General features: G+C 37.2%; 11 protein-coding genes across 17 annotated transcripts; 9 read left to right on the top strand and 2 right to left on the bottom strand.

Moving 5' to 3' along the window:
• Nucleotides 1-4,608: 4,608 nt before the first annotated feature.
• On the top strand, nucleotides 4,609-8,509 carry LOC131331132 (probable thylakoidal processing peptidase 2, chloroplastic). Its single transcript, XM_058364976.1, has 7 exons — nucleotides 4,609-5,569; nucleotides 6,812-6,880; nucleotides 6,973-7,041; nucleotides 7,124-7,210; nucleotides 7,315-7,382; nucleotides 7,573-7,978; nucleotides 8,160-8,509. Exons 1-6 carry the CDS (start codon nucleotides 4,907-4,909, stop codon nucleotides 7,691-7,693), a joined length of 1,077 nt encoding a protein of 358 aa, XP_058220959.1. The 5' UTR covers nucleotides 4,609-4,906; the 3' UTR covers nucleotides 7,694-7,978; nucleotides 8,160-8,509.
• Nucleotides 8,510-13,745: 5,236 nt separating this feature from the next.
• On the bottom strand, nucleotides 13,746-15,087 carry LOC131331131 (dof zinc finger protein DOF3.4-like). Its single transcript, XM_058364975.1, has one exon. The coding sequence runs from the start codon at nucleotides 14,754-14,756 to the stop codon at nucleotides 14,091-14,093; it is 666 nt and encodes a 221-aa protein (XP_058220958.1). The 5' UTR covers nucleotides 14,757-15,087; the 3' UTR covers nucleotides 13,746-14,090.
• Nucleotides 15,088-24,929: 9,842 nt separating this feature from the next.
• LOC131331130 (B3 domain-containing protein REM16-like) lies at nucleotides 24,930-28,670 on the top strand. 3 transcript variants are annotated; one of them, XM_058364973.1, is made up of 5 exons: nucleotides 24,930-25,219; nucleotides 25,504-25,618; nucleotides 26,801-27,278; nucleotides 27,628-27,797; nucleotides 28,144-28,670. In XM_058364973.1, exons 2-5 carry the CDS (start codon nucleotides 25,508-25,510, stop codon nucleotides 28,480-28,482), a joined length of 1,098 nt encoding a protein of 365 aa, XP_058220956.1. In that variant the 5' UTR covers nucleotides 24,930-25,219; nucleotides 25,504-25,507; the 3' UTR covers nucleotides 28,483-28,670. The 3 variants fall into 3 exon arrangements, with proteins under 3 accessions (XP_058220956.1, XP_058220955.1, XP_058220957.1); XM_058364972.1 differs by having other exon boundaries at nucleotides 25,032-25,334; XM_058364974.1 differs by lacking the exon at nucleotides 24,930-25,219 and adding an exon at nucleotides 26,580-26,647 and having other exon boundaries at nucleotides 25,507-25,618.
• A 4,167-nt stretch (nucleotides 28,671-32,837) lies between these two features.
• LOC131331129 (B3 domain-containing protein REM16-like) lies at nucleotides 32,838-50,857 on the top strand. 4 transcript variants are annotated; one of them, XM_058364969.1, is made up of 6 exons: nucleotides 46,469-46,628; nucleotides 46,887-47,001; nucleotides 48,573-49,095; nucleotides 49,416-49,585; nucleotides 50,313-50,681; nucleotides 50,717-50,857. In XM_058364969.1, exons 2-5 carry the CDS (start codon nucleotides 46,891-46,893, stop codon nucleotides 50,658-50,660), a joined length of 1,152 nt encoding a protein of 383 aa, XP_058220952.1. In that variant the 5' UTR covers nucleotides 46,469-46,628; nucleotides 46,887-46,890; the 3' UTR covers nucleotides 50,661-50,681; nucleotides 50,717-50,857. The 4 variants fall into 4 exon arrangements, with proteins under 4 accessions (XP_058220954.1, XP_058220953.1, XP_058220952.1 ...); XM_058364971.1 differs by lacking the exons at nucleotides 46,469-46,628; nucleotides 46,887-47,001 and adding exons at nucleotides 32,838-32,886; nucleotides 33,174-33,288 and having other exon boundaries at nucleotides 50,313-50,857; XM_058364967.1 differs by having other exon boundaries at nucleotides 46,470-46,628; nucleotides 50,313-50,857.
• An 850-nt stretch (nucleotides 50,858-51,707) lies between these two features.
• LOC131328296 (uncharacterized) lies at nucleotides 51,708-53,471 on the top strand. The gene is made up of 6 exons (XM_058361257.1): nucleotides 51,708-51,749; nucleotides 52,148-52,234; nucleotides 52,384-52,521; nucleotides 52,882-52,900; nucleotides 52,995-53,164; nucleotides 53,397-53,471. Exons 1-6 carry the CDS (start codon nucleotides 51,708-51,710, stop codon nucleotides 53,469-53,471), a joined length of 531 nt encoding a protein of 176 aa, XP_058217240.1.
• Nucleotides 53,472-55,372: 1,901 nt separating this feature from the next.
• On the bottom strand, nucleotides 55,373-60,901 carry LOC131331128 (uncharacterized). The gene is made up of 7 exons (XM_058364966.1): nucleotides 60,700-60,901; nucleotides 59,043-59,112; nucleotides 58,820-58,879; nucleotides 57,072-57,186; nucleotides 56,590-56,705; nucleotides 56,245-56,369; nucleotides 55,373-55,783 (listed from the first exon to the last, which is right to left on the bottom strand). Exons 1-7 carry the CDS (start codon nucleotides 60,774-60,776, stop codon nucleotides 55,660-55,662), a joined length of 687 nt encoding a protein of 228 aa, XP_058220949.1. The 5' UTR covers nucleotides 60,777-60,901; the 3' UTR covers nucleotides 55,373-55,659.
• Nucleotides 60,902-61,931: 1,030 nt separating this feature from the next.
• On the top strand, nucleotides 61,932-66,888 carry LOC131331127 (uncharacterized). The gene is made up of 3 exons (XM_058364965.1): nucleotides 61,932-62,658; nucleotides 66,212-66,400; nucleotides 66,739-66,888. Exons 1-2 carry the CDS (start codon nucleotides 62,125-62,127, stop codon nucleotides 66,221-66,223), a joined length of 546 nt encoding a protein of 181 aa, XP_058220948.1. The 5' UTR covers nucleotides 61,932-62,124; the 3' UTR covers nucleotides 66,224-66,400; nucleotides 66,739-66,888.
• A 969-nt stretch (nucleotides 66,889-67,857) lies between these two features.
• On the top strand, nucleotides 67,858-70,421 carry LOC131331125 (uncharacterized). The gene is made up of 2 exons (XM_058364964.1): nucleotides 67,858-68,498; nucleotides 69,694-70,421. Exons 1-2 carry the CDS (start codon nucleotides 68,163-68,165, stop codon nucleotides 70,297-70,299), a joined length of 942 nt encoding a protein of 313 aa, XP_058220947.1. The 5' UTR covers nucleotides 67,858-68,162; the 3' UTR covers nucleotides 70,300-70,421.
• A 13,849-nt stretch (nucleotides 70,422-84,270) lies between these two features.
• On the top strand, nucleotides 84,271-88,996 carry LOC131331124 (probable transcription factor KAN4). Of its 2 annotated transcripts, none has more exons than XM_058364963.1 (6): nucleotides 84,271-85,249; nucleotides 85,678-85,754; nucleotides 86,332-86,368; nucleotides 86,573-86,753; nucleotides 88,425-88,521; nucleotides 88,626-88,816. In XM_058364963.1, the coding sequence occupies exons 1-6, from the start codon at nucleotides 84,733-84,735 to the stop codon at nucleotides 88,638-88,640; spliced, it is 924 nt and encodes a 307-aa protein (XP_058220946.1). In that variant the 5' UTR covers nucleotides 84,271-84,732; the 3' UTR covers nucleotides 88,641-88,816. The 2 variants fall into 2 exon arrangements, with proteins under 2 accessions (XP_058220946.1, XP_058220945.1); XM_058364962.1 differs by having other exon boundaries at nucleotides 84,272-85,249; nucleotides 88,650-88,996.
• An 11,218-nt stretch (nucleotides 88,997-100,214) lies between these two features.
• LOC131331113 (cytochrome P450 CYP82D47-like) lies at nucleotides 100,215-107,456 on the top strand. Its single transcript, XM_058364952.1, has 3 exons — nucleotides 100,215-100,889; nucleotides 103,226-103,640; nucleotides 106,674-107,456. Exons 1-3 carry the CDS (start codon nucleotides 100,258-100,260, stop codon nucleotides 107,292-107,294), a joined length of 1,668 nt encoding a protein of 555 aa, XP_058220935.1. The 5' UTR covers nucleotides 100,215-100,257; the 3' UTR covers nucleotides 107,295-107,456.
• A 6,022-nt stretch (nucleotides 107,457-113,478) lies between these two features.
• On the top strand, nucleotides 113,479-116,361 carry LOC131328295 (cytochrome P450 CYP82D47-like). Its single transcript, XM_058361256.1, has 4 exons — nucleotides 113,479-113,565; nucleotides 114,194-114,204; nucleotides 114,484-114,973; nucleotides 115,583-116,361. The coding sequence occupies exons 1-4, from the start codon at nucleotides 113,479-113,481 to the stop codon at nucleotides 116,201-116,203; spliced, it is 1,209 nt and encodes a 402-aa protein (XP_058217239.1). The 3' UTR covers nucleotides 116,204-116,361.
• Nucleotides 116,362-117,806: the final 1,445 nt, after the last annotated feature.

Genomic DNA, 117,806 nt, shown 5'->3' with positions numbered 1-117,806 from the left:
ATTGTTAGTCTACTATTCTTTTTTGGGATGTTCCAAAATATTTGTCCTTTTAAAATTGAAAATAGAAGTTTGATGATTTTCAAAAGTGTCTCTCATGAGTGAATAGAAAAGTTTGTAAAATAAGTAGAATATAGAGATAATGGTGGAAAATGAAGTCTTTTTAGGCTCAAACCGAAGGAGTATTACATTCTCATAATGCAATTTTTACAAGAATTGAGACATTCCTTTACCCACGCAAGAGTCTGCAGACTCTGCACAAGCTAAATCAAATTGAGAGATGGAGTACTTATTCACAGGTTCTTTATGGAGGAAATGAATCGCGATCATTCAAAAGTGTTCTGACGGTCTAGATTTTAATAAAATTTTAAATCTTCTCCGAAAAAGTTTCATTAACATTCAAATGGTCGCGATTGGCTCCGTAAAATCTTATTCCAGAACCCTCCGTGAATAAGATTATTGCAATGAAATTTAATAAACAGATCCCATGATATAGCCCCATAATGGAGAACAAGTAAACTCAAAAAAGGCTCCTTAAAATAAGGAACAATAGATCCATTCTCGTTGTACTTGTATCGTGCCCTATTTTTTTCATGTGTGTGTCGTGTCTCTGTCATGGCCTAACTTTAAAATGTACAACAATTTAACTAGACCTATTCAAGTCGATTTTCATGCAGTTTAATATATCGGGCCATGCTCATGATATGTCAATATTGATCCGACCCATTCACACCTCTATACATTTTTTAAAATTTTTAAGAAAACATATTACACAATTAGCTTTAAGCTTCTCACATTTTCTTCCGTCTTTTATCTTTGGTAAGCACTAAGGAAAGGCTTAATAGGACTAAATTAAAAATAATATTATTATTTTCTGAACTTTAATGATATTAACACCGAATTTAACCTCCACTCTCCATTGTGTGTCGTGCCACTGTTATGGGCTAATCCTAAAACATACGACAACTCATCTGAACCTAATAAAGTGTATGTGCTATGCCCGTGCTGGTCCAGGCTGATTTTCGTGTAGTTCAATATATCGTGTTATGCTTGTGACATGTCAATATTGATCCGACCTATTTGTACCTCTATGCATTTTTTTAAGTTTAAGAAAACATATTACACAATTAGCTTTAAGCTTCTCACATTTTCTTCCGTCTTTTATCTTTCGTAAGGACTAAGGAAAGGGTAATAGGACTAAATCAAAATATTATACTTATTTTTTACAGTAAACTTTAATGATATTTACACCGAATTTAACCTCCGCTCTCCATTGTGTGTTGTGCCCCTGCTATGGATAATCCTGAAACGTACGACAACTCATTTGGAGCTAATAAAGTGTCAGTGCTATGTCTGTGCTAGTCCAAGCCGATTTTTGTGCAGTTCAATATATCATGTCATGCTTGTGACATGTCAATATTGATTAGTAATATTGGAGTATTATTTTTCAAACTTTAATGATATTTACACCGAATTTAACCCCCACTCTCCATTTTAAAATTTATCTTTGCAGTACTTAGAAAGAAATTTAAAAACGGCAAAGAAAGAGTGTGAACAACAAAAGAGACTTCGTTCAATTTGAATAGGTCTTTAAGGCGAGGAATTTCTTTTCCTATTTGAGCCATGCTCGTTATTTTTATTTTAGCTAAGCTTTTTCACCGTAACGTTCTATATCTCAGAAGATTTCAAGTGTCATTATTTCACAAAACCATAATTACAAAGGAGTATCAACATAAAATGATTCATTAATTTATTATGGAAAGAAAAAATAGTAATCCCACAAAAAATAGCCAAGTATCTCAAAAATGTTTTCATACTTGTAAAAAAAATAAAAAATTTAAGGCCTGTTTAATTATCTAAAACTTTTTTTCTTCCAATTTTTTTTTATATTTTTTGATTTCTTAATATTGTATTCTTTGAAGAAAATAAGAAGAAACAAGAAGGAGACTTCTCACAAAAGGGCACATAAAACCCCATAGCCATCTCTCCATTGTGTATCGTGCCCCTGCCATAGGATAACTCTAGAACGTACGACAACTCATCAGGACTTAATTAAGTGTCTATGCGGATCTCGTGCTGGCCCAAGCCAACTTTCGTGCAGTTCAATATATTGCGCCATGCTCATGACATGTCAATATTGATCCAACTCATTTGTAAAGAAAACATATTACACAATTATCTTTAAGCTCTCACATTTTCTTCCATCTTTTATCTTTCGTAAGGACTAAGAAAATGGTAACAGGACTAAATTAGAAATAGCATTATAATTTTTCAAATTTTATTGATACATACATCGAATTTAACCTCCACTCTCCATTGTGTGTCTTGCCCTTGCCATGGGCTAACTCTAAAAAGTACAACAACTCATTTGAACCCAATAAAGTGTCAGTGCTATGCTCGTGCTGGCCCAAGCCGATTTTCGTGCAATTCAATATATTGTGACATGTCAATATTTGATCCGATCCATTTGTACATCTGTGCATTCTCAAACATTTTAAGAAAATATATTACACAATTAGCTTTAAGCTTCTCACATTTTCTTCCGTCTTTCAACTTTCGTAAGGAATAAGGAAAGGGTAAGAGCATCCACAATGTAATACTAATCAAAACTAAAAGGTTGCTAAAGTTAGTAATGTTTGCTCAAAAAAGTGCTTACATTGTAATAACCAAACTTAGCAACCTTTTAGCAACTCATCAAATTTTGACCTTTGAATAATCAAACTTAACAACTTTTACCAATAACCAAAACTCAATAACCAAATTCAAAACTAAAAAATTAAAAAACACCTCACATTAGAATCGTCTTATCAAGACGAATAATTTGGTGTGGTCGGGTGCGTGATTGGAACTCATTTGCAATTGGACATAGATGCATTGCGTATTGTAGGGGTTTTTTTTATAGGGATACAAAAATAACCAATGTGGAGATCAAGTTTGTTAGATTTGATTATGAACTAAATGGATAATCAAATGCTGACGTGGCACATTTTGGTTATCGATTTTGATTATTCCCATTGCGGATGCTCTAATAGGACTAAATTAGAAATAATATTATTTTTTCAAACTTTAATGACATTTACACGGTATTTAACTTCCATTCGTCATTGTGTGTTGTGCCCCAGCCATGAGCTAAATCTAAAACATATGACAACTCATCTGGACCCAATAAAGTGTCGTGCTATGCCCGTGCCAGCCCAAGCCAATTTTCGTACAATTCAATATATCGTGCCATGCTTGTGACTTGCTAATATAGATCCAACCTATTTGTACCTCTACGCATTTTCAAAAATTTTAAGAAAATATAGTATTACACAATTAGCTTTAAGCTTCTCATATTTTCTTCCGTCTTTTATCTTTCGTAAGGAATAAGGAGAGGGTAATAGGACTAAATTAGTAATAATATTATTTTTTCAAATTTTAATTATATTTACACCGAATTTAACCTTCACTCTCCATTGTGTGTCGTGCTCCTTTATGGGCTCACTATAAAACTTACGACAACTCATCTGGACCCAATAGTGTCGTGATATGCCAGTGCTTGCAGTTCAATATATAGTGCCATGCTCGTGACTCGTTAATATAGATCTGACCTATTTGTACCTCTATGCATTTTTTAAAAATTGAAGAAAACATATTACACAATCATCTTTAAGCTTCTCACATTTTCTTTCGTCTTTTATCTTTCGTAAGGGTTAAGGAAAGGGTAATAGAACTAAATTAGAAGTAATATTATTATTTTTCAAATTTTAATAATATTTACATTGAATTTAACCTCCACTCTCTATTGTGTGTTGCGCTCCTGCCATGGGCAAACTCTAAAACGTACGATAACTCATCTGGACCCAATAAAGTGTCTGTGCAATGCATGTGCCGACCCAAGCCAATTTTTGTGCTGTTCAATATAGCGTGTTGTGCTCATGACTTGATAATATTGATCCGACCCATTTGTACCTCTATGCATTTTAAAAAATATTAAGAAAATAAATTACACAATTAGCTTTAAACTTCTCACATTTTCTTCCGTCTTTTATCTTGCGTAAGTACTAAGGAAAGGGTAATAGGAGTAAATTAGAAACAATACTATTATTTTTCAAACTTTAATAATATTTACACCAAATTTAACCTCTTCTCTCCATCTTAAATTTTATCTTTGAAGTACTTAGAAAGAAATTTAAAAATGGCAAAGAAAAGGTATGAACAACGAAAGAGACTTTGTTCAATTTAAATAGGTCTTTAAGCCGAGGATTTTTTTCCCTATTTGAGCTACACTCGTCTAGCGAAGCTTTTTCACCATAACATTCTACCTCTCATAAGATTCCAAGTGTCATTATTTCACAAAAGCATAATTATAAAGGAGCATCAACATTATTATGGGAAGAAAAAATACTAATCCCACAAAAATAGCCTATTATCTAAAAAATGTTTTCATACTTGTAAAAAGAAAACAAGAAGAAGCAAGAAGGATTCATTATTGTCAGGCCTGTTTAATTACCCATAACTTTTTTTCCTTCCAAATTTTTATATTTTTTGATTTCCTAGTATTTTATTCTTTGAAGAAAACAGGAAGAAACAAGGAGACTTCCCCCGAAAGGGCACATAAAAACCCCATAGCTAGATTCCCCCTCCCCCATCTTCTTGGCGTTCCCTTTCCAATTTCTCTCTCCTGAGCCCCTCTCTCTCTCTCTCTCTCATCGAGAGATCGTCTGGGACTCACCAGCTTCCGCAACTCCCTCTCCTCCTCTTCTCTATCATCACCCACCCTCTCTCTGTCTTATCAATTCCAATTCTCACTTACCTCTCAAGTTGACTCTCAAACCTTCAAAACCCACTCCCCATTTCCTCGAATTCTAGGGGTTTCTCTCTCTCTCATCGCCAGATCCCAACCAGCCCATCTAACCCCACCACACCCATGGCGATCCGGTTCACCGTCACCTACTCCGGCTACGTCGCCCAAACCCTCGCCTCCACCAAAACCACACCCTGCCGCCTCTTCCAGGAATGCTTCCTCGGCTCCCGCTCCCGCTTCCTCTGCCCCACCCAAAACCCCGAAAAAATCGATCCCAAATCCAGCTTCCGTCCTACATCATCAGCATCGTCTATGTACTCGACTCTCGCTTGCGAAATCCTTGGAGGTCAGAACTGTAATTCCTCCCCGATCGTCGTGGGTTTGGTCTCCCTATTAAAATCCTCGGCTGGGGTATCCGGGCAGTCGACTTTGGCGATTTCTCCGTTCAAGGCGTCGTCGATCGTTCCGTTTCTGCAAGGGTCGAAGTGGCTGCCGTGCAACGAGCTGATTCTGGGTTCGGCTATAACTGTAGCGGATCAAGGCGGGAGGAGGACCGGCGGAGGAGAGAAGGCGGCGAGGGAGGTGTCGGAGGGGGGCGTGAGCGCAGCGAGGAGCAGTGGTTGGCTTGGGAGGCTTTTGAATTTCGGGGCGGAGGATGCGAAGGCAGTGTTGACGGCGTTGACTGTCACGATTCTGTTCAGGTCGTCGTTGGCGGAGCCGAGGTCGATTCCATCGGCTTCGATGTATCCGACTCTGGATGTGGGTGACCGCGTTTTAACTGAGAAGGTACAAGTTTGTTAAATTGATTGTTCTTTTGTTGAGGTTCTATTTGTTAAGTGTACATGCCTCATTGGTAACATGAAAAGTTTGGTCGGAATGGACCTTGGTATATAGTACATTTTGATGGATGGAATGAAAGATTACAAGAAATGTGTTGGCATCTGCTGTTTCCTTTATTGTTTTGATACCTCGATATCGTATCAATGAATCATTAGGGGTGTAAACGAGCCAAGCTAGCATCGTAGTGTTCGAGAGCTCGGCTTGTCTATGAAACGAGCCTAAAACTCGAGCTCGAGTAAACAAGCCTGGGCCTGACTAATTTACATAATGAGCCTCTTTCAACGAGCTGAGCCTATACAAAGGAGCCGAGCTTATGCGAGCCGAGCCGAGCTTTTGAGTGTCGAGCTCGGCTCGTTTAGTAAACAAGCCTAATACTTGAGCTCAAGCTTTGCTCAATCACTAAATGAGCCGAGCCAAGCCTTAATGAGGCTCGTGAGCAGCTCGGTTCGTTTGCCATCCTATCAAGGATTGACTAATCCAGGATCAATCCCTCTATCCACTAGCGGGAGCGCAATTCAACTGGGTCAAAGTCTTTGCCTTGCATAGACTTGGCTCAGGAGTTGATAGCATAAGATTTGAACCCAAGACCAAAGGCTTCCTTACGTCCCTATTGGCATGTGACTCACTGCGCCAACATGCAGAGTGTTAACAACTGTCATTACTTTTTAGCATTAGAGTCGTGCAGTTTGGGCAAAACCATGTTGATTCTTGTCAATATCATCATATAAGGAGCCAAAACTAATTTTTGAGCATGTCAAAAGTATCATGCGTCCAATAACCGTTCATATATTCTTCACTATCACAGCTTCAAACTTGGTTTTTTCAGGGGAATATTGAAGTGGACAATTCTATTCCAATTTCTTTGAGTGTGTGATTCACTCTCTTACTGAAAACCTTTTTGAAGGCATAGACCGATACCTAGTCTATTAATTTTAAGCTATCCTTCTTTTGAGAGTATATATTATGTGATTGTCCATAAAGTGTATTCATAAATTTAATGGTTCATGCGTGCTTGTTCTTGCAGTATAAATAACACTTGTGCACCTTTTGCTTTGTGAACTTTTCCTGGAATTATGATAGATGGAAGTAGATGTTTCACTTGGTTTGTAAGTTTAAGTTATGTGGGATAAAAAAGGGGAGCCTCCTTAATTCTTTGAGTTTTCATATTGTTTTTATCTGGTGTGTCAGGTTTCATATTTCTTTAGGAAGCCTGATGTTTCCGATATAGTGATATTTAAGGCGCCCCCAATTCTTCAGGTCAGTAATGAGTTTGCAAAGTGCTTAAATTACAATCTTTTAACCAATTCATTAGAAACTAATACATAGGATGTTCTGATTTGGTGATGCAGGCAGTTGGCTATAGTTCTCGTGATGTTTTTATAAAACGAATTGTTGCGAAGGAAGGGGATTACGTTGAAGTAAGAAGTTCTCTCTTATAACTGAAAATAAGACATTGCCTCGTCTTGATATCTAAATATCATGTGTTTCTATGCTTAATAGGTGCGTGATGGTAAGTTACTGGTGAATGGTGTTGTGAAAGATGAGGATTTCATTTTGGAGCCCCTTGCTTATGAAATGGATCCAATTGTAAGGATTTGTGGTTCTTGTTTTCTTGATGCCAATTTCTTATCCTCAGCCCCAAACTATTTATTACGTTGGTCTGAAAATCATTGCAAATTAAATTTCTGCAGATTGTGCCTCAAGGTTATGTGTTTGTAATGGGGGACAACCGCAACAACAGTTTTGATTCCCATAATTGGTAATTCCTTGCAATCAGTATGTATTTCCTTCTTTTTTTCTGTAGTTGCGCTGTTCCGTAGTTTTCTCGCCATGAAACTTTTCATGGATGCTGAATCCAAAACACAGAAAATTGAAGAAGATTAGTTAACAATGTGCATCTATTATGGGAGAAGATTTGTTTTGACATGTTACTTGCGCCTTTTTTTCAGGGGTCCGCTACCAATCAGAAACATCGTTGGTAGGTCGCTGCTTCGTTATTGGCCCCCCTCCAAAGCCTCCGACGCTATTTATGAAGAACCAATAGAAGATGATGCAGTGGCAATCTATTGACCTCTTCTTGAAAAACCGATCTTTGCTCTACCCCTCACTACCCAATCCATTATATCATGTTACAAGGTCACTACAGGAAGAATGCAAAACCTATTTTACCATCCGAGTAATCTATATCTGCAATTGTTTTCTTTCTTTTAACTCAATATTGAGCATCTGTAAATATTCCGACTTCCGAAGTCTTGGGCATCCCAAATCATTGCAACGATGAGTTTGTGATAAGATGTCGTCAATGTTTGGTTTTGCATTCTTCCTGTAGTGACTTTAAAACATCGTTGCAATGTAGTGGCTCAATTTTATCATGTTTTAAAGTCACTACAGGAAGAATGCAAAACCAAACATTGACAACATCTTATCACAAACTCATCGTTGCAATGATTTGAAGTGGGAATACTTACGGATGCTCAATATTGAGCCAACAAAAGGAACACAATTGCTAATATAGATTACTTGGATGGTAAAATAGGTTTTGCATTCTTCTGGTAGTGACCTTGTAACATGATATGATGGATTGGATAGTTAAGGGGTAGAGCAAAGATTGACATTGAAGGGCTCTGTCTCCCTACAAATTTGTTGTAGAAAATTTTGTGATGTTGTTAGAGCTGAAACAAGTTAAATAGCTGAGATCAGTGGTACCCTATGGTAAAGATTCTTCATTTTATGACATTAAAGGAAGGCTTGTAAAGCTCCTTGCAGTTGTTCACTTCTCTAATTTCTGGTGTGCCTGCATTGTGAGCCAGTTGCTTTTGAAGTAGTAATACAATTGAGTTAACCTTTTTTATGTTCGACGAATCCATGAAGTGATGTATTTGTGCATTGGGTACTACTATTTCATTTGGCATGTGCATTTTTGTCGTCTTGGTTTGTGCAAAAACTAAAAAGTATCATAGGTTCTCTGGTATGCGGTGCTCGGGGTCGCCCGAGGGAGAAAAGGAAGCTCAGCATATGCTTTTGAAGTCGAGCTAGCTCTCTCTTATGTAGCAGCTCTTCAGTGAATTCCCAGTCTTGGAGTTCAGACTGGAAATCAATCCTGTCCAGACGATGCGCACTCTTGATGGGCTCAGAAATGTGAATCCAGGGAGGCCGGGGATGTCCCGGCCTGGCCATTTTTTTCTTTTATTGACTTCATGAAACCCACAAGTCTAAACTCCAACAGATGTTCTATGTATGATATAATGTTCTTGATCATTCCCTCTCTCCTTTTTCTTTCCCCGACTCTCCTTTCCGAGGGGATCGACCGATCGAGTATCTTAGTAGAAAGAGGAATGTTCCATCTAGTCTCAGTATTCTTTCTTGCTCAACTCAGCATGCATTTTAGAGTGTTGTACGTGCGTGAGCCGATGGAACTTCGATGGTTTCGTTCATGTATCGTTACAGCATAACGGCGCTCCAATATCAATTGAATAATTACTTGTGTTTCGTAAGCTTCGTTTTGGCATCTGAATGCAAGTATGTGAGCTTATTTTGAGTACTCCATTTTATAACAAGTTATGATGATTAGATGCTTAATTATTAATTAGGAAGATGCGTGGAGGATTCTTTTTTTTTTTTTGAATATGGTGGAGGATTCTTCAACTCGCTGTAATTGAATTTTTTCTACTTTAGTGCTTGTTTTGTTTTCTTTAATCTTAGAAGAAGAAAGACACATGTAACTACACTTTTTCGAAAGGAAAAAATCTAATTTGTTTTACAGTTCCTAATTCATTTGCCTTACGACTATTATATGAGAGAAGAAGACATGTTATTTATAATTTAGCCTACAATTGTTGAGCTATTACAGTCGGCTGAAAATCATACACAATTGTTTAAGTGGACCATCTTTTCATCTTTTGCATTGCTTTCATTCGGTTGTTAGACGTGTTCTTTACCTTGTTAATACTAGAGGCCGGCAAAGCCGAATTTTGCATCTTTTGACACTATTGAATCAAAACAATTTTTGACCGAATATGCCCAATAACTTCCCGCATGCCCGGCCTCTAGCAGGTGTAATTGAGGCCCCTAGCTTTTGCAAAATATTTGGACCTAAGACGTGAAAATAGGCAGTTCAAAAAAAGAAAAAAAACCAGACGTGAAAATAGTGCGGCCTTTTGGGTTATAATTTAAAAATGACTGCCCAGAATGTGTTTTGATAATTAATACCCGTCAAGGGCATGCTGAGAACATTTGTTAATGAACAAAATATCCTTGGCGGGTATTAATTATCAAAACACGTCATTGGCCATCATTTTCCCTCAATAATACGGGGCTTATGGGCTTCCCCTTCGGGAGACACTTGGGCCGTGTTCACTATTTACTGGAAGGCCCATTTTCTACAAAACGTCGCCCACGTTTGATTTTCAGATTATTTGTAAGAATTATTAAACAAGATCAAACTTAAGAATCAAATAAATGGGACAGGTGGAATTCACAGGATAGTGGCTGAATTATAGTGGCGGAATGGTTGTATTAATTTTTAAGCTCAAACAAAGGTAATAAAGTCAATTTAAGTTTTTAATTTTCGAAATTTGATTAGTAATATAGAGGCTTTTGATATTGATAAAAACAGATTTTTGCAAAAAAAACTAGATTACAAAATCAAAAACTGTTTATGAGTCCAGAAAATATTTCTTAACAGAGTACAACTTAAAATAAAATTCACATGTAAAAAAATCCTTTATTATATAAAGATTACCCATGTAGGGAACTATCGATCTTCACAGGATAGTGATTTTCCAATATTTGTTAGGATTATCATTATTTTTTTTTAAAAAAACAACTTTAAAATAGTCTTTTTGACAAATTTCTAGGAAATTTAAGAAAAAATCGAATATATGGCGTGAAATTTTTTGGCCAGTACTATGGTCCATGGACCAAAGCAATATCTTAAATAGTCTTTAGCTAAAGTTTACAATGACACAACTCTATGGGGAAATGCAATCAATTACAAAAGTTAATGCTTATGTTTCTCTTCAACTAATAAAGGCTTTATTCGTTTTGCATTTTTGGATATTTTAGTTTTTGTAGTGGGTAGAGAGAGAAATATGAAAATAATTGGAGAGAGGGGTAATGAAAGTAAGAGCATCAGCAATGGAATAAGTAAATGTGAAAATAATCAAAACATGCCACATCAAATTTTGATTATCCATTTAGAGATTGCTAAAGTTAGCAATGTTAAATCTCACACTGGTTATTTTTTGCTCATAATCAAAACTAATGAGCCCTCCAAACTTTTTCCCGTCATTTCATGCATATGTTTTGAAAAAACGGTTTTTGAAGGAAAAAAACAGTTTATGTTAGAAAAAATAGTTTTTCAAAACAAAAAACAGTTTTTCAAAAAACACACTTTGTTCACTTAAAAATTATAAATACAATTTTGAGAAATTTTGAAAGAAATGTATTTACACAAATAGTTTTGAAATTTTAAAAACTAGAAATACAGTTTTTTAAAAACAGTTTTCTATAAAAAAGTTTTGAATAACACACTTTATTTACTTACAGTTTTTAAAAATTTTGAAAAAATTAATTTTTGTTTAAAAAAAGTTTCTGAAAAAAACATTAAAAAAAACCCGAAAGTTACAGTTTTTTAAAATCATTTTTTGAAAACATTGTTGAGAGAGAGAGAAGGTTTTTTGTAATGTTGGTGTACTTGATTGAGAAATAAAATTTGGTTATTGACAAAATATTGCTAGCTTTGATTATTGAAGAGCCAAAATTTGATGAGCTGTTAAGAGATTGCTAGGTTTGGTTATTCCAATGTGAGCACTTTTTTTATCCAACATTGCTAACTTTAACAATTTTTTATTTTGCTTATTTCACTGTGAATGCTCTAATAATGAGAGAAATATGGTAATAATTGAAAAGCGTTATAAAGTAATGATTAAAAAACAAAACTAAAATGCGAAATGAACAAGGCCAAAATGTTTTGGACTTCAAGTCCTGCTTGGTACTTGTTCAACACCAAATTTTGGCAGTGCTAGTGCTATTATTGGTGTCAAATTCGACGTCAATTTTGACAATTGCCAAACTTACATCATTGACTTTGGGTTTGGCCCAATGGTTGTGTAGCCCTCCAAAGTTTAAGTGGTTTGACTCCAACGTACAGAAGATTGGCCCTCGTAGTATCATTTAGTCTAAAACAAAAACTTATCACAACAACCAAAACCATTTCATTTGCATCTCAAAAATGAGATGCATTCAACCAAATGGTCTGATTTATGCCCAAATGACACGCTGTAGCGAGCTAAAAAATTGTTTTAGCCATACCAGCAATTATGATACACCAACGGATAAACTTGCTCTAATAAAGCGCAACAGTAGCGCAACAGTATAATGCCGGTACGCATCCACATTCCATCACTAAAAATTGCCAAAAAGAGATGCACAAAAACAAACGGGGTATGACATTTCAACTAGCTAGCTAGGGTGAGTGTGATGGATGCATCAATAGGGAGCAATGGCCGGTGGGAATTTCATCATAACCTTGTAACCTTATTTGTGGAAGAGTATTACATCAACCTCAACCTCCTAACCATTCAAACTATTCCCTCCGTCCCAAATTGTTTGTCCGATCCGCAAAACAAAGACTCAAAAATAATGCATTTCTTTTAAGAAAAAATCAAACTTTTTTCATAAATTAAAAGAACTCATCGATATCTAATGAATTGTTGAAAAAAAATTGATTTTTTCTTACAAAAGTTTTATTATTTTTACATCTCCGTTTTGCGGACCGAACAAATATTATGGGACGAAGGTAGTATTTTAATGCTACACTATAATAATGGGTAACTGCAAGAGGCAAGCCGCACCACACACTACTCTATGCTTTCTAGGTAACTAGCCCTAACCCCCATTCATTACACTAACCGTGTCTATAATGATGACAATATTTGGGGTGAGATTTTTTATTTTTTATTTGGTGCCAATAGGATAACAGGCACGTGGTACTCCGTTGATTAATCAGATCGTTCAAACGTGTTTTGAACGGTCTAAATTTTAAAAAGAGAAAAAGAGGAGTCAAGAATTGACTCTTCCCACAAAAACTTCTCATTCAGGGTAGTTAGTTTGGCAGCGGAAGTGGATCCACTTAGACTACAGTGGAAACTTGGACCATCTAGTGCTGCAATTAATGCTTCGCATATACTCTTCATGAGAAAAGTTAACTCTTCTCACAAAGAATCTCTGAACAGATGCGAACTATTGATTTTCTCGATGTGTAGTCCTCATTTGGATTGTTTCTTCCGGTTTAAAACTTAGAGCTGAGAGAATCCCATGCCTTCGGCAGCCTATTCTGAAAAAAAAAAAAAGTCTGGCAGCCTAGTTTGGTTAGGTCATGTTTGGTTGAAGGTGATAAGAATGAACAATACTGTATTTGAAACTCAAGATTGCAATACGAACAATATTTGGAACTCGTTAATCTATCGAATCAAACTTGTAATCTACAAACTCAAACGCGCTATCAGTACTCGACACATTCAGCCTTTGATATTACTCAAAATCAACGCATATATAAACTCGTTTAAAATTGACTGTATATATACTCATAAAACAAACTTCTAACAGGCAACAACTATACTCTTGTCTTTAATTGGCACGTTTGTCAGTTCTATTGGACTTGGGGCACCATGGTGCAGCCCTAAAATGCCTCTACCTTTGTTCCTGTTTAACATCCACAACAAGATTGCACGATGGAAAGAATTGTTTAACGTCCACAACAAGATTGCCCGATGGAAAATTCTTTTGTGAAATCTTACAGCTGATATTGCACGGGAACAAACATACCGACATCCTATGGATGGAAAATCCTTTTGTGAAAGCCGTATTGCACGGGAACTAACATACCGACTTCCTGTGGATGGAAAATTCTTTCGTGAAATCTTACTGCTGATATTGCACGGGAACAAACATACCGACATCCTGTGGATGGAAAATCCTTTTGTGAAATCTTACGCGGATATTACACGGGAACAAACATACCGACATACTTTCGGAACTAACGCACAGACATCTCTTGTTTATCAGCTCCACCGTCCGAAGAACAGAGGAAAAGTACTAGTAAAAATCAACCCATAATCCAAACAAAAAGTGAGTTGTAGCCATAATATTAATGCAAATAAAACCAACACTGGTTTGTTAAACTTGCCTATCCCAAACAGACCATTACATTTACAGAGAGTCCCCAAATTCGTCCAAAATCCCACCCCATTTGTAACATTCCGATATTCCAAAATCTTCCAAAATGTAGACTAGTATTCGTAAATAACCCCTGTTTTTGTACCCACCCCCCAAAAAAAGACTCACAAAACAGCAGCATCAGCAACCAAGTAGAGCAAAAAAAAAACAAAAAGAAACCAGAAAGAGAGAGAAGCTTAACCCCTTTTTCTCCCATTTCTCGAAAAAGCTCAGATCAGCAGAGATTTTCTCACTTGAGCCCCTCACCTGGCGTGGAAATAGCAAGATCCGGCCAGCCATAGCAACTCCCATCGCCCAACCCTCCTTCCACACCCCCTACCTGCCACATGTTGCCACCACCCTCCGCCCCACCACCACCGCCGCTGCCGCCAACGCCGACATTTTCACCGCTAACATCCTCCATCTGCCACATGCCCGGCCCGACCCCAAATCCCATCTCACGGAACCCAGCCCCGTACCCGCTCAGACCAAAAAACCCGCCCCCATTCAGATTCAAGAGCGACGCGAAACCCCCCGCCTCGGGCACCTTCTCGTTCAGGTTCACCACGGAATCCAACGGCATGTGGATTTGGGTAATCGGGTCGACAGGTAACGGGTCGTGGCTCGAGTTAGAAGAGGTGGCGGTGGTGGTGCGAGAGCGTTTGTTGCTGGGGTTTTTGTGGGCGCGGGTGGCGCCGCCGACAGGGACGTTGCGGAGGGTGCCGCCGCGGGTCCAGTAGCGGCGGCAGGACTTGCAGTAGTGGCGGGGCTGGGAGAGGTTGTAGTTGTTGTAGTAGCAGAACTTGGTGTTGGTGGACGAGCAGCGAGGGCAGGGGAGCTGTTCTGTCTCCGGCGGGTGGGTCCCGCCGTGCAGTGGCCGCGCCGGGCGGCGGTCGCCTGAGTCTGACGATGGCATTTTGGTTTACCTTGTGCTGAGTTTTGCTTGTGAGGTGGATTTTATTAGTGGAGAGAGGAGAGTGTAGTGGGAAAGGGAGAAAATAAGAGAGAATGAGAATGAAAATGGGAGCAGGTTTTGTTGGGAGGAGAGAGGGAATATTATACTCCTATGAGAGAGAGAGAGAGAGAGAGAGAGAGAGAGAGGATTTTGTATGTAGGAAGGGGACAAAGTTAAGGTCCGTTTAAGACGCAGGGGGGAAGTCTTTGCTGGAAGAGGGCTTTTCAGAAAGCGGTGGGTTGTCTGCTGCATTGAACGACGTCGTGGTTGGATACTTTCTAAGGATAAAAGCGGGTTTTTGTTGCCTCTTAAACTGTGTGAAAAGCCAAAACTATTATTTAAAAGAATGATTTGGGATAATGATTTTTGTTTTTATTTTATTTTTTTAATCATGATTTTTGTTTTTATTAGCCTTCATAATACGTGTGGAGACTGGAGAGTGATCTAACAAGTTAGAATAATTCGGTAATTTACGATGAATAATGACAAGGAAAGAAGTGCAAAAATCATATTCCAAGGTTTTTATGTAGAGTTCAAGTCGCGTGCATGTACGAGTAATGATTTTGTACCTATGTGTTTCTGCATAATTCAGTTGTGGAATTGTCAATAAAACTTCAACGAGAAATTTTTTTTTTTTTGCAATCTGTCCTGGAATTATAGAGAAACAAATATGTAGAGACAAATAGGTACGAGTCACTTGGTGGCCTTTATGTTTTGAAAATAATTTTGTTCATTTACCACTCACATAAATAATTAACAACTCCAATTGGTTTGAAAGCTCGTTTATTTGTTAAAAAAAAAAAATGTCAACCGATAATTCGATACTAGTTGGCATTTCTAACAAAAATAATCAAACTTCCTCAATCAAGGCAAGTAAGTTAATCTCTACTCGTGTGTGTGAGATTGCTTCATAGTCCGTTAGACACATTATAGAATTTTCAGACTACACCGTTGATAAAATACTACAAAATAAAAAATAAAAAAATTTGGTGGCATATTGCACAAGGGATCGGATCCTCAATAGTCCAAGTTTCAATTGAACGAGACAGTCCCAATCTAAACCATATTTTAACTGTCACGTCCATATTTTGCACAATACGACTAGACTTTTCCCTCACATAATGTTATTCCAACTTCACATTTTTAATGGATATCATAAAGCTTGTGATCTTTGCACTACATCAAAGTATTAGTTTATCTTAGGTTACACTCAATTGTCGTGTACATGGGGATCGATTATCGTATTAGCTTTGTATACAGCGCTGCTGTACTTGAAGGTGCAAATATACCAGTATAGTAGTATAGTAATCCCAATGTCGTTAAGAATTCTGACCTAGCTCGTAATCTTCGAAACATTGTTTTCTTATCTTAGTTATAAAAAGTAGACATTCCACTCATGATTTTGTTCAATATTAATCTAACTTGCGTTCTTTTAAAAAGTAGAGCGAAAAAGCATTCACAGTTAAGCCGTTTCGAAATCTGTTTCACACTAGACGTGGTCTGAATTTGTTTGATCAGTAAGTCTAGAACCGCAAACATTTACATACACAAATACACAAACACTTGCGTACAATTTATTAGGATGTCGTTAAGGTCATGAAGTGTATTAAAACGTGTAAAAAAAATGTAGACTAGTGTATGATGGTATATTGAGAATTGTACAAGATACATTGAAATTAATATGTGCTCTTTCAATAATTATTTTTAGCTTATTAACAGTCCAGTACTGAACTATAAATTTTCTCCATTCCTTCCATTGTATGTCAGACAAAATTTTGACCCCGTTCATTTTGGTATTTTAGATTTGTAGGTAATGAGGGTAGAGAGAAATAAAATAATAATTAAAAATTGAGATAATAATTGGAGAAAGATAAAGAGAAAAATGAAAGAAATAATTAAAAAAAATAAAATTATGATTAGAATCTAAAATTCAAAATTATTAAATAAATGTGTCAATTGTATCGTTTGAATCTCTCTGGACAGCGTGTTCAACTTTTTTGACTTTTATTAGTTTAGCAATTTTCTAAGTTAATCATTTGCATTTTATCTGCTTTAACGGGGAAAATCAGGAAAGTAAACGAAGAAATGATCCAAATCTATCAATCAACAGTATTTTTTTTAATCTAATCAATTAACAGTACTTCAGTTATAGAGTAAGTAGCCGTTCGAAAAAAGGTTATAGAGCACGTACTATAAAAAAACAAGCTGAAGTTCAAAAGAAACAAAAACATATGCAAATTTGACACAGAAGAATGCCAATTGCCAAACCAAAGTTCGAAACTTGTAAACAAGGAGATGGCTTGGTCGTCAAGGGGAGGAGAGAGAGAGAGAGAGAGAGAGAGAGAGAGAGAGAGAGAGAGAAAAGGGAGGGAGGAGAGAGAATAATGTAAATAGTACTGTACTAGGAGTGTAGGAGTAGTATTCGGGTATAGGTGGACCGACAGCATCATTAATGTCGGACAGCGTGGGGAGCAATAATTGGGCATATAAACATAGCATAGCATAGCCCCCCATCGAAATCAATTGCATCAAGTCCGCATAATCAGATTTTCTCCCCCCATCACTACCGCCATCACCGCCCCCCTCTTCTTTCCATAGGTAGGTCTGTTTTCACGGACCAATAAGTTGTGGGCCAGAATATTGTTAGATTCACGACAAATTTTTTCATTGAGAAAATTTTATTGACGCAAGAGTTGTGAATAAGGTTTATGCCGTTTAATTTCGTCCGTTCAAAAGTATTTTGAACAAATTAGACTAAAACAATCTGTTAATGATAATAAATTATTTTTAATCTAAATTGTTCAAAACACTTTTTGACGACTGACATTGCATGAAGCTGTGAATAAGTTTTTCTCTTTTTGAATTAACCATTTATTTCAATGAGGGGAGTATAAAAAGTTGAAAAATATTACTACCAAAAAGACCAAAGAAAAAAAAAAACGAATAGCTAATTTTCGTGTTGAGTATCAATCTATATGAACTTTTTCCAGCTTCAGCCATGTTTTTATACTTTTCATATTCTTTTTGGTCTAGAGGAATAATTAATCTAAGGAATTACGGTGAAAAGCTTAACAAAAATTTACGAAAACTAAATAATACTATTAGAAAGGCAGAAAAAACTTAGGAAGAAGAGACCCTAAATTAGACTTGCCTTCCCCTCAGGTTTCTAACGAATACAAAATGCACTTTAACTTTTTCATTTGTTACATTAGCCTCTCCCAAATCGGCAAAACTTGTTTTAGTACCGAACTTGATATTAGACTCTCAATAAACAAACTACTTGAGGAAATAAGTTCTACAACTTGCTACCCGGGATGAGTAATTAAAGTCGGGGTAAATTGTCATATAGACTGGCTCAACATAAAAATTAATTGCACACAGATAAGAGTCAAATCTTAGACCAAAGATTCCTACCTCAAACCAAAAAGAGTTTTTTGAAGACAACTCTTTGCCAGTGACGATCACTACGCAAACTTAGGGTTTAATAAAATTGAAGAGTATGGCCTAAGTATTCAACAAGATGATTTTCAAACTCTCTCTTTATAGAATACATGCGCGATGTTCTTTTAAAACACAATGCCAATTGATCCCAAGTACATCTTACATGTATAGAAACATCGGCTATTTTCTTATTCTGCTAAAAAAAAAGAAGCGTGGACATAATAATTTTCTATAATCGTGTGTGTCGCTAGCATAGTCGCTCAATACTAACTAAATTAAATTTGAAACACCGTTAGGTTAGATCGTATCTGAAGCTTTTTGCACCCGTACCAAACATGAATGTTGCATGAATTAATCTCGCATCAACGTGCTCGAGACAGTTGGGGGGCGAAATCCTCGTCTCTTGGAGGTTCGTTACGCAGTGTCTAAGGACGGAGTCAGGAGAGGACAAGTTTGGCCTCCGGCGTTGAGCGTAGAGTCCGAGTCTTGGCGATAAGAGTTTCAGATTCTGAACCACATGCGCCTGTCTTCAGATTCTCTGCCGTTTGTGTCTGTCTGGATGGAAGAGAGACTCTCCAACGTCGCTTTCGATGAGCACTGCGGTTTTTACAGTAGCAGTATTCCCAGTGGAATCCGGTTTTGCCTGCCCCCAGACATGTTAACCCCCCTTTCACGCCTTCACGCCTTTCGTCCTTTACTGGTAGACTATGGTCAAATATACAGTATATAGGTGTACTCCTACCCGCTCCGGTGATTTTGGATTAAAAAAATGGAATAGTAACTTTTTTTTGTTTTATTTTGTTTTTATTCAAATAAAATTCGCATTCGTTAGTTTTGCATCAAATTTTTGTGACTTATTGATTCGTCTTGATAAGAGAAATTAAAAAAGTAAAAAAAATTGATCGAAAATCATAATTTTTTAAAAAAAGACAAAGATAAGTAAAAAAAGTTGTCTTATTGACTTATTTTTGTCTTTATTCAAAAAATTATAAATTTCGATCAAAATTTTTTACTTTTTCAATTCTTTTCGTTGAGACGAATCAATAAGTCACAAAAATTTGATGTAAAACAAACAAATATAAATTTTTTTGGAATAAGAACAAAAAAATAAGTCACTCAACTCTTTTTTTTTGGGTCAAACGAATTTAGCCTCTCAACTTTTTAATCCAAACCCATTATAAATTAGAGTAAGTCTACAGATCCCGACTAGGAACTCCCGACGCCAAGCCGGGCCCACTCCGCCCACCGGACGGCTGATCGGAGCCGACCAAAAATTCTAAAAAAAAAAACCGAGTGGGTCGTCGCAAGAATCAACGGCATACGATGTGTATAGGTGGCCGATCCAAACACTCCATTTTTTTGTATACACACAATACAAAAAAATAGAGTGTTTGGATCGGTCACCTACACACATCGGATGCCGTTAATTCTTGCTTAAACCCACTCGGTTTTTTATTTTAGAATTTTTGGTCGGCTCCGATCAGCCGTCCGGTAGCCGGAGTGGGCCCAGTGCGGCGTCGGGATTTCGGTCGGGAGTTTCCGTCGGGAAGCTCAGACTTTCTGTATAAATTATTCAGGGTATCTACTGACAAATGTCTTGTCCTCCACGTCTCAAACTTGACAAGGAAATGTCATTCCATTTGGAAAATTCACCTTCTTCTTTTTTTAACATCGAAAATCACAGATAAATGTGGATATATACATAGTAGGACCTTGCTACGGAAACCGACGTCGGTCACCAACCATGCGTACTGACGGCCACGTAGGATCCACTCTGAGCCTTACACGGATTTAATCGAGAATGTATACATATTGGCAAGAGAATGTAAACATAGTACTTCCTCCGTCCCTAAATAAGTGTTCGGCGCACAAAATTAGGCCTTAAAAAAACATTTGTTTCGTTAAAAAAATCAAAAATTTTCACTAATCAATAGATAACAATGAGTTCTTTTAGATTGTGAAAAAAAATTAAATTTTTTAATAAAAAATTTACATATTTTATAAAGCCTAATTTTACGCGCCAGACACTTATTTAGGGACGGAGGGAGTATAATTTTTGCAATAAATTTTTTTCAATAATTCACTAGATATCTATGAGTTCTTTTTAGGGGAATTTAATTAGACATCTTTTTTACCCTACTTATTTAGGTGCTCATCCTAGTGTGTTTAAATACTTATCTTTCCATTCTCAAATTCAATTTAATCCTAAACTACCCTTTCTTTCTCCTAATTTTCAAATCTTACTCTCTCTCTTTTCTTTTTTTTTTTATCTTATCTAATTATCTCAATTCTCTCTCCGCTTTCAAACATTTTTCTCACCTAATCTTTTGAATTTTTTTTCTCTCCTAATATTCTCTCTCATATTTTCATTCCTCTAAAATCTAAAAATAAAACACAACCCTTACAAAAACGAATGTGTAAGTTGAAAAACATGACAAAACATGATCAATTCACAAAATCTGATTGCAATAGATGACCAAAACAAGATCAATTAAAAAACATGAAAAAATTGAAAAACATGGCAAGTTTCGAGAAGCGTAGGTTTCGATCCAGATAGATGAACAAAACATGATCAAATTAAAAAATGACAAAAATCAGAAAACATGACAAGTTTTGAGAAGTGTAGGTTTCAATCGAAGTAGATGAACAAAACATCATCAATTCACAAACATGACAAAAATTGAAAAACATAATATCTAAAACTGATATTCCAACAATGGAATTCAGTACCGGCGGCAATTAAAATGATGGAATCGATGTGACTCAACCTTAGAACCTCGACCATTCATGACTGTTTTGATGTCGTTCACTCTCTTTTCTAAATATCAAATAAAATCATCAATTTACAAACAAGACAAAAATTGAAAAATATAATACCTAAAACTTATATCCCGGTAACGTCTGCAGCAACAATTAAGAGGACGGAAGCGATAGTGACACAACCTTAGAATCTCGACCAGCTCCTCGACCAGCTCCTCGACCATTCATAACTGTTTATGGTAGGCTGCGGGCAACGGCAACGAGGCATGGGCGGTGTAGGAGCACTACCACTACTGGCGGCCAGAGCTCCATGCCTGTGAATGATTCCACCGACGGGGAGCCACATGCGGAAGTAGCATAGCACTGGATCCCTCTCGCATTTGCTAACTCCGGCATCGGTACTAACGGGATCTTCAGAAGAGGAAGATTACCTTATTCGCAGCACCAAAAAAATTAAAAGCCACCAAAGAAGTGATGAATGCCTATGACAGAGGAATAAAGGAGAATTTTGAAGCCGAAGACGTGAAAAAGTTACCTTCATGAAGTAAACTTATCGAAAGAAAAAAAATCTGAATATGAGGATGACCTAGAATCTGATAACATAGCATATTTTTTTAACGGCAAATGAAATCCCTATAATCAAGGAACCAACAACAATACCCCTATAAATATGGGAAGTGATAATATTCTATACACAAATATACTATAATAATATATTGATAGGGGTACAATGGGGCAACGATGTATTTTGAGAATGAGAACATAAGTATTTAAACCCTCTAGGATGGACGCCTAAATAAGTTTAGTAGGTAGGATGCCTATTTAATTTCTCCTTCTTTTTATTTATGAAAAAAATTTGAATTTTTTCTTGAAAGAAATGCATTATTTTTTAATGCTCGTTTTACGGACAGGATAAACATTTTGGGACGGAGATAATAGTACAAATTTCACATGAGCTTCATAACGTCTTTAATAATGTGGTTACCTACCTATCGTCAAATACTATACTCCTCTATAGAAGCTGAATAACTATTACTAGTACTATTTGTTTTCCAAAGTTTGGATTGAATTGCTTATTGAAATTAAGTAATCCAGTAATGCTATATATGGTAATTACGTGAAAATTGCTCGTAGTGTCTCACTAATGCCCGCGTGAAAAAATAATACTAACATCACAAATGAAACCCATGCGGCATGCCATTCACCCATACATTGATTTTATTATTATTATTATTATTATTATTATTATCAAACCTAATACATTGAGTTTTTAGTAGTTGTTGAACTGGGAAAACCGCCCAAAGGGCTGTACATTGAGGGGTGTTTTTGGTAGTGAAAAATTTGTAAATTTTTTTTTGTGGTTGAAAAGTTGTTAGGTGTTTCCGGTAGTAAATAAAAGAGTGAATAAGTTGTTGAGAAATATTAAGTTGTTTCTGGTATTGAATAAATTGTTGATGAGTATATGAGTGAAAACATTATTGGTAAAAACTTTAGTGAAAACGAGATGATAAAATACGTTAAGCTTTTAGTATTTTTGTTGGTGGAAAGAGAGCATGAGTTTGATAAATAGAAAAAACCTATGCATTGAAGAAGAGAGAGTGGATAATCGTACTTTTGAAGATTGTTAATCTTGGTTTCATAGTTCTCATCTTTACTAGTCAACTTTTTAGGAGGTTTTACAATATTAATGCAAGCAGAGATGCTACATACACTATCTCATTCCACTACATCTTTTGGGAGGTCACTTCGGGTCCCACAAAAATAACAAAAAAATCATAAATTTTAAAATAATATTTTTATGGGGCTCTGTAACAAATCATCTCCAACAGATATTGATAAGTATTATTTTTGGATTTGTAGGACCGAAACTGTTCAACTGCTCAATTTTGCCCTACGAATCTAGGTATAATACTTACCGATATCCGTTGGAGCTAATTTTTTTACAGGATCCCATAAAATAATATTCTAAAATTTATGAGTATTTTTATGTATTTTTGTGGGATCCAAAATGAGCCTCACAAAATGATGTAGTAGAATGAGATAGTGTAGGTAGCATCTCTGGAATGCAGGTCACCTCTAAAAGCTTAATTGGATTGTCATTAACTCTTACTATTGCAATTGGATTGTCAGCACTAGTGGAGTTCGTTATAGTGGACAGTGGGTTTTACCCAATTAAGATTACTGCTCGAGATCCGTATAAATTGGCCTGCGCACTAATTATTAACAAAAACTTGTGTATTCATCTTCAACACTACTTTTACCTAAGGGGGCAAAAGATCCAAGCTGAGCCGAGCAAATTCGTAGTGTTTGAGCTTGGTTCATTTATTAAACCAACCATCTTTGAGCTCACCGAAAGATCCAACCTTCTTTGGTCATTCAATTTTTTGATGCTGTTTTATTTCCCAATTTTTATATCTTTTAAGGATATATCTGAATAAATTTGACCGTAAACAGCAACCAAACATGAGCTAATCGAGTTTTAGCCGAGCCACAAATGTTTGCTAATCGAGTTTTAGCCGAGCCACAAATGTTTGTTATTTGTATTGCTCTTTGAAAGTAGTAGAGCCGTGGAGCCTAATGCATGTTAAACTGCATTCTTATGAACTTAATTTAAATTTGGCAACTGTCTTTATTTGAATTTTTTTCGCATTTGTTAGTTTTGCGCTAAATATTTGTGAGTTATGGATTCGTCTCGACCAGAGGAATCGGAAAGGAATTTTTTTTACTTTTACCAAAATATTTTGAGAAATAACGATATTTTAGCAAAAAAAAGTCACTTTTTAGCCTAAAAAGTGGTTATTTCTCAAATACTTGGATAAAACTTTAAAAAAAAATTACTTTTCCGATTCCTCTCGTAGAGACGAATCAATAACCCACAAAAGTTTGGCGTAAAACAAACAAATGTGAAAAAAATTCAAATAAGGACAAAAATTTCAAATTTAAATTAACTTTAAGTTAAGTTCGTATTATTGTCATTTTTCTTAGATTGCTGATTCTTGATAACAGTTGCAATTCGGCCAAGTAATAATGTCTAAGCATTTGTTCTTGGTTTGCAAAATGTACGAGACATGAAGCATGGTTAGCTATATATCCAACAGCTGTTTGTTTGTGTGCATTTTGATTAATTTCAAGATTCTGAAGTTAATGAATGACCTCACAAACACTACAGTAGCCCCAAGGTGAGGAATATTTGTGCTTTATAGAATTCGAACATGTGATCTCATGAAAAACAAATACTTATTTATTTTCTTATGCGAGCTTGACCAAATTCTTTGGGATAATCTAGGCATGATGCTTACACATTCCGTTTATTTGATAGGAGGAGGACAAAGGGAACTAAAGCATTAATCAATATGTTTGGAGAGTGATTTTCGCACTCTCCAAATTATTAACCGTACTCGTAAGGGGAGTGCGAAAATCAATAAGGAGTTAATTTTCACACTTCCTTTAATCCTTTAAGAGTGTGATTAATAAATTGAAAAGTCCGAAAATCACTCATCGTATGTTTTCTCTATATCCATTGAAGAATCCAGGGAAGTACGACGGGTTTATTGTCGCCTAACACGTAGACGAAGACACAGGCTCGGATTCAGCCGAAGCCAACCTAAACCAAGCTACGAAATTCGGGCTGCTTGACTTGGGCCGACCTTAGTTGTACTATATGTACAGAAAAGCTAAGAGACCTAGGTCCTTGTACCGACGGCTACGTAAGGCCTACTACATATTCTGCACGGAAAATCAGAATCGTTCAATAATTAAAAATTTAAAAAAAATGAGTGGGCATAACAAAAAATCAGTTTAATCCGATATGTATAGGTGCTTGTTCTAATATTTATATTTTTGAAAAATCAGCAAAAATGAAAAGATTGGATGAACTAACTAGATCCAATCTCCCCACTCAATTTTTTGTTTTAAAATTATTGAAAGGTTAGGTTTTTCCGTGCAGAACCCATTGTGAGCTCTGGTGGCCGTCGGTACCTGTTGGGTACTGTCGGTTCCTAAAAGCAATTAGCCAAGGATGTGAAAGACCATGGCAGCCACAGGTGTCAATTTCAGTAGACTTGCCTCGTGTAAAGAAATGAGTTGATTCATGCAAATTGATAGTACAGTGGGTAGATTTCAATACCCTTTGTCTTTACCTTAGCTGCTTCTCCCCCGTTTCAAACCCCTTCAATTCTCCTTTCTCAATCCTTGCGCACGGCAAAGATTTCAGTGGGATTTCGGTAAATCCTCTCTCTCTCTCTCACAAATGTTTCTCTTTACATTTCCTCCCAAAGGCACGCTGCATTTGTGCATTTGGGCTTGTAAGAATTTTCAGTATCCTTTCGCATAGACGCTGTAAGTTCGGAAATTTGCATCTTTTGATTTCTTTGAAGCTAAAGAACTCCATATTCCCCCCGGAAAAGGGCTTTTTTTCCCCCAATTTTTTCTTTCCTAGATTTTAAATAAAGTCTCAGTATTTCCCCCTTTTGCCTATGCTCTGAAAACCCTTGTTTTGTTTTGGCAGAAAGATGGGAGAAGATTGCAGGGATTGCAGTAAATGGGAACAAGACATGTACTGGACCCATTTCCAGTCCATTATGTTCCTTCAAATTCTCCCCCCGGGTTTTGATCAGCAACTCGTGAGTTCAACAATCTATTCTTAACCCTTTCTCTTTTCCTGACTGTCTTTCGTTGGTGTGTGTTTTTGGTTGAGTTTGTATACGACGATGTCTGTGCTTGTGTGTGTGTGTGTGTTTGAGAGAGAGAGAGAGAGAGAGAGAGAGAGAGAGAGAGAGAGAGAGAGTCAGAGTCTTAGCTCTAAATTAAGTCAATCATGATTCGAGTGTATTGACTTCTAATTAGTCCAACTCTATTACCTTACCAAATTAATAGTTCTATCGTATCTCCTTGTAGAAATCTATATATGTCTGGCCACGTATGATGCTGAAAAATTTGAAAGCGAGTCATTGTCGATGCTAGGGCCGATATTTCATAATGGAAAAGTACGTGTGCACTGATTCGTACGCATGTGTCTGAAACTGTCCGATGCACATATGTCTCTCACTGTTTTGTGGAGCCCACTTCCATTGGATGGCTCTAGATTCAAGATGTGACCGTATTTGTTTGTATCATGATAGCATTGCACTTCACAATAGGTGCTGGGATAAACAGAGATTGTTTTAGGTGCCACCCAAATCACTGCAAACTTCAGGGGAAAATAAGATAATGATGAACGGAAATTGCATCCATGTAGTAGGAGACAACTTCACACTGAATTTGGCAATTGGCACCGAATAATCTGGGCTTGGAATTGTCCAAGGATTGGATTAATAAGATAGGTCTTTGCGTGATCGATGCACTATTATCAGTGATGTACTTGTAGAAGTTTCTTCTTGATTGTAGAATTCATCCAATCTAAGTCCCAAATAACTATAGCAGTACTGCAGAATCAGTACTAGCAGGGGTAGAGAAAGAAATGCTCAATGTTTGTCAAACCTTTTGCTGTTTTGTGAAGGTGAAATGAGCAAATCCTTCATGCAGTGAAAATTAGTTACTTGAGAATTCGCATATGATCTACTGGCCATCTATTTAAATCTTCAGTTAATTTAATATCTTGGTCAAGATCCTCGAGAAACTCGCAAGGATAGTGCTGCTTCATTTTGGTTATGGTACTTCCTTTAGTTCTTTATGTTGCATATTCTAGTAGGGTCTTTCTTATTAGTAGATTGTTGTGCTTTTGGGCTACTGGGTTAAATTTAAATTGCAAACTTTTCTGTATCTGAATGATGCCAAGTGGATGGTAATTCTCAATTTTTTTGCAGGCTATTCCGGAAAAATTTGGCAGAAACATGAAAAAGAAATTACCCGAAAATGTAACTGTAGTAGGTCCAAGTGGTGCCAAGTGGGATGTGGGACTGGTCTCATGCGGGGAGACCTTTCTTTTCAAACATGGTTGGAAAGAATTTGTTAAGGATCATTTGCTCAAAGAAGATGATGTCTTGATCTTTAGGTACAATGGGGAGTCACGGTTTGATGTTATTATATTCAATGGGCAGAGCTTTTGTGAGAGGGAATCTTCATATTTTGTCACAAAATGCGGACATACAGAACGAGATGGTGGATTCCGAACAAAGAGAAACATGGGAGAGAGTCCTGTTGAAGTTGAGTGTGACTCGTTGGATTGTGGTGGTGAATGCAGTCCATCAAAAAGACCAAGAAACAATGAGAATCTGAAGTCAGCGCATTTGGGACGGCCCACACAATCTAAGAGAAGGGTTGGAGTGAAAAAGGTTAATTCGGGTAAGCCTTCTTATTTTCCCAAACGTGCAATGTGTCAAACTCTTGTTGCATAGTTCTCTCACCTAGTTAATTGTCTTCAATGTTTCTTTGTTGGTTTGAGAAAATAGTCAAAAAAATTTCCTTGGTTTGGCACATACGATTCTGATCTAAGAAGTCTTCCAAAATTTCTTTGGTCTGTGTATTCTCTTTTGTTGTTGCTATTTTAGTTAAATTCCGGCGACTTCAAAATGCACACCCCCCCCAAAAAAAATTCGAAGGTATGCAATCTTGTGGTTTATCTTTTACTCAATTCGGAGGTAATGAATTATGCATGTCTTCTGTTTGGTTCTTTGATTTACAAATAATTCAGTTGCAAAAGACGGAACTGTTGGGGGCTATGCGTTGCAATACGTATCCAACAGAAGACCTGTAACGGAGGAGGAGAAAAAGAATGCACTAAAAATGGCACGTGCAGCATTTACTCCAAGCAGTTGCATAGTAGTGATGCGAACCTCACATGTATACAGGGGATTCTTCCTGGTAAATTCTTTTGTACTTCCTCATTCAATCATATTCTCTTCTGCGATTGATTTTTTCACTCCTGTTTATGCAATATGCATTGCTTATTTGTATGTCTTTTATTCTGGTGAATTTACAAAATCCAATGTGAAAGTGAAAGACAAAGCGGCAATGGTGTAAATGCATAAGAATAGAGACAAAAAACGAGTGCTTGTGAGAAACAATTCCATATTACTATCAACCTTTCATTATTTTCGTTAGTCATTCTATACAGATAGTCAAATTGCTGATAGATATGAAAAACTTTAACCCTAGATATTTTTGGAAGTATGATCTCGACTGACTACTGTGCCACTATTTGATGCAGTCGATTCCTTCTGAATGGGTGTTTTCCCATTTGCCTCGTAAGGGCAAAGATGTGACACTCCGTGTTAAAGAGAAAGAGAAAACATGGCATGCCAGATATAATGGTATAGTCGGTAGTCGTGCCCGTGGACTGACTGGTGGTTGGAAGGATTTTGCTTTTGATAACAACTTGGAAGAATTTGACGTGTGTCTGTTTGAGCTTTCAAGTGGAATTCACGTTGACATAGTCATGGATGTTAGTATCTTTCGAGTTGTCGCAGAGGTAAGTCCCCTTACCCGGGTGTCCCGTTCCCCTTCAAGGCGTGGAAGGCGCTCAAAATATGCTACGGAACGAAATTAGGGCAATGGTGCAAGAGTTCCGTTGTTCTTGCTTGTGTTTATGGCATTATGAGAGTATTGCTTACTTTGAAAGTTTGTGGTGGGCAATTTTGATGCACTCAGATGTGGCTTTTGGATTTGAAAAGTACCATTAAAACAAGTGTTCCTAGTAGGCTGCGTAATACTATTATGATCTGTAGTCTCAACATAGATAGCCTTGTGTTTCGCATTGGTTCAGTGACCACCATTTCTTTGCTCACTGTCTACTTCAGCTGGAAATTTATTTTGTTTTTCCTTTGACATGGTTGCTCTATTCTTTTGGTGTGTTGCAATGCTCTTCAAAAGATGGAACATAGAACTGAGACACATAAAACCACAAGCGGAAAATACGGCGTCTGCATCCTTGCAGCAATGTTTTCTTTTGAACTAGCTGGAGACTGGAGTTCATTTTGATCACATAATTCACATCATGAATTTATGGATTGCTATGTTAGAGCAGGTTTTGCTGCTGCCAGAGCAAACTAAACTTAATTCAACTTTTAGTTACATTGTGTCCTCTGCACAATTTTGCTGCCATCCAGCTCAGTGCTGCTTTTAAGTGAAATCCACTCTAATGCTTTGACCAATTAGTTAGGAAGTGCCCATGCCGATTTTATTTCTTTGAAGGATACGTCTGATTTTTTTGTTTACTCTAAACAGCAAACAAACATGGGCAAATCAAGTTTTAGCCGGGCCAGCAATGTTATCTGCATTGCTCTTTGAAGTACTCAGTATAGATCCTAAAGTTATTGTCATTTTTTTGGAATGCTTATTCAAAGGGGAGCCATTTTGGGTGCCAAAGCCATATGTTGGCTTCAAGACCAAAATTCTCTTCTCCAGGCCAAAATTCGCTACTCCATGGGGAGGCATTTTGGGAGCCAAAAATGGCATAATTCGCTACTCCATGGGGTGGCATTTTGGGAGCCAAAAATGGCATGGCCATTTCTTTGGCCAAATTTGGTTGTGAAACTGTCATTTCCTGCAAGGGTTGTAAATCTAATGGCTCTTGGGAGCACTCCAATGACTGTGATATGTGAGTTTGATCAAAGTATCCAACTGTTGCAAGTGGTAGCCGCCAAATACTTAATGGATAGAGCCATTGAATCTCTCTGCCAAATTTTGACCAAATAACACTGTAATGAGCCAAAAAAATGGGTTTGACTCTTAAAAAATGGCCGAAACATCTCTAACAGTTGCAATTTGGCCAAGTAATAATCTCTAAGCATTTGTTCCTGGTTTGCAAACTATACAATTAGGTCATGGCATTAGTTAAAGGATAGTTAGCTATATCCACTACTTTTTATTGCTCTACATTGATGCTCTCCTTGTTGATGTTTCAGTGGACAATAGTTTTTCCTTTTTGATATTTTGGGATGAGTTTAAATTCTATTGGCCGGCGGTGGAAACTGCCACCGTTGTTGTGGACCCCATCATGCATTTATTGTAGTAATTAATCTGAACCGTTCCTATTGTACGGCATGCATAGTGGTATAACCATTTCAAGAAATCAGCTTGATTGGATATGTGTCAATAAATGAATTTTGGTTTATAAAATGGACGATTTAGATTCCTACAACAAATACACGGTGAGATCTACAATGGCAGCGGCTGAAAATCTAAGTTTTTACACGGAAAGAAAAAAATGACCTCATCAAAAAACGAAAATCCAAAAGCGTTCGAAATCGGGGGGGGGGGGGGGGTGGAACAAAGTAGTGTTGCGCATTTATCAAAATGTTTTTCAGTGTATCCCTTGAAGAATCTTAGGAAGTACGATGGGTTTAAGGAAGAAAAAAATGAAGTGATAGTGCCAAAGGATTGTATTTACTAGGCAAAGTTGACTCTGACCTCCTGGAGTTTAGGCCGTGTGCGGATATTTTTATGATTTAAAAGTGTGCATATAACATCCGGTGATTTGTGAAATATGCAGACACACTCTCTATCGTCATGTTCTCCATCCGCATTAACAGAATTTTGAATTTTACAAAAAACATATATATATATATATATAAGAGAAAAATACCCATTTGTCCTTTTCTTTATTCCTTCTTTCAATCCTTCAAATTGGCGTTACCACCGTCGCCGCCTCCTCCTTCAATCCTTTCTCCCTTAGTTTTTAACAGCCACAAATTCTCAATATTTGAAACAGAGCAACGACGATGGAAGCCAACACCTCACGCTTGCGCACCAGTCCGTTCATGGAGCTCACAATTCCCCTCTCGCGCTTGCAACTTTGTTCATTAAATTGCCCAATATTTCAATTTTTAAAAAAAATGGGGTTGCAGCGTCTATAGGGGAGAGGAAGAGAGAAAGAGGGAGGGGAGGACAGAGAGAAAGGGAGGAGAGAGACAAACAGATAGAAAGGTGAAAGACGGGGACAAAAAAGTTGTTCTTTTGGTATGTATGTTAACATGGAAGAAAAACATGACGATAATGGTTATATGGTGAACATTTTGTAAATTATTGGGTATTATGTGCACACTTTTGAACCATAGAGAGTGTATCTGTACATGGCTCAAACCACATGGGGCAAAGTATTTAGGTTGTGTTACACCAACTAAAATAAGTAATTATTTTTTAAATAACGGAGTACTTATTTTTTGAATTAAATGTGATGCATAGTGAGAGAATGACCTGTCTTGTAAAGAAAAAAATAAATATTTAAAAAATAAGAATCTGAGCTAAACGGGGTCTTACAAACATAACATTTCGTGATTAAATTCAAAGAAATGCTCAAGGGTAAAGAATTTCAAATGAATTTTTACAGAATGGAAACAACCATAATTACAAGCATACGTGTTCAAAAATTTGCAACAAGTGCTTTTCAAGGGGCTTTTCATATAGTATTTAAATTTTTTTGTCTCTAACTTTTAAGACACAAGCATAAAATTTTATATTTGATAAGGTGACATTTTAAATGCGGATCAAAAAAAAAAAGGTGACAATTTAAATGGTAATTTTAACTCTTCAAACTTAAAGAGTTAGAGAGTCGTATCAAGATGGTGTAGCTAGTTTATGAGTATCTCTCTGAGTATTTTTTGCTGACCTACTCTTCGACATAACTCTGAACTCAACTATATTCGAATCCTTTGATGCGCATGGTCTTAAACTTTTGGTGTAAGTGTAGCGCCTACAGAAATTCTATTTCTTTCTTGAAAAATGTTGCCTAACACGTTTTTTTTTGAAAGGCAAAGAAAATTTCATTAATCTTTGAAAGGAGATACAAAAACTAAAAGGACAAAAAGAACGGCATCGTATTCCTAACAAATAAGAATATTCCTTTGCCCAGTCTGAGACTCAATTCTTCGAATTGGAAAGAATCCAACTGAAGACCACACCTAAAGAGCCGAAGCCCGAACACCTAAATGGGCCAAGTGCAAACCCATACAAAGACTAAATGTTGCCTAACATGTTGACGACGGTTTTTACGAGCCAGTATTGTTTGGCCTTAGAAGCCACATGGTTTTTTTTTTTTTCTTTATTTAAATTTTTTTCGCATTGTTAGTTTTTTGTCAACATTTTGTGGATTATTGCTTTTTCATGATGAGAGAAATCTAAAAAGTAAAAAATTGCGATTGAAACTTAACTTTTTTGAATAAAGACAAAAATAATCAAATAAGCCAATTTTTTCGTCTTTATTAAAAAAATTTGGGTTTCAATAATAATTTTGTACTTTTTAGATTCCTCTTGTCATAAAGAATCAATAATCTTTTTTTTATAAGAACAAAAAAAAAAAGAGGCCGAACAATTTGGATTCAGCCCTGAACCCAAGCTACGAATTCGGGCTGCTTGTTGGGCCAATCCGAAGTTGCCTCTTAAGTCTCAGTTGGTAGGTAGGGAAGGTAATGGGACTCTTTTAATTCTACATGTTCAATGCCCTTTACCTCTGCAGTTTCCAAGCTGTTAGGATTGTCACACACACGCACATGATTTACGAGTATAAAACAGTAAAGAATCCACACAGAGATATACGTGGTTCTCCAAAATCGGGTATGTCCACGGGAGCGAGAGCGGCTGCTGTTCTTTTATTATCACAGTATGGAATAGAGTTTACAACATAGAGTATTTATAACTACTCTATTCTAACCCTAATATGGTATTTGGTTTGTACCCCAAAAATACCATTGTACGAACTGTACCATACTGCGGAGGGCAACGCCCCCCGCACCCCCCAATTATGGAACATTGGGCCTTCGGCCCAGTCTACTTTCACTGGATCATTGGCGATGGGCCAGATGCCGTTGCTCCGCTACGCTCCACTCGTTCCGCTCCGGCATCTGGCCTTCTTTCTAGAATTCCTTAGTATTTCTTCGTACTTAATATACGAGCCATAGTTCTAACTCAATTGAATCAATTCTCCTTCCCACTCCACGATTTCAGTGGAATTTTGGTAATAATCTCTCTCTCTCTCTCTCTCTCTCTCTCTCTCACACACGCGCGTGCACACGCATAGTCCTGTTTTTCGTTTCTTTTCCTCCCTAAGGCATCTTTGCAGTTGGCTTGTAAGAATTTGTGCATAGACGCGGGAAGTTATGAAGTTTTCACCTTTTGGTTTCTTTGAAGCTGAGAATTTGTATCTCCTCAGTAAAAAGGGTTTTTTGCCTTATTAATTTTTGGAATGTCCCAATATTTCCCCGTTTTCCCTTTGCTCTGAAAACCCCTTGTTTGTTTTAGCAGAAAGATGGGGGAAGATTGCGGGGATTGCAGTAAATGGGAACAAGACATGTACTGAACCCATTTCCAGTCCATTATGTTCCTTCAAATTCTCCTACAAGGTTTTGATCAGCAACTCGTGAGTTCAAAAAACTATTGTTAATCCCCTCTATTTTATGATCGTGTTCTTTTTTTTTTTTTCATGCAAAAAATGCGAGTGCAAGCGTGGTACCCATTCTTCCAACATGGAGCAAATAATGGACTATGAGGAAGTGGTCTGGGCTTGAAACTTAGATATTTGCTCCATCTTAAGGTCTCAAGTTCGATTCTTCTTGTCAACAACTCTTGGAGCCACCTCACTCCCACGCGTAAGCCTGTGAAATGGCTATGAGAGAGGCTGTAGGGATAAATTCAAGGTGTGGACAAGCTGGCCTAGGACACCCTGCATTACAACAAAATAAAATAAAAGGACTACAGGGACTTGAACCTCGTGCTTGTCCAACCAGGTCATTAGTTTCCACCTCTTGAACCAACCCCTTATTGGTATTATCATGTTTCGTTGTTTTGCTTATTGATTGTTTTTGGTTTTGTATCTGATTATGCGTCTATGCGTGTATGTTCCTACTCTCATTACCAAATTAACAGTTCTTTTGACCCTCCTCGTAGACATGGATGAATATGATTATATCTCTTGCCACATATGATGCTTAAAAATTTGAAAGAGTCATCCTAGTTGGCCATATTTCATAACGGAAAAGTCTGTGACGATATATTCGGACACATATGCGTCCGTAACCACCCGATGCATATGGGTCTCTCACTGTTTTGTGCGGCACACTTTTATCTGATGGCGCCAGATACAAGATGTGTCGGGATCTGTGTGTAGCATATAGCGTCGCTCTTTCATAATGGGTGCTGAGATAAACAGAGAGAGTCCGTTCCAGAAAACAAATAAGAACTTATTTTTTGTCCAATAATAAGGGTTGTTCCAAAAAAAATAAGAAGGTGGTATTTATTTTTTCAAAATTTACATAGGTACCAATGGGCGCCGGGGAGGGAAATCGTACCCTCGGCCGCGCCGGGCCGTCTCCGGCCACCGGACGGCCGATCAGAGCCGTCCAAAAGTTCTATAAAAAAAACCGACGTGGGAATTAACGACATCCGAGGTGTGTAGGATGCTTGATCCCAGCCCCCCTTTTCCGTGTAGGGTGCTTGATCATATATACACGGAAAAGGGGTGCTCGGATTAAGCACTCTACGCATCTCGGATGCCGTTGATTCCCGCGCAAGGCCCCTAGTTTTTTTTTTTTAGAATTTTTGGACGGCTCGGATCGGCCGTCCAGTGGCTGAAGACGGCCCGGTGCGGCCGCCGGTACGATTTCCCTTCGCCGGCGCCCATTATCATAGCAACAGTCTTATTTTTTGTATAAGGCAACTTCAAGTTCAAAAATTATGTGTTTATGCAAATAATTTTCCTACCATTATGGATCTTGTTTGATAGATCTCATTGAGATCTTTAATACGGTGCAAAAAAAATTGAATTTTTTTTTTCATTTACATTATTTTTGAATTTGAAAATGTGAAAGGAACTTTTTATTTGGGTTTTGTGGAATGGCCCTTCTTATTTTTGAATGAGAAGTGGCAAAATAAGTACTTATTTTTTAAGAAGGGTTTCAGAACGGAGCCTGATTTAAGTGCCACCCAAATTCGTGATAACATCATCTATCAAATTCTTTAGGCTGCCGTTATCAGAGCAAGGTGGGGTTGAATCTTTTAACTTCAGGGAAAAAAAATGATATTGAGCCTGAAAAATCTAGGGTTGGAATTGTAACTTGTAAGAGGATTGGATTAACAAGATATTAGCACTAGGTCTTTGCGTGATGCGATGATCAATTATCAGTGATGTATTTGAAGAAGTTTTCTATTGATCACATAATTCATCCAATCTAAGTCCCATATAACTATAGCACTATGGCAGAATCAGTAGCAGGGGTAGAGAAACAAATGCTCAATATTTGTGATACCTTTTGCTGCTTTGTGAAAGGTGCAATGAGCAAAATCCTGCATTCAGCGAAATTTAGCTACTTGAGAATCCACATATGATCTATTGGCCATCTATTTTTTTCTGTATTGAGCACTCCATGGTTTGATATTTACAACTTTCTTGACGAGATATGTTAAATCTTTGGTACATTCGTTCTCTCGGTCAAAATCCTCGAAACTCACTAGGATAGTGATGCTTCATTTTTGTTATGGTACTTCCTGTAGTTCTTTTTGTTAAATATTCTAGGTTAGGGTGTTTCTTATGCATAGATTATTGTGCTTTTGGGCCACTGGGTTAAACTGCAAACTTTTTTGTATTTGAATGATGTGAAGTGAAAGGTAATTCTCTAATTCTTTTTGCAAGATATTCCAGTAAAATTTGCGAGAAACATGAAAAGGAAATTACCTGAAAATGTAACCGTAATAGGTCGGAGTGGTGCCAAGTGGAATGTAGGACTGGTCGCAAGCGGGGACGCATTGCTTTTCAAACATGGTTGGAAAGAATTTGTTGAGGATCATTTTCTCAAAGAAGATGATGTCTTGATCTTTGGGTACAATGAGGACTCACGGTTTGATGTTTTAATATTTAATGGGTGGAGCTTCTGTGAGAGGGAATCTTTATATTTTGTCAGAAAATGTGAACATACAGAAGTAGATCCTGGATTCCAAACAAAGAGAAACATGAGGGAGAGTGAGGGTTCTGTTGAAGTTGGACATGACTCAAAAAGACCAAGAAACAATGAGAATCTGCAGTCAGTGCATTTGGGATGGCGCACCCAAGGTAGGACTAGGGAGGGAGCAAGCAATGTCATGACTCATCATGGCAAGCGTGTGGTGGCGAAAAAGGTTAATTCGGGTAAGCCTTTTTATTTTACCGAACATGCAATGTGTCAAATTCTACTTGCATAGTTCTCTCACATAGTTAATTGTCTTTAATGTTGCTTTGTTCAAGAAAATAGAAAAAAAAGTCCTTGGTTTGGTACATATGATTCCTAATCTAAGAAGTCTTTCAAAATCTCTTTGGTCCGTGTGTATTCTAATTTTTTGTTGCTATTTTAGTTCAATTCCAAATTCCATGTATGGCCATCTTGTGGTCTATCTTGTCATACAATTCTGAGGATTGTGAAATATGCATGTCTTCTGCTTGGTTCTGTGATTTATAAATGATTTAGTTGCGAAAGACGGATTTCTTGCAGGCTATTCTCTGCAATATGTATCCAATAGAAGACCTAAAACGGAAGAGGAGAAAGAGAATGCGCTAAAAATGGCAGATGCAGCATCAACTCCAGACAGTTTCATCATAGTGATGCGAGCCACACATGTGTACAAGAGGTTCTTCATGGTAAACTCTTGTGTAGTTCATAATTTGATCGTATTCTGTTCTGTGTTTGATTTTTTCACTCCTCTTTAGACCATCTGCATCTCATGGGTTTACAAAATTATATTATGTGAAAAGGTGAACACCAAAAAGGTAATGGTGTAAATTCATAAAAATAAAGACGGAAAACGAGGGGTGATATAGAAAGAGTGTGAGAACCAATTCCATATTACAAATCTTCCATTATTTTCGTTAGGCTATATACGCAATTGCTGACAGATATGAAAAACTTCAACAATAGATATTTTTTGAAGTATGACCATGACTGACTACCTTTGTGCAATCGATTTCTTCTGAATTGGCACTTTCCCATTTGCTTCGTAAGAACCAAGATGCGATCCTTCGTGTTAAAGAGAAAGAGAACACATGGCATGCCAGCTATTATGGAAGAGTTGGAGTTAATTCTGGGGGACTGGTTGGTGGTTGGAAGGATTTCGCTGTTGAAAACAACTTGGAAGAATTTGATGTGTGTCTGTTTGAGATCGCTAGTGAAACTCACGACGAAATTGTCTTGGATGTAAGTATCTTCCGAGTTGTTGCAGAGGTAAGTGCACTGACCCAGGTGTCACGTTCCCCATCAAAGCGTGGAAGACCATCAAAGTATTAGAGGAAATCAAATTAGGGCATTGGTGTATCAATTCTTCTGATATGAAGGAAAATGATTTTTGCACTCCAATTTCTTATAAATGAACTCCGAAATTTGTCTTTTAGTTCTTGTGTTGTGTGTAACTTTAAATATTAAAGGACGAACTTTGGAGTGCATCATAAGAAAGTGGAGTGCGAAAGTCATTATTCTACAATGAAAAGTATTGCGTACTTTGAAAGTTTTTGGTGGTCGATTTTGATGCGCACATATGTTGCCCTTTTTTGGATGAGAGTACAATTAAACAAGTGTTCCAGTTTAAAGTAAGCTATAGTGTGCTGTGCTGTGCCCGTATCCCAGCAGCAAGGTGTTTGCGTACTCGCTGGAAGTTTAAGTTCATTTTGAATTCATATGATTAACATATCATGAAAATATGCTATTGTTATTTTTAGAGCAGGTTTGGCTGCCGCTGGGAAAAATAATAAAAACTTTAAACTATTACTCTCGGAATTGGTAACCTTAAGTTTCGTAGGGGGTCACAATTTTCCGGGTAGGTACACCCCACTGCTTTCAAGTGAAACGGACCTCACCGTCTAATTTATGTCATTGCTATTGTTATCTGTATTGATCTTCGAAGTAGGTCAATGTTGCCTAAAGTTATTGTCATTTTTCTTAGATTATTGATTCTTGATAACAGTTGCATTTCAGCATTTGTTCTTGGTTAGCAAAATATTCAAGGTCATGACATTAGTTAAAGGATGGTTAGCTATGTCCAATTGCTCCTTTTTATTGCTCTGTTTAATGCTCCCCTTGTTTCAGCGGGAAATAATTTTCCCTTTTTTGTATTCGGGATATCAGAAAAAATGAAATTCTACCGCAAATATTAAGCACTTGGATCGTGATTAGGCAAAAAAAAAAAAAAAAAAAACGAAAAAGACCTCATCTAGGCACGATGCTTCCAATAGTTTCCAATTTTATTGGATGTCACCGAAGGGACCATTTAGGTAACGCTTAAGCATTCCGTTTTTTGACATAGAATGTAAGCAACACTTCAATCCAAAATCATTCAAAATCATAGGAGGGCACAAGGGTGTGTTAGAGATTTATCAAAACGTAATCACTATATTGCTTGAAGTTGCTCTGGCTTTTTTGGGTCTCTCTAAGTAAGTGACGGCATTGGTCCCTCAAGATTGAAATGCGCGTAAGTTTGCCCGAATATCTGAGCTCTTAAAGAAACTATACTCTTAGAAGAATCCAAGGAGGCATGATGGGTTTAGTGCCAAAGAGTTGTATTTACGAACATAACATTCCGTAATTTTTTTTTTTGTCAAACAGAAACTATAACATTCCGTAATTAAATTCAAGAAAGAAAATAATTTCTTTACACCGCCGGGGTAAATATTTGTTTTCTTCAAATTAATTGCATTGCGACACGTGTCAAAACAGTGATCCTAATTAATAAAACATGGCGATGTGGTGCAATGCAATTGATTTGGAGGAAACAAATATTTACACCGGCGATGTGAGGATCTCTGAAAGAAAATGCTCAAATGCAAAGAATTTCAAATGAACTTTTTAGAAGGGATACGAATACGTGTCAAAAAGTGTAAACGGCTTTGTTTGATTGACATTTTAGTTTAGTTTAGTTTTGGTAGTGAGTGGGAAGAGAGAAACAGGATAATGATTGAAGAGATGGGTAATAATTGAAAAGAGACAGAGAGAGATGAAAAAGTAATAATTGGAGAAATATGGCAATGATTGGAAAAATATATATGGTAATGATTGAAAAATTGAATTAAAACTAAACTAGAATGCTAACCAAAACATTATTTTATTAGGCATCTCTAGGGACGGAACAAATTTATATAGTATCAAATTTTGTTTTGGTGACACATAACATCAAGAGGCACTAAAAATTTGTGTCAACCATAAATTTGGAACAAGGGCGTTTTAAGGGGCGTTTCATTATTTAATTTTTTTTCTCACTTTAACTTTAAAGGATTCATTTTGCCAATCGTAAATTTCTATATTTGATGATGTGACAATTTAAAGATTCATTTTCATTTTGATGTGTGTGATAAAGAAAACTTACATCGAAAGTGTTCGAAAAGTGCAACTAGTGATTTAGATTCATTTTGATATGTAAGATCTAATTATCAAAATGAATCTCAACTACTGATTAATTATTTTTTTCGAGACACTTTCGGGATAAACAAAAGTCTAGCTGATCAGTCACCGGCCATTTCAGTATTTGATAAACAAAAGTCCTTTCACTTCCCTCGTCCAATGCATCAAATGCGTCCGCACATGCACAACTCCCGCACTTGGCAGCTGTTTATCGTGTCGAACTACTTTATAGTCCACAAAATTATATATATTTTTTGGTTTGTATTTTGAATTTTTTTTTAAAAACTAGTAGGAATAATAAGTGGAGAGAGATAAAGAAAGAATGTTAGAAGTAGGAGGAATTTAAGGGGTATTTTTGAAAAATTCTTTTTGAAAATGGAAGAGAATAAAGCATTAAATATTATTACTACAAGGAATATTTAATCGATTTTGCTATCCTCCGCTCATTAGGCAGAAAATAATATACACATACTTTTAAACAAGTTTGAATATTAATATATATATATATTACAGATATTAATATACTTTCATAAATATTAATATACATTTATCTGATATTAATACTTATTTTTGTTTATTACTCTATCCATTTGAACGAATTTTAGAATAATTCATGTGCTGCCCAGTGGGCCTTCGAATATGCACGAGTCCCGTGGCTGAATGACTTGTTGCAATGTCAGATTTTCTGGACACTCACATTTGAAACGCATTTAAGATGTGAAAGTCAAATGACAAAAATAACCCATGCCTTTACCAAATTCTTTTCTCCCTTGGTCAATTTGCCCCATATTGCACAGCCAATGCTAGTTTTATGACATGCGTCAATAACCCATTTTCATTGCTTGACAGTTTACACTAATGATTAATTTATTCACCACAATTATTTATTTTATCGTTATTAAATTTTTTTTGTGTTTGTTAATTTGACGTCAAATTTTTATGTGATATGGGTGAGTAAGGAATAGAGGAATAGAAAAAGTAAAAATTAATGACTTTTAAATAAGTATTTTGAGAAATATTCAAGAAAACGTTTAAAAACTTACTTTTTGAGCTTTTTTTTGTGGATATTTTTCAAAATATTTGTATAAAAGTTAAAATTTTTTTATTTTTCTGATTCCTCTCATCCTTACTCACTTATATCATATAAAAGTTTGGTGTAAAACTAACAAATGAAAAAAAATTGAATAAAGAAAAAATCAAAAAATTATTCTGCATAAGTTAATCATTAGCGTAAATACCGCACTGGTAAATCAAATTCATACTCTTTTATGAAAATTTTAATTTCTGTAATTTTGATGTACTGAAAAATAGTAATATGATAATGGAGAATTCGCCCTATATGTTTTGGTCTCTAGACTAATGTCCAAATATACTTGTTTTCACTAAAAATACAATTTAGTTCATTTATGCCTTGTTCTCTTTCCTTTTTAAAAAGAATTTTTCAAAAAATTCTCTCTAGATTCCTCATACTTTCAACATTTCTCTCTCTATCGCTTTTTCACTTATTACCCCTACAATTTTTCAAATTTTTTTTCAAAAACCAAATCAAATACAGCATTAGATAAGAGACATGAGTTATCTATGACCTTGAGTATTTCTTGATTGAATACCAAAAATATTACCTCTACAATTTTTCAAATTTTTTTTCAAAAACCAAACCATATACAACATTAGATAAGAGACATGAGTTATCTATGACCTTGAGTATCTCTTGATTGAATACCAAAAATACTGTTTAGGATGTGTTTTACTATCTAAAATAAATACTTATTTTTTTTAATAAAAAGTGATATATTGTGAGACAATAACCTGTCTTGTAAAACGAAAAAATTGAGACAGTGACTTGTCTTGTTAAGTGAAAAATAAGTATTAAAAAAAAAGAACCTTGATTGAACGGGAACTAATTAGTCAAATTTGAAAAAAAAAAAAAAAGATTCAAAAAAAATGCTACGGACCAAAAAAAATTGACACGTGTCAAAAATAGTAGCTTTGGTCGTACAATTGTGGGGCAAGCTGACCCCAGCGGAGAAAAGAATGTGGAAAAGGCGGAGGGCCGAGTCCCTGCCGTGCTTGGAAAGCGCTGGAAAAAGCAGCGCCTGCAAACGTCGTCGCTTGGGGCCTAGTTAGACAGGCCATTCGTTCACCTTTTGCTCCTCTCTCCCATACTCTATCTTTTGCTCCTCTCTTTATTGTATGAATTATTTTGACCATTAAAATATTATTTTTATGTTAAAGAGTTATCCATTAAAATATTACTTTTTCTCTCCCCCTATCAGTCTCTCATCCTCTCTTATTTTTTTTATATATTATTAATCAGTTTTAGAAAAATTAAGTGCTCCAATTTACAATCTATTTGAATTGGTGCAAAAATTTTATTTCTAAGATTATATTATTTTACAGAATGATGATTAATTTTTGTTTCTAGTGCTCTCATAATTAATAGATAAACAGTTTAAAAAAATTAAATACTTCAATATTCAATCTTTTTAAATGTAACGCTCCCAATTTTGGGTACGTTAAAGAAGCAATTTCATTGAAAAACTAAATAGAGTCTGGCTCAATATTACAACATAATTCTCCCAAGAGTACTTTATTAAACAAAAGGAGGGTAGACTAGGGTTCCTATCTACTACTCCGCCTCTTCTTCCATTCTGGCCAGCTCCTCGGCTCCGAAAGCTTCCAAGGTATAATGTTCACTCTGTTCATCTATGAGGTCTGACACATTATACCGGCGTCGCCACCAATATAATATGTCAGGGTCACCAAAGGTAACACCGTGAGCTTACAAAAACTCAATAGAGTAAACCCTACCCACTAACTCATAACTTACAAACAGTAAATCATATACGACGAATAGTAACAATCACACATCCACATTCACTATTCAAGTATCGTTGGTGTCTATGTTTTTCTGTGTTTCTCCTACGCAACTCATCGTAGACCGTGTCTCCATTTTCGCATACCAATCCATCTTTCGAAAATCATTTGTTTAACACACCCAACCTCGGTTCCGCCGTTCCGGGTTCCCGAGTATCCTCACAATGGTTCCGCCGCACCGGGTTTCCATTGGCACACGATTGCACTGGCTCCGTACCCCGGATAACCAAGCCACACACCCAACATCGGTTCCGCCGTTCCGGTCTCCCGAGTATCTTCACAATGGTTCCGCCGCACCGGGTTCCCATTGGCACACAAAACACACACCACACAATGGGCTACCATGTCCGGCCACATTGCGGTTTTCAAAACATTTCACCTTTTCAAAACATGCCTTTTCGTTAACCACACCCTAGGTGTCATGTTTCTAACTTTTTCGATTTTCGTGTCACCTTTTCATGCATAGACTCTGCGGTAGAACTTTTCACAAAAATAAGCATAAATCATTTATTGAAACTACACTAGCAAGATCATTCAACTCAATATTACTAAGCATGCTCGAAAAGATCAAAATATGAATACTTCAAATCAAGCGTTAAAATCTTATCCTTCGAAAATCGTTATATCTTACTTTTTGAGAAATTCAATACAACATATGTTTATTTAAGACAAAGTCATTTATCCAACATGTTCATACCTCCATTAGTGAGATAAACTTATTGACAATCATGCATTTTAAACAATAGATAACCTTATCTACTTGAAGCTAAACAATAGATAACCTTATCTACATAAGGAAAACAATAAGGATATTGATACTTTGAATCAAGAACATGCTACTTTCTAACGTAGATTCTATACTATACGTAGAGTTATTGGACTAGGGACTCTACTTATACTTAGGGAAGTGAGTAGAGAAAATCTACCTTGATCCGAAACTTAGTCGGGGCCGAACAAGCTAGTTGGAAGTTTTCTACGAGCGGTGAAATTCGTAAATCTGGACCAAACTTTGGATGGCAGTAACTCGGTCAATATTTGGCCGAATATAATCGTTCTTGGGTCGAAATTGAAGCTCTCGAAGTGCTCTACAACTTTCGTGAAGGAAGTTGATCCTAGAAACTACTTTAGGTGGGAGAAAAATGGTGATAAAGGAGAAGACAGTATGCTGTCTGGAAATAGAAATCCGAGATTTTTAGTGAACTTCAGATACCAATATCTTTGTCATTTCTTCACCGATTAGGGTGGTTCTTGGGTCTAACTTGAAGGTCTCGAAGTGCTCTACAACTTTCCCGAAGGGAGTTGGTTCTAAAAACTAGCCTAAGCAGGGGAAAACTGAGGATTTATGAAGGGCAGTAGGCTGCCTGGAAAAACAGAAATGGTTTCTAGAGAGAAGTGAGAGCAAGAAGTGAAGGTGTGAGTTGAAATGCTTGGAATGACTTGCTATTTATAGGCAAAACTTGAGCTCCTCCTCTCTCCTCTATGGCCGGCCCCCCCTTCTCTCATTTCTCCCATGGATTTGCTCCATTGAATTGTCATCTCATGCCTTTCAATCATGCCATGCCTTTCATGACTTGTTACTTCCATTTGTAGGCCAAATCTTAGGCCATCATGAAGGGTTTTTGACTTGTCAAGTCTATGGGGAGGTTGCTTGCAAGAAGGAATATAATCATGGCCTAGCTTTGTACTTTGAAAGACTAGAAATAAGTTGGCAAGTGGTCAAAAATAGGCTTAAAGGCTATAATGTTGCTTGTGTAAGTAATCAAAACTCATGCACACACTCCACCCCACTCTCTCCATCCGGCCTTTCTCTCTCTCTCTCTCTCCATCCGGCCCCTCTCTCTCTCTCTTGTTTCTATATACATCCAAGAAAATCTAGGAAAGTAAGTCTAGGATTTTAAGATTAGAACATAGGTGTGCATGCATGGCAAAGCTAGCCGAAGCAAAATGATGGGATTCTTTGTATGACTTGTCTTGTCATGCTTATTGGCAAGTCAAAGGTCTATTAATCAAGGGACGAAAATTCCCCTAACAATTATGGACCAAGGGGTAAAGGAATATTGGTCATAATTAGGGTTGAAAATGACTTGTCATGGGGTATAATGATTACCCCTAAAAGTTTAAGGGTTCAATTAGGGTTCGGGGGTTCAAAAGGCTCAAAGACGGTCAAAAAGGTCCACCTAGGGTTAGGGAATTGTAACTAGGAGAAATGGTAGTTTGGTTTGTCCAACAAGTCGGTTGGAAACTAACCTTACTCGCCAAGTAGGATTTCTAGCCAAAAAATATAATTTAAAGATTTTATCTAACTTGTTAGGAAAATATACAAGTGCTTTTATAAGCATACTTGTTTTTAGAAAATGACTAGATTGCTCGGCGTGAAAGATATAATTTTATAAGTTTCAAATCTAATTATGACGGATTATAAAAATTAAAAAGAAATTTTTAGTAGCAAATCCAAGTAATTAAGATAAAATTTAAATATTTAACGAAATTTTTATTTACCAAAAATCAGGGTCGTTACATTAAACTTGTGCGAAGATTTTATTTTTTGATCATTTTATCCTATAAGAACATATATATGGTCATAATTAATTTTTATCTTTAATACTCTCATAATCAAGTATCTGCTCTACAGATTCTAAATAAAAAATAGATACTTAATTATGAGAGCCTTAGAGACAAAAAATAATATGACCTTCTAGGATAATGATAAAAAAAAAAAAATTTGCGCCAGTCCAAACGAATTGAAAATTAAAACACTTAATATTTTATCATATTTTTTAATGTATAAGCAGTCTAAAAAAATTAAAGAAACGAAAATGTATATTTTAATAGGTGGTAGGTAAAATAGATAGTATTAGCGTAATTGTGAAAGAAAAAATTGATAACTTAACCAAAATTATGCACGGCTCATGAGGTGGTTATTCATTACTGTACATGCTCTAAGTGATAAAGGGGGGGAGAGTCAGAGTAAAAAAAAGGGAAAGCTGAAGTGGCTTGTCTTACTTGGCCCCAAACGCCGACGTTTCCTGTGGCTGCTAATTCCAGCGCTTCCCAAGCGCTGCAGGGACTCGGAACCCGGAAAAGGCAGTAGGGGTAGCTTTTGTAATTTGGTTTCCACATCTTAAATGCGTTTGTGAGGAGTGTCCCAGCCACCTGACATTGAAGCAAATGGCTGTCAAGTCGGCCACTAAACTCGTGCCCATGGAACGCGCTCTACTTTTATCGTGATTTTACTAGTAACTATAATTTTATGTACAAAGTTGAGCGTTTGTTTATAAAAATGAAGCGTGAAAATCAATTTTCAACTTTATAATATAACTCCGAACTCAATTATATTCAAATCGTTTGATACATATGTTTTTAAACTTTTAGGCTCCATTTGTTTCGATGTAAAATGTTTTTTCAGAAAAACAAACTTCAAACTTTTATTTTTCGGTACTTGATTGGCACTTGAAAATATTTTCAGAAATCGAAAAATAGTGTAGAGAGAGAAGGCTTAAACGATGGAGAGATTTGAAAAAATTGAAATTGAATGTGATTAAGGATTGAAGATGGAGGAAACTGAGCAATGAGAATTGCAGTAGAAGGCAACGGGTTTATTTTAGAAAATAATTTACGGAAGATTTAAAGGTAAGTCATTTTTATCCAATTAATAAAAAATATTTTACATATAAAATATTTTTTCTCATTTTTTACACAATCAAATATTGAAAAATAGATAAATATGTTACCGAAAAATATTTTATCGAAAAATATTTTACGGTCAAACAAACATAGCCATAGCGTAAAATGTAGCACCTATAGAAATTCTATTCTTTTCTTCAAAAAAGTTGCATAACCTGTAAGGGAAGCGGGGGATGCTGTCCCCAAAGGGACAGCAACGTGCTGCTGTGTCCGATTCTAGGCCCACTCCGGTCTCGTTTCGATAATCAGAATCGTTCACTTTGTAGACTTCGTCGAGTAAAATAACTGTGCAAAAAATCAGCTTGATTGGATATCGTTAAGTGCCTGATCGGAGCCCATATAACTCTCGGTCCATGGGTTACAGTGGATTTGATCCAGTGTTTCGGATCTATTCTTTTCAAGATAAAAAGGTTCCGATCAGGAACTTAACGATATCCAATTAAGCTAATTTTTTGTATGGTTGTTCTACTCGACGAAGTCTACAAAATGAACAATTCCGATCATTAAAACAAGACCGAAGTAGGTCCAGAAACTGAGCCCAGCAGCACACTGCTGTCTCCTTGGGGACAGCAGCCCCCCCCCCCCCCCCCCCCCCCGGAAGCGACGATTTTTACGAGCCATTGGCAAAAGGCTAGTTATTCTCCTTGCTCAGGGCCGCTAATAAAACACGGGTTTGGATTGAGCCGAAGCACAGACCTAAACCCAAGCTACGAACTCCTTTACCTTTGCAGTTTCCAACCCCTTCAATACTCCTCCTTACCATAGCACGATTTCAGTGGGGATTTTGGTAATAATCTCTCACTCTCTCTCACACACACACATGTTTTTCTTTTCTTTTCCTTCCAAAGACATTTGTGCATCTGGCTTGCAAGAATTCGTGCAAAGACGCTGGAAGTTAGAAAGTTTGCACCTTTTTGTTTCTATGAAGCTAAGAGTTTGTTTTATCTCCTCAGAAAAAGGGTTTTTTGCCGCATTAATTTTTGGGAAGTCCTAATATTTCCCCGTTTTCCCTATGCTCTGAAAACCCCTTCTTTTGTTTTGGCAGAAAGATGGGAGAAGATTGCAGGGATTGCAGTAAATGGGAACAAGACATGTACTGGACCCGTTTCCAGTCCATTATGTTCCTTCAAATTCTCCCCCAGGGTTTTGATCAGCAACTTGTGAGTTCAATAATCTTTTGTTAATCCCCTCTCTTTTATGATCGTGTTCTTTTTTTTTTTTTTTCGTGCAAGTATGGTATCCATCCTTCTGACAGGGAGCATTGCCCTGTTACATCACACTACTGTAGAAACCCCGATGCACATATGATGTGAGGTGTTACGAGTATGTTTAGCTCTAATAATGGACTAGGGAAACCTCAAGGGGTTGGCCAATTGGTCTTGACTTGGGACTTTTGTGTTTGTCTCATTCTAATGTCTTAGGTTCGATTCTCCTTGTCAACAACTCTTGGGGACATCTCACTCCCACACGTAAGCGTGTGAAACGGCTGTGAGAGGGGCTGTAGGGATTAGTTCGAGGTGCGCACAAGCTGGTCAAGGACACCCTGTATTACCAAAAAAAATATAAAAAGAACTATGAGGACTTGAACCTTGTGCATCTCTTGCCACATATGATGCTTAGAAATTTGAAAGAGTCATCCTAGTTGGCCATATTTCATAACGGAAAAGTCTAACAACAGATTTCGACACATATGCGTCCGTAACCGCCCGATGCATATGGGTCTCTCACTGTTTTGTGGGGCGCGCTTTTATCAGATGGCGCCAGATCAGGATGTGTCAGGATCTGTGTGTAGCATATAGCGTCGCTCTTTCATAATGGGTGCTGGGATAAACAGAGATTGATTTAAGTGCCACCCAAATTCGTGATAACATCATCTATCAAGTTCTTTAGGCTGCTGTTATCACCGCAAGGTGGGGTTGAATCTTTTAACTTCAGGGAAAAAAAAAATGATATTGAGACTGAAAAATTTAGGGTTGGAAGTTGGAATTTTAAGAGGATTGGATTAACAAGATATTAGCACTAGGTCTTTGCGTGATGCGATGATCAATTATTAGTGATGTATTTGTAGAAGTTTTCTATTGATCACATAATTCTTCCAATCTAAGTCCCATATAACTATAGCACTATGGCAGAATCAGTAGCAGGGGTAGAGAAACAAATGCTCAATATTTGTGATACCTTTTGCTGGTTTGGGAAAGGTTCAATGAGCAAAATCCTGCATGCAGCGAAATTTAGCTACTTGAGAATCTGCATATGATCTATTGGCCATCTATTTTTTCTGTATCGAGTGCTCCATTGTTTGATATTTTACAATTTTCTTGACAAGATATGTTAAATCTTTGCTACATTCATTCTCTTGGTCAAGATCCTCGAAACTCACAAGGATAATGCTGCTTCATTTTGGTTATGGTACTTCCTGTAGTTCTTTTTGTTGAATAATCTAGGTTAGGGTCTTTCTTATATATAGACTATTGATATTTACAATTTTCTTGACAAGATATGTTAAATCTTTGCTACATTCATTCTCTTGGTCAAGATCCTCGAAACTCACGAGGATAATGCTGCTTCATTTTGGTTATGGTACTTCCTGTAGTTCTTTTTGTTGAATATTCTAGGTTAGGGTCTTTCTTATATATAGATTATTGTGCTTTTGGGTTGCTGGGTTAAACTGCAAACTTTTATGTATCTGAATGATGCTGAGTGGAAGGTTATTCTCTAATTCTTTTTGCAGGATATTCCAGTAAAATTTGCCAGAAACATGAAAAAGAAATTACCCAAAAATGTAACCGTAATAGGTCCGAGTGGTGCCAAGTGGAATGTAGGATTGGTCGCAAGCGGAGACACCTTGCTTTTCAAACATGGTTGGAAAGAATTTGTCGAGGATCATTCTCTCAAAGAAGATGATGTCTTGATCTTTAAGTACAATGGGGACTCACGGTTTGATGTTTTAATATTTAATGGGTGGAGCTTCTGTGAGAGAGAATCTTCATATTTTGTTAGAAAATGTAAACATACAGAACTAGATCCTGGATTCCAAACAAAGAGAAACATGGGGGAGAGTGAGAGTTCTGTTGAAGTTGGACATGACTCCTTGGATTGTGGTGTAGGATGTTCTCCAACAAAAAAACCAAGAAATAATGAGAATCTGCAGTCAGCGCGTTTGGGACGGCGCACCCAAGCTAGGACTAGGGATGGAGCGAGCGATGTAATGACTCATCATGGCAAGCGTGTGGTGGCGAAAAAGGTTAATTCGGGTAAGCCTTTTTTATTTTTCTGAACATGCAATGTGTCAAATTCTACTTACATGGTTCTCTCACATAGTTAATTGTCTTTAACGTGTCTTTGTTTGAGAAAATAGAAAAAAAAATTCCTTGGTTTGGTTCATATGATTCCTAATCTAAACAAGTCTTTCAAAATCTCTTTCGTCCATGTGTATTCTAATTTTTTGTCGCTATTTTAGTTCAATTCCAATTTCCATGGTATGGCCTTCTTGTGGTTTATCCCGTCGTTCGATTTTGGGGATTGTGAAATATGCATGTCTTCTGCATGGTTCTTTCATTTATAAATGATTCAGTTGCGAAAGACGGATCTGTTGCGGGCTATTCTCTACAATATGTATCCAATAGAAGACCTGTAACAGAAGAGGAGAAAGAGAATGCGCTAAAAATGGCATTTGCAGCATCAACCCCTGATAGTTTCATAGTAGTGATGCGAGCCACACATGTGTACAGGAAGTTCTTCATGGTAAATTCTTGTGTAGTTCATAATTTGATCTTATTTTGTTCTGTGTTTGATTTTTTCACCCCTCTTCAGACCATCTGCATCTCGTGGATTTACAAAATTATATTATGTGAAAAGGTGAATTCCAAACGGGTAAACCAAACCAAACTGAGCCTTACGTCCCAATCACTTGGGGTCGGCTACATGAATCCGTTTCCTCCATTGGACTCTGTCAAGTGCCACTTGTTCACACAGACCCATTATACTCATATCTTTGCGCACTACAGCATCTAATGTCAATTTAGGTCTACCCCTTCCCGTAACATTGCTACCTAGAGTTATCCTATCCGCTCTCTTAACTACTACATTTTCTGGTCTACGGTAGATATGCCCAAACCACCTTAGCCTATTTTCCCTCAACTTCTCCTCTATAGGTGCTACACCTACCATCTCACGAACTGTTTCATTTCTAATCTTGTCTCGTCTAGTCTTGCCACACATCCAGCACGTAAAAAGAACCCGTCAGATCTTTATGACATGAATCCAAATATGAATTCCAAACGGGTAATGGAGTAAATTCATAAGAATAAAGACAAAAAATAAGGGGTATAGAAAGAGTTTGAGACCCAATTCCATATTCTAAATCTTCCATTATTTTCGTTAGGCTATATACGCAATTGTTGACAGATATGAAAAACTTCAACCATAGATATTTTTTGAAGTATGACCTTGATTGACTACCTTTGTGCAGTCTATTCCTTCTGAATGGGTCCTTTCCTATTTGCTTCATAAGAACCAAGATGTGATCCTTCGTGTTAAAGAGAAAGAGAACACATGGCATGCCAACTATTATGGTACAGTTGGTAATTCTGGGGGACTGGTTGGTGGTTGGAAGGATTTCGCTGTTGAAAACAATTTGGAAGAATCTGATGTGTGTCTGTTTGAGCTCGCTAGTGGAACTCACGACGGAATTGTCATGGATGTTAGTATTTTCCGAGTTGTTGCAGAGGTAAGTGTACTGACCCTGGTTTCCCGTTCCCCTTCAAAGCGTGGAAGACCTACAAAGCGTGGAAGACGCCGAAAAAGTCCGAGGAGCTGAAATTAGAGCACTGGTGTATCAGTTCTTATGTTCTTGTTTATGTTTATGGTATGGAGGAAAAGTATGGTGTACTTTTGGAAGTTTTTGGTGGGCAATTTTGATGTACACACATGTTGCCTTTTTGGATGTGAAAGTACAATTAAACAAGTGTTCCAGGTTTAGTAAGCTATATTTACTACTGTGTCTTCTGTTAGATATAATTGTGCATTTTGCATGGCTTCTGACCCACCATTTCTTTGCTCTCTCGCCTTTACTTCAGCCGGAAAGATGAGTATATTTTTGGTGTGATTGCTGTATTCAATTGGTGAGACCAGAAACAGAAAACGGCCAGCAAACAAAAGCGTGCCGTGTCTGTATCCTAGCAGCAAGGTGTTTTCGTACTCGCCGGCATAGTTGTTGGAATCATATGATTCGATCTGGTTCAGTGGATTGGAAATAGCTGCCTTTACTTCAGCCGGAAAGGGGAGTACATTTTTATTGCTCTGTTTAATGCTCCCCTTATTTCAGTGAAACAATTTTCCCTTTTTTGGTATTTGGGATACCATAAAACGAAATTCTACCGCAAATATTAAGCGCTTGGATTGTAAGTAGGCCAAAAAAGAAGAAGAAGAAGACCTCATCTAGGCACAATGCTTCCAATTTTAGTTTCCAATTTTATCGAATGTCGCTGAAGGGACTATCTAGGCATGACGCTTAAGCATTCTGTATCGGATGTCGCTAAAGGGACAATCTAGGTATGACCCTTAAGCATTCCGTTTTTTTGATAGAGTGTAAGCTGCACTTCAATCCAAAAGCGTTCCAAAACCATAGGAGGGCACAAGGGGGTGTCACAGATTTATCAAAATGTTTTCACTATATTGCTTGAAGTTGCTCTGGCTAGGCCTTAGGAGGACACATATGTGTCTTTAACCATCCGATGCACTTAGGTCTCTCGCTGTTTTGAGGGGTGCACTTTCTTCGGATGGCACCAGATACAAGATGTGTCCGGATCTGTTCGTAGCATAATTCATAATTCATTCAATCGAAGTCCCATATAACTACAGCACTATGGCAGAATCAGTAGCAGGGGTAGAGAAAGAAATGCTCAATGTTTGTGATACCTTTTGCTGCTCTGTAAAAGGTGCAATGAGCAAAATCCTGCATTCAGCGAAATTTTGCTACTCGAGAATCTGCATATTATCTATTGACCATCTATTTTTTCTGTATTGAGCACCCCATGGTTTGATATTTACAACTTTCTTGAAGAAATATGTTACTAGATCTTTGGCACATTTGTTCTCTTGGTCAAGATCCTCGACACTCACGAGGATAGTAGTGTTTCATTTTGGTTATGGTGCCTCCTTTAGTTATTTTTGTTGAATATTCTATTTTAGGGTCTTTTTTATTACTAGATTTAATTTTGTGCTTTTAGGCCGTTGGGTTAAACAGCAAATTTTTTTTTTTGAATGATGCGAAGTGGAAGGTAATTCTCTAATTTTTTTTTGCAGGATATTCCAGAAAAATTTGCCAGAAACATGAAAAAGAAATTACCTCAAAATATAACCGTAATAGGTCCAAGTGGTGCTATGTGGAATGTAAGACTGATCGCAAGCGGGGAGACCTTGCTTTTCAAACATGATTGGAAAGAATTTGTTGAGGATCATCCTCTCAAAGAAGATGATGTCTAGATCTTTACGTACGTCGGGGAGTCATTGTTTTTTTTTATTTTATATTTAATGGGTAGAACTTTTGTGAGAGGGAATCTTTATATTTTCTTAGAAAATGTGGAGTTTGTGGACATACAAAACTAGATATTGGATTCCAAACAAAGAGAAACACGGGGGAGAGTCCTGTTGAAGTTGGACATGACTCCTCGGATTGGGTAGGATGTAGTCCATCAGAAAGACCAAGAAACAATGAGAATCTGCAGTAAGTGTTCTTGGGATGGCGCACCCAAGCCAGGACTGGGGATGAAGCTAGCGATGTCATGACTCATCATGGCAAGCGTGTGGTGTTGCAAAAGGTTGATTCGGGTAAGCCTTCTTATTTTCCCAAACATGCAATGTGTCAAATTTTATTTGCATAGTTCTCTCACATACTATAGTTAATTGTCTTTAATGTTTCTTTGTTGGTTTTAGAAAATAGACAAAAATTCCTTGGTTTGGTACATACGATTTCTAATCTAAGAAGTCTTTCAAAATCTCTTTGGCCTGTGTATTCTTATTTGTTGTCGCTATTTTAGTTCAATTCCAAATTCCATGGTATGGCCATCTTGTGGTTATTCTGTTGTTCGATATTGGGGGTTGTGAAATATGCATGTCTTCTGATTGGTTCTTTGATTTATAAATGATTCAGCTACGAAAGAAGGATTGGTTGAGAGCTATCATCTGCAGAATGTATCCACCCGAAGACCTGTAATGGAAGAGGAAAAAAGGAATGCGCTAAAAATGGCACTTGCAGCATCAACCCCAAACAGTTTTAGAATAGTGATGCGACCCTCACATATATACATAAATTTCTTCATGGTAAATTCTTGTAGTTCATAATTTGATTGTATTATGTTCTGTGATTGATTATGTCGCTCCTCTTTATACCATCTGCATCTTGTAGATTTACAAAATTATATATGTGAAATGAGTGAAACACCAAAAGGGAAATGGTGTAAATTCGTAAGGATAAAGACGGAAAACGAGCCCTAATGTAAAAAAAGAGTGAGAACCAATTCCATATTCTAAATCTTCTGTTATTATTCGTTAGGCTATATATACAGATATGCTGGCTGATATGAAAAACTTCAATCGTAGATATTTTTTGAAGTATGATCTTGACTGACTTCCCTTTGTGCAACACTATTTGATGGGGACGATTCCTTCTGAATGGGTGCATTGCCATTTGCCTCGTAAGAGCCAAGATGTGACTCTTCGTATCAAAGAGAACGAGAAGACATTGCATGCCAAATATAAGTGTAGAGTTGGTGTTGGTGCCAGTAGTGGACTGGATGGTGGTTGGAAGGATTTCGCTTTTAAAACAACTTGGAAGAATTTGATGTGTGTCTGTTTGAGCTAGCTTGTGGAACTCACGATGGAATTGTCATGGATGTTATTATCTTCCGAGTTGTTGTAGAGGTAAGTGCACTGACTCGGGTGTCCCGTTCCCCTACAAAGCGTGGAAGATGCTGAAAATGTCCGAGGAAGTGAAATTAGAGCTCTAGTGTATCAATTCTTGTGTTCTTCCTTATGATTATGGTATTATGGAGGAAAAGTATGGTGTAATTTGGAAGTTTTTGGTGGGCTTTTTGATGTACACATATGTTGCCCTTTTGGATATGAAGAGTACAAGTAAACAAAGGTGTTCCAGTTTTTTAGTAAGCTATATTTACTACTGTGTCTTCTGTTAGATATATTTACTTCAGCCGGAAAGGGGAGTATATTTTTGATGTGATTGATGTATTCAATTGGTGAGACCAGAAACAGAAATCGGCCAGTGAACAATAGCGTGTCGTGTCTGTATCCTAGCAGCAAGGTGTTTTCGTACTCATTGGCATAGTTGTTGGAATTGTACGATTCGATCTGATTTAGTGGATTGGAAATAGCTGCCAATGATTAGTGAACTGGTGGATCAGAAATAGGTGTGAATCATAAGTGGACCGGTGAACGTTCGATTCACTTAAAATGTCTTTAAGTTCATTGTTGACTATTTTCTTGTTTTTTTGTTGTTGGTAAAGGGTTCAAACTATTTGTTTCACCTCTTTAGAATTGTGGTATGTCATTTTTTGTCTACGTTTCTCCTTATGTAGTGTTAGAAGTAGTAAAAAGAAAAGCAAATCTATTACTCGAGTGAATAAAAAGACAGAAAATGAAATACAACCACCCTATCTCTATCTATACTATACACTAACAAGAATGTAGTTACGTAAAATAAAAAGTTCTCTCCTACATGAAATTTTCTCACTTCTTAGTTTTTTTATTCTTTATTTAAAAATGTAGAATATGGAGTGTATTTTTATTTGAAAACGAAACTAAGTGTAATCAATAACATGAAATTATCTCAATTCTTAATCTATATTTTGCATGAAATTATCTTCTTTCTCACTAAGTTTTTTTCATCCCCATTGATCGAACGGGCAAAGACACTAGTAAACCTTCTTTGTTTTGTAATTTTACCTCTTTTTCACAAAAAACAGACCATAAGTAGAATACACAAATCCTCATTACTTGGAAGTTGCAAGTTGCAATAGAAGCAGCATACCCCACATTATTATCAAATCATTATTTTAAAGAACCTTTTTATTGACTTAGGTCTAAAACTTGCATTCATAGTATATATTTTAGTTATTCTAATCAATAAGCATATGTTTTCATGCACTATAAAAATTATGACCGAATCGGAGCAATTCATGATTCAATTCGATTCACGATTAGAAAAAGGACCATTCCGATTCAAGATTTGACAACCTTGCTCACCGGAAGTTTAAGTTCCTTTTGATCATATATGATTCACATATCATGAATTTATGTCATTGCTATCTGCTGCTGGGGCAAAACAAGAAAAACTCAAAGTTATTACTCTAGCAATTGGTAACCTTAAGCTTCATAGGGAGTCAACAATTTTGTTCACCTTTATGAACTGTTTTATGGGTAGGGTACACACCGCTGCTTAAAGTGAAACCCACCCCACTGTCTAATGTATTAACCGATACAGTGTAACGTTCGCACTCGCGAACAACATTGGACTGGTGAAAGGGTGACACAATTGCAAAATTCTCCAACCGATTATGATGGTTAGTACAAGCCCTTGTAATACAAGGTTCAGTGACAAATGGAGAACAAGACTACTTATCTCCAAGAAATAAATTTCCCAAACAGAGTGCTGGATCAGCATAGAAATTAGACTTCAGCACGTTCTGAAAACAGTCATCTCAACAATAATACTTGACTGGGATCCTCTCTCTCTCTCTCTAACCTATGGCTTGGAGCTTCCATTGTTCTCTCAGCCTTACAAGGGATGATCTCAGGCGTAATCAGCTGGAGGGTCTCTGACATGCAGCAAAGAGCTGCCAGCTAGTGAAGGCCATCACCAGAGAAGTGAAGAGCTCAAATCCTACCACCTCTGGAAAGTGCCATCCCAAGCCACGCCTTAGATAGCTGCAAAAAACCCATTATTAGGCACGATGGATATAATTGCAGAAAATGTTTTGCAATAACACTTTTGAGTAATGCCAATTATCATTATTCATAACTCAAAAAGGTGGCCTGACCAATGTTCAAGAGTTAAACAAATTTCAGCAGCTAAACATAGCCATCTATTCATATCAACTTGTATAAAACACTAGCTTGTGAGAAGTACTGTAAGATACGTGGGAATGAGGACGTACTAAGATTCAGTTTAGACAAGAAATAACTCTGGTTTATAAAGGTTCCAACTGTATGTAATGAAGACACAAAACTTGGTAACTCGAGCACCATATGCTACCTATCATATTTCAGATGTAACACCGGTTGATCAATATCGCTTTCAATTCTTTGTTTCATAGGACAATTTAGAGGATTTAATTATTGTTACATGGGGATAATTCTATGACTATGAAGCAATATGGATAACAGACCTCGTGATGGATGGCATCGTAGCCACAATCCCTGCACACGCATATATTATGGGTATCAATGTCTTGGGTTTGTTTTTCCGAAGCCACATCAAAGATCCCAACGCAGCAAGAGATATACTCAACACCTGAATCACGGAGCATGAAAACAAAATCAACCAGGAAAAGAATAATCTCTCTCTTTTACAAAAAAAAAGAAAGAAGAATAACCATATCAACAGACTCAGGGCATTGTCATGACAAAAGTATCAACCCACCTAACAATACGAATTATTATGTGCATTCCAAGAGTTTGATACAGTACATAACTCGCATGCAGATTCTGAACCAAAAAAAATGATATCATACCAGATTTGCATTTGCTTCAAGGCCTTGCAGGATGTAGTCCCAAGTAAATTCTAGTCCTCTAGCACCAACCCATAGGGGTGCCAACCGATGCAGAACAGAGTCTGCAAAAGCCCACCCTGCCAAAAGGAAAATGGTACCATACTGTCAAGCAAGATGAAGATAATCCTACATAGTAACCTCCCCATCATTCGAAAGAACTACAGCAGGTATTTCCACAAAAGTTCACCAACTCTAATTCCAAAGGTAACATAGCATAGTAGCATAGTAGCCAGAATGATCTTTCTAGGTCATAATCCTAAGATTCCTACTAACATTAGAACTAGATACGGCTACTCTAACGACAATGCATGACAAACTAAACAAAGGACAAAAACCATGATAGCCTATAAATATAACTAAAGAAGAAATAGCCACAAATCCATCCAGAATAGGCAGTAAAAAGCAATTGGATGTCAAATCAACTGGAGTCAAGCTTCCCTCACCAAGTCCAACAGCTTGGAACTTATGATTTTGAGAGATGTTCCTGTGAGTCAACTGTGTCAAGGCAAAGTACAGCCCAGCAACATCAATAAAGCCGATCAAAGCTTTCAATAGTTCCTGAAATAAAGATGAAACATACTTTATGACTGCAAATCTCACACAGGAATTGACAACATATAAGTAACTAGACAAAATCTATTTAGTGTGAGATTTTTTCCAACATTATTTGGTCCCTCAAAATATGTATCTACGTACGTAGATTACGAAATTCATGTACAGTCAGAGATTATTCCAGCATTCCAGAGAATTGATCAACTTGAATCCAAACTTTTACTAGACTTATCATCTCATGTCAACATTGACACTTTCTCTTCATACAACAAGCCACCCAGGGGACAGGACTTAGGGAAGAACACTGATCTGATTTTAACTTTGTGGATACTTGGCCCGAATCTCAAGGGCTGAAGGAAAAAAGAGACCTCAGGAGTGAGTGTTGTCATAGCTGAAAGACAACCCCCAAGGGCTTCTCTGAAGGACGACCACTCCCAAGGTCGGTAACCCACACTTGAGCTGAGGCAGGGCTCAGGTGACTCGGGACCGAAGGAGGAATGAGGCATGGAGGTTTGAACCCAAGGAATTGTCTGAAGGCTTAAGCTCCATTTAGGAGCTAACCTTCAGAACAGTCTTAGAAGGAGAGGAAGACCTGCTGACTGAGAGCTCAGCTTTATTGGGATTGGAATCATACCAACCCTCTGAAACCAAAGGACAAGACATCACCTACCACCTAATATTCATACGAAGTCCCACATATCACTGACCTCTGGACGCTGAAACTTCAAACCCAAGTCCCAAACATCACATGGCTATAAACGCCTTTCTGTCCACCCTCTTATAACCCTCCATGTGTCCCTTGATTAGCCGACTCCAACCCAACAACCCTTGACCTATGACACTTGGCTGTCATAGGTTTGTCCCCTAAGACCATAGGCTTTGACCTTCAAACAGGCAGTCATTCAGAAGCCTCCACGTGCCCTTCAGACATATACCCCTTTTAGAGAAACTCTTTGCCTATATATAAGACATCCAAGCCATCATAAATAAGTGGTTGTTCATCTCCTTATCACTGATACAGATCCCAATACTCCCATAGTACTCTCTCTCCCTCAGATTGCCTTGGGTTCCCTCCTCTCCGCCTTTGGCAACCCTGAGTCTTGGAGAACTTGCTGATCTCCCTGGATCACCTTTAGGGCTAGCACAGCCCCTCAACCTTACAAACTTCTATTTGTTTTCACCCATTTTGGTTCAAGTAAAAAAGAAATGCAATTGCGTTCCCCTCGAATCACATATAGATGGGGAGACAGAGTACTGGATGGATCACTGAACGAGCCCCCATATATTTTCTTCTACACACATTTGTCTTTCATCTTATAACTACTCACATATTGTGAGGAGTTCAGGAAAATTTCTTCATCACAATTGACTGAATAACTGAAGTTCTAACAATCAAAGACTCCCCCCCCCCCCCCAAAAAAAAAAAATTAAAATAAAACATAAAAAAAAAATAAAAATAAATAAATAAATAAAAACTGCAAATGATCGTTACATTGTTCTACTATTGGATTCTTCCTTCTTACAAGTACAGATGGATTTTCATCTAACAAAAAAATTTAAAAACACGAGGACTCCTGTTATGCAATCATACATATAAAATCTAAACAACCAAGACCACAAAAACACATCCATTACGTACCTGGTACGGATCAAAGCTGTCATTTTCAGAAACCTTGAGAAAGGTTGCCAGACAAACAAGCTGCCACAAGGCAAAAAATGTAGAAGTGTTAATGAAATTGATATATGATTAAGTTGAACATGAGAAAAAAAAAAATACAATCAGATGGAGAAGAAGTCATGTAAAACACAGGTCCAAGAAAATGAATAAAATGATTGAGCAATATACAACAGCAATAACCAACCTTCACTAATGCCGTTCCAAGATAAACGAGAGCGGCTTTAACAGAAGTACCAAGAGTATCATACTCTGATCTGCACAGAAATAATTACAGCAAATGCATCTCATATGTACGTGTAGCAGATAAAACTGCACAATGAACTTTGTCCCCTCCCGGCTTACTTTATCTCCACACACAGATGTGCATATTCATAATCTTACGCCAGCTAAATAGTTCATTTCATGGATATAACACAGAAAGAACCATTTAGGGAAAAATATCAACAACGAAAGTTTCAAGTGCACAGGATGCAATGATCAATTCACTTCTAAGTTCTAATTACAGCATAGAGAGTGCAGCAACAACTTCACATGTGACATGAAAGGATTCTTCATAAGCAATTCCACATAAGATAGGCACTCAAGCAATCCAATTTACAATCTACTAAAAAATGTAGATATAGTCGTGGCCTCGTGGGTTGCATTGGTATCAAATACCCACGAAAGTATATGGAACTCCTGATCATACATGTGCAGGGGAGGCTCCATGAGAGGGTACAAATTAGCCCACTAACTTCTCGACAAAAATGAGAAAAATCTCGTATAGGTAAGCAGTGTTCTAAAACTCGGTATTCCTCGCCGAGTACTCGGTGGGTACTCGCACCAAGGTGCCTGGCCGAGGGGACTAATCTCCTACTCGGTGGGCATTACTCGCCGAGTACTCGCCGACTAACGCCGAGTACTCTCTCCAAGGTGCTTGGCCGAGCGAGTAGCGAGTTTTAGAACACTGTAGGTAAGTACTTCTAGAAAGAATGTACAAAGGAAAGTCTAATAGTACACCACCAAAACTATTGCTGACATCCATTTCCTTAATCTTAAATATGGACAAAATCCAGCTAAAAACCCATGAGCGACCAACTCTTCGTATGCCTTGGTGAAACATGATGCTACTATGCAGCAAATTAAGAACCTAGAAGCCAATCAAGGCAACCACAATTTTTTTTTGGTGTGATGGTTAGGGGTGTCTGGGCTAACTTACGTGTACCTCAACTAATCCCCTTCCCGGTCCGATCAAAGGCAACCCCATCCACACCGGGACTAGAGAAATTCACAAGAAATTACTTTTTTGCAGCCTGACCCCAAGAATTGAATGCTGGTCAATTGCGTGGGAAGCCAACCCACCAACAAACCGGACTAACCCTTGGGGGTAGCAACCACAAAATTTTATGAAACACTAACCAATCTGTTACGGTTCTCCTTTACATATAATCTGCAATGTTTTTATTCAAGTTGTCAGTTAATTGGAAGTAGAGCACAACAAAGTTAAGTGTGATCCCTCTCTCCACACATAAAGTAGTAGGATTGAGTTTTTGTATGGCCCAACGAACTACTTCGTGTGCATACACGAGTCAATGAGTGGACAGGTTAGCTTGTAAGAAAAAACTAGAAATCGCAAAAACAAAAAACCAATGATTACAAATTCATTGGATTGGCAATTAACGGCTGGAAATTAATAGTGACTTAGGGTTTCTTTGTGCAAAGCGACGAGAAAGACTCCAAAAAATAACACGGACGCGAAACGAAGATTCCATAACAGATCTGTGCGTAATTACTGGCACGAAAAAGAGTAGTTGAAGATAACTAGGGTGGATGAAAACGGAGGCTGAGAAGAACGAACTTACAGCGGAGTGGCGGAGTAGTAGACGGCGTGAGGGCCGAAAGTTAGAATTGCGCAGTTGAAGAAGTGGAACACCGTCATCCTCCTCCTCTCTCTCTCTCTGGAAGTGAGAGATCCAAACCAGGAAAATCGTTAAGTTGAGAGAGAGAGAGAGAGAGAGAGAGAGAGCGCAATGACGAAGTCCAGGATTTGCTGTTTCTGGCCGTACTGTAGTATTTTTACATTGTTTAGTTTTATTGGGCCAGCATTCGGTCGGGCCTGCTGGGCCTGAAGTTTAGGAAAATCGAAAATGACGGCCCATGATATATTTTGATAATTAATATCCGTCAAAGACATGCTGAAAACATTTGTTAATATTGAAAATGTCATTGGCGGGTATTAATTATCAAAACACGTTTGTGGCCATCATTTTCCCTTAGGAAAATGTTGTGCCGGTCCCAATTTTCAATTTCATAACCTTTGAGATCATTTCCCTTAAAAAAAACATGCATGCACACTCTGCATTTTTCTATAAAATTTATGTTTTCGAAATCTACTCGGCAAGATGTGGGAAATGATCAACAGTCATGTGGGATCCATTTCGGATCGTCACGCACAGAAAATTCGAGTTGCTTAATAATTTTAAAAAAATTCAATGGATTTGTGGAAATTTTGTTCAATTCTATATGTTTAGGTATTCGATTTAATTTTCTCATTTTTTATTCAAATTTCAGGATCTTAAAATCTGAATGAAAAATAGAAAGATTGGTATCTGATTATAAACTACTTGGTGTCTGATTAACTTGACATTTTTCTTGGCTATTCTACTTGGAAAACTCTACAATGTGGACGATTCGAATCATCAAAATAACTCTAAAATGGGTTAAAAAATGACGAGACTAAAATGTAGTCGAGGCCTAAATTGCAGAAAAGCCACCTCCTATTCTTGTTCTGTCCCCCATCTCTCTTCTTTCCGTCCATAAATTCCTTTTTTTCTTTGATCCGCGTACATAAAAGAAAATTCCTTCCTTCGTTCCCACTTGCTTTCCCTTTGCTTTCATAAGTTAAAAGAGAATTCCTTCTCTTGTTTTATTTCTCATGGGAGTCACCTTTTTTTTCTCGGCAAAATGAATTTTTATGAAGCTATAAATACGAAATCTCATTTCCTTCCACTGACCAAGAAATTTGAAAGTAGAAAAAAATGTCTTTTTTTTTTTTTAATATTGGCTATCATACCACTCCTTTAAATCCTTCAAGAAAAACGTTATCGAAACTGGTGGCTACGAAGCTCAGTAGTCAAGCCGAGTCATGAGTCATTTCCTTCCAGTTGTTGATTGGGAAAAAAATTCCACCTCAGCCAAAACGGTTCTCTGAGTTCTTCTCTCTAAAGAGTCACTAGTACTACCTCCCATATATAGTTGTTAATTTTTGTCTACTTGAGGATTCAAAGATGGCATCCTCCACCATTTCAGTCAGTCGCTCTGCTGCTTTCAAAGCAGCGTCAGATTGCGAACCACGGTCGCGGTTGTCGTCGTTTGGAACCATTCGCGAGTTCTGGATACAAGAAGGTGGAATACCACTTGACACGGGAGGCAACACAATCCTCCATTTTCTAGCCATGTACGGAAACGCATTCGTGATTCAGAAACTCATCGACGACGACAACGGCAACAACAACAGCAGCAACAGCAGCATAGTAAAATGTGAAGATCTGTTTGGGAGAAACGACAAGGGGAACACGCCATTGCATGAAGCTGCGAGGTTCGGTCGAAAAAGTGTGGTCGAAATCCTCTTGCGAAAACAACAATCATTGGTTCGGGAACGCAATCGTTTGGGAGAGACGCCTATTTACGCTGCTGCGGCTCGTGGACACGAGGATGTTTTCGACCATCTAATCGCAGAGGTACTCGATCGCAATCAGGAGATGACCAGAAGTATGACAATTCCAATGTTCTTCATGCTGCGATCACAGGAGAACATTATGGTACGTACATTTCTTTCGTAGCGCTCCAGTACCCTTCTACACCAAATGCGGAGAAGGGTCCTACGCACAACTTCAACTATCGTATTCGTCCCTCTAGCTAGTTTTAAGCAATTCCAAATTTTGTTCCTCTAACCCTTTAATTTTACTTGCATGTCAACTCCAACTAGAGCTAGGGATGATTGTCTTACATTATGTCATGCCTTCATTTTTTAACATAAATAATAATAGTTTTCGATAAATGAAATTCACACAATAAATACAAGTATTATCCCAAAAGACATTTCTTAAATCTTGTAGAGTACGATAAGTATAAAAGTTTAAAGTAATGGCACTCCAACCCCAAATTTTAGAGACTATATGATTTCCAAGTCAAAGATTATGACGGAAATTACAAATACATTTCGCACAAGAGTTTTACAGAAATGTCAAAATGATTCTTCCATACTAGCTTTCGAAATGATGAAGTCAAACATTCACTTCAAACACTTCATGTAACCTTGAGATGCACCTGAAAATGATAACAGGTTGAGTTATATTAGCTCAATAGAAAAATCTTTACACGAAGTATGTGAAAATGCGATGATGTTTGCCCCAAGAGTGAACGAGTAACGATTGATACGCCTAAGTACACATGATTATCATCAGGCAGCACACTAAGATCAAAAGTTTTAGACATCCTATATGAAGATTCTATCAACTCATATGTCAAGCCTAAACTATTATCGTTCTCACATCAATCATAACAAGCCAATAACGGTTTCTCAATCATTTACCACATCTCATATGATTCCACAATCTTTCTCATTTCCCTGTCATTATCTGTCTTCCAAATCTGTTTTTTCCCATAAATCATTCTCTTTTATTTTCAAATCGACATAACGTAGAGAAATACAAGACCTATATTGGTCAAATTCTGATTCGAGCTTGAATACCCGGAGTCCGTTGATTTGTGCCCAAATACCAGAAACCATTGATTCGCTCAAGAATAGTCGGAGGATTTTTAATAAAAACTTTTTTTCCAAAAACAAAATCCATTCTTTAAAAAAAACCTTGATAAAATCAATCATTAGTCCCTTCATCAATTAACAAACATCAATCCATGTATCGTAGTTCGCTGGTTTGCGGAATCGTACGTCGCATAATCGTCTGTTCATTATATCATAAATCGCTGGTTAGCGGAATCGCACATTGCATAACCATCTGTTTATTATATAATAAATCGCTTGTTAGCGGAATCGCACATCGCATAACCGTCTGTTCGTTTTCAGCCGGTCATCTCACCATTTCGGCCGTTCTACCGAATGGTGATACCCGTAGTATCCAATCTCGCTATATCCACATGTCAATTGATCATTCATAACTCAAAGCATTCCAAATAATCAACTGTATCATAACATCGGCTAACAAATCAATACACACTTTTCCCACGTATGTCACAATACCCTAAGAAACGTACCAACCTGTAGCAACTCTATGACATACTACCCGCCAGTATCGATACTTGGAACTCAAAGAACGAGCGCCAAAATAATTTAGAAAAGTCAACGTGACGAATCATGAGGATACAAGTTACTAGGGTTACCCTTCGGATCCCTAAACCGGCTCGCGTTCACCAACTATACTCATCATAACGCCTCACATAGCCTACGGTACTCTTAGATAACTTTACGATATACCATTTGTCTATAACGATACCAAACTACATTTTTCGAGTGTCTCGAGAACGGGAACAATCAACGAATCCTTACTAGACGAGCAACCAAGCTTAGAGATGGTTTATAGGTGTTTAAGAAGTATTAGAAGTGACCATGGGTCAAAATGATGAAGTATGGAACAAATGCAGCAAAACTGTCCATAAGGTCCTGGTATCGATACAACAAAAAAGGTTGTATTGATATAACAATCAAATCAAAAGTTCTGAAGTGACGGTATTGAAATGGTATTGATACAGCAAAAAGATTTTATCGATACGGTGACATTTCGAGCAACGATTTACCATATTTTCAAGGACGAACACCACATAACTACCAATGATCCAAAGCACAATTCAGGTACAAGATCAACTCATAGACATATAGAGAGGGTAAGAAATCTCTACCTCGAGTGTCGAATCCGAAATCAAGAGGTTACTCGAGCCCTAGAACTTCAAAAGCGAAACTAAGCGAAATACACCTCCTCCGAGCTTAGCCCACGCGACCCAAGGCTTGTACCACGCGAAGATGATCAATTGAGGTCAAGACTTGAAGGTTTCACGGTTGATTGGTGAGTTTTTGGTGAGAGAGAGAGAGAGGTTTCAAGGTTGATTGGTGAGTTTTTGGTGTGTGTGTGAGAGAGAGAGAGGGAAGAGTATTTTACTCCTCTATACCCACACCCACACATATACACCTTCTTGATCTCCGTCACCGACGCGTTCCTCTTCACTCGCAGGACCTCATACAGGCTCCCTCCTCATTGCCGTTGATTCCTTGGTTCCAATGCCGGCACCGTTTCGGCGCACACGGCTTTACAGGTGTGTTGGCCGGAGGAGGAGGAGGTTTGGAGGCCAGATCGGGTGGTGGTTTTGGTGAGGGAGGGGTGAATGATGGTATTTTCGGATGACAGCCGTAGAGGGGTCATGGAAGGTAGGCTTAAGGTTGTGAACATTGATTTGATTGAAATTAGGGTTTTAGGAACAAAGTATTGGAATAGAGGGGGGCGTAAGGTTTGTGCTAGTTGGTGATGATGGTTGAAGAAAGAGGTTTGGTTGGTTTATATGAAGGTCAGAGTGAGGAATCTTGAATTCTGTTGATTGTGGGGTGAGTGAAGAGAGAGAGAGAACAGTTAGGAAAGAGAGAGAGAGTGTAGAGAGAGAAGAAGAAGAAGGGGGGGGGGGGGGGGGGGGGGGAAAGTGGACCTCTGCGGTGTGTCTTTATGTGCTTCTAGAAGATTAGTCAGTGTAGCTGTTGAGCTGAGCTGAGCCGGCTCTCTTTGCTACTCCTATATTTAGGGTGGGTTTGGATTGAAAAGTTAAGTAATTTTTGTGACTTATTGATTCGTCTTGACCCAAAACTAACTAATGCGTTTTTTTTAATAAAGAAAGACAAAAATTAAGTTATTAATTGACTTTTAAAGCCAAATCGAGCCTTAATCTTGTTTATGAGTATAATATTGTGTTTTGCCAAAATGAGCCTGAATCTTGTTTTGCCAATATTCGTGCCAAAATGAAAATTTTCAACATTTCCGTTTGTTTTGGACGGAAAGTTAACGGCGGGAGGAAAATTGATGGGTTTTTAAATAGGTCAAGTGTTTTTTTGATAATTTTAAAAGGTCAGGTGCCTGTGTGTAATTTATGTGAAAGGTCAGGTGCTATTTTGAAATTTTTCCTATTGTTCAATTATAGATTGAAAGTAGGGTCGGAGTAAGAACCATTCACACCACTGAGATCGTATATAGAACTTACAGTGAAATTATTTAAGTAGCAACCCATCCATGCTGTCTTTTCCTTGTTTCCTTTAGTCTTTGTAATCGTTATTCAAAGATTAATAAAATTTTCTGTGCCGTTTAAAAAAAAAAGGACTTGCTATGAGCATATTGGAGTCATTCCCCCAACTTGCTCAGAATCCTGATGAAAAAGGAAGAACTGCATTGTATTTGCTGGCTCAAAAATCAAAGTCCTTCAAGAGCGGGTCATTTTATTCTCCACACAATTATATGTCTAGCTCCTTGATCCTTTCGGTGGACTTTCTCGCAGTTCTCACATATTGTAAGTGCTACTTTCTCAGTCCCACTTTATTGGGCTTTTTTTGAAAATTGTGTCATTTTTCAGATGAAAAAATGTTAATACTTTCCTTCATTTTCTTTCATGTTTTTTATCGCACTAATTTAAAGTACTCATTGCGATCTTTAAATTGGTGCAAGAAAGTCAAAAAAAAAATAAGGGACAGGATTTTTGCGAAAAAGGATAACCAATATGAGGCTGAGTTAGAATGATTTTCAGTATACCTCTAGTCGCATCATGTATATTTCTTTTTCTTTTTTGTCATTTATTTTCCTTTTATAACTTATTCATGAAAAAAAATGTGTTTGTTTATTACTAAGCAGGGTTTATTCCATCGATAGTGTATCGGTCGAAACATGACGCTGATGTGGAAAATCAACAGCAAAAACGAGTTGATATCTCAAAACTAAAAGGGTTCTGGGCATCAATAATCGCAGGTTTGGTTTTGTGTTTTGCTATTTTCTATAACGTAAACTAGCGAAAGCCGTGCTAGTTTTTAACTTTAAATTTCTCTTTTATCCATTCCGGTAGCATCACATATGTAGGCAATAGAAGAAAATATATTAAAAAAAAGGATCGGATTTGGCTCTTGTCTTAGTAAACAGACTGCCTAGCCCTTCTTCAGCTGCAGTTAACGAATCTTTAATTAATATAGCTTCCTTGGGGAAGCGGGGGCTGCTGTTGTGCCCCATTTGTGGGCCCACTCCGGTCTTGCTCTGATGATCGGAAGCATTCACTTTGTAGATCTCGTCGAGTAGAACAACTATGCAAAAAATCAGCTTAAGTGGATATTATTAAGTGCCTGATCGAAATATTTTTATCTTGAAAAGAATGGATCTGAAACACTGGATCAAATCCATTGTAACACATGGACCGATAGTTATATGGGCTCCGATCAGGCACTTAATAATATCCAATTAAGCTGATTTTTTTGCATAGTTGTTCTACTTGACGAGCTCTACAAAATGAACGCTTCCGATTATCGGAGCGAGACCGGAGTAGGCCCGCAAACGGGGTACAGCAGCGTGCTGCTGCCCCTTGGGGCAGCACACCCCCCTCCACCCCCCCCCCCCCGTGGCCGCCAGCGCCCTTCCCTTCCTCTGTACTCCCTTCCCTTCCTCTGTACTGACCTTAAGAAGCCAAGGGAGTAACAGTACTAACAGGGAAAAGAAGAGAGACGCCACTCCTTCGCCGAAGAAGAAGTCAGCCGATTAAGGACCTCAGTGGACGCCTCCGAAGCCGAACTATTGGATACCTGGGGGACCCTACTAGAATCCGTTTTTTTCCGATGGAGAAGATTCCGAAATGAAAATATCAATCCAATCGCTGGGTGAATAACGATCGAGATACGTTGGATCTAAAAACACATTGAGATAAACAAAGATGATTTGTAGTAGACGAACACAATTTCAAGAAAACCAGCCCTACTTTTTTTCTTTTTATTTTTAAACCAAAGGTTGACCCAACAATGCTGCATGCCCCATAACTTTGACCTCACATAATTCGCTCCATAATTAGTTCGTGGCTCGGCCTCTGTAGAATCGTAGACATTATTGTCCGCCTGTATAATACAATTTGGAGGATTGGTTTAAGTTCATTAACTCATAAACAATTGTTTCTTTTCAATGAAGCTTGTCGACATACTAGAATAATCTACAATGAAAAAGAGAAACATGCCTTTGCACTTGAGCTTGGAAAAAGGCTCGTAAAAGAAGAGGGAGAATGGAGTCGCTACTTAGACGATCAGATGGGGAGCCCGATTGTTGAAGCCACGGAGAAGGGCATCATTGAGTTGGTAAATGAGATTTTAGGAAAATTTCCCGAGGCTGCATATAGCTTTGACAAGAATAGTGATAATGACAAAAGAAAGAACATATTGCATATAGCGGTTGAGCAGAAAGATTGGAATATCTACAACTTGTTGAGGAGGAAAATTGATCTCAGAGATGGAATGCTGGTGGAAGATGTTGATTATCATGGAAACACCATATTACATCTTGCTGCCAAATTGGGTACCCCAAGTTTTAGATTAGCTCAAGCCGGACATTTGTACCAGATGATGTGGGATGTTTGTTGGTTTAAGGTATGTGTGCATTTATTTGTTGAGCACACACGCAACAAAAGAAATACTAACTTTATTGTAGGAATTATTTTCCCTAATCAATCTCACACGCAAACGGAAGCGTAATCGGAAAAATTAGCACGCACAATAAATAAGGCACAAAGAGAACAACCAATATACGTAGTTCTTCAAACTTGGGTACGTCCACGTGAAAGAGAAAACAATTTTCACTATCACCAAAGTTTACTAAGGGTTTACAAAGAGATCAAAGATTTCACAAACATTCTATCCAATAAACTACAACCGGAGTGAAAAGATCTTACCCAACATTCTCCAACACAGCTGAAACAGAGGGCACCAACCGGATCAAACCAGCCCTCAAAAGTTCACGCACGAACTGCCACGAATGGCTTCAGGAGAGAGGGGAAATAGCTAGCTGCCTTTTGTTCCTTGACCACCGAAAACCCAAGCACACACAGGAGCACTTGTATTTCTGTTTTCCAGGTAACCAATGAATCACACACAGCAGCAGCACAGCACCAAACCCTTTTCTCCCTTTTTTTAGTTTCTTCCGCTCTCTCTCTGCTCTCTGTTTCTATCTTCGTTTCAGCCAAACAAAAAACCTCTTTTATGGCAGGTGACAAACATATGCCAAAATAACTGTAGAAATTTCTACCCATTTAACTAGCCCATATAATAATCTTTTTGGGCCAAACACTACTGGGCGTATTTTTATGGGCAAAAACACAACATTTATTACATATACAAATACTTGTACATAAACACAACACAGACTTGAATGATACTCCCCCACTTTGGGGTCTCCCTACCTCACCAAAGGGAGGTAATTATGTCACCACCCACGAGTTTGAGGGAGTTAAATCTTTTAATTAATTGCATGCTGTATTATGATCCTATTGCCGTTGAGTACGTACTTGTGCTCTAAATTGATAAATTTGTCTGTATCATATATAGTAAGTTGCATGTTTAATCAGTACTACTCTAAAATATTGATGAATTTGGCTTTATACTTAGGAAAATGATTTCGGCACACAATTTTTTTATGATAGCACTCAAAAATTTGTCTTTTAGTGTAAAAATTATACATAGCAAGACACAATAATATACAAATTTTAAAGTGTTATAAAAAATTGGAGTGCCAAAATCATTGCATGTCCTTATACTTATGGTCTTTTGAAATTCCACATGCATGCAGCACGTGAGTTACGACTCTCCCCCACATTTATGGTATCTTCGAAACTCGGATGGGGAGACGGCAACAAAAGTATTCGCAAAAGAACATTCGGAAATACGAGAGAAGGCTGAGAAAGCAGTCAAAGATGTGAACAATGGCCTAATGCTAATTGTTGCGTTGATCGGGACAGTCAATTATGCCGCACTTCTTACCCCGCCGGGTGGTTACCGTCAAAGCGAGGGAGATCCTTTTTACGGTCTCCTCGTTTTCCTCACGGACGATATGCGCATGTACTTCTTCCACATATTATGTGGCCTTTTAGCTGCTTTTTTTGCCTTCGCGACTATGTTTTCAATTCAGTCATGTCCGTTCCGTAGCAATGACTTCTACCTGGACTTGCCGTTGAGACTTTTGCTTGCTATGCTTTCCTTGGTTCTCTCCGTGGTATTCACGGCCCTATCATCTCGACAGGTCTACTTTCTTGATGGGCTTTTTTTCACTCAGGCCCGATACGTTATATACATGTGCTTGCTCGTTCTAATATTAATCCTTGGATCCATAGACCCACCATTCTTGATCTTCTATTACCTTTCTTTTTTGTTCAGATATTGGGTTAATGGTCAATGATTCTATGGATTATCTCTTGTAATTCTTTCCGATTGTTAGGATAATATTCTTTCCTTTTTATTTTATTTTATTTTATTATTCTAGCTGTACGTACAATAGGAAATAACTTGATTATAGGAAGACCTTGAATTATACTGGTCATCTCTATAAATATGTAACTGTATACGCTATTGAATTATGATGAATGAAAATATTCTTCTAAAAGCCTGATTTTTTCAAGTTGTATCAGAGCTTTGAAAGAAGCATCATCATCCTTACATTGAACCCACGTCACCTTCAAACCATGATCAAGTCAGATTCTGAAACATCTGGCATCAAATCAACTCCCATTATCCTTTCATATACTTGCTTTATCCTTTAATACGGAGTAACTAATACAAATGGTTACTACCAAGCCTTTTGGTCAACAACTAATTTTTAAATTTCTAACAAAACCAAAACAACAAGATTGATCCATATCTCGGTCTCTTAACACGTTAAACCAAAAAATGAAACAGTTAAAATTCTTAAAAGATGAAATTAAATACAAAAGAATTAAAGAACAGATTAATGATTGATAAAATTTTTAATCACAAAATAGAAAGTTTTAAAAAAACAACTAGAAAAAGAAGTCTACTCTAAACTTCCTAGTACTTTTTGGCTTAAAAATAAGCATATAGTAACTCTCCCATATATGAAGAGGTTAATGAACAACAAATTTCTACTAAATCTAGGCCCATTTAAATGAATCCCGAAGTCATGGAAATATGTAACAATTTACAAAAGAACAATATTGTCCGAAAAAGTAATTCTCCATGGTCGTGCCTAGTTTTTTATGTAAACAAAAATGCTGAAATTGAGCGTGGTGTCCCACTGTCCCGTGCCTTGTCGTTAACTACAAACCCTTAAATAAGGTTCTTGAATGGATAAGATATTTAATTCCTAAGAAGAAAATTTAATCAATCGTCTAAGTGACACAATAATATTTTTTAAATTTGACCTAAAAGAGGATTTTAGGCAAATCTAGCTTCAACCAAATTAATAGACAGAACATACTGAGGTGTTGTCCACCCACATAGGACTGGCCCAGAAGAAGTCCTACATTTAATTTTGCCTTCATAGCAAAGGACCAGATAAACAATTGTGGTACAAAACAAGTTTAAGGCTTGATTATCGTTCGATTAATCAAGATAAACAAAAATATAAATCTTATTAATTAAAATTTTAAAAGATTTTCAAAGCCTTGAAACAGATATTGGGTCTCTTATAAAATTGGCTCGGCCACATATTTGCAAATATGCTGGAGGCTTTCTTGATCGTTGATCATCATCACCTCTCTGGCAATATTCTCGGGGACTCATGAAAGTTGAACCTTTCCTACAACACACAATCAAAGAGAATTGGCGTTCTTTTCATTTGTTTGCCCGTTGGTCGGACACCAGTTGATGTAATTTCGGAATGAAATTGTTTTAAGATAAATGGGTATTTGGTGTTGTAATTTTGTAACCATGTTCTACAACAAATGTGTTCTCAAATCATATTAACCGATATTCGATCAACTTGACTTTTTGGATAACCAATGTTTTTGACAAGCTCTGGAATATGAACGGTGCCCAAAAAAGATCCACAAACGAGCTAGGACCGTTGAATCAATTTTCATAGACCGGAGAGGGGCTTAATCGTTATTGAGATAGATGTACTGAGTTTTTGCTTTGTTCATATTTTTGAATAATGAAAGAGGAAAGAGAGTTGAAAAGCAGCCCACACTACTCCTTAAAACTCAGATGTTAAGAAGAGAAAAATTGAAGCCTTATAACCAGCACAGATAGGACATGTATAAGCGATGTGAGACACATTCCAACACACACTACTGGACCACAACACATGGCAACCGGACAACAGTCCACCAATCAGAGACCAAAACCAAGCTCTGATACCAAGTTGAAAAGCTTAGCTCACACTACTTCTTAAAAATCAAGTGTTAAAAAGAAAAAGAAAACTGAAACCTTATAACCAGCACATATGTGGCATTTCCACGTGATCTAGGACACATTCCAACAAAGACAATTGACAACTCGAGAGAGGGCATTCATTCATTCATTCATGCCGTTAAAGGCTGGCTCAAAATGAGAACCTTCAGCTGATCATGGACCAACCCATTTGATTAAGAGTAGATGTTTGGTGGTCCATATTCCACAGCTGTAACGAATGAGAGTGTGATTTGAACGGGTTCCTGGGCCCAACGGATAGAGTTTCTGCTTGATGAAATGGGCCAGGCTCACATTGGCCCAACTGATCTCCTTAGGCCATCCGCCGGTATGGACGTAGAGGCCTGAAACTCGTGAACCCAACCCGTAGAATCTCAGGTACAAGGCCGTGCGACCGGGCCAGCTAGTGAGCTCAACCGAGCCGAGCTTTAGACTGGTAAGCTCGACTCGTTTATTAAACGAGTCTAAAACTCGAACTCGAGATCGACTTACTTACTAAACGAGTCGGGCTGAGCCTAGCCTTAAGAAGCTGATCGAGCCACAAGCTACTCGCGAGCAGCTCGATTCGTTTGCGACCTTTCCCTAGACCCTAATTTCGCGGTCCACCCCCAGTTTCGCGTTACGGTCTAATAGGAACGTCAACCCGAGTTTCGAAAACTAGAAAACAGTAGTACTTTCTTTTTGGACAGAAAGAGACTAGAGAATTGTTGGGAAAGCAACAAGGATAGATTTGTAGTGGGGTTAGCTTGTGATCTGTGAATCTAGGTAGCAGTGGTGGTGGAAGATTAGGTAATCTAAAATATGCATATGGTTCTCTATTTGCAACTTCCAAGGCACAGACAAAGCCCTTTTTACCAAACCAGATTGATTTTTGTCTCTCTTTTTGATTAAATAACCTTGATACATTCAAAATTTTTCTTACGTAATGTCTAGACTATCTTGCGCGCGCTTCGACTTTTTGAAAATTCTGAAATTAACGGCTGGACAAACCTTTAGTGGCCCCAAGATTTAGAATATTTGCCTTCGTGGGATTTGAACTAAAGATCTATTGAGCGGCAAGCAATTTGTTAGCTTTCTCATCTCCACTTGACCAAACCCGTTAGCGTTTGATTCATTCACAATTGCCAATAGTTATTAGGGGCCGGGTGCTACCCGTTCCTTTACAAACCAACTTTTAACCTTATTTTTTTTCTTAAAATCTGTTCGAATTTATTCCCGTAGCTAAACAACAAAATAGGCTACAAAAATAATTGGATTTTGATATTCGCGCTCTACTTTTTATTGATGGAGCTTCACTTTGTTCATGAAGTTACTAGTAACTTCACGTTAAAAATGGAGCGTGAAAATCAGTTTCCAAATAATAATGTGGGAGATTTATTTTTATGCTAGCTCTTTGACTTTTTAATTTTCCGGTATTAGTCAATTTTGTTTTTACCATTCTCTAAGCTTTGGGACAGAGAAGGGGATAAAACGAGCGAGGAGATTATCTTTTCGGAATATGAATATAGCAGGATTCAAACTATTTTCCTACGATGATATGTATTTATATATGTAGGGCTTTCGACTAGTGTATGAACCTGTGACAGTGGATGGCATACCACGTCCACATGCACGCACTAGTGGACCAGTGGTGCAGCATGTGTCGGCTTCGCACGTGGCAAACCTGGCCACACGAATGTTTATTTAGGTATGTCCGCAAAATATTTGTAGTTATTAATTTTCCTATTGTACGTCGGAAAACTAGAAGAACTACTCTTTAAAAAAAAAAAAAAAACTAGAAAAATTGTTTGTAAGAGGCATTATTGTAAGTTTTTAAATCTGGAGGTAAGGGTCCAAAGGGAGGTTCAACACTGTAAAATGTTCCGACTTCATTCCTATATGAGAACTTTGAAGGCTCACTCTCCACTGGAAAACGTTGCTCTCAAACCGTACCCTCTTGCTCTTTGATAGTGATGATCAAGTGCCTGTTTGTGTTTTTGTTTTTGTTTTTACGTTCTCTCAATTATTGAACCTTTTGAAGAGGAGTAGTATGATTGAACAAGGATAATGATTTTTTACACATTTTTTTTTGTTATTATATAAATTTTTTACACCACCGATGTAAATATTTGTTTCTTTCAAATTAATTATATTGCGCCTCGTCGTCATGTTCTATTAATTGGAACTACTGTTTTGCAACGTGACACGATGTAATTGATTTGGAGGAAGCAAATATTTACACCGACGATGTAAAATTTTTTTTTATCTTAGATTATCATCCTTTCAATTTGTTTTGACAAGCGGTAGGAGATATACATGAAACTAGAACGATTTCATCGATTACTATAGCCCCAGGCCCCCACCCCAACTACTATAATCTTACCATGTCGGATATACAATATTCGATTTTTTTTTTTGCGTACTCATAATATTCGGGCCAACTTACGTACATTTTAACTAGTTTCTGAAAACCCAATCCCACTGTCCCATAGTGAGAAGTCTGATTAGAACGGATTATATATTCTTCACTAAGGCCTTGTTCTGCTAGGAAAAATAAGTAGGAGTACTTGTTTTTTGAATTAAAGGTGATGTATTCTGAGAGAATGATCAGTCTCGCATTAATAAGTACTTAAAAAATAAGAATCTCAACGGAACGGGGCCTAAAACCAGTATGCTCTAACACAAAATCATAAATTCGATTGAATCAGGCATGTTTCACAGCGAATTCCATCCAAGAAACAATATTACTATATATCCAAGTGGATATGAAAAAGTAAATAAGTGATCGTCCTCTATGAGGTTTGCATGTTTGAAACGGAGGCCGAACATTCCAGAAATCTTGGGTCCACTGGAGGATTCGATCGGTCCTTAACTTTAGGACCCTCGAAATAATTGAAGTGTGCGTAAGTTGATCCGGACATCCAATCATAAAAGAAAAAGAAAAAGAAAAAAAGAAACAGTACTCCGGCCTGCTTAAAAAAGGACTAAAGGAAATTGGAGTGATGGATCAGTGAATTAAACTCTCGATTTGTAATGTTGTCGTGGGTTCGCATCATTCTAAACGGCGTTGATTCCGGTGATTCCTTTATCTCTTTTGTCTTCTTATAAGTACTCCTTCTGTGCAGTTTCTCTCTCTGCTAAAAACTACGTGATGATGAACGTAGGGAATTCAGACTTTCAAAGCAAAAAACTCATGTCTCTTTCTATCTCTCCTCATCTCACGAATAACTATGAAGAAACTTTTACTAGCTAGTACTACTCCAGCTTCTTTCCCCACTACTACCATAGCTGTCATATAAGTACTCTTTACTACTTGTTGAAGACACTAAAAATATATACCTATAGCTAAGCATGCACACGTATGGCTATGATTGATTATTATTTGATTTGGAGGCACTTTTAGATGGCAATACATGAAGCTAAAATTGGATGGTTTGGTTTATAATCAGGTGCCCGAATGTCATTTCTATTAGTATGGCTTTGATTATTATACAATCCGCATGAAACTAGCTAGCTGGACCCTGATCTAAGAATGAGTCCATTCTTGGCTGTACTCAAAGTTCATGATTTGATCTGAATCATTCATTTTCTTCATCTTCTCAATGTTCAACCTGATTGGATGAGTCATGTAATCGGGACACGTTTACCTTACAATCATCCTAGTTGGGGCCCCAAGCGATAGGTACTAAAGAGCTGGACATCTCATTGCACAACCTTACAATCATCCTAGTTGGGGCCCCAAGCCATAGGTAATAAAGAGCTAGACATCTCTTTGCACAAAATAAGGAACTCAAAATGGGAAAGTCTACAATACATATTCCTTAAAAGTGTCTCATATGTACCTATTGTATGGTTCATTCATAACATATTAGTGTGTTTCATAACTTTTGTTCTAGAACTTACTACCTTTCAACAATATGATTCGTAACATTTTTATCATGATTAATAACATTTTGGTGCATTCATAACTTTTATGCTAAAATCGTAACTTTTTAGTAATATCATTCGTAACATTTTCTTTATAAATCATACTAACATTTTTGGGGTGCATATGACACACACCCAAATAAGAGGTATGTATTGTAGCATTCCCCCAAATCCTATGAATCATCCAAATTTTTCGGTATCGATTTTTCACTGCATTTTTCCATCATTGATTCACGCGAGCGGATATTTTCGTGTCTTAAGATTTCCATGAGATTTAACGTCCGAAAGTTTGTATGAGAACCGATAAATTCAGATATAGAAAATTTAATGGACAAAATAAGGAAGAAACATATGTACTGAAGGATGAGACAAACACATGGAATATTGGAATAAAACCCCAAGCATTTGAAAACACTGAAAGTGAGCCATATTAGAGACATGTTGACCGGATGTTAGCCGACTGTGTACTACAGTATATATTTATCGCATTTTTATTAGTATAATTATGCCCCTAATCTAACGATAATTACATCGCTAATTACACGAGACCGAATATTTATTTATTGAAGTTAAGAAAGGAACCAGAAGAAGTCGAAAAGTTCCCGTATCCCGGAGCATCTAGAGCGCATTAAGCGCTGACCACGGCTTTGGGAAACCATTAACAAATGATTAACCTTTTAGTTAGTCCTTGGTGTCGTTCGAAACAAATTCAAAGACATGGGGACCAGAGCGTCATTAATTAAAAATAATGAACACCATGAGGGTTTTTTTTTTTTTCCACTCAATATTGTACACATCAACGAAGTTAGTGGATGAGTTAGTTAATTAGTGCACAGAGGATCCAGAAAACTATGAAGAGACCTTAAACCCCAACGTCTCCACCAAGCTAGACTCGAACCCTAATCTCCTTTGTGAGAGTATCAGGAGGTAACCGTTGGGCTACAAGTCCTTTGGTTCCCATGAGGTTTACCTAGTGGTCAATGTATGAGAATTCAATACTGCAAGGGATACAACTACACAACCGGTTACATGGTACTGCATGATTGGTTGTTGCGCGCAAAGTAGTTTCAAAGTAGTTGTTCGCCCATTACCAATCATACAGTGCCACGTAGGCCAATTGTGGTTGAGTTGTGGCGGATAGTTATGTTCCTAGCATTATTGATGAGACTTAAGATATTGTTCCATCGTAAGATTTCAGGTTCTAAAAGTCTAAGGTTCTATTAACTTTTTAAAGACCAATCCATACAGACAATTTGCTTTGCCTTCAAAATTTGATTAAGATACTCGTAAGCTAATACGAAGTCTAAACACCTATTTGGTTATCGAAATTAATTCTGCGTTTGGTTTGATTTTTGAATTTTTTTTTGAAAAATAATAAGTATAATAAGTGAAAAGAGATAAAAAAAAAAAAATATTAGAAGTAAAAAAATTTTTTTTTGAAAAGCAAAAAGAACAAGACATAAGTAAAAATAATCGGGGGATTATTTTCAGACGACACATTCGAGTAAGTAGAGAACAAGAGGAGAGAACAAAGTGAAAGGCGTCGACGGGACACTGTCACGTCCGGATGTCACGTGCTGGAGAGAGAGAGAGAGAGAGAGAGAGAGAGAGAGAGAGAGAGAGAGAGTTTGTCCAATGTTGACGCCGAGTATTATGGTCGTCAGAGAGAGAGAGAGAGAGAGAGAGTTTGTCCAATGTTGACGCCGAGTATTATGGTCGTCGTGTATCTTAGGTTGGGAATTCCCACGCGCCACAAGGGTGGGGCTCGACAGAGTGAGAGAGAGAGAGAGAGAGAGAGAGGTGTGAATATATTTGGACAAGGTGAGAGAATATTGGTGTTGTTCTTTGACAAAGAATACTCCAACATAGGATCCACGGTCAAAGCAAACCAAGTTGGCCGGAGTTAATTCTAGCCGGTGTGTTTTACAGGCTTTTTTATTCCTCTTCGTACAATTTAATTAATGTCCGGTCCTTCTCCTAAATCCTAGCAGGCAAATTTCAAGAGCATTCACAATATAATAATCAAAATTAAAAAATTATTAAAGTTAAAAATATGTGTTTTAAAAAATATTTACATTGTAATAATTAAAGTTAGCAACCTTCTAACCAATAATTAAATTTGGGCATTTGAATAATTAAAAGTAATAATGTGAGACTTCACATTGCTAACTTTAACAACCCTCTAAATGAATAATCAAAAGCTGACGTGACAAATTTTAATTATTCACTTTTGATTATTACATTGTGGATGCTCTAATGGGTGCCCCTAGGGCACACTCACTAGTTTAACTATATTAATTATATTTTGTTATATTCATTTCAAAATCTATTAAATAACCACATTGAAAATACAAATTATTCATCAAAAGAAGTTCAAAAGTTTCTTCGTTTTTTTTTATCAGAGTTCAAAAGTTTTTTGATAAAAATAATCACAACTCTTTATATTCTCTTTATATTCCTCTATCCACATCTATAAAATAAAAAAAGCAAATGGGACGAAAACTGGAAAAGTGGGAATCCCACCACTTTTTTTTTTCCTGTGAGACTTGAACAAGAATTTAACCTTTGCTACTAAGCAAACTAATTTATGAATTTTTCTTTGAGTTTCTTGGAAAGATTTTTCCCCTACATACTTGATGAAGAGGTTTTTTTTTTTTTTTTGAATATTTTTGCTAGATTATGGTATTGCATTATGTAGGAGGATGGAATGTTTGAGTCAGAGTTAAACGATAAATGAAAAAAAAAAGTTCTTTCCAATGTTAAATCAAATGATGAAGAGTTTTTATTCTTTACAATTTTAACTATCCGGTTATTTGATTTCCATATATATTATACAAAAAATTGTTCTAGTTCTTAGTATTGTCATTACAAAAATGGTATTACAAACATTTATGGGTATTTCATTTCCATATATATTATACAAACATTTAGGCCCCGTTTGATATTACAAACATTTGTGAGTACCCATAAACTCACCTCATGGATTAAGTATATTTATTGCACCTAAAGCATGTAAATAACCCTAAACTAGTGCCCCAAACTAATGCCCCAAGGGCACCTATTAGCATGACCGATCCTAGTAATATTCTACAATTAATAAATCTCCTCTTAATTGATAAGAAAAGTAAAAAGGCTTGGGAAAATAAATCACTAAATATTCTATAACCGTTTTGTTTAACCACAAGGGGTGTTTACATTAACAAATAAGTTAATTTGAATAAGTTGTTGAATTCGAGTTGTTAGTTATTCACACTAATCAATAAGTTGTTGATTAGTGTGAATAAGACACAATTTTTGTTGTTGAATATGAGTGAAATAATGTGAATAAGTTGTGGATTAGTGTGAACAACATGCAATTTTGGCATAAATTATTCGCAAAAAAAATATAGCATGAACGCCCCTCTTAGACTAATTTCGGTTTAACATATTTTGCCTTATTTTTTTTATATTTTTAAAACTTTTGTTAGTTTTGCAATGTTTATGTATTTAATTTGTTGGGATCAATCTAAAAATAGAAAATTATGAACGAAATCGTTCAGTTAGTTAGAGACAAAACTTGGACATTTTGAGCCCCCCCTCCCTTTGTTCATAATTACGAAATTTTGTTAGTAATATAACTATTCTGACTAAACTTTTTATAATATCTCAATTACTGTAGTTTTAGCTTGGATCTCATCTCAGAATTGGAATCATAGACTTCCTCGTAGTATTTCTTAAATAACTTGGCAAGTGTCACGAGATCATAATTTTTTGAGCCATGCACCTTGACTGTCGGGTTAAGCTAATTGAATTCCTAACGTTGTTGTCCGCATATTCTTCTTCCCTATTCTTCTTTTTTTCATCTTGGAGGATTAGTTGGTCTAATTAAAAAACCACTAGATTAAAGTTTGACTAAAATTAAAAATGAGAAAAGTGGAGAGGCGCGTGGAAGTGGATCAAGAAGTTGAGTCACAGAATCCAAATGGGTCGGTGAGGTTATCAAGAGCCATTCTAACGTCTTATGTTCGAAATTTCTCCGGTGCCATCAATTCTTTTGGGGTCAGTCAGAATCCGGATGCGTGCTGTCCCTAAGGGACAACATGCGTGTTGGGCCATTCATGCTAGGCAATGAACGGCTCAAATTGCATATCAGCCGAACAACAATGGACAGCGGAGATCTGTTCAGTCGAGATGCAATCTGAACCGTCCATTGTCGAGCATGGACAGTCCAGATTGACCCAACAAGCATAATGTCCCTAAGGGAGCAACAAGCACCCCCCAAGTCTGGTCGGCCGATACGAAGCTTTGTTCCGGCTTTATTAAAGTGTACTGGGATTGTGCCTCTTAATTAATTGAGGTGCGCGAAAGATGACCCGAAATATTAAAAAAGAAAGTTGAGTCAGAGAGTTGCATGTGGCCGCACTGTGAGTACTCTCTGTGACACATCTTCTCACACTATATTTTACACACCGGAGATTTTGATTCGTTATTCTTACTGTCAAAGAATATAAACCTTAGTTATCACCTCCTTGTATTTTTTTTTTCACGAGTCCACGCAAATCCGATGCTGTTTGTGCGGTTCGCACGTGTACAACCACATGAACAATACGAGAAGACTTGGACTGGATACTGTACAGTGTACATTCCCCGATCAGATCAGAGCTGGCGATAAACGTGCTTTGTGAGATTACTTAAGACAACTTTTTTTTTTCCTCATAATTTAGGTGTCCGGGTCAACATACCCGGATATGGGTGATGTAGAACAAAAATATGAAGAATATAAATTAATTACGCATTATTTTGAGTTTATTATTTTGTTAAAAAATTCCGTTTTAGTTGCCTCTTGTTTTGGCAACCTTATATTTCTTTCTAGTATTTGATTTCTTAGTCAAAGTAGAATTTTTTGTTTTTGGTATTTTTTGTTAATTAATTGATTCTGCTTCCTTTTCGGACGAATCAATTAGGGTTAGGGTTTTTTCCTATATAATAAGTTGTAAGCCTTCGGGCTAAGGGAGTTATTATTGAATTAAAGAAAAATTGAGAATTTTCTCATTGTCGTGTGTTCAAAGAGGGAGTACCTCTAATTCATACTTATTTGTGTTTATGTTTTAAAGATAGAATCTTTAACACAAGCAAGTTCGTGATCTCTTTTTGCACTTAGTCTTGTAAAAGGAGGCTGCGTTGCATCAATGGGGATGCTATCGAGTATCTTCTTGTAGAGCGGTACCGAGCGGCTGATTCGGCCGTTCATCTTGGCACAGGCGACTCGAATTGAATCTTAGCGAATAAAAATTTGAACCGTCCATTGCTCGATTATGATCCGAGCCGTTAATTGTCGAAATGAATGACCGGACCAACTGTTCTACACCCGCTCTACAAGAAGATGCTCGGCGGCATCCCCATCCCTACATACCCGCACCTTTGACTAATTCTACTTACTACTACTATTACTTAGTTTATTAGTATCATGGAAATTAAGTGAATTAATTATTGAGTCTTCCGGATTAATATCATTTTATGTTTTTTAATGTAGCATTCAGCTGGTTTATTGATATAATAATCATGCAGAATAGTTTGTCCAATATGAGTCACCACAACTCCCATTTTTCAATTAAATCTAGTCATTTGAGCTTTTATGAACGATTTTAATCAATTGAAGAATTAGTTTCGAGAGAGATTGTCATTATCATATCATCCAAAGATACATAGGCTCCGTTCCAAAAACCTTCTTAAAAAATAAGCAGCTTATTTTACATTTTCAAACTTAAAAATAAAGTAAATGAAAAATAATTTTTCAATTTTTTTTTTGCATCGTATAAAAGATCTAGATTTCAAAAAAAATCCATATTGCATATTTTTAGATTTCAATAAGCCCATAATATTTGAGCTTGAAATTGTCTTTTTAAAAAATAAAGACTTTTTTTTTTAGTTCCGGAACGGACCCATAGTATTACTATCACATGACATTATTCAGTTTAATTTAGTGTGCTCAAAATGAAGAATCTTTTCACTTTTGCTTGTGGTTTAACTTTGATAAACTTTTTTTTTTTTTTATATACCAAAACAATGCAAACTACAATAAAAGAAAAGTTGAATGAGCAGCACCTGCGGGCCCCACACTTACTTCACCATTGTATGACCCCGTGATTCAATCTTCATCTTAAATTAGGGCCGATGGTAAAAATACCAAAATTGCAGATTTTTTTCCCCAAGTTTCATTCACAAAACTGACGTGAAAAGTTAACTAGTTTTTAAGATTGTCTTATGTCTTTTAACTAATATTAATTAATTGTTTGGTGATTAGTTTGTGTGATGAAAAATACAAGTTTTGATGTTGTTATATATCTGCATATATGTCTAGCATGATTAGTTTACTATATGAGGTCAATGATTACGAAAAATTGAAAAATACTACGAAACAAATGAACGATTGACGTAACTGAATTAAATCAACCACGTGAATATAATATGCCTATGCACCAAGACGGCTATAATTGTTATATTGTACCATGCAAGTTACTATCAAAATAATGCGGTGGGAGATTTTAGTAGAAAACACTTCAGAATACAATTTAGCTTCTAAATTACTATAAAAAAAATTCTTTGACATTAATCCAATAATCGTTTTAAAGAGTTACAAAATGTGTAACAGTGTTTGTCCGTTTATCACCGGCCATGTAGAACATTTTGTGTCAATCTTCCGGTGCTAAAGTAAGGATTTGAACTAGCTAGGACTACAATGTTGAAACAACATCAACTATGTGCTTAAGCCAAGTTAATATCTACTCTAAGGAAAATTTTAATGCTTTTAAGGCTTCGCATGCCAATGATAAACATCATGGGACTCTGATATTTTGGGTTTTACCCTCACCAGGAAATTTGAAGTTGAACATGGATGGCTGCTTTTATGAGTCCACCAATACAGCTGGTTTTGGAGGAGTGATCAGAGATAGCTTAGGAACTGGATCCTAGGTTATTATGGCAAAGCAACTTGCTCCAGCAGCTTGGAAGTTGAGATATGGGCTATTTACAGAGGCCTCACGATCATTTTGTAAAAGGGCATGTCAAATGTTACCATAGAGTTTGATTCGAGCATGGTAGTTGGTTTCTGCAATGAAGGACCACCTGTTGATCACCCCCATCGCCGCATAGTTGAAGAAGCTAGAAGAATTGCTGCCCAGACAAATTCATCCGTCGTCCACATCTATCGTCAAGCCAACCAAACTGCCGATTGCCTAGCCAGACTTAGATCGCAGCAGAATCAAAATTTAGTAGTCTCTAGCTCCATTCCTTTTGCAGCTAGAGAATTCGCCCTGGCTGATGCCATAAGTATTGGTTATCTTAGGATCTAGTCTACGACTCTTGTAGTATTTTTGAACTTTTATGAATGCCGTTTATCTGGCTTGTTGATTTTGATCGTCTAAGTTAATGCATGATTTTCCACTTGACCAAAAAAAAAAAAGAAAAAAGAACTTGCTAGGACTGAGCTCCCGTGCCTCCAGTGTTCAAACCCTTTGGTTTGGTCCAGTTTCGGCCATTTGTAAATTCTTCTCGGGTTCAAAACAATAATTAGAACCATTTTCACAAAGAGCATTGGGCACGTCATAAATAACCTTGATTGGATACCATTTGATTTGATTTTTAAATGTAGTAAGTTTAAGATAAATGTGTTAATGGATTGCAATCCATTGTTGCATATCTTCTTTACAAGGCTAATAAATTTTGAAATTATATGAAACTGTATCTGATTAACGTAATTTTTTTACGTGTATAATGCTCAAGATGAATTTTATAGAATGAACGATTTCGATCATAGTGAGTCCAAAAAAGGCCCTCAAATGGCCGAAACTAGACTGGAGTGTTCTAACACTGGACAAGAGCTTAGTCCTTTGAACCAAGGATATTTAGGCCTGTGACTCATTAATTCTTCTTTCCTGATTACATACAAAAATTTTAGTAAAAAGTAAGGAATTTAAAAATGGATCACGATTAAAAGGAATTTAAACTGGAAGTGTGTGTGTGTGAGAGAGAGGTCCGTTCCAATACATTCCAATCCTTGAAAGTGTACCCCTTTTGTTTTCTCGAATTCCAACAATTCCCCCCACCTGCAGAATTCACCCACCATTTCATCCCTGCGACTGCAACCACCACAAACCCCTCTCTCTCTCTCTCTCTCTCTCTCTCTCTCTGCATACATAAATAAACTAGTTCCCCTTTTCACTAACTTTTCCTTCTACCCTTCATCCCAAGAAGAACCTCTGTTTTTACTATCCCTCTTTTCCTGCATCGTTTTGCTGACTACTACTAGTACCCAACAGCCTCTAGTATTCCCCCTCCCCAACCCTCCCCTCCTTTCCACCTAGTCCTATATATCCTACTCATAAAGCCTACTCTCTCTCTCTCTCTCTCTCTCTCTCTCTCTCTCCACACACCCCACTCAAGTGAGTCAAATCATAAGCCACTCATGACTTAATCACCACAACTCCCTCTCTCCCGATACCCTCCTCCTCCTTTTAACCATCTTTTATTCCACTCCTCAGTTGTCTACTTACTTCTCTCTCCCTCTCTCTCACATTTACTCATGTTCCTGAGTTCAGACTACTCCATGAGAACTGCTTCAACGATGCCTGATCTGTCTCTACAGATCAGCCCACCGACCATTCCAGATTGCCAGATTAAACAAATGGGCTGTGACAAATTCTCTCAGAAATCACCCCACTTTGAAATGAGCTCAACGACGGAGTCCGGCGGTAGCAGCGGCGGGGGAAGCGACTTGAGCCATGAAAACGGTCTGCTCTTCTGTCCGGAAAGTGGGTATGTTAATCACGGGCCTATTGAGGTTGAGCCCAAGTTGAGCTTAGGGCTTGACTATATGGCAGCTCTGAATAATCCTTTGCGACCGAGGAACGTTTATCAACAGCATCATCATCATCCATATCATCACGGCTTCCAGCCTCAAATCCACGGCCGTGATTTCAAGAGGAATTCGAGGATGGTTAGCGGCGTCAGGAAGAGCGTTAGAGCTCCAAGAATGAGGTGGACTTCTACCCTCCATGCCCACTTCGTTCATGCCGTTCAGCTCCTCGGCGGCCATGAAAGTAAGTTCAAAACTTCAAAACCATTACCACATACTTTTGTTTCTATGGGCCACTAAGTATTGTATCAGCCGTTACGTAATGAGATTACAGACCTTTTGATACCTTCATAGCTATTTATTTGCCGATACTGTTCGATATCGGCTTTTATCGTTGATATCGATAAGTATCTTGATATCAAGATTTTAAACCCTGGTATCTCGATACTGCACAATATCAGTGAAAGTGATATATTTATGTAGTAAGCGCGCGATATTAGACCGTATCAATTACATATGTTGTTCTGGAGAATAAGATCCGAAATGGTCATACTTACATATCGGCTAATACGGGTATTGATAACAATTTTAATGCCATTTTAGCTGTATGATAACTATGTTTTAGATAGACTAGATAGCTTATGTAACCTTTCCCCCTCAATAATGTGACAGGAGCAACACCAAAATCAGTGTTAGAGTTGATGAATGTGAAGGATCTAACCCTAGCTCACGTGAAGAGTCACTTGCAGGTGGGCCTTACTTTGTTTAATCAACACAATTTTGAACTTATGAACAAGCTGCATGCTTCTTTGTGTCCATCATTGCTTTTTTGTTCTATGATTTTAGTTTCTAGTACTTGGGGGTTGGAGAGTATACTGGTTAAAAGACAGAAGGGGTGTAAGCTCTCCCCTCCATACATCAATACTCTCCTCTTGTGCGCCCATCTCGAACTCACATTCATAATCCAAACCGTTGATCTTGAACATTTCGTAAAGAGGAACGTTCAAATAGAGAATCAGCTTAATTGGATGTCGACTGATACGTGAACAACTTGTACAAAATGGATGTCAAAATTACATATGTAACTTGAAATGTTCATTTTGTATGTGTTATTCACATATCTGTGAAACCCAGTCAAGCTGTTATTTTATATATGTTCTTCTCAATATTAACGGTTTGAATTATTAACGTTCAAAATGAGCCCACAAAAGGGCAGAGAAGTATGGTGAGGAGCCGACCCAGACAAGAGGGGGAATCTAGAGGGGTAATCTTAGAAATTTGGACTATATGTACTAAAATTTCCTTCTGGGTATTCATTTAATGCAGATGTATAGAACAGTGAAGAGCACTGACAAAGGAACAGGTAATTTGGGTTTTTCCCACTCTAAAGGGACCCCATTTGTATTTCCCTCTTCCATTATTTTTACTTTGTTTCCAAAAAAATGGTGCTATAATTTTACGGACTCGGGACACTGTAGTGCAGTACTTCTGGACTACAGGTTCCGGTTCGGATTTTACTCTCTCATAATCTCTAATGAGTCCATGTGAATTATTTGGTGGGTGTCAGGTGAAGGGCAGATGATAGATGATCATGAGGGTTTGAAGCAAGGGACAGCTGGTACTACTATAGTTGAAGTTGAGGAGGAAGCAGGATTATCTTGTGAGAAAGCTGACCCAAAGCCTTCTTATTCTCTCAACCCATCACCACCACTACCACTTGTACTACAGCTTCAAAAGTCCTCCCAAAGGTGAGTGGAATTTTGCAGATACTCCCATCTCTATTTTCGGTTTCTTCTTTTTTTTTTTTTGTTGCTTTGTTGACAAAACGAATGTACTTGCTATTACATCATTACAACTTGAAAGAAAATAGAAATAATGACTGTCAAGAAGGCATCTCATGAATGCAAACATATATGCACGGACCCGGGTGTTGTCGTGCACCTCTGCACTACACGTCTAATGCGGCCAACCCGGTCGTTTATCTCAGCAATCGATGACCGGAATTTTCATCCGAACAATAGACAGCTAGGATTTATAGGAGTTCGGATTAATCCAAACCGTCCGCACCGAGATGGACGGTCAGATCGGACGCATTACAAGGTGTAGTGCGGCGGGTGCACTACAGCCCCTCCTATTCCGTTACGTGCACGGCCCTGTTCAGTTTGGATTTGAGGGAGGCTTTTGAGAGTAATGAATGGAGATAGATAGATAGAAAGAAAATCTATTATAGACCGTGCTCAAGGATTTTGAGACCTCAAAACGAACAAGGCCATGCTAATAAACCAATGAACGCAGCTAAATTACTAATGGATGGTTTAAAACCGACTCTAGTTTTACATTCGAAACTTTTTAAGTACAACTCTTGTGAGTTCAATTTATGTGGGACATTGCTCGGGATTTAAACAAACCCCTCGGTAGCTTGTGGGAGTTTGACTTTCGCAAAATTTGGATACGAGACTTTACAGAGAACAAGCGCTTATTGCTTTTCTCCTTCACACTTGATCAAACCCGTGAATTTACCGGATAGAATTATTTACTACGACTATGGAATTAACAAGTTCCTGTCCTCTAATTAAATAGTAAAATAATGAATGCATGTAGGGATCTCGATGCATTCCAAAAGTCAATAAATCAGCTCACATCTCAATGGGGTTGTAATGAAAGAATTATTGTGAATTTCACAGTACAGGTTCTATATCTAAGGTATCTCTGTGTATTTAATTAATTATGTAACAGTTGGCTAGCTAGATTTTGTTTGACTTTATTCATGGACGGCGAATGCATATATTCTGGTTGGGTTGTCATATGATGTAAAATGGAATTCATCACGAATTCATATTATGTTGACATATAAGTAGTATATAAACATATACACTTTATTTATTGTAAACTTAATCCATCACGGTCTCATTTGATGATCTAGGTAAGTGGTCAGCCCCTTCGAAAGTCTCCATGAGTAAATATTTCTTCGAAAACAATCAGATACATCGAACATGATAAAGTTCTTTTTTTTTTTAATTTTTTATTTTCGCCAACCTGATCATATCTTTCATACATGTTGGAGGCATGAAAACTTTCAAAAGCAAATGACCGAGGCTATAAAATGAGATGCGTCACATGAGGAATCGTCGCATGAGATGCTCTTGGTTCTCCCATAACATGATGCATCAACGGCAGTCGATTGAGACATCCGAAAAAAAGGAAACGATAAAACAACACGCGCGCACAAAAAACTGTCTAAAATCTGTTGATTGAGGCATGTTATCTTTACAACTAATTAATTTGACCAAGTTGGCGAGTTTGAAAATCTCTCTTTTAAGTTTTTAGAATAAAAAAATGCTTTACATAACTGGTTCTGATAAAAATCAACAAAACATGGCCTTACTGTCTTGTTTGATCTCTCCTGAATTTTTGAGCAGAGGTTCGTGGTCCTCATCAATGGAAACAAATGCTTGGAGCCACTCAAATTGCGAAAACGCATCAAGTTACTCTCAGTTTGGGGAAAATGACACCAAGGTATATATATGTATACTAGACTAGAAAAAAAATATATACATCCAATTAATATAAAAACTAGAATTATGCATTTAACCGGTACTCGTAATCGACTTAATATACAGTGTGTGGATTTTTGATGTATCTAGGTGGATGGACTCGAGGCAGCCCTCCAAGCGGCGGATAGGGAGAAGGAAAGGTTGGAAAGAACCGCCTTGTCATCTTCCGATAGGTTGCTTAATTTAGAGATCACTCTTGGGAGGCCGAACTGGCAAATGGACTACACTGAATCCTCGAATGAAATTACTCTTCTCAAGTGTTAATTAGTCGATCCCTAGCAACTAACACAACCATCCTTTTTTCTTCTTCTCCCGGGAGCATGGAGGAAATCCTTAATGTTCGTGGATTTGTTCCACTTTTGTTAAATTTTGTCTTAGATGTTAGAAGGAAGTCTGGAATCCATGCTATCGTTCTGTTAATTGAATCACTTTTAGAAGTGCAAAAAGTCATGGACATAAGTAGCTAAGCAATGATTTGCCCGCGCAACATATGACAAAGTTTGAGGGTCTTAGCAGTAATGTTCCGGACACAGAATTTGGAAAAAAAGAGAAATTATTGATTTGCGGTTGATGTTCATCCTAGACATGTGGACCTCACAAGATAAGTATGGAATCTGAGACACGTAACGTTCATTTTTCTATAGCTATCGTAGTTATTCTAGAGCTAATACGTGCACGCTTGTACGAACACCAAGGAGTCATGACTTTGGGTTTATTGTTGTTTTGCTCTGCAATAAATTTACGCTAAGCTAGTTTGTATGCATAGATTCTATGCTCATTGTTGAGAATATAAACACTCACGTTAATCTCTTAAAAGGTAATCTCTTAAATGAGTTGATATTGGCTCACAATGTATATAATATAATATGAGAAAAAGATAGATTTGAAGTTTGAATCTTACTGCTTACTTTATAGTTAAAATCGTTACCCGGGATGCTGTAGAGCAGTTGCAGAGCAGTCGATCCGGTCGTTCATTTCGGCACGGACGTCTCAAATCGAATATGAACGCATACAAATATGAGTTGTTTATTGCTTGGTTAAGATCCGAGCCGTCGATTGCTTAGATGAGTGACTGGATCGGCCGCTCTGACCCGCTCTACAAGCATCTTCCATTCCTAAAATCGTTGTATGTGTTTGATATGCATAATGAAGAGCGTTTGGCTACACGTGTCGAAACATTAGGCTTATAAGGAGTGTCGGCCATCTAATATACATATCATATCATATCCTTCTTGGGTATTTGAGAAGACAATATAAATTCCAACATGATGGTGTTAATTTTGTCAACAAAATCATGTCGTCTTGTGGTAAATTGATGGTGTCTGAGTCGGCAAGTGGGTCAAGTGCGCCCCTGAGTACTAATGCATGGGTTGGCTCTCCGGGGTCAAACAACTCATGATTTTTACTAGCTCGTACTATCAACCTGTTACCCAGTACTATTTAATTGCCTGGAACAAATGGGGTCGTATTGGATGGTAATTAGAGATATCCGATCTCCTCTGTCTCGAAAATTTTTGTGTCTCTATGCTGAGGGATTATTCGGCCGTTGGATTATGTGATTTTTTTTAATGTTTTAAATCCAATGACCGGAACATCTCTCGGTACAGAAGCACATAGATTTTCGACACAGTGGATCTTGTTTCGTGTAATTAGAGGGTTGAATAGCTTCTGTCCCGAAAATCTCTAGGGCTTTTGTGCCGATGGGTTTTCAGGCCATTGAATTGTGTGATTTTTTTTTTATGTTCTAAATCTAACGATTGAAAAATCCCTCGGCACAGAGGCTTATGCACACACTTTAGACAAAAATCTTGTCATGATTTACTTGCTTGATGTGAAATCATGATAAAGATTCAGCCCACGTGATACGATTTGCTGAAAGAATGCTCTAATTGGCCAAAGGAAGAAGATTTTCTCTACTAACAGTTCCAGACAGCTTCCCTAATTGTCTCATACTGCGGCTACAGTTATCTCACAAGTGTGGGTCTCACATAAGTATCTTTTCAACAAAGTATTCTTGCATTGCGAAAAAATATTGGACCATCCGAAACATTTGCACGAGGAGTCCAACCCGTGCCCAAAAAATTACGAGCACCACCATTGCATATGCACGTGGTGCGCTACTTCAACTTGGAGTCTAACCAAAGGGATAGGCGGCATCAAGGACCGGCATAGAATCTTAACTCTAGGTAGACATCGTATTCACACCAATTTTTGCTATGTATCAAATAAAGAGAGTAGAAGAGTTACATATATCGGATGCTACGTATAACAGTCATCTATAATCTAGTGTTTACATCATTAATAACTGTCATACCCTTGTATGCGTCGGATTTGAAATATCCGGTCAAACACGAATTAACCAAATAGGCTTTCATAAACTCAACATGAGGTACGGTCAGGTCCGATTTATAGTACTTGAGTGATCAGTTGAGTGATTCATAAGATCTCCATGGATAAATCATCCATAAAACTGATGTGATATTTGTAGCCATTAGATTAACCATATCGTTTTAATTAGAAATTGACCATATTTCTTTGTGTGTATAATGAGTGTGATGAACTAATATAACAACGATTACCTAATTAAACACCGTTTCTGATTTGAAATAGATAAATGCTTTTAACTTGGAAGTTTATTTTTGCCCATCCATTGCTAGAGAAGAAATGACTTGCGTTATCTACGGGGAGGCAGGATCCTCTGAGCCGAAAACTCCTGTGCCTCTGTGGGGGTTTTCGGCTGTTGGATTTAACATATTTAAAAAAAAAATCACACAATTCAACGGCCGGAAAATTGCACAAAGACACGGGGGCTTTCGAGAATCGGGATAGAGGAGATCGGACCCATCTACGGGACAGGTGGGGCCAACGGGCCGTAAATTCTTAATAGCACGCTCGCGTTACCAGTAGTGGAGGAGGACAGGTTATTGAAAAGCACAGCCCAGAAATAAAAAAAGGAATTTGATGGGTCCAATGGACAACCATTTCATGGGCCGCTACATTTGCGGCAGTATCTGTTTTATATGGGCTGGGTCTTGTTCAATTGGGTGTATCCACTTTTATATGGGCTGGGTCTATACAATTGGGTGTATCCACTTTATTTTGGCCCACATCAAGTTTCATTTCGATAGTGAGAATTTTGTTAATTTTGATATGGCTTTTTAGGTGATCTTGCCAAAAATCAGGTTCATCCATATCGGTAAGCATGTGATCGAGTACAACTTGTTTTGGTTTGGAATTTTAATCCAAAATTTGAAACCAACAATTAAATTCATGGATCAACCACGTTCAAATGTCCGAATAAATTGATTGTTTAGTTACCAAATGAAAACAATACATAAGCTCTATGTTACGTGGACTTGGATCGGTGTGTCGGGTGTGGGTATTCGAGTAAGCTTTGGATTCATCTCAGTTCTATCTGAAAAGACATTGGGAAATGCCAAAATATTCAAATTCTTCGATTCCATGCATATTATGAGAGTTCTATGCCTAGTTCATGGTGAACTCGAATTACATAACATGTTTACTAGGTGAATGTCTAACTAAAAATAGTGGGCGCGGATCTGATACCCTTGTACGAGTTTCGAATTGTGGGAGATCTATGTCTAGTTCTTAGATGGAGGCTTTTATTACCAAGTATTGATTGCCATGCTAAATACATTGTTAACTCTCAACCATGTCCAACATTATTGAAGCACAATCTTATTTGCCGTGTTGTGTTGGTGGTAATATCTATTCTAATATTCTAATATATAAAGAAGAGCACCAGTTTGGCGTCTTCCTTTTTTGAAGCTGTGTAACAAAAGTGGTTGCCATTTTTACCCCTTGAATTTCTCTTATTTCATTGTTTCCTCACGTACACAAAGCTAACTGCTAGGACAAAAATGTAAAATTGTTCTAGCAACCGTCCACCCCCACTTTCTCCACAAGTCTACACCAACAGCCGGCTCATATATTTTGGAGGCCCGAAGCGAGTTTCTTATATTGAGCCCCTTGTGTATTCATGAATTTCTTAAGAAAATGATAAAAGTAAAAAATAACAAAAAAAAAAAAAAAAAACTAAAAGGATACAATTATGACAATATCAATGTAAAAAGATATATATGATTGCAAATGTTTTTGAAAAAAATAAGATACAATTGGGTTTTTATTTGGAAATATTCTAATAGTAATATGTAAGTTACATTACAGTGAAACCTTAATTTTGCACCAAAATTTGGGGGCCGGATGTGGTAGCTTCTCTCGCCTCCCCTATGAGCCGGTTGCAACACTCGCCACTATCAAGCCTGCAATCCTCTTGCAATCATCCTCTTCTCAGCAAACAGGCACGACAAATTTTTTTCCACTCCCTTTTCTGTCCATTAATGGTGTAGTCTCCGACACCCACTGTCAATGCAAGTCTCATTCACAAGGTATTCCAACTACACCATATATTGTCAATGCAATTAGCCTCATCCACAAGGTATTCCTCATTTTCTTCTTTCATTTGTTTGTAGTCACTTTCTGTAATTTTCTCAAGCCTTTGTCTTCTACATGGTATCAGAGCAGGGCCTATTCTACCCCACATTTTATAAAATTTACAATCCACACCCCGCGATGACAGACCAGCGAAAAGGCTGCACGATGATAGGACCCAAAAAGTGGCCACACGTGACAGACCTCAAACGCGGTTGCACGTGAGGGGGGATGTTAAGGAAATGAATCCCACATTGCTTGGGAGTGGAATGGGTGATCACTTAATAACATCTGGGACCTCTCCACTCATTGCCAATTGGTTATGAGATGGATATAAAGTTTCTACAATAAGTATACAGAATTTACCTTACTTAAACTAAATGATTTTTCATTTTTTTGTACAGAATCTACAATACTTACTTTTACAAAATAAAAAACCGTGATTTCCTTCTCACCTATTCTTGACCTTTATTTATTTATTTATTTATGAAAGTTTACGGAACCGAAAAAAATTGCATTACTAGACTTGAAAAACTATTAATGCCTTTTTGTTTGTAAAAAAAGTTTACAGAATTTACATTACTTACTTTCTTCTTATGTAAATTAATGTCGCAATTCCCTACAACGACTAATCAAAGCAACAAAGCGACAAAACACAAAGCTGCCAACACGGTTCTTCTACACATTGTGAAAGTATGCTACTGCAAGGTATTTCCCCTTCACCTTCCCCTTTTTTGCTTCCCTTTGTTTTTTGTGGGAAAAGAAAGACGAACCTGAATCTCGCCCTTAAAGATCACACACACTGTCACATTCGCTCTCAGTTACGAAGTTAGAAAAAGGACATGCAGTTCTTTACGTTGGAAGCGACAAATCTTGGCACGCCTACATTCGCCCTTCGCCCGAAAAGAGCCGAATCATTTTTGGCACGCAAAAATAATTTTCGGTTCGAATTCAATGAATCAAGAACTCCCATGAATTCAAAGTCGAGCATGCATGCCTTGGTTGTCGACATCACATGTGTCCCCACGAACTCCCGTGTATAACCGGCCCGGCGGCCTTGCTCCATATATGATCCGAGATCGTGGGTTTTGTAATAAGCAGTTAAAATTGGGCCCCTGTAGAACTTGCCAAGTGATTAATATCACACCCAGCACGTGTTCATAACTGCCCAATTCCTTATACCTGGGCCAATGAATCTAGTCATGTTCCCCTTTTATACTACTAGCAATTACTCGTACGTACGTGTCCCAAACAAATGAAAACAAAACACACTTTGCTCGAAGTTTATTCTTATAGTCACACCCATGTGAGTGGTGACTTCCGACAAATCTCATTATTGTCGTGGGCAATGTCGATTCCAGGAATTTATAAGTAAGGGGTCATTCTGTAAATTATAAGTTGTGATGTTTCGTTTCAGTCGAAGAGCGGAAGGAAAGTCATTCAAATTGATATGATTTTTCTTGGCACAAGTTCTTGAATAGGACTATTATTATTTTGAACAACAAACAAATTATTAAACTTTGAAGATGATTAGAAAAAGTAAAAGGACTTGGAATACAACGACATCACAACAAGAAGTGTACGACCCAACAAAGATAGCCCCTATGCACCCAAGACACATATGCCGCTCATAGTCCAAAGAAAAGTTGGCAAAAACAGTAAAAGCCTTATAATCGGAGTAATTGGAAGGAGATTGTCTTGTTTCTGGCTGTGCTGTAAATAGGTTGTTAATAAAACTTTTCCGGAGAAGAGTAACTCTTCTCCGGAAAAGTTTCATTAACATCCAGACCGTCCAAAACATTTTTGGACGGTCGCGATTGAGTACTGTAAACATATATTTATTTTGCTTAGAGCACAGCTGGAAACAAGTTTTTCTCAATCGGAAGATCTAAACACAACAGAGATTTCCTTCAGAGAGATCACGAAGCAAAAAGAGGAGAAGAGGAATATTGTTGGTTGGTTGGGGTAAATTATCGGGTGTTTTGCACCCCTTGATGGAGTCACAATGCACATTTTAATGGGTTCATTTGTGATCTACTCCAAACTTGTAGCACAATAGTAGCAGATTTTTTTCCCTCCATGGGATCATGCGACCCCACATGACTGAATGTGGCGTCGCCACTGGTCGTGGACAACAAACTCGATGAACTAAACAAAACAAATAATTCGAATCATATTAATTAGTGTGTTCGCCTGTGGATCTGAATGACTGGAACACAACAGCTAGCCTGTTGTGCCCTCAACGCACCGTAGGCCACAACTACGATGAATGATTTATGATGTTTATCTGTATGTCATCTGTCAATTCATTATCTTATGGTTATCGATCTACTACATAGAATTAACAGAAAGTCTATTGGTACAGACAAAAAATCTGTACCAGTGAGTACAAATCCCATTTTGGATCTCAAAAATATGATTGGAGTCACTCATTTTATTTAAAATACTTTGCTTATGGTCCCTACAAAAAATAAGCTTAATCCGGTATCGGTAAGAGTATTTACGAAACATTCGAACTTTGCTCTAGAATTCAAGCCCCATTCTAGAATTAATTATACTTTAGCTAATCTCCATCTTGCTTGGGTGGCAGCTTAATTCTATATGATTAAGAACTTATCTTTTGATGACCAAAAGTTACATTAGTGCTTATAAAAAGTCAAGAACATCCATTATTAACTCCAACATTGATGTGTCATAAACTGCCCAAACTCTCGTGAAATACGGAAATTACACGTTTGTCATTTGTTCGAAAATTCAAACTTGGCAACCGCTTTTTTTATAATGGGATATGGAAAGAATTGGCAAGTTTAAAACCAGTACTTTCAAGGGAAGGTAGATAGGGCTTGGATGATGGAGTATTATGTCGGATGGAATAAGTGTGGTGTGCAGGGTGGAGATTCTTGTCGGATGCTGATATCTCTAGTTCGATTCTTTTCTTGGTGCCTTGTTCCTCTGTAGTAGCTGTTCAGTTTTCTTTTGATGCCGATTTGCTATGCTGCTGCTAGTCCTCAGTGATGGTTATCATTTGGTCATTTCCGACCATGACTATTTATTTTATTTCATAGCCTGGCGGGATGTGGCAGGTAGTAGTTAACTTTCATGATATTCTACTCGTATCACTACATATCATATCCTGTTGTACTATTTGTGTTATCCTTCCGCTTAGATGAATAATGCAACGAGGTATGATTTCAACACACATGACACTTTCATTATCATACTTAATTTACCCTACTCTCCATGCGGGTTGTGCATGGATTATCGCACTTTTTTTAATCTTCTTTTTTTTCCTTTTCTTTTCCTCCTGGGTTATGCTCCTTGTAGGCTGTACATTCGGTTAACATTTTTTTAATTTCAAGTTAATTACCAAAAAAATAAGAAGAAGGGAAGGTAGATAGCTTCGAGTGTCTTATTAAACCCGACTAATCTCTTTAGTCCCTCCTACAATGTTTTTCATGTGTTTACATGAGGTGAGATGGTCCCATGGACAAATCAGTACTGTCGAGGGGAATTGTCCCAGAATGTCACTCTTGAATTTTGAACTAAAGTTGGATGTTTTATAAAAGTCATTACCGATATCCGGTTAAGCGAATTTTTTGTAGGAACCCTAAATAAAATATTTTAAACAAAATGAGCAAGTGGAATCATTTTTTCAAGACCTGAAACGGGTCCAAACCGGATCTATACTTGCAGGTAAATATTTGAAATATGTGTGGATAGCCTTTCTGATAATATTTAATTAGATTTACAATATTATCGCATATGCTTTACTTTTAAACCTAGTTTTTGTTACTACTATTTATGAAGGTTAGTTTTTTAAAAATTACACATTTTTCTTCAGCTTTTCAAAATATTGTAAATCTTTTAGGACATTCAAAATAGAATAGTAAGCAAACAAAATAGAACGGAGGGAGCAACAAAAAAAACATTGACCATGGGAGTTGGTTAGGGTTTTGTGTTGCAGTATTTTCTTATTATTGCTTATCCATTTTTGTGCTTTTATTTTGGGTTAAAGATTATTAAACGTTTCTAAAAGATATTATCCATGTTTATTATCCTACGTAGAACAGTAGAAGGGTCAAAAATGATCTTCAGAAATTTGTTTGTTTACTTTTTTTACAATTGGGTGATCAGACTAATCTATGCACACCTCAATTAATGCTGGGGTCCTGCTTACACCATATTTTTACCATCTGTAAATGTCGATGGAATGCTACCTATATTGTTAATATTCAATTTTCTTATCATTGTTGTTGTCATTATTACTGCATTATCTTTGTTATCATTGTTAGTATTTTTATTACATGTGCAGTCTCACATTTGGAAGTTGAAGAGAAATTAAGCTTCATTGTAAACTCTCTCCAACAAATCAAGGAATTTTTCTTTATTTGTTGTTGAATTTTGTCTTTAATTATCAACCCAATTATTGGGTTATCATTAGGACTAGGAGTAGGAGTAATTTAGAATCCTATGTATCGATTTCATGCAGTTTGGTGTTTTCTTTGCAACACCGATTTCATTTTATCTGTCGATATATCTTTGAAGATTAATGGAAGTATCTTTCATTAGTCTTCAATTTTGTTCTTACTATCAGTTTCACATTTGATTCGATCGGTTGTCATTTCATATCCAATGAAGTCCTGAAATAAGGCGAGGATCCATGGATTCACCTTTGGGACAAGCCACATTGCCCTTGTTTGTTTTTGTTGCCTTTCTTTTCATTATTTGTCAAATTCCCATTGAGGGGAAAAAAAGGAAGGTAAACAGGGCCTCATGAAAATAACAATCAGGCATACTTCTAGTGCTTTCAAGGTTAGTTGTGTTTGGGCTTCATAGGATTCGACCTTACAACACCATTTATTTTTGTTTGATCGGCAAAGAGGATTTTTTTTTTTAAATTAAAAAAAATTAATGGAGATAGGAGGTACAGAGGAAAAGGAGTCCTGCTACATACACAGCAGATCTGTGCACAGATTGTGCACATATTTTGTTGTGGGGCCCACCACGGGTCCCACACAAATCATCCAAGCCGTTCATTAAATGTAAAACATTTTTTCAAGGGTCCCCGTAAAAAATAAGCTCAATCCGATACCAATAGGTGCTTCATCCAACCATTTAACTTTTCATTCAGATTTTCGGATAATGAAAAAGTTATATGGTTGGATCGAGCACCTATAGGTATTGGATTGAGCTTATTTTTTACGGGGACATTTGAAAAAATGTTTTACATTTAATGAACGGCTCGGATAATTTGTGTGGGACCTGTGGTGGGCCTCACAACAAAATCTGTGCACAATCTGTGCACAGATCTACTGTGTGGGTAGACTTTCTGGAGGAAAAGAGATCAAAGGTACAAAGCCCCCATTAAAGGCGAGCACAAACATCGATCACAATACAGAAAGTCTACCCACACAGCAATCTGTGCACAGATTGTGCACAGATTTTGTTGTGGGGCCCATCATGGGTCTCACACAAATCATCCGAACCGTTTATTAAATGTAAAACATTTTTTCAAGGGCCCCCGTAAAAAATAAGCTCAATCCGATACCTATAGGTGCTCGATCCAACCATATAACTTTTCATTATCCGAAAATCTGAATGAAAAGTTAGATGGTTGGATGAAGCACCTATAGGTATTGGATTGAGCTTATTTTTTACGGAGACCCTTGAAAAAATGTTTTACATTTAATGCACGGCTCGGATGATTTGTGTGGAACCCGTGGTGGGCCCCACAATAAAATCTGTGCACAATCTATGCACAAATCTGCTGTGTGTAGCAGCTCTCATCACAATAAAGGCTCAAAACACCTAATCCCAGAGGAAAAATGGGACCGACAGAAAACAGGACCACAACAACAACCATTAAAACACAGTAAGTGGTTATTTTTCAAAATATTTAAATAGAAGTGTCAAAATTTTATTTTTTTGATTTCTCTCGTCAAGACGAATTAATAACTCAAAAAATTTTGACAAAAAACCAAATAAATGCAAAAAAAATTTAAATAAAGACAATTTTCAAATTTAAGTTAAAGCCAAAAGAAGGCAGTCTGTTGTGGCAAAGGGTCCAAAAACATTGCACCGGTTGTAAGAAGGACAACCCCATTGATTGCTGTCTTATGCATATAGGATACTATGATTAATACAGTAGTATTCTATCTAACCTGGTATTAGAACTTCTAGGTTTTAGGTGGTCTCATTTTGCGTGATCGAGTCTCCGGCGTCCGAGCAAATTTTCAAGTCTTCTCAATTCGTGTACCTTTACGTGCATCCGGGCTACACGTGAGGGGGAGAGTTAGACTTTATCCCACATCGCTTATCTAAGCCATCCAAGTTTGGTTAATAAAATTTAGAGACTACTTCACTTATTGTCAATTGATTTTAGGTTAGAACCCTTCAAAAAATATAAATGGATCGAGGTGTTCTTTCAATAAAGGGAGAAGGGGGGATCTCTGCAAGACAAGGGGGAGAAGTGATGATATTATGGGCTTCTGGCTATTGGCAATTCACTCGATCCATATACTAACCAGTTCTTCGAAACTTGGCTACCATAAGTATAATTATCACATGACTCGACTCAACGAAGATGCATAGATTTGAACAAATAACCTAACGGTCAAGCCGAACACAAAGACATGCCAAAGGAATTCTCTGGAGATTTACAGCTTTTTATACCAGTGCAAACAAGTTTTAGTGTCAGTTCAAATCTCCACACAATGAGACGAAATCAACTTGCATGGGTCGACCTGCCTTGTGGACCAGTGGTGCTACAAAGCCATCGTCCCATTACTTCATTGCTCTGTTGTTCTACTTTTCCACCAAATCTGTTTGCTTATTGAGAAAATCTTCTTTACGGCTGTTTCGTAAATAAAAAGTTACGGAGTTCAATCGTGACTGTTCAAAGTGTTTTTAGAAAATTCGTATTGAAAATCAAATATGATCGATAATAATTGATTGTAATTAACTTTTCTCCGAAAAAATTTGATTAAAATTCTAACCATTCAAAACCGATATGAACGCGCAAGATCGAACAGCGGTTCACGGAGGCTCCATGAAAAAGACACTATTTTGCTTATCCTGTCCAAACAAGTTTCAGTCGTTCAATTTTCGACACAATGAGACGAAATCAACTGGGCCCTGCCTTGTGGAAAAATAACTTGAATGGTTGGACCTAAGAGGTTAGGAGGTGGAAATTGAATTGTTTACTGATTATTCGAGTTGTGCCTAAACTCTAATACTATCAAATTATATGCAAGCGTGCGCGCGCTCTCTCTCTATAAGGCACAAAATCATCCCACAACATATACAAGATCAACTCCCATTAGTAACACCCATGGCCATGGAGTTCCTTTTTCCACACACCAACACTATCGTAGCCGGAGGAGTCATTCCCTTTCTACTACTTCTCTACTATTTCCTACGGAGATCTAAAACTTCAAAACATATTCCACCGCCGGAAGCTGGCGGCGCGTGGCCCATAATAGGCCACCTCCACCTCCTAGGAACAACCTCTGATCGTCTCCCCCACGTAACCTTGGGAGCCATGGCGGATGAATACGGACCGATTTTCACCATCCGGGTCGGGTTGAAACGAGCCGTGGTGGTGAGTGATTGGGAGATAGCCAAGGAATGTTTTACCACGCACGACATGATTATTTTGTCGCGGCCGAAGTTCATAGCCGCCCATCACCTCGGCTACAACTACGCCATGTTCGGGTTCTCTCCGTATGGTGCTTATTGGCGTGACATGCGCAAGATCATCTCGGTCGAGTTACTAGGGAGCCGCCGGCTTGAGTTGCTGAAGCACGTACGGGTTTCTGAAACCGAGGCCTCCATAAAAGAGCTTCACAAGCTTTGCACAGAGGCCAAAACCAACTCAGGGTATTGTTTACAAAAATCTTTTCTTTCTTAAAATATAACAAATGTTATGTTGACTCATCCACTTAATTTCCCATAAATCAGGTGAAAATAATTTTATAACTACACATTTTTGTATGATTTACCCCTAAGTGTATGGACCCCAGAGAAACATATGGTCGTAAAGTGGTCCGGAATATTACGTGACGGTACTTCGAGACTATTGAATAATTACTTCTAAACAAGACCGAATTCAACATCGTTCTTACTATTTTAGTGGAGTATGTTGAAATATGGTAAGCTTGATTTACACATGAAAAACATGTTCAAGGATTTGGATCAGACTAAGAGATTTTGTCAAAGATTGATTGGATAAGATTTGGTCTTGAAAGTCCAAATTGGTAGGCATGTGATTTTCGGGGATTTTCCTTTTGTTTGATTTAGAGCTTGTATCCTATATGTGTGTGTACAAGTCGTAGTGTAAAGATGTGGAAAGTGAGAGAGAGAAAAGAAGGGAGAGACGTGAGAAAGAGGGAGCCCCCTTCGGAAGAACTCCCCCCCACCGCTAGTGGGAAAAAGAGAGAAAAGAGAGCTGTGAGAGTGTGAGGTTCAGTTGAGTGATTTGTGTATCCTCCTCCCTAATTTCATAGTAAAATCCGCTGTCCGTGGATGTACCCAAATTGAGGAACCACATAAAATCTGTATTCTCTCTGTGTTTGATGGGGTGCGTTCGTAGTCGCTTCCGCTTTCCAACAAAATAGCTAAATCATTGTCGTTCATTGGTGTATTGACGGATGTAATTGACATGTCTGACTGCTGGGACAAGTCCCCAACAATTGTGTAGCTGCACTTGGAAGCAATGAGATTATGGGATTAACTGATATTAAGAGAAGATTGAAAACATAGTTTATGGGTTGAGAATGAAACTGAGTAAAGTATTTTGCTGGAGTTCGGACTAACATACTTTCTTCATCCCGATTTGTTTGTCTAATCTCAGGTTTTTAATTTATTAAGGAAATCAAATCTAATCCATTGATTTAAAAATTTGCATAATCTAAGCCATTGATTTTGAAATTTTTGAAATTGGACAGTCAATTTGGAACATGTATAAGTTAAAAAGGAGACAAACAAATCGGAATGAAGAGAATAACATATTATAGTATAAAATTTTACTTTTTCTTTTTTTTGAAGAAAAGTATACAAAAGACAATTCTAATCCGAAGATTTTTGTATTTCACCATAAAATTTTACTTCATAAGCATTTGGTCATGAAATTTTACTATTTAGATTTCTTCTGTCAAGATGGATGGTTGATTCAAAATAAATAAAAATATTCACTTGTTTAAAAAAGACAAAAAGATTAACTTAGGCCAAATTCCACGTAACTAAATTAACTTTCAAGACTACGTCACACATGAGATCATTTTCATATCAGGTACGTAACGAGCATATCATGTATTGGTTGTGGCAACACCATTTTAAATTATGAGGTTAATTAGTTTTCTCTGCCAGAGTTTCCATCACCATCTGTGGGCCCCATTTGACTTTTTTTTTAAAATATGAATTGTTCATTTTGTAGAACTTGCAGATTAGTATATTTATGTATAAAAATCAACTTGATTCGATATCGATAGATATATTAAAAATGAAATTTAGCTTACAGAATGGACGGTCATATATTTTGAAGTTAAACGGTCAATGATTGTCTATTTTATGAATCAAAATTTTATTTTTGATATACCTACTAATATCTGATCAACCTGATAAATTTTTTTGCGTGAATATACTACTCTGCGAGTCATACATGACAAACGGTTCAAATTAAAACAAAATATGCACAGTAGGGCTCACAACGGGCGGTGGTGGAAAACCCAAGGTTTCCAAAGAATTTGAACTCTCCACTTGGGGTGGAAACCTTGGGTTTTCAATCATGTTTTCCATGAATCAGATAAGACTATTCTTAGCTTGTAAGTTGTAACTAGGTATAACTAATTTTTAATCGTATATTAGCTTTTACTAACGTATCTTACAATAGGTAATATATACGAATTCCGATACAATCCGGAAAATGAAAAAAACCGATACACGATACATATTTTGCTTTGAAACCATTGCTCAAGAACAATATGTCAAGTTGTGTGAACAATATATTAGCTTTTACTGACGTTGTATGCACTCAAGTTGTGTTTTGAACAATTTCACTCCAATTGAATCTTCAATTTAAGCAAGCTTGCCAGGAACAATATGTTAACTAGCTGGAAGTCTCTAAGCATCATAAACCATAGCTTTCCTTTCTTTTCACGTAAATGCATCTGTGATGGATTGATTTTTATCCTCTCCGGTACTTATTCTTCTCACAGGTGTGTCTTGGTGGAGATGAAGCGGTGGTTTTCTGACTTGACCATGAACGTGGTGGTCAGAATGGTTGCAGGAAAGAGGTATTTCGGTGTTGCTACTGACGGAGACGAGAAGGAGGGGCGGCGATGCCAGAAGGTGCTGAGGGACTTCTTTTACTTTCTGGGACTATTTCTGGCGGCCGACGCCATTCCCTTTTTGCAGTTGTTAGACTTGGGCGGACACGAGAAGGCCATGAAAGAAACTTTCAAGGAAGCGGATAATTTGTTTTCCCGGTGGTTAGACGATCATCGGCGGAGGAGAGAATTGGGAGAGAGTTGTAAGGGGGATCAAGACTTTATGGACGTGATGCTTTCAACTCTTGAAGGAACTGATCTTGCTGGTTATGATGCAGACACCATCAACAAATCCACATGCTTGGTATGTATTAGAGGTGTTAGACGGGCCGCGTTGGCACGGGCACAGTACAACATGAAACGTTTAAATGTAGCATGGCGCGGACACAATTTTACTTTTAGGCCAATACTAATTATTTTGGGCAACAAGTTATGACGTATTAGTATGTTGTTTACACTAAGGAATAATTTTTGCATCCCATCTACAATTTATACAACTTATTAATTAGTGAAAATAACTTGACATTTTTCAACGACAAGAGTGATCGATCTTTAAGTAATAGGCCACCGGAAACACCCCTAACTAACATGTTAGTGAACACATCATTTGACTGCTCTAAACGTCTCAGGAGCACTACAAGAAATTACACAATTGCCGACTAAAATTCCCGACTAAACTAAATTTAGTCGCCAATTATTGAACAATTGCCGACTAAAATTATTTAGTCGGGAAATAATTATGTTTGCCGACTAAAATTAGTTTTAGTCGGGAAATAATAATGTTTGCCGACTAGTAAATAAATTTAGTCGGCGAACATCAATTTTCTCCCCGAATTTAAAAACCAATAAATGAAAACAATTTCCCGACTAAACCATTTAGTAGGGAATATTAATATTTGCCGACTAACATTATATTTAGTCGGCGAATATCAATTTTTTTCCTAAATTTAAAAAATTAAAAAACGAAAAAAATTTGCCTACTAAATAATTTAGTAGGGAATATTAATATTTGCCAACTAAAATACATTTAGTCGGCGAATGTCTATTTTTTCCTAAATTTAAAAAATTAAAGAACGAAAAACATTTGCCGACTAAACCATTTAGTAGGGAATATTAATATTTGCCGACTAAAATACATTTAGTCGGCGAATATCTATTTTTCCTAAATTTAAAAAATTAATGAATGAAAAAATATTTCCCGACTAAATAATTTAGTAGGGAATATTTATATTTGCCGACTAAAATTAGATTTAGTCTGCGAATATCTATTTTTTTGCAAATTTTAAAAATTAATAAATGAAAAATATTTTCCAACTAAATAATTTAAATAATTTAGTAGGGAATAGTAATATTTGCTGACTAAAATTACATTTGGTTGGGGAATATCAATTTTTCCTCTCTTTGAAACAAAATTTCAAGAAAATCAATATTTGTTCCGACGACATCGATCACACGATGAAACCTTCCCGATCGAAACCGTTCAATTTTTTTTTCCTTCTTAATCATAAGATTTCTGTAAATTTTTTGCTCGATTGGGTTAAGGAAAGCTGTTTATCGGCACACAAATTGTTAATTAAAAAGAATTTTATTGTCTGATCAAATATCTGTTCAAATAGAGTTAACTTCATTCTTGGTACAAATGATCTAATTTGTATTACGTAAAAGATAGATGATTTGGATTGCCAAATAAGGCCTCAGGCGGGGCTCGGTTAGTGCACTATAACACTTAAACGTCTCCGAACGCATTAAATATGTTTTTTGATTATGTGGTCGCTGATATCGAATGGTCTTTGATTTTGGTGACGATGCTATAATTGGTAAGACGTGAAATCCTAACGGTTCAGATCGAGTATTACAAAAAATTACTCGACAGTTATGTTTACAATCTATGCTTTTTTTTATTTACTTGATGATAGTCAACTAAGTCTTATGTTGCACTCATTGTTACAGAAGCCACACGACCACGAAAAAAATATTACGATCGAGACTGTTCATTTTGCTACACTCGGTGAATAATTCATTCTCGTAAATTTGCGGCTCGATTAGGTTTAGAAAACCCCTTTATAGAAAAAGAAAAAAAAACCCTTTATTGAGACATGAACTCATTAGAATAAATAGTATTTTCATGCAATCAATTGTCTAATAAAAAACAATTAGCTATAATTTCGGTAAGAATTATCGTTTAAACCATATTTAATAAAAACAAAAGATAAGATGGTTTTAACCGGGGAAAAAAAGACCTCAAAGTGGGGTTTGGGTGATAATGTTCTAATTTGTGCATTGAAGAAATAGGTTCTGTTTGTGAATGTGTGATTGAAATAATTCTCTTTTAGTGTGTGTAAGTTCTAAAAAAGATTATGAACTGCAGTAATGAGTTTTTTTTTTTTTTTTTAAGAAAGTAAATTTAAAGAAAAGATTAAAAAAAAAGTAAATTTAAAAGCTTATCAAAGAAAAAAAATAAAGGTAAAATAGACGAAACCAAATAGTATAAATACTTTTATTACAGAAAAGTAAACCAAGTACAGCAATGGTAGAGTGGTCAGTCGCGTGTGTGATGAAGGCGGAGGTCTCAGGCTCGAGACCTGGAAGCGCCATATTCCCATCAAATGAATTGGGTGGGAAAGGCAAATACATCTCGGAAATGGAAATGAAATTTTTCCACTTTGGTCCCCTGATTTATTCATAATGACATTTGACGCCACAATAATTATTATTGCCGACTAAATACTTAGTCGGCAAAAGTTAATTATAATTGCCGACTAAATATTTAGTCGGCAAAAAGTTAACTTTTGCCGACTAAAATAGAAACCCCGACCAAGTTTTTTAGTCGCTAAAACCATACATTAGCCGACTAAACCTTATTTAGTCGGCAATTACATTTGCCGACTGTCATTCTCCGACTAATTTGCCAACTAAATTATTTAGTCGGGAAAACCCTTTGGCGACTAAAAAGTGGACATTTGGCGACTAAAACGTTAGTCGGGAATGGTGTAATTTGTTGTAGTGAGGTTGAGCTTGAATATTATTCTTTGAGATTATTGAATCCACTGAAACTACAGTATTGCTATCCTTGTAAATATGTTGCTTTTGATTATGCCATTGTTGATGCACTTCTATATCTGCAGGAAACTATATTTCACTCTGTGTTATTTTTTCATTATTCTGTGGCAACACTCTGGTCATTACTTAATTTGCACATGTTTGTGTTCTAATTTATTGCATCTGATTTGTTAGAAAAAAAATCATATAGGAACCAAACCAGTCGCAAAATTGGAATTCTACTTTCATTTAGTAAAAAGTTTAATTTCCCAAGTGTTGTTTGCTTTACAATTTGCAGAATCTCATTGCCGGGGGAGCCGACACCACTTCCATAATGTTGACATGGGCACTCTCACTCCTGCTGAACAACCGCCACGTGTTAAAGAAGGCACAAGAGGAGCTCGATATCCACGTTGGCAAGGAAAGACAAGTGGACGAATCAGATGTCAACAAACTTTTCTATCTCCAAGCCATAGTCAAAGAAACGCTACGCTTATACCCAGCTGCTCCACTATCAGGCCCGAGAGAATTGACCGAAGATTGCACAATTAGGGGCTACCATATCCCCAAAGGCACGCGGTTGATTCCAAACTTGTGGAAAATCCAGAGGGATCCGATGAAATGGGCTGATCCGCTGGTGTTTCGGCCTGAGAGGTTCCTTGCGGCGCAAAAGGATGTGGATGTGAAGGGACAACATTATGAGCTGATCCCGTTTGGAGCAGGTAGAAGAGCTTGCCCGGGGATCGCGTTTGCTCTCCAGATGTTGCACTTAGTGCTGGCTAGGTTACTCCACGAGTTTGAGCTTTCGACACCAGACGATGCGCTAGTTGACATGACCGAGAGCGCTGGATTAATAAATGCTAAAGCCACTCCACTTCAAGTTCTTATTACTCCTCGTTTAGCTCCGACTCTTCAATAATAGTTAGAGTATGAACAGAATCACAAGATTATGTGAGGAAAGTCGCAATACGGTGATATGTATCTCATGAATGGTTGCATATTTCTGATATTCGTTGCACCTTGAATAGTTTTCCAGTAAATTGTACTTTTTTCTAGTAATTAAGGAGTATATTTGGTGTTTGATCCCTGTGCCAATTACCGTTATTAAATAAAACCTGAACTTAAAATTAGATTCTGGCTAACTAGGAATGTTTTTGTAAGCCTGGAAATATCTTTTTTGTCGACTTTGTTTTTCAATTTCATTAGGAAAATTGGTGTGGAAGAATTAGGATTATGTTTCAGATTTTTTTTTTTAAAATTTAACTTTGAGTCGATTTTTGGGGATTTTGGTTTGGGCTTAACAGCGAGGGTGGTGCGGTGAATTCGAAGGTGATCTCGCGTTTGATTCTCAACCGATCTACTGCTGGGTTTTTAATTTCATTTCATTATTTGTCGAATTCCCATTGAAGGGAAAAAAAAAGGAAGATAAACAGGGCCTCATGAAGATAACAATCAGGCATACTTCTAGTGCTTTCAAGGTTGGTTATGTTTGGGCTTCATAGGATTCAACCTCACAACACCATTTATTTTTGTTTGATCCTCAGCGAAGAGGAAATTTTTTTTAAATTTTAAAAAATTAATGGAAATGGGAGGTACAGAGGAAAAGAGATCAAAGGTACAAAGCCCCCATTAAAGGCGAGCACAAACATCGATCAAAATATAGGCTCAAGACACCTAATCCTAAAGGAGGAAAAATGGGACCGACAGAAAACAGGACCACAACATCCCTTAAAACACAGCAAGTGGTTATTTTTTAAAATATTTGGATAAAATTGTCAAAATTTTACTTTTTTGATTTCTCTCATTGAGATGAATCAATAACTCAAAAAACTTTGAAGGAAAACAAAAAAATGCAAAATTTTTTTTACACAAAGATAAAATTTTCAAATTTAAGTTAAAGCCAAAAGAACGCAGTCTGTAGTGGCAAAGGGTCCAAAAACATTGCACCGGTTGTAAGAAGGACAACCCCATTGATTGCTGTCTTATGCATATAGGATACTATGATTAATACAGTAGTATTCTATCTAACATGGTATCAGAACTAGTAAGTCTTTGGTGGTCTCACCTCGCGTGGTCGAGTCTCTGGCGTCCGAGCAAATTTCCAAGTCTTCTCAATTCGTGTTCCTCCACGTGCATCAGGGCTACACGTGAGGGGAAGAGTTAGACTTTAGCCCACATCGCTTATCTAAGCCATTCAAGTTTGGTTAATAAAATTTAGAGGCTATTTCACCTATTACCAATTGATTTTAGATTAGAACCCTTCAAAAAAATATAAATGGAGGTGTTCTTTCAATAAAGGGAGAAGGGGAGATCTCTGCAAGACAAGGGGGAGAAGTGTTGATATTATGGGCTTCTGGCTATTGGCAATTAACTCGATCCATATACTAACCAGTTCTCTCTCGGCTACCATAAGTATAATTTTCACATAACTCGACTCAACGAAGATGCATAGATTTGAACAAATAACCTAACGGTCAAGCGGAATACAAAGACATGCCAAAGGAATTCTCCAGAGATTTAGAGCTTTTTATCCCAGTGCAAACTAGTTTTAGTGTCAATTCAATTCTCCACACAATGAGACGAAATCAACTTGCATGGGTCGACCTGCCTCGTGGACTAGTAGTTGTGCTACAAAGTCATCGTCCCATAATTCCTTGCTTTGTTGTTCTACTTTTCCACCAAATCTGTTTGCTTTTTGAGAAAATCTTCTTTACGGCTGTTTCGTAAATAAAAAGTTATGGAGCTCAATCGCGATCGTTCAAAGTGTTTTTTAAAGATTCGGATTGAAAATCAATTATGACTGATACTAATTGATTGTAATTAACTTTTCTCAAAAAAAAACTTGATTAAAATTCTAATCATTCAAAACCGAAATGGATGCACAAGATCGAACAGCTGTTCACTAAAATGTTATGATTCTCAAAATGTTATGAATCTATTGTTAGAAAGTTACGAATCATATTGCTAAAAAGTTACGAATCATATTGATAAAAAGTTACGAATTTTTAGTATAAAAGTTACGATACGAAATAAAATGTTATGAATGACCGGTTCTACAAGGAATTTTTTATAAGGTGGCACAATATAAACTACACAATAGGTGCATATGGTACACACCTTAAAGGGGTGTGTATTAAAGACTTTCATAACAAAGGGAAGTGTTGACTTATCCACTTAATTTCCCATAAACCAGGTGAAAATTCCTTTACAACCACACATTCTTGTACGATTTACCACCAAGTCTATCAACCCTATAGGAATCTGTGGTTGTAAAGTAGTCCGAAATATTAATTATGTGACGGTACATCCAGACTATTGAATAATTACACCTAAACAAGACCGAATTCAACATCGTTCTTACTATTTTAGTGGAGTACGTGTGTTGAAATATGATAAGCTTGACTTACACATGAAAAACATGTTCAAGGATTTGGATCAAACTAAGAGATTTTGTCAAAGATTGATTGGATAAGATTTGGTCTTGAAAGTCCAAATTGGTAGGTGCACGGGTGATTTTCGGAGATTTTTCTTTTGTCTGATTTAGAGCTTATATTATATATATATATATATATATATATATATGTATATGTATATGTATATGTATATGTACAAGTTGTAGTGTAAAGATGTGGAAAGTGAAAGAGAGAAAAGGGAGGGAGAGACGTGAGAAAGAGGGAGCCCCCTTCGGGGAACTCCCCCCTCCACTAGTGGGAAATAGAGAGAAAGAGAGCGGTGAGAGTGTGAGGTTGAGTTGATCGAGTGATTTGTGTATCCTCCTCCCTAATTTCATAGTAAAATTCGTTGTCCGTGGATGTACTCAAATTGAGGAACCATATAAAATCTGTATTCTCTCTTTGTTTGATGGTGTGTGTGTTTGTAGTCGCTTCCGTTTTCCGACAAAATAGCTAAATCAATGTCGTTCATTGGTGTATTGACGGACGTAATTGACATGTCTGACTGCTGGGACAAGTCCCCAACAATTGGGTAGCTGCACTTGGAAGCAATGAGATCATGGGATTAACTGCTATTAAGAGAAGATTGAAAACATAGTTTCTGGGTTGAGAATGAATCTGAGTAAAGTATCTTGCTGGAGTTCGGACTAACATACTCCCACCGTCTCGATTTGTTTGTCCAATCTCGGGTTTCCAATTTATTAAGGAAACTAAATGGCTTTTTGACCTTTTTGGTCCCCAAAGTATTTTCGCTGTGCCACTTTGGTCCCCAATATTTCAATTGCTAACATTGCATCCCCAAAGTATCAATTTTGTATTTAAATGGTCCCTACGGCTCACGCCGTTCATTCCCTCCATCAAAACCAAGGGCAAAGTTGGTATTTCACCTCAAAACGGTGTCGTTTGGTTGGAAACGGCTTTTTTGGTCTCCAAAGTATTTCCGCCATGCCAATTTAGTCCCCAAAGTATTTCCGTCATGCCAATTTGGTCCCCAATATTTCAATTGCCAACATTGCATCTCCAAAGTATCAATTTTGTGTTTAAATGCTCCCTGCGGCTCACGCCGTTCTTTCCCTCCGTCAAAACCAAGGGCAAGGTTGGTATTTTACCTCAAAACGGTGTCGTTTTGTTGGAAACATAGATTTTTCTTATTCATAATTCTCTTAGGGTTCTCATTGAAAACTTTAAAGTAAAAAAAATAATTATGACTCTTTAGGATAAAATGATCAAAAAATTAAGATCTTCGCACAAGTTCAAACAGATTGAAAATTTGAACACTTAATTTTTTTTACCATATTTTTTAATATATAAACAACCTCAAAAAATCAAGTGTTTCAATTTTCAACCCGTTTGAACCGGTGCGAAATTTTAATTTTCTGATCATTTTATTCTAGAGGGTCATAAAAACCAAAACCTCGGAACCCAGAGGACTAAATTGACGGAGGGAAAGAACGGCGTGAGCCGCAGGGAGCATTTAAACACAAAATTGATACTTTGGAGATGAAATGTTGGCAATTTGAATATTGGGGACCAAATTGGCATGACGAAAATATTTTGGGGACCAAATTGGCATGGCGGAAATACTTTGGGGACCAAAAAAGTCAAAAAGCCGTTTCCAACCAAACGACACCGTTTTGAGGTGAAATACCAACTTTGCCCTTGGTTTTGACGGAGGGAATGAACGGCGTGAGCCGTAGGGACTATTTAAATACAAAATTGATACTTTGGGGATGTAATGTTAGCAATTGGAATATTGGGGACCAAAGTGGCACAGCGAAAATACTTTGGGGACCAAAAAAGTCAAAAAGCCGAAACCAAATCTAATCTATTGATTTGAAAATGTACATAATCTAAGATATTGATTTTGAAATTTTTGAAATTAGACAGTCAATTTGGAACATGTATAAGTCAAAAAGGACAAACAAATCGGGATGGAGGGAATAATATATTAGAGTATAAAATTTTACTTTTTTTTTTTTAAAGAAAAGTATACAAAAGACAAATCTAATCCGAAGATTTTTGTATTTCACCATAAAATTTTACTTCATAAGCATTTGATCATGAAATTTTACTATTTAGATTTCTTCTGTTAAGATAGATGGTTGATTCAAAATTTAAAAAAAAAAATTCACTGAATTAAAAAAACAAAAAGATTAATTTAGGCCAAATTCCACGTAACTAAATTAACTTTCATGACTACGTCACACGTGAGATCATTTTCTTATCAGGTACGTAACGAGTATATCATGAATTGTATGTGGCAATACCATGTTAAATTATGAGGTTAATTAGTTCTCTACGCCAGAGTTTCCGTCACCATCTATGGGTCCCACTTGACCTTTTTTTTTTTTTTTTTGTTGAAATATGAATTGTTCATCCTAGAGGGTTCACAAATTAGTATATTTATGTATAAAAATCAACTTGATTCGAAATCGATAGATATATCAAAAATGAAATTTAGCTTACAGAATGGACAGTAATATATTTTGAAGTTAAACTGTCAATGATTGTCTATTTTATGAGTATAAATTTTATTTTTTATATACCTACTAATATCTGATCAAGCAAACTAATTTAGGAGTTTTTAAATATTCATCCTCATATTCCATCCCACGTAAGTATTCATCCAGTACTTTTTGAACAGTTATGTTTTCACCATTTCAGACGGTGAATTTCCTATATTACCCTTTTAATAAGATATTCATATGTAGGTGTATATTTTCTTGCTAAATTAGTGGGATTATAGTAATTATAGTTACCTAAAATCATGAGATGATTAATGGATAGGAATGGGGGAAATTTTCAATTTTCAAATCCTTAATGAATATATTCTAAACCATTCTCTCTCCTTAATTTCGTGAATATTCAAATCCTTATTTTTTGTGAATTGTCATAAACTATGACTACACTAAATTTATTTAAAAAATATGAATATACCATGTTTTATTCATGAAAAACATGAATGATTAATAAAAAACCATGAAAAACATGACTACACTATGTTTTTAATCAACCATAAAAAAAATTAATTAATTAATCGATCATAATTTTTATGAATACACCATGAAAAAGCATGAATACACATGCTTTATTCATGAAAACACATAAATAAACATCAAAAACATGAATACACCATGAAAAAAAAACACATGATTACAAATGACATTCTCACCGGTGGTCGAAAAACGTATTTATTCATATCGGAATACTTGAAAAATCATGAAAATAAAAAAACACAAGAAATAACTCGCTACAAACAAACCCAACCATCAAAGGAAACCCTTCCATAACTTCATCCATCTCCTTCTCATGACATACCAGCGTGGACAAAATCCAAAAGCCCGAGCCTGTATCTTTCCTCTTTAAGCACTTGCACTTCGATACCAGGCTTGAACACGGCCAACTTGTTGGATGTGAAGAACCCGTAGTTCAAATCGGAGGAGATTCCGTGCTTGTTCAAACCGGAGGAGATTCCAATTTGGTGATGGATTTGGAACCCGTTGGTTATGAGCGAACCTCCTCCGTACCGTTGGTTCATTCGACTGAGGAATTAGACCATTTGGAGAGAAGCACAAAGAAAATAAAGAGCAATAACTTGGATGTGCATGCAAGAGGATTAAAAAATTAACTAATCTCATTACTGATGTGGTGATGGATTTGGAAGATAACGGCCCCCAAATGTTTCTAGAGACGCAAAATCCAAGCGAGGTCGAGATGGAAAAGAACCACACGGAGGAGGTTTGAACAACATTTTTTCGAGATTTCAGAGAGGGATTGGGAGGAAATGGGCGAGATTTATGGGATTTTGAAAACTAATATGGAATTTTTTTGAATTTGGGTCAAATGGTGTCCACCAATTTTAGTGCAGGGACTGGAGTTTTACGTTCCCATCCTCTTATATATATATATATATATATATATATATATATATATATATATATAGGGATAGTTTTGGCATTTTGAAAAAATGAGGATGAAATCATAAGTGCAAAAAAAGTGCTGGATGAAAACTTACTAAGAGGGGCACTTAATGATGATTCTTTTAAGTCATGAATATACTACTCTACGAGTCATACATAACGAACGGTTCAAATTAAATCAAAATATGCACAGTGGAACTCACAACGGGTGGTGGTGGAAAACCCAAGGTTTCCAAAGAATTTGAACTCTCTCCACTTGGGGTGGAAACCTTGGGTTTTCGATCATGTTAATTTCCCTGAATCACATAAGACTATTCTTTCTCTTCTCTTGACCAAGAAACAAGAAAATTTCAATGTCATAGACCGCACTTGAGAGACTTGAAAATTTTCATTCTGAAAAACTCTTTTTTTATTTATGAAACACTTATGTTTCTTATATACAACAGATTTTTAGCTTGTAAGTTGTAACTAGGTATAACTAATTTTTAATCGTATATTAGCTTTTAATAACTATCTTGCAATAACCAATACGAATCCCGATACAATTCAGAAAATGAAAAAAACGATACACGATGCATATCTTAATTTGAAATCATTGCTTAAGAAAACGCTATAAGATACATGCACTCAAGTTGTGTTTTGAACAGTTTCGCTCCAATTGAATCTTCAAATTAAGCAAGCTTGCCAGGAACAACATGTTAACTAACTAGAAGTCTCTAAGCATCATAAACCATAGCTTTCCTTTCTTTTCACGTAAATGCATCTGTGATGGATTGATTTTTATCCTCTCTAGTACTTATTCTTTTCACAGGGGTGTCATGGTGGAGATGAAGCGGTGGTTTTCTGACCAGACCATGAATGTGGTCGTCAGAATGGTCGTAGGAAAGAGGTATTTCGGTGTTGCTACTGACGGCGATGAGAAGGAGGGGCGGCGATGCCAGAAGGCGCTGAGGGACTTCTTTTACTTTCTGGGACTATTTCTGGCGCCCGACGCCATTCCCTTTTTGCGGTGGTTAGACTTGGGCGGACACGAGAAGGCCATGAAAGAAACTTTCAAGGAAGCGGATAATTTGTTTTCCCGGTGGTTAGACGAACATCGACAGAGGAGAGAATCGGGACAGAGTTGTAAGGGGGATCAAGACTTTATGGACGTGATGCTTTCAACTCTGGAAGGGACTGATCTTGCTGGTTACGATGCAGACACCATCAACAAATCCACATGCTTGGTATGTATATATTATAAGAGGTGTCAGACGGGCTGCCCTGGCACAGGTACAACACAACACGACACGTTTAAATGTAGCATGACACGGACACAGTTTTACTTTTAGGCTATGTTTTCAGAACTAATTATTTTGGGCAACAAGTTATGACATTTTAGTATGTTGTTTACAACTTATTAATTAGTGAAAATAACTTGACATTTTTTAATAACAGGAGTGATAGATCCTTAAGTAATACCCGACTGGAAACACCCCTAACTAACATGTTAGTGAACACATCACTTGACTGCTCTAAACGCCTCAGGAGGTTGAGTTTGAATATTATTCTTTGAGATTATTGAATTCACTGAAACTACAATATTGCTATATTCGTAAACATATTGCTTTTGGTTATGACATTGTTGATGCACTTATATACCTGCAGGAAACTATATTTCACTCTGTGTTATTTTTTCATTATTCTGTAGCCACACTTTGGTCATTACTTAATTTGCACATGTTTGTGTTCTAATTTATTGCATCTGATTTTTTAAAATAAATCATATAGGAACCAAACCAATCGCAAAATTGGAATTCTAATTTCCCAAGTGTTGTTTGCTTTACAATTTGCAGAATATCATTGGCGGGGGAGCCGACACCACTTCCATAATGTTGACATGGGCACTCTCACTCCTGTTGAACAACCGCCACGTGTTAAAGAAGGCACAAGACGAGCTTGATCTCCACGTTGGCAAGGAAAGACAAGTGGACGAATCAGATGTCAACAAACTTTTCTATCTCCAAGCCATAGTCAAAGAAACGCTACGCTTATACCCAGCGGGTCCACTATCAGGCCCGAGAGAATTGACAGAAGATTGCACAATAAGGGGCTACCATATCCCCAAAGGCACGCGGTTGATTCCAAACTTGTGGAAAATCCAGAGGGACCCGATGAAATGGGCTGATCCGCTGGTGTTTCGGCCTGAGAGGTTCCTTGTGGCGCAAAAGGATGTCGATGTGAAGGGACAACATTATGAGCTGATTCCGTTTGGAGCAGGTAGAAGAGCTTGCCCGGGGATCGCGTTTGCTCTCCAGATGTTGCACTTAGTGCTGGCTAGGTTACTCCACGAGTTTGAGCTTTCGACACCAGACGATGCGCTAGTTGACATGACCGAGAGCGCTGGATTAACAAATGCTAAAGCCACTCCACTTCAAGTTCTTATTACTCCTCGTTTAGCTCCGACTCTTCAATAATAGTTAGAGTATGAACAGAATCACAAGATTATGTGAGGAAAGTCGCAATACGGTGATATGTATCTCATGGATGGTTGCATATTTCTGATATTCGTTGCACCTTGAATAGTTTCTCTGTAAATTGTACTTTTTTCTAGTAATTAAGGAGTATATTTGGTGTTTGATCATTGTGCAAATTACCGTTATTAAATAAAACCTGAACTTAAAATTAGATTCTGGCTAGCTAGGAATGTTTTTGTAAGCATGGAAATATCTTTTTTGTGGACTTTGTTTTTCAATTTCATTAGGAAAATTGGTGTGGAAGAATTAGGATTACATTTCAAATTTTTATTTTTTTTAACTTTAACTTTGAGTCGATTTTTGGGGATTCTGGTTTGGGCTTAACGGCGAGGGTGGTGCGGTGGATTCGAAGGTGATCTCGCGTTTGATTCTCAACCGATCTACTGTTGAGTTTTTCAGTCTAACCGCATCAGGATCTCACGGCAGCTTGTCGGTCGAGGATGCCTAGGCTTTGACGTTTGGGGTTTTTTGGGTGGCTTTGGTTCGATGGCTCCGACGTGTCTGCTGTCTCAAGTCAGTCTTGAGCGCTGCTTCGGTATGTCTGTTGGAGGCCATCATTGCGATCTAGGAGTCAACGGCGTCGGTGGTGGTTGTGCCGAAGTCTGGTGGTCTTCATCTCGGCCTGTTCAGGTTTTCAAGTGGTGGTTGTTTTGCTGAGTGGTTTGGGTTAGGGGGATGGTGGCGGCCGGTGTTGAGAGATTACGGTTAGGTGAGGTTTTGGATTATTGAGATGAGTTTGTGCCTTTGGCACTTTCTCTGATTTTAGGATTTTGGGTTTTGGCTCGCTTTGATGCATCCAACTCTTAGTTGGTGTTTCCTTCCTCTTTTCCCTACATAATTATTTCTCTAATAAAATGTTTCCTTTACAGAGCGAAATAATAAAACTTTGACTAGATTTTATTTTCCACTTGTGGGTGTCAACGTCCGAACAATCTCATTCTTTAGGAAATTATCAAACAGGTTATCTTTTGATTCAAGCAAAAGAAGCATATAAAAGTCAAGATTTTTTTATTAATAACACAAGAATAATTGGACCGGTTGTAAGAAGGACAACCCCATTGATTGCTGTCTTATGCATATAGGATACTATGATTAATACAGTAGTATTCTATCTAACATGGTATTAGAACTTCTAGGTTTTAGGTGGTCTCATCTCGTGTGATCGAGTCTCCGGCATCCGAGCAAATTTCCAAGTCTTCTCAATTCGTGTACCTTCACGTGCATCCGGGCTACGCCTGAGGGGGAGAGTTAGACTTTATCCCACATCGCTTATCTAAGCCATCCAAGTTTGGTTAATAAAATTTATAGACTACTTCACCTATTGCCAATTGATTTTAGGTTAGAACCTTTCAAAAAATATAAATGGAGGTGTTCTTTCAATAAAGGGAGAAGGGGAGATCTCTGCAAGACAAGGGGGAGAAGTGTTGATATTATGGGCTTTTGGCTATTGGCAATTCACTCGATCCATATACTAACCAGTTCTTCGAAACTTGGCTACCATAAGTATAATTATCACATGACTCGACTCAACGAAGATGCATAG

The sequence above is a fragment of the Rhododendron vialii genome, chromosome 6a (genome assembly GCF_030253575.1).
Source record: "Rhododendron vialii isolate Sample 1 chromosome 6a, ASM3025357v1".
In the NCBI taxonomy this organism is placed as follows: domain Eukaryota; kingdom Viridiplantae; phylum Streptophyta; class Magnoliopsida; order Ericales; family Ericaceae; genus Rhododendron; species Rhododendron vialii.
Note: the sequence above shows the minus strand (reverse complement) of the source record. Positions and strands in the feature narration are given on the sequence as shown.

What these genes read in the sequence shown, in the direction of transcription:
- LOC131331132 (XM_058364976.1), top strand. Translation starts at nt 4,907, where the DNA reads ATGGCGATCCGGTTCACCGTCACCTACTCCGGCTACGTCGCCCAAACC. An exon ending in ACCGCGTTTTAACTGAGAAG is followed by an intron (nt 5,570 to 6,811) that starts GTACAAGTTTGT and finishes CTGGTGTGTCAG; the next exon opens with GTTTCATATTTCTTTAGGAA. An exon ending in AGTTTTGATTCCCATAATTG is followed by an intron (nt 7,383 to 7,572) that starts GTAATTCCTTGC and finishes CCTTTTTTTCAG; the next exon opens with GGGTCCGCTACCAATCAGAA.
- LOC131331131 (XM_058364975.1), bottom strand. Translation starts at nt 14,756, where the DNA reads ATGCCATCGTCAGACTCAGGCGACCGCCGCCCGGCGCGGCCACTGCAC.
- LOC131331130 (XM_058364973.1), top strand. Translation starts at nt 25,508, where the DNA reads ATGGGAGAAGATTGCAGGGATTGCAGTAAATGGGAACAAGACATGTAC. An exon ending in AGTGAAAAAGGTTAATTCGG is followed by an intron (nt 27,279 to 27,627) that starts GTAAGCCTTCTT and finishes CAAATAATTCAG; the next exon opens with TTGCAAAAGACGGAACTGTT. An exon ending in TATACAGGGGATTCTTCCTG is followed by an intron (nt 27,798 to 28,143) that starts GTAAATTCTTTT and finishes TATTTGATGCAG; the next exon opens with TCGATTCCTTCTGAATGGGT.
- LOC131331129 (XM_058364969.1), top strand. Translation starts at nt 46,891, where the DNA reads ATGGGAGAAGATTGCAGGGATTGCAGTAAATGGGAACAAGACATGTAC. An exon ending in AGGGTTTTGATCAGCAACTT is followed by an intron (nt 47,002 to 48,572) that starts GTGAGTTCAATA and finishes TTCTTTTTGCAG; the next exon opens with GATATTCCAGTAAAATTTGC. An exon ending in TGTACAGGAAGTTCTTCATG is followed by an intron (nt 49,586 to 50,312) that starts GTAAATTCTTGT and finishes ACCTTTGTGCAG; the next exon opens with TCTATTCCTTCTGAATGGGT.
- LOC131328296 (XM_058361257.1), top strand. Translation starts at nt 51,708, where the DNA reads ATGGCAGAATCAGTAGCAGGGGTAGAGAAAGAAATGCTCAAT. An exon ending in CAAGTGGTGCTATGTGGAAT is followed by an intron (nt 52,235 to 52,383) that starts GTAAGACTGATC and finishes TTTAATGGGTAG; the next exon opens with AACTTTTGTGAGAGGGAATC. An exon ending in TATACATAAATTTCTTCATG is followed by an intron (nt 53,165 to 53,396) that starts GTAAATTCTTGT and finishes ATTATTCGTTAG; the next exon opens with GCTATATATACAGATATGCT.
- LOC131331128 (XM_058364966.1), bottom strand. Translation starts at nt 60,776, where the DNA reads ATGACGGTGTTCCACTTCTTCAACTGCGCAATTCTAACTTTCGGCCCT. An exon ending in ACAGCTTTGATCCGTACCAG is followed by an intron (nt 57,187 to 58,819) that starts GTACGTAATGGA and finishes TCTTTATTTCAG; the next exon opens with GAACTATTGAAAGCTTTGAT. An exon ending in GTTCCAAGCTGTTGGACTTG is followed by an intron (nt 56,706 to 57,071) that starts GTGAGGGAAGCT and finishes TCCTTTTGGCAG; the next exon opens with GGTGGGCTTTTGCAGACTCT.
- LOC131331127 (XM_058364965.1), top strand. Translation starts at nt 62,125, where the DNA reads ATGGCATCCTCCACCATTTCAGTCAGTCGCTCTGCTGCTTTCAAAGCA.
- LOC131331125 (XM_058364964.1), top strand. Translation starts at nt 68,163, where the DNA reads ATGGGGAGCCCGATTGTTGAAGCCACGGAGAAGGGCATCATTGAGTTG. An exon ending in GGGATGTTTGTTGGTTTAAG is followed by an intron (nt 68,499 to 69,693) that starts GTATGTGTGCAT and finishes ACATGCATGCAG; the next exon opens with CACGTGAGTTACGACTCTCC.
- LOC131331124 (XM_058364962.1), top strand. Translation starts at nt 84,733, where the DNA reads ATGTTCCTGAGTTCAGACTACTCCATGAGAACTGCTTCAACGATGCCT. An exon ending in ACGTGAAGAGTCACTTGCAG is followed by an intron (nt 85,755 to 86,331) that starts GTGGGCCTTACT and finishes CATTTAATGCAG; the next exon opens with ATGTATAGAACAGTGAAGAG. An exon ending in TTGGGGAAAATGACACCAAG is followed by an intron (nt 88,522 to 88,649) that starts GTATATATATGT and finishes TGATGTATCTAG; the next exon opens with GTGGATGGACTCGAGGCAGC.
- LOC131331113 (XM_058364952.1), top strand. Translation starts at nt 100,258, where the DNA reads ATGCAAGCGTGCGCGCGCTCTCTCTCTATAAGGCACAAAATCATCCCA. An exon ending in GAGGCCAAAACCAACTCAGG is followed by an intron (nt 100,890 to 103,225) that starts GTATTGTTTACA and finishes TTCTTCTCACAG; the next exon opens with GTGTGTCTTGGTGGAGATGA. An exon ending in TCAACAAATCCACATGCTTG is followed by an intron (nt 103,641 to 106,673) that starts GTATGTATTAGA and finishes TACAATTTGCAG; the next exon opens with AATCTCATTGCCGGGGGAGC.
- LOC131328295 (XM_058361256.1), top strand. Translation starts at nt 113,479, where the DNA reads ATGGATTTGGAAGATAACGGCCCCCAAATGTTTCTAGAGACGCAAAAT. An exon ending in TCAACAAATCCACATGCTTG is followed by an intron (nt 114,974 to 115,582) that starts GTATGTATATAT and finishes TACAATTTGCAG; the next exon opens with AATATCATTGGCGGGGGAGC.